Raw genomic sequence first — 131,853 nt, forward strand, 5'->3', positions numbered from 1 at the left:
ATACTATGAGAAGCTTTACAGTTCTGAAGTCATCCATGACAAACTCAATTTGGACAATTTTTTCGTTTTAGATGAAATTCATATACCCAAGGCACCAGAAGTAAACGGGATTGATTTAGGACATAAGACATATCTTCAGAGGAAATATCCATAGCAATTGATGGTATTAAAGTAGTGAAATCACCAGGGCCAAACAGTTTACCCATTGAAATTAATAAGACATTCAAAGATAGGTCGAAAGCATCACTATTGGCAATGTTTAAAGATTCAAGGAGAGATTTCTATCGGCTCGTTTACAGCAACTAGGAGGTTTTTGACCATAAAAACAAGTTAATGTATGTAAGTAGACCTCCATAACTAACATATATGTGCAATAGGACCACTCTATGGCAGCTTTAAACAGGAACCATGATTACTCCACTCCCTACCTCCCTCTTCTCCTTTTCCTGTACTCGGATAATGTTAAAAATCTTAAAAAAACACAAAAAAGACCTTTGTTAAAAATGTGATTAGTGTATTTACACCAAGAAAAGTACTATCTTGGGGACAATGTGTGTCTCTCTCACTCCTTAGTCCAATCTGGGGAAACCATTTTTTTCCCCCGGGTAGGTCCGATGTGGAATTCAAATTCTGGGCTGATAATGGAATACAAAAAATAGGAGATTTGTAACCCGGTCGCGAAACATCTGAGATCATTTGACGAAAATAACTGTGGAATATAACATGCATACAATTTTTGCAACTGCAAAATTCCATCAGATCACGACGGGGCCAATCATTATCTATCCCACCCTTATCAAAAGTAGAACAGGTAATGACTACAGACTGTTTAGGGCGGGGCATAATATCCAGGATTTATAACTTTCTCGCAGTTGGGTCCTCGGAGTCATCGATAAAGAGGCTGGAGGCCTGGAGGGAGGAGCGGGAGAAGGCAGGTACCAAGGCACAGTCGGAGACAATCAACACACGTCTTAAATCACTGCACCACCCTCGAAAAACTCAGTAAATACAACAGTGATGTTCCTGATATTTGAGAAGTACAAGAGTATATTTTTTCCATTGTCTTTGGCAATGTGACAAAATATGGAGGTTTTGGGAGGTTGTAAGGAGGTGCAGCCAGGACATGCCATCTATACAAATACTCTTAGATTCTAAACTCTTCTTACTCGGATTATATCCAGGAAATTACAGTATTGAGGGAATTTTCATGTAGGAGTCTGCAGCTGTGTAAACTTTTAATTGTCCTTATCCTTCATGACATTCATCGCGGCGACTCCTGCTCTATTACAGTTGCAAGGGAATCTTCCCTGCAGCATGAGTAAGCACCAAGAGTCAAGACAGGAAAGGAAAGACAGACTTTGCATGAGTGTAGAAAGGACATTGGATGTTTTCAGATAATGTTGATAAAAAGAACAATTGCTCTATCATGGAAACAAGTGGGTATGCCTAGTTTGAGTAAATGGATCTGTGAATCATCTACAGTTTTGCCCTTAAGAAAACGACCTACATTATCAGAAGCAAGGAGTCATTCTTTAATAACATGTGGGAGGCCTTCATAGGATATCTGGCACCTCTGATAGAAGAACCTGGGGATGAATAAATGGCGACCTGTGACGGTCACATGTAGATTTTTTTTTCTCGATTACTCGTTTGGTCCATAAAATGTCAGAAAATGTAAATTAAAAAAAATTGGGGTTGAAGCGTATACAGCAAGGCTATTCAACTTAAGGCCCACGACCATGTTATTTTACATGACTTTTTGAAACACTACGAAAATGAAACAAAAACTATTATACAGCGACTAGACAATGCAGGAGCACATAATATGTATAAAAAAGTGGATTTTGGGTTATATAAACCCATAAATACTACACAGTGTCCCTTTAAGGGGTGTCCCATTTCTAATTGACAAAATAACCCTCAACATGTTTTGAGGGCCAGTTAACATTAAGGGTTGAGCTTGAGGGTTAAGATGGGAATTGGAATTTGTCCTTATTCCAAATGTTGGTGGTACTGTAACTGTGGCCTTTTTGCACTATACGCAAATTGTATTGTAGCTGAATGTTGGTGGTTTCGTTACTTAATTTTTTAGCACAAAACTAGCAGCCATTTCAATAAATAAGTGCTTTATAATAATTAAAAACATTTAGTATCTATTTGTATCCGTTTACTGTACATGCAACACAAAATAGGGGTAGGTTGATCGGCCTACTGCCAGGACAGCCTTCTGAAAAGCTGGCTCTCTGGAACTTTTAGTTGAATAGCCCTGATATAGAGGATATACAGTGAATCACTAGCATCATCACTGCTCTCGCAGAATTCCCCGCACTTTCCCAGGAGCAGGAGCAGCATTTTCATGCTTTTATTTGTCCTCATACTTTATTGCATCCATCGCTGCTCCTCCTACTCTTATTACAATGCGGGGGAAACTTCCCGGCAGCATGAGTAAGCACTAAGAGTCGAGACAGCAGCAAAGGAAAGAGAGACTTCACATGAGAGTAGAAGGAAACAGAAAGTGTCCAAAAAAAAAAAGTCAGAACAAGCGAGTTAAGACGTGCAGATGTTCTTATGACTCTGCTGGTGCTGTTGAAACTCGAAGAATAACAGCTGCGCGCTGTCTTTGGATGAAGCGCAGAGAAAAGTCTGGCACATATGTGATGTGAGAAGATGTAGGAGGTGGATTTTTAAAGCCGTGATGTACGCGCAGTCTGCAGGGCAGGAGGAGGCGTCCACGCGTGTCCTGCAGGCTCCGTGGGAGCACGTGAGAGCGGGACAGGAGCAGGTCCTGCTCTCTCCGTACCTGCCCGCGTCCTTCGCCTTCCTGGCGCACGTTCTCTTCTGCGCACCGTTCCTGGCGCTGGACGCGCTGTGCGCCGTGTGTCTGCGCGTCCGCTCCTGGAGGATCTCCGCAGGCTCGCAGCGGCCGCCGTCTCTCCGCAGCTGGTTCGGCTGTTTTTGGACCGTGCTGTTCCGATACCTGACCGTCGTCCTCCCAGTCACCGCGGCGTTCCAGACCCTGCGCTCCCCCACGCTGCCCATGCTGGCTCCATCCTGCTGGGAGCTGTTCGTGGAAGTCCTCGCGTGTTTGCTGCTTTTTGACACGCTCTTCTTCATATGGCACTTCTCTATGCACAGGTGATCACTCAAGTCCTCAAGTACTCAAGTATGTATACATACATATATATACATGTATATGTGTGTATGTATACATACATATACATATACATATACATATATATATATATATATATATATATATATACATATACATATACATACATATATATATATATATATATATATATATATATATATATATATATATATTATTTATATATGTATATATATATATTATATATATATATATATATACATACACCCATATGTATGTGTATATATGTATGTATGTGTGTGTGTATATATATATATATATATATATATATACACACACACACACACATACATACATATATACACATGGGAATTTTTACTTTGAATATATTGAATGAAACCTTGAATATATTGAATGAAACCTTGAATATATATAATGAAACTTGAATATATTGAATGAAACCTTGAATATATATAATGAAACTTGAATATATTGAATGAAACCTTGAATATATATAATGAAACTTGAATATATTGAATGAAACTCGAATATATTGAATGAAACCTTGAATATATATAATGAAACTTGAATATATTGAATGAAACCTTGAATATATATAATAAAACTTGAATATATTGAATGAAACTCGAATATATATATAATGAAACTTGAATATATTGAATGAAACTCGAATATATATAATGAAACTTGAATATATTGAATGAAACTCGAATATATATATAATGAAACCTTGAATATATATAATAAAACCTTGAATATATATATAATGAAACCTTGAATATATTGAATGAAACCTTGAATATATATAATGAAACCTTGAATATATATAATGAAATCTTGACTGACGTCAGACTTCGCGGAAGTGCCTGCGGCCATATTGTGTAACGAGTGGATGCTGCAGCAAAAAGTGACAATGAGTCAGGCAGCTCGCAATCTCGTTGCAGCAATATTAAACAATGAGGACATCATTAAGACACTGGCGAATGCGTGTGAAAATCCTACTACAGTGTTTCCCAACCCACAGCCGTGCCATGTTTTACATATTTCCCTGCTCCAAAAACACCAGATTCAAATAAATCGTCAGCTCATCATCAAGCTCAACTTTCGTCAAAATTTTTTTTTCAAATTTTATATTTCAACTTTTGTCTAATTTTTTTTTTTTTTAATTCGGTTTTTCAAATTTTGTCTTTAAAAAAGGAAAACATTTTTTTAATTTTATTTCAAAAATGTAATGTTTCAACTTTTGTTAAAAAAGGAAAAATCTAAATGAATGTCTAATCTGAATCAGGTGGGGGTTTTTTTTGGAGCAGGGCAACATCTAAAACATGGCATGGCCACATTCCCTGAGGACCAGGGTTGGAAAACACTGCTCTACTATACACCTATTTACTCTCTGAGAACATGCACCTCACAGGGGTGCTTACAATGATGGGGGAATTGGAGCAATACCACTGGGGGCACTATCGAGTCATTAGGCTGGAAAATGTCTTATCTAAATCTCTATGATTTGATTTTTGATTTTAAGGTCACAAATCACTTCGATTCTCAATCTTTTAGCACAGATGGCTCTGCCATTTTTAGACTTATTAAATCCTCGATTCACCCTTTGCTTTACGTCGTTTCCATCAATATTCGATTGACAGTCGAGATCGTGACGCCCCTAGTTCTAGCACTACTTGGCTCGACTTTTCAAGTCGTGATAGTACCTGGTGCTTGAGCTAAGCTGATACTTTGTGGCGTCCACAGACTGCCGGCCACTGATCGGTCAGAGTGTCGTCACTGGAAGAGTCATGAGCGCGATGTGCGACAAAGGAATCGAACCCAACAATGTCGTCCTGTAGATCAGTTAAAAAAGACTTAAAGGTCCTGAAAACATGCGTTCATCTCCCAACATTTAGCAAAGCAAATGTCTAAAATCTCAATATCTAACAGAGGAGTCTGGTGTATTTAGCGACAGCACTGCTGAAAGCCGACGATCGTGAGATGAATCACAACCCGTTCAGCCGTATTCTAGTTCAGTGACTGTGTCAGACGGCGACTGTGCTCCGGTCATGCAGGAAGTACTCACTCTATCACTTTATCCTCCACATGAGAGTTGCGGGGGTTGATGTTGGCAGCAGTCAAATCTTTTTTAATTAACAGATGCTTCAGTAAACCAAAAGCATCTGCTCTAGTTTGTGTGTTCAACCAGCTGTCTTTTTTTTTTTAAACAATGAAATAAATGTGTGTCTGAATGTGTCTGAATTCAATTACTTTCTCGTTACGTTCTGATTATATTTCCAGAAAGAATATGGTTATTGTTTTTGTGTGAAGCTGAGCTGGATTTTCCGTATGTCATTAAACACATCGCAGCTCGGTGGACTTGCTCTAGTGTTATTGCTGGCCTTTCGTTGAAGCTGCCATTTCCTATTCGGTTATAACTTATAACTGACTGACGTGTGTCATCAGCCAATCAGCAACTTGGCACTCGACACGAGAAGAAATATTGCATAAAACTTTCATAGCGACGCAAAAGACGCCTGTAGAGAAGTGAAGGAGGTGACGTTTGTGATGGTAAAATAAAGAGTGCAGGTTTTGGCAAACATCAATTCATCTTTAATTGTATAGCACCGTGTGTGTGTGTGTGTGTGCCTTTGTCTAAAATACATGTATATATGTATGTATGTATGTATGTATGTATGTATGTATGTATGTATGTGTATGTATGTATGTATATATATATATATATATATATATATATATATATATATATATATGCGTGTGTATATGTATGTATGTATGTATGTATATGCGTGTGTGTGTGTGTGTGTGTGTATGTGTGTATGTGTATATATGTATATGTGTGTGTATATGTGTATATATGTATATGTATATGTGTGTATATATGTATATGTATATATGTGTGTATATATGTGTATACGTATACACATATATGTATGTATATATGTATAAAGTGTTATTCTAAGGTTACAAAATCCAAACCTTTTCTTATTTTAGATGATTTTACACTCTAACATACTTATGGGTAGTATATTCAATTTCAATACTATTTTATTGTCTTTTATTGTTTTATTGTATTTTCTATCTGTATACTATGTTAATTAGTATTGCACTCAGTATTTAAATGTGGGAATATTGTGATTATTTTATGCCTCCGTGGGTCTTTTTTCCCATGAGAAACTCACTCAGACAGGTCACAGTAGTACGATCGCAGGTGTGAGTCATTAAATTAACGAGGGCTGAATTCCATTTAGCTTCTTCACTTTTACTACGCCGCGTCGCCGCAGCACTTAGACTCCCGACTGCAGCCCGAAACGAGTAACACCTGTGCTTCTCTGGCCGTAAAACTATAATCGCGTGCAGTCGAAAATGCCTCGAGCTGCTTTACTATGTCAGCGGGGGAGCGACAAACAACAAAAACAAGCTCAGAACACGGATACTGTGGAGAAAATGAACCCACCTCAAATCACAAAACAAATATTCTCTGTTGTCCCCACAGGGACATTTGAGAGCATCTGTAATGATTCTGTTGTATAACAGACATTATAAATATAACAGGAATAATTCTGCCAGTCATTAACTTAACTATCCACCCAGAGGTCGTTAAAAACGACATACTTTTACCGTCTGGCCTTTTACTTTAATTGAAGTATAATAAGCTCTAAAAAAAAACAAAATAAATAACCACGATGGTGTTTCAACTTTTAATTAAAAGGATCTGAGTTTGTTCATCTCTTTTGTTTAAACTGGTACAAATTCCCACCGGGCTTTGCACATGATTGATTTATGGAATTAAAGGAAACACCAGGCAAGGTTTTATTTACCAATATACAACGATGGAAACAAATCCTTAAAAAATACCAGTCAGGTAAGGAAAGAACAAGAGGACACTTGCTCACAGACTGCTGCAAGTCTATGCTCACCTATTGCATAACAATTATTATTGTGTTTATTGTGCACTTAATTATCCAATGATTTAGACGTGCATTTCCCAAAATTGTGGGGGAATAAATATATTCATTTTAATATGATAGAGCTTAACAGAGAAAGGATCCCACACCTCCTCAGTATGGACAGAAGTGCAGTAAAATAACGTTTTATCAGGAAATCGTGTTATTCCGGTGATAAGAAATACCAAAAATGTCAGAAACCAGTTTGTCTCCTTTCCCGACTGCTGCACAGACACCAGGTGGTGCTCTTTTGTCCTCTTACCAAGTTAAGGCCCCGTTGAAAGACTATATATTATTATTATTTTTCATATATGTTTATCCTTTTATATTTTATAGTGTTCATTCTTGATTAAAAGTGTGTAAATGAAAGCCAACAGTTAAATGTATTTGGCGTTTTCTTTCATGCAAAGTACTGAGTTTCGGCCTATTCAGCATCTGCATGAGTGTTTATTTAGATAAAAAAAACAAATATGTAAGTCTGTGCACACCGCAGCATGTAGAAGAAGCAGAACTTGTTGATAAATCTTGACACGACTATAAACGTGAGTTCCTTGTGTGTGTGTGTGTGTGTGTGCCTCGTCAGGTTCCCCTGGCTCTACCACAACATCCACCAGCCGCACCACCAGCACCACGTGCCCTTCGCTCTGGCGGCCCAGGACGCCAGCTCCACCGAGCTGCTGTCTCTGCTGCTGCTGGCGCTGAGCAGCGCGTGGCTGGTGGGCTGTCACCCTCTGAGCGAAGTCCTCTTTCACCTCCTCAACAGCTGGATGGCAGTGGAAGACCACTGCGGCTACAATCTGCCCTGGGCTCTGCACAGAGTGCTGCCTTGTCTGGGAGGAGCCCCCTTCCACCAAGCCCACCACAGGCTGTACAGGGGTAACTACGCCCCCTACTTCACCCACTGGGACCAACTCTTTGGCACGTACCACATGTGAGAGATGACCCTGCTTACACGCAGCAGTTTGATGTTTACTGGCGACAATTGAAGGATTCGGTCTGCAGATGGATCAGATTTTCAAGATCACAATTAAAACAGACCATTTTTTGACTCGTGTGACCACAATATGGCACTAAAATGACTGTATCTGAAGACAATGTACCATATAACGACATCAAACAAGACTGTATTCAACATTCATTCATGTCTACCGATTTGAGGGTCGGAGGGTTGCTGGAGCTAATCCCAGCTGACACTGGGCAAAAGGTGCGGAACACCCTGGACCCATCACATTTTTTTTGGACATGCAAAAACCACTCAGAAAGGCCCTTGGTTGAACCTGGGTCTTTTTGCCATAAAGCAACTGTGCAAGCCACTCATCCACCATGTGGCCCATTTCCTTGTTGACTCCTTGACTGCCAGCCATTTTCAGCGCACAACTGCCAAGTGTTTTTATAGCATTTTGACTTGAGTTATATGACTATGTAAACACCGACACTACCAAAAGAAAGAGTAGATTCTCTTCTTTCATCAGACATCGTTGACAGTGAACAGGTTCTGTTTCAACCTTTGATCCGTGAGTTAATGTCTTTTTGCAGCGCTTGGACTCACGAGACTGTGAGTGCAGACAATGGTATTGGAATTGTTCGACAGAACGTGCAGTTTGATGTGGAACAGGAACAATGATGTCAAGTTAAATGTAGAGTCGTTTTTTGGGGGGTATTTTGACTTTATGGCAAGTGACGGGTGATTTAGATAAAGTGATTTAGATTTTCAAATGTGTTCAAATACAGTTATTAGCTCTTTTAAATAGGTTATGTTAGGTTAGGTTCAACTTTATTGTCCCTGATTGTAAATTTGTACGTTATGGTATTTCATAGAAATCTACAGTATGGGGATAAAGTACAAGTTTTAATATTATATTGTATTGCTTATCGCCCTATTGCACTAGACCTTGTGAATAAAGTGCTAATGTGCCAACTGGTTTATTGCACATAATTTGTCGGCTTAATGGAGGCAGGGACAAATTATAATTAAAGGCGGTTAGATTTGCATAACGGCTCAGGGAATCTGAGGTTCGTATTCAGGGAGGGGTCTTTTTTTATGAACTGCCTGCTCAGAAATACTCTGTACAGGCTCGTATTCTTTCCTCCCTCAGATTTTCATTGAGGTTTTGTACATGCCGGGCAGTTTTAATGGTTAGGTTGCCAAACCATGAGGTGATCCCCTATCCTATCTATTGATGCTCTCTACAATGGCACTGTAGAAAATCATCATGATGTGGCTGCTCATGCCGTACAATCTTGAAGTAGAAGTCGAATCAAATGTGACTTTTATAGCAACAGCTAGTGCACCACAGGAACTCCCCCAGCACTGTAGGTCTATAGCAGCATAACTGAGAGATGGTCCATGTTTCCCTGAGCCAGCTCTAACTGTAAGATTTATCAAAAAGGACGATTTTAAGTGTAACTTTAAATACAGAGAGTGTGTCTGCCTCCCGAACTGTCATGGAGCTGGTCACTGAAGACTCTCATTCTGCTCTTACAGACTCAAGTGAGCCTGAATTTTGGGACCTCAGTGATCTGTTAGGGTGATAAGGTAAAACTAAGTCTTTCAGGTGTGAAGGGGTCTGACCATTAAGACCTTTGTACGTGAGGAGGAGGATTTTAAATTCAATTCTAAACTGTACGAGGAGCCAGTTTGATATGTGATATCTCTCGTTCTAGTTCCTGTCAGAACTCGTGCTGCAGTGTTTTGAATCAACTGGAGGGCACATTTGTTCTCAACACTATCACTGTGTGTGTGTGCGTGTGTGCGGTTTGTCGCTAATTCAATACATTTCTTAAATTAGTCATTTTGTACGTGATTGGATAGTTATTTAAAGGTGCCATATGTAAGAATGTGGCCAAAAAACGGTTACTACATTCAAATTCAAAATACCGAGGTCTTTTAGGTTTTGTTTTCTGACATAACTGGCAACCCGTGGTCGCTCGGCAGCTGAGACTCTACTGACTGCAATGATTGGTAGACGGCAGTAGGTGGAGCCACATGCTAAAAACATGATTTCAAAACATAAACATGATTTGCAGTCTGCAAAATATTTTGTCTGTACTGTTGTTGTTGGTGAGTTCAGTTTGTTATATGAACATTATTCCTGAGTCTCTGTGACATATTAGGAGGATTTTATGGCCAGTTGCTTTAGATTTATTACATAATGCACCTTTAAAAGAAAAAAAAGTTTAGTATAAAGAAAAAGGTTTTTGCCTGATGAAGATTTCATGTTTTGGCCCAATATTCATCTGCCAAATATACCTGATATAACACCTGTATCTGAACCAAAAATGATTCCAATAGATCTACTACTAATAATAGCATCAGACCTGGATCCTGCTGCCATGGAGTCACACTGACCTGTAGAACAGAAGCACAATCTGGGTGAGAGGGAGAACAAAAACAACACCGTCAATAACATGGCACCAGTTTGCATTTGTTTGTTTTTTTTGTCTTCTGACCTCAACACTATACTCGATGCCTCTCGCCAACCAGGTGTGCTGACGGTGCTGCATTGAAGAACCACAGACCTGAGGCCTTGGAACCGCGTCTGTGACAGAGAGGTTTGACACTGGTACAGAAGAAGAAGATGCTGGAGGATTTTCTCCTGATGAAGTGAGTGCTTGCAGGATCAGGAAGTCCCACATTGTGAGGGGCCTCGCTGACTTCTTTCTTTGTTCTTCTACTTTATTAATCCCCTTAGGGAAATTAAATGTGTTCCCTGACTTCAAAACTCTAGTTCTCAAGTTTCAGCCGTCAGAACAACAACAGAACCTTATGACATTGGTAGTCTGTAGCTGTCTCTCTCTCCTTTTGATGCATTTGATTAAGGTTTGAGTTAATTCAGGGCAGGCTTGAGTTCAGTTTAACCTCTTGTCTATAGTTTGCTCACATTTTAATTGTGATCTAATTCTGCATCTTTGCATCGTTCGAATTAGCCGTGTGTGCTGTCACAGCGGAAATAATTAAATCATCAAATAAATACAAGTCTGTGCCTGATAACATAACGCACCAAACCATTCAATTCTAGATAGACTAGGTGTCATTTAAAAAAAATAAAAATAATAATTACAATGACAGATAGTTTGGACTATGATGGAATGGTTAGTGCGGTGTACTATCGTGTGCCATCTCAGGTTTAGACTTGTGCTGCTGCTACTGCTGTGTTTAGTGATTTGTGTGTTCAGTCTTGCTCCCGTTGGGATTTACGTAAGTAATCAAATCCATGTATGGGTTTTTGTTTTTTTTTTCCCCCACTTTCAGAAACAAGATACCTTCAAGTCACAATTTAAGGCTGTAACTTTTAATTTTAACAACCCTCCCATCTCCACTCTTTCAAACCAGTCAGAACCAACATCGCCCCCGGGGGTTAACTATGTGCACGGTTCAGTTAGCGTCATGTGAGGGGATCCGTATCTACGTCTGTGTAATGCACTACTATCACAGTGAGTGTATTATATCACAGGCAACAGCCTGTTTCATAACTAGTAATATTTTGTCTGTGGTGAGTTAGAGTAATTCCTTTTAACAGAAGCACAGTCATGTGCTGAAAAATCAGTCTGAGCTTTAAAATACTTGCCCAGAATGAGCATGTGAACTGCAAGAGAAAATGTGTTTTTCATTAACCGACGCTTCACAATGGGCTTTTTTGATGTTTCGCAACACCGGCGGATCAGCAAATGGTTGCTCAAACCGGGCTTTTCCTCGGGTCTTACAGGGGGGCTTCGAGGAAAGAGCGGGAGAAGAGTGCTTGGGTGGTGGTGATGCCGAGAGATGGAATGATAAACATGTGGCCCAAAACGGAAACAATCAGACCTTATTACAGACCTCGACGTCAGTCGGGGCGAGTCATGCAGCTTCGGGGATGACACACCAAAACACACGTTCGCAGCAACACGTCGACGTCTTGCAAAGAAACACTTTGTACACTGTAAAACATCCAGCTTGTTTACCAACCGTTAGGTGTGCTCCTAAAATCACCACGTAGACTAAGGGTGAATTCCAATTCCTTGCTTAACCCTCAATCTTAACCCTCAATCTCAAAAATGTGCGCTCCCTCTAGTGCAAGTGCTGTCCCGATTCTCAGAAAAATTAAGTTGAGGGGCAAGTTTAAGGGCTGTATCGCCCTCAATATTGACATTTTCCGAGACCACCCTTGGGAGCAAGGGCTACCCAGAATGCATTGCGTGTTTTCACATAAGAAAGATGGCGTAGAAAGCAGCGAAGCGAGTGCGATACAAATTAAGTATTTTCTTTGTTAATAGAGATATAAAAATGATGAAAACCATTGTATTATCTTAGTTTAGGCCCATATTATGGATTACTGACGTCATTGTTGAGTCACATTTATTTTTATTTCACGATCTTTTGTCAATAAAGCGATCGTTTGCTATCGTTTACCCTTCAATAAGTCGTGGTGTGTGGTAACTGTCAGCTGAATATGTCCGTGGTTGTGGTATTTGTATGAGTATCATCTTATAACTAACTGACAACCTAATAACTTGACTGACATAAAATAATAAATAAATAATCGTGACGTGTGTTCTTCTTCTTCTTTTTTGGAGTTGACAGACTGGACGCAGCTTTCGCGTTATTCTGCCCCCTACAGTCTGAAGACGTATCTGCATTTAAGGGGTGTCCCATTTCTAAGTGACAAAATAACCCTCAACACTTGGTTTTGAGGGCCAGTCAAGATTGAGGGTTAAGATAGGAATTGGAATTGGCCCAAAATCCTGCCGTGAGGGTAAAATACTTTTTTTGACAGATGCAGCCATGTCAAAACAAGAGAAAGAAAAAGCACAGACCACTCTGCAGTGCTCCTTATCGTCAGAGTAAATACCAACGACTTCCTATTTCACCACATTTCCTGAATGTTTGCCATTCATTGACAGAGGCCAGTTTTATAGTTCGTCCACCATACTGTAAATATTCAATTAGTGAGCTTTACATAGCAGAGACCGCCTGTTGTCCCAGTGACTGGCTGAGGTTCCTTGCTCTCTGACATGTAACCATTTTTAGACGACCTCTGCTCTCGTCCTACATGGGAGGTCAGTCAGTCAATCTGGGCTTTCTGAAACTCATTCCCCACTCCACTTGTCATTAGTGGGCTGATGCCAAAAAGCTTGTAGCAGGCTTCCAGCAGCATCATTAGATCATTTCTAATGGCATTTTTAAACGTGCAGCTTCAGCTACGACAAACAGTGTGGGGGCAAAATGGCTGATTGATGATAGATCGATAGATAGATCGATTGATATTTGGTGCATCTGAGGTGGAAGTTTGATGTACCACCATTTATTTTAACCTTCACTAAGGAAGGTCTGTATTTGGACACATTTGTCTTTTTGTTTATGAGCTGTGTAACTCAAAAATTAAAGGTGCATTATGTAATAAATCTAAAGCAACTGGCCATAAAATCCTCCTAATATGTCACAGAGACTCAGGAATAATGTTCATGTAACAAACTGAACTCACCAACAACAACAGTACAGACAAAATATGCGCATTAAAAAAAAATATTTTGCAGACTGCAAATCATGTTTATGTTTTGAAATCATGTTTTCGGCATGTGGCGCCACCTACTGCCAGTAGAGTCTCAGCTGCCGAGCAACCACGGGTTGCCAGTTACGTCAGAAAACGAAACCTAAAAGACACCGGTATTTTGAATTTGAATGTAGTAACCGTTTTTGGCCACATTCTTACATATGGCATCTTTAAATAATATATCTGGATGAAATTTTCTGGGGATGTAGTTTATGATCCAATGAGTAAATTATTGGATTTTGGTGGATTTGGGATTTTAAGCAACTAACAACCTTGTGAGTGTATTGACACTGTGGCCTGGGTAGGGGTACTTTTCCTTAGAAATAGCTATTTTATATACATATTTAATAGAAGTGCACAAATATCTCAAACTGCATCCACTTTATACCTTAAAAATACAACCTCATTATAAATATATTAGTGTCACATACATGCTTAATTACACATACACCAAGTTTAACACGTTCCAGAGCTATTTGATCAGTATCCTTTATTGATATTATTAGTGTATGTGAGTAAATCCCAATCACGTTAAGTGTTCCTATAAACTGGAGCTTTGTCTTTTGTTCACATTCACAAACAGGTTTTGCAGTCACAGCTGTCAGCGTGAGCAGCAGACCATCCATTTTGTTCATTAGCAGACGTTCCTCTCAGTTTCCCATGGTTCTTTGTTTGTGTGTCGTGTATGAACCGTGACCCTCGAGCTGATACTGTCAGACGGAATGATCTGAATGTGAGCTGTGCAACACATTATGTGTTTCCCGTGAAGGGTTGGAAAAGAAAGGTGACGGAGTGATGGTTGCTTCATGGAAATAGACCATAATACAGTTTACTGTCAAAATAATTTGGAAAGATTTTAGTCTTATTTTCACTCTGAATAACGTGTTGTGCAAATTGAATCAACAGGCACATTTTCATTTTCCATTCATCAGGTCCTTTATTATTTTACAAATTGTTACCATCGCTCTTCTCAACAAAAATCATTTTGTGCAGCAAATGCTTTGTCATGGTTACAAAATCTACTCTACACTAAGTATCAAAGTTACATTTATATCAAATTTACACATATATATATATATATATATCTACTCTGTTGTAAAAATTAATAAATTAGAACAATAAATAGTGTTTTAATTGACACAAGCAGCAGAGGTATCAAAAGGCTTTAAACTAAAGGAAATAATAGTATTTTCTTTGGGGTTTCCAAACAGGAAGTGCCCCCATTTACACACTTGGTTTTAGCTTACAGGTGATAATGTTTTTTTTAACATAAAATTGATGGATGACTTGGCGGAAGAGTTATGAGATATGTTGGGGGTACATGATGGGTCAGTGAGTTGAGCTAGTAAAACATTTTTGTGACCTAGGAATGTGAACAACCTCTGCCCCCTTGTTGTGTACCCCCAACCTTCAGCCTCGCCACCTTAAAAAGACACCCCCCCCCCCAACGACGTCCAGTTCGACGTCCAGTTCTCCAAGTCACTCAAATGTTTCTCAACCCCCAACACCTTGCTATCACTTTAGCTAGGAGGAAGTGGAAAAGAGGCATGTGACGTGGGAAGCGGGGTTTAGGGAAGATAACCCTGCCACCACGACCCCCACACAGCACCTACGTATCAGAGGCTGCAGAAGGCAGGAGGTGGGCCCACAGAGTTTATGTCTTGTCAGGTTGCCTCTGGGAGGTCATTTCGCTGCACCAGGACACATGAAGTGCTGATTAGTGTTCGCATCAAGTGGGGAGTCCAGAGATAAGTAGAAAGGAAGACAGATGTCAGGGGGGAAGTAGAGGGAGGGGGAATGCTGGCCCACTAGTTCCCACCAGGCTTCGCACACTCGGATGTACTTGGTTGGGTCCTTGGGAAATCGTGATGGTCACTGTTAGCCACCAACGACTGCAGATCAGCAGCGCATTGTCTCTCCGCTGTCTTTGGCCGTGTACTTTGTTTCTGTTTTGCCCTTCAAAACACTTCCACATCGAGTTGCATGAACAGTGAATGTGCGGCTCCAGTCTCACTAGAGAGATTGCGACAGCTGTCCCTTTGTCGCAAAAACATTCTTCGCTTATCTCCTTTTCCAGCGTATTGTTTGTTCAGTGTCTTTCCTCTGACGGTAAGCGTAAAGACTTTGTAACATGCTCAGCTCTCTTAAAGCACGGACTATCTGCAACCGCACTCCGCCACGACCATGCCCTCATATTTGTACTTGTAGGTGACCACGCCTGTGTCATCCAGGTACAGCAAGGAGATGGGGTCCAGCTTGGTGGGCACACAGCAAGCTCGCGCCGCTTTCTGAGGACTGTTGATATTGACCAACGTCTGGACAATGGCGTGCTTGGTGGGCGTCACGTGCTTCGTCAGCGGAAATGAACAAATGCCAGTGCATTCAAACGCGTCGTAACCAGTGGGCGCTAGAATCCACTTGTCCCAACCAATGTCTTTGAACTCTACAAACAGACTCTGTTTATTGCAGTGGTCGCCTTTGGCATTGCGGCGAATGCGGGACGCTGAATCGTAGATCAGATTGGAACGCATTTGTAGGAGCTCCTCCTCATCGGGCTCAACCTCTCCTTCTCCGTCCTCACCCCATAGGCCTGACTCGAGGTCATTCTGCAGGACCATGTTAGAGGTTTCGTGGTCAATCATCTCGTTCAGCTCCCGCTTGTCTTCGCGGTGATCACTGCTTTGGTCGTCAGAGAAAACGATCAGCAGGGGTTTGTGTTTTTCCTCAGGACTGGTATCAATCTTCATGTCTCCTTCAGGTGGATCCCTGCTTCTGTTGTCCTCAGATATACTTTGAACATTATCATTAGCCATACTGGCGATGTGCACCTCTAACCGGTGCGTGGTGCCACGTTCCGATTTGTGCCAACGCTGAACGGCAGCAGTGAGGTCGAACGCCTGCCACCCGTTATCAGTGCCGTAGACCTGTCGCGAAGCCAACTCTGCGCGCTCTATCTGCTCTCCTCCCCCTCTGAAGGCATCTCCCGTCACGGTGTTGTCGTCCGTCATGTTGTCGTCTAGCTCGTGCGACTCCAGTTCGTAGATCGTGACCTTGCGGTCGACTCCGGCGTAAAGGTGGCGGTCGGTCTGGACGAGGGTGTAGAGGCGCAGTTCGGCCGTGGTGATGCGTTCGTGACGAGGGACTGACACGTTGAAGAGGAGAGGGTGACGCCTCACGCCTTCAACACCGACAACAGTGGGGGATGAATCTGGGGAGAGAAAGGAAACAAGTGGTTAAAGATAAACTTATGTGCAATTTGTCGTTCAATCCCCTTTATATCCCAATGCTATCCCAGCCAAATTTAGATTTAGTTTGGTATCATTTGCTTGTTATCAATCAGTTCTGCTTTAGTAAAATGATTTTGACAGGATTTGAGCAGAGAAGTAAGAGGGTTGATACCAAGGCAAGTAAGAGTCATTACTGAGTGTCATTACTTATACTGACTGGCCCTTGCAGACCTAAATATGATGAAGAAAATAAAAGTAGTATTTCAATAAATAAAATATAAATAGTTCTAAGTTTGAATTCATTTATAAGAGCATATGAGCCGTACCTTCATTTTTGAAGCTGCGGATGATGTTGGCGGAGGGCATGGCACTGTGGTCATTAGCAAAGCGGTTGTATAGCTCCATCATGTACTCCGGTGGCTCCTCTCGGGTGCTTCCAGGAGGCAGTGGAGGACCCAAGCCCGACACGTTGAAGTTCTGCAGAAACTGTTCCTTGAGGCTCTGCAGGAGACTCTGCATGTCCACGTTGCTGTCCTGTTCCAGCTGTGATGGATCCACCGCCCGCCCGTTCCCGTCCCCCAGCCCCGGGGCAGGGCGATGCCTCTGAAGGGTGCTGGAGATTGGACTGCTCTCGCCACAGAAAAGCTCCTGAAGTACCAGGATGGAAAACAGCAAGAGCCTCGTCTGGGAGCTGCAGATGGTTACCGGTTGAGAAATCCAAATGCTCGCCATGGGAAAAACAATCGGCAGACAATCAGATTTCTATCTTATGCCCTCGGTGGTTGTTGATCAATAAGTTTTGCAGCAATTGAAAAATAATAATAATAATAAAATAAAATATTAACTGCAACTACTGGACCTCTGAATCCAAAGGTTAATTTAAATTGCGTTCATTTCATCTGTAGCCAAAGAAAGTTGTGGTTCTCCTGGCAGCAGTTAGTGGTGGTGTTGACCCTTCCTATTCCTGCTCCTCCAGGTCTTACAGTATAGTCTCTCTGTGCTCCGCTCTGTTGTTCCCAGCTCTTTCTCTCTGTCCCTTATCTATGATATGGTGGGCTCTGCATTGCTCAGTGCGTATGGTCTCTTTTGCGAGTGTGTGTTTGCGTGCGCGCGAGTGTGTGTGTGTGCAGACGTGCATGCCTTCAACTTTGTGTGATGCACAAGCGTGTGTTATCTCACAACTTCCTTAATGAGGACTTCGTAAACATGTCCTGTAGCCTCTTCCTTGTGGAAGCGTATTTTGTTTGGGTGGGTGCTCCGGGGTTGATATACTTCATTTGTTTATTATCTTTGTAAATGGTGGAGTTCTGCGAGCTGCTGTCTGGGCTCTATTGACCATTTCGCTTTGACAACATACACCAGCGGTCTGTTGAGATTGTTGAATGCAACAGGATATATCTATTAGACGACAAAATGTTCAAATGAAATTGAAACGCAATGAGGTGTGTGGCCTTAATGTTAGAGAATAGTCTGGGGAACATTTCAAGTATAGCTCATGAGGACATCAAGGAAACATAAAATGATGACTTGTCTTGCAAGTGACAAAGCAACGATGTTATGCTAGCTGAAATGTTAAGTGCATACTTCCTCTTCTGGTAAGTGGACATGGTGTCTGACATACGGGTTATCTGTGCACCAGAAGGGCCTTAACAATGCGAGAGCCAGAATGACAAGTGGAGTCATAAGATTTCATGGGTGGTGGATAGAATTTTGACAGCAGCAAGTGATGCCGCAGATGTGGTCGTACCCATGTTCCCCGGGTCCTGTTTTTCCCAAAAAAGGTCCTATGTTCCCCACTTTGTGGAAGCCTGGGTGTGGAGCTCCAGGGTAAAGGGTTAGGGTTAGGATAGGGTAGGGTTAGGGTGAGTAGGGTAAGGGTTAGGGTTACAGTGAGAGAGGGAGTTTCCCGGTTTGGAACATATGTGCCCGGGGTCCATTTTCTAAAAAAAGGGTCCTATGGGGTCCTATGTCGGTCACATACAAAGCGGGAAACATAGGACCCGGGGAACATAGATACGGTCCCCCACAGACACTGGGTGACTCAAGTGGGAAGACGGCCATCATCTAACAAGTCACTACTGTACATATGGACGTACCGTACAAAATATACGAGACTGGTCCCTGGCTACCAACATGGGGTCAAGATGTCTCTCGGATGTTTTCGGATGAGAACATCAAGGACTGCTTGGCAGATTTGAACAACGTCATCCGAAACTTCATTCCACTACACAAGAATCCGTCATTCCTGAGCTTCTTTGTGTGACCTGCAGATACACTCCTGATTGCCGTGCTTCACAGAGAAAGGAAGGAATGAACTTTTTCCTGCCTCTGCCAGTCATCTGCCGTCTGGCTGACAATTGACAGACCTGCTGTTATCTGTCACGCTGTTAATCTGCTGCCACAACAAACTATCACCTCTTCCTGACGGCAGGATAGTCGCAATGTGTGCTAGCATAATGCAATCAGGTCCCACACTTGGTCTCTCTCAAGGACCTGGAGGTGTAACAAATGCGGGATTACGAAAGCCAGGGTTTGCTATTTCGAGACTGAACCTCGTAAGAGACGACAGATGTTAAATGCACTGTTGTAATTATTTTCACGTGACTCTCAAAACTAGCTCATGGTATAATATCATCACAATACAGTGCGTTTTCAGCTGACATGGAGCATTGTGAGAACTCATTTTTGCCCTGCCCTCTGTTTAGTGTCACTGTTGCATAATTTTGCTCGATGCTTTTGTTTGACTTTCCAACCGCCAGCACGTCAAATTATGTTTAGCAACAATGGTAACTCTCTCTAGGAAGTTGGCCGTTTCCAGACGCTGCTCTAAATTCTGAAGGCCACACGCAGCGCAGAGTGTCACGCAGCTCACCATAAATCACTGTAGTGATGCCTTATGTGTGTCTCCGTTTTTCATGCTTGTTTTGTTAGTCGGGGATTTATTGGCCACACTTAATACACGCAGTTTTATTTTTTAAAAGATATCTTCTGTTGAGAGTGAAATGAAAATGTTAATGGTGCTCTAATCTAGTTAGTAGTAATTTTTATGTGGGTTAGTGACTTTAACTTTTCACATGTACTTCTTAAAGGGACACTGCATAGTATTTATGGGTTTATATCACCCAAAATCCACTTTTTTAGACATATTATGTGCTCCTGCATGGTTTAGTCGCTGTATAATAGTTTTTGTTTCATTTTCGTAGGCAATGTTGCATTGCCACTGTTAGCAGCGAGATGCCATGTTTCTACGGGGTCGTACCTATGTTCCCCGGGTCCTATGTTCCCCACTTTGTATGTGACAGGGGAACAGGGGACCCTTTTTTTGAAAAAGGTTAGGGTTAGGGTTAGGGTTAGAGAAAGGGTCCTATGTTCCCCGGTCACATACAAAGCGGGGAACATAGGACCCGGGGAACATAGATACGGTCCCGTTTCTACGGGAGCCTGTAAGGACAAACCCGAGAGAACAAATCAAGTGTCGCTTTACTTGTAGCGGAAGTCCCGCCTCCACTGACGGAGCTAATACGATATACAAAAGACACACTAATACATCTGAATAAATACTAGAACCTCATCTGCTGACACAAAGAAAGACGACGAGGACGACATTTGACCGGCTGAGGATACCGTAGCGCTCAGGGAAGGGAGGGGGTGAGCAGAGGAGCAGTTCTTTGCATCTTTATGTAAAGAGATGTCTGATATTTCACCATATAGCAGCAGGGCTATATATATATATATAAGGATTTGTTCCATATTTGAAAGATACAATTGTGTGTTCCTTATTGAACAGATACATCAGTTTAAAACAGTGACATAGATTACACGAGTCTATGCACGAGCCATCAAACAATGAATAGTTGTTTTCTAGTTGTGTTTTTTAGTTTGTGATCACATTGGATAGAGGCCTGTATATAACCATGTGTTAACTTGATAGAAAGAGAGAGGGAGAGATTATTTGGATTATGAGTTTATGTCTGTCATCATGATCTCGATCATGCTTTTTGTCTGTTAATAACCGCTTAATCTTGTTGTGAAATCTCGACTCCTTTGTTCTCCAACGTGACTACAGTCCACTAATGAAAGGGAAAATAAAATCCTCCTCCTCCTGCTGTCAGGCGGCTGTCGATCAGTCTGTCATTGATTACAATCCAAACAGAAAAATGGCACTTTTAATTGGTCCGAGTGTAAAGTGTCAAATGTAAACAATAAAACCGTTCCTTACTTTCTTATCAGGACGTTGGCAACCCCACTATCAAATCTAAGCATATATTAGCAGAGCTGGTTACCCTGCACGGCCACATGGAAAGTGGAATATTTCTCAACTTGTGCCAACTTGTGCAGAACAAACAATGGACTTGGCACAACGATACCACCATACTCCAACATTCCAGTGAAAGCCTCCACCACATGTGCAACTGCCATCACATTGGCATTTGCTCATTACGCATCAATGAGAGGCCCCCGAAGTTGACATCTTGATTGACCCCCCGGTGTGATTGCAGTAAACCACGACTTGTTTGTTTAAGCAGATGTGGAAAGACAAAGTACACAGCATTGTTTTTTCCCCCCCCTCAAAGATGATTTATTTTGTTTGAAGCTAGCTCTAAACACGCTGATGTCCAAGTGTTCACGTTACAAGAATATTTCAAATGACATCACCAGCTCTTTTCTGTGTGTCCGATACCGATATCAATAATAGTCTGATGATACCATTGCCATTCATGAGCTACAGTGTGACGCAGCACATTTGTGCTGAGTCATTGCAAAGACATCATTCTCCAACTGTTCAACAAATAGCCCAAACATGACTCGGCTAAAATGCTTTTGCTGGTTTTTGTGCATAGTGAAGCTTGCGACATGTGAGATTGTTGTATTGCATCGGATTCTACATTTCTATCTATCCCGATATCCAATCCAGTGACCGATTCCGATACTGACCGATACCGATTCCCGTCCCGAATGGCAACGCAGATATCTTTGCTTAATTTTTGAACGGTGTGATGAAGGAGAGATGGTTTCTCCATGTTTAATTAAACTCATTGATGCAGAGATCACAGCTGTAGACCATACTACAGGCCTGATGTGTCAGCGTAAACATGCCTTCATCACTTGTTAGCTTTTAACTTAACTTCATTTGGCTCCAAATATCTGACTTGCTCCGGATGTAAGGGTTTCATTTAGGAATTGTTTTTTATTGGCGTCGGTTTTGTACAAATGTGAGGGTGAGCCCTCTTTTATCCCTATCTGGTTCTGGTTCTGTGTTGTTCATTTGATCTCTGTATACGTGTGATACAACACGATGTGTGGTATTAACAAGTGTGTGATTGGAAGAGCAGGAAAGCCATAATATATTATCTTGCGAGGCAAATACTGTATGTACTATAAGGCCAGATGTGAGTTTGACACAAGCCATAGATTTAAATAAAAAACATATCGTTGTCGGGGTTTTTTCCTGAAGCCAACCAAGAATAAGAATATATTGAAAAGCCACTAGGGGGCAAACAAAGAACTCTGTTTGTATGGAAGTCTCTGGGTGAATGAGCTTCCGCTTGTCACCTGATTTAGTGATAGAATAAATCACAAAGTGAGACACATACGAGTGGACACCAGTGCGATTGACAGCTGATATTGTCATATAGGAGCCTGGTTGCAGATAATGTTCATTTCGAATCTCAAGGCTTCAAAACAAGAGTCCAGATCCTTGTGACGTGATGTCACCATCATTACTGACGACCTTGAATCAAACAAAAGCAAAACAGTTTTTCACATATTTATGACTGATAAGAAACACATTTAAGTTACGTTTTTTTTTATTTGCATACATGCACTCAGTGAAGCCTTTGCATTATTTCATGCAGAACACAGAAGTCATAGATGCCCGAGCTGTAATCAGCTTACCACAGTCTATTTATCACACTCCAATGATTGGGCTAACACCCAATAACTCTCCTCCCTCACGTCATTGCTGTATTAGTTCTCCTGTTAATGTAAATGTCAGAAGAGAATGACCAGACTAGGTTCTAAATTATTTAAAAACAACAGTAAACTCCAGTTACAACCACAGTTCACAGAAGACCACACTTTGACATTTAGGTAAACTGCTTGGTTTTTATTAAAAGTCATTCACCTAAAAATGTTGGACATCACCAAAGGTTAGTACGAATGTGAACTTATTTTACGCATCAACCAAAAAAAACACTTTTTTTTTAATACAGTCCAGTTTTGCTCTGATCAAAGAGAGCATAACATCTCAGTGGTGTCACCTCTGCATTCAAAACCTCTCCTTGAAAGTCTTATAAAGCCAATAAATTATCTTCAGAACCAAACAGAGCTCAGATGAAAACAACCTAAGGCCATTTCACCAGAGGGGAATAGTTCACGATCAGTTCATGTGACATAAGCTCTGTTGAGATGAATGTGGCCATGAATCCGTACACTAGTGAGTCTGAAAAGGACCATTAGGTGGGAGCTTTTGGTCTCCCAGACATGAACTGCTGAATGTCTCTTTTCAGCTCCTCGTTGCGCCTCTGGGCCTCGTCTCGAGTGCGCTCGGCATTTCTCAGGCAGGTCTCCAGAGCGGACACGCGGTGGCGCTCTTTCTCCAGAGCTGACTGGAGCTCTGCCACCGTGGCCCTGAGCTCCTTGTTCTCCAGCTGCACACTGAAGAGCACAGGGGGTTAAGAATATAGAATATACAGTCAATCAATCAAAATCACTCTTACACTCTTACAGCTGTAATAGCACATAACTTTGGGTGATTTCTGTTGTTGTTGGCATTGTTATTCTGTCTCTATTTGATTTGATTTGTCTTTGTAAGCAGAAAACAGGCTCTGTCAAGCAAAACTATCATACTTGAGTGAGAGAGCGTTTGTGTGTATACAGCAGCAGTGCCTGGGTGGGTGGTGTCAACAATAATCTATCCCATTTTGAGCAGTAGAATTGTAGTAATTGTAGTATATATGTATGTATATGTATATATGTATGTATGTATGTATGTATGTATATGTATGTATGTATGTATGTATGTATGTATATATATATGTATATGTATACGTATATGCATATATGTATGTATGTATGTATGTATATATGTATGTATATATATGTATGTACGTATATGTATATATGTACGTATATGTGTATATGTATATATGTATGTATATATATATATGTATGTACGTATATGTATGTATGTACGTATATGTATATATGTACGTATATGTGTATATGTATATATGTATGTATATGTATATATGTATGTATATATGTATGTACGTATATGTATACGTATATGTATGTATATATATGTATATGTGTATATATATGTATATATATATATATATGTATATGTATACGTATATGTATGTATATATATATATGTATGTATATATCAGTAGAATTTGGCCTTGAGACTTTTCATGGGCACTTCTTTGTGTTTTGAGGTCAAACTCCAACATGTTTGCAAAGGTCCAGGGTGTAAAGGACCTACACAATGATTTAAAATGATGTTTTCTTTCATTTATTATCAACAGTTTTGTGATTATTACCTAAGAATGAGCCTTTCATATTACATGGGAGGAGGTTCTCTTCCCTGCCAGGTTGTCTTGTAATGTTTGAACAGTAGATCCACACTTGGATAAGAAAGATGTTCATTCCCCTCTAAATCCTACAGACTGGCCCTTTAAGTAAAGTAATAGATAAAGAACTCTATAGCACATTGAAAGAATGTGCACCACATGTGAAGACTAGTGAGAGTCTGACAGTTATTAGTGAAGTATGAGCGTCACTGTAACCCACCTGTTGACGAGTGGCTGGCTGTCTTTCTTCAGCTCAGACTTGCTGTTGACCTGCTGACCTGAACCTCCCACTGTCAGCATCTCTACACTCCTGTGACTGGACGGCACCTGGACAGTCTGGGGCTCACTGACGACAGGTATGTGGGATGAAGAACCCGTGCCGTTGCTCTCTCTCCCGGCTGTGGGTTCATCACCTCCCTTCTTCTTACTCGTGTGTGACCCCCCGAACAACGACATTGAGCTGCGCAGGTCCAGGATCTTAAAAATGTCCTCTGACAATGTCCCGCTCTTCTCTTCCGCGCCCTCCTGAATGCGACTCCAGCGGTTTATGGCGTCGGCCTTGGCTACCGTTCCCGTGAGGGGGCAGTTGAAGGTGGGCAGGGTCTGCGTGCGTTTGCGGGGGTTCCCGGGCCAGTCGTCTGCTGCAGCAGAGAGATGATCTGCGTACAGGGTTTGGGGTTTGGGGTTTCCTCTGTCTGGACCTGGACTGTCGGTGTCCTCTTCCTCCTCTGGAGACTCCGACAGCGATGCATCGCCCATCTGAGGTCAACACATCACAGACGATTAATACAGGAAGGTGATCTCAGAGTCAGAGGTCAAACTCATAATTAACCCTCAGTGTTCAGTCCATTTAAATAACACTGCTCCCTCACTCATGACATTGCTGTATTGGTTTGAAAAATAGAAACTATCCAGTGAGCATCAGTTCCCAGATGTCAGAGGAGAGATAAACAACAGACTGGTTCTAAAATGACTGAAAAACAACAGTAAAATCTAGTTACAACCACAGTCAAAAGTCATTTACCGAAAACAAAACTTCACGTACCTCTGAAGACTCCCAACCCACAAAGCTGCGGGGAGTGTTCTTCTGGCTCTCTGCCTTTTTGGAGGGAGGGGAGGGGAGCACGTCTTTGGAGAGAGGAAACAGCTTCTCGTGCTGTCTGATCATCACTGTCATCAACTTCTGGATCTGAGGAGTCGCTGTGAAGGAAAACAGACACAGATTTGTTTCATATTCACTTCTCTCAAGCTGAATGTGATTTCTTAGACAGGTTTTTTTTGTACAATTCAAATACACAGACATAAGATTAATCAGTGAAGATAAAGAACGGTCACCTTTAAGTCAGTGCCCAAAATCACTACAATATCAACATGGGTAATGATAAAGGCATTTTTTCTGTTTTAGCGAGAGTGGTTCTATATCATGATTTTCTTACATTTGTAAAGTTTTTCAGTGGATTTCTGTATGATTCCTGTATCCATGAGTGAGGTGTGTGTGCGTGTTCTCACCCTTCATCACAGTGATGGGATCTTCTATCTGAGGTTTGAGCAGGTTGATCCCCATCACTGTGGCCAAGTTCTCCACGTTCATCTTGTTCACTTTGGAGTGCTGCTGCACCTCAAACAGAAACCTGGAGACAAAACACACACACGCCACAAGCATAATTATGTACATGGAGCTGAGTGTGTGTGTGTGTGTGTGTGTTTATCAGGACTGACGCTCAGTGCTGCAGCCTCTACTCACCGACACACGTAGCTGAGAAGGTTGTAGTTGATTCTGGGGAGAAGAGAGATTTGTTTCTCCAACATTTGCCAACCCTGAAAGGACAAAGGCAGATTTTTTTTTCATTTTTTTCTCTCCTGCGCAGCTTAGATTTCATTACAATTCTGACAATGATTAATATATACAGGTGCATTTGTATGTCACGTTTAGTGTAAATCTGGCCCTTGTTGGAAAGTTTGGACACCCCTGACCTAAACCACTAATTATCCCTAACCTAACCTAACCACAATTTAAATATATATATATATATATATATATATATATATATATATATATATATATATATATATATATATATATATATATATATATACACACACATGTACAGTATAAACACACTGTTGCCACGTTACCTCTGTGCTGCTGCCGTCCAGCAGGTTGGTGCAGTCCAGGAAGTCTTGGTACTGAGTCCAGGGAATCACAGGCTCTGGCAGCTCCCGCAGGTACAGCTTGAGCAGTGACGCCACCGTGTGGACGTCTGTGTCACTGCAGGCAATGAAACGCAATTCATTCACATTAAAAGTCACATTTATACCTCAAATACTGAACACTGTGGAGGCGTTTGGCTCAAGAATGCTGAGTCACTGCTGTAAACTTTTGACCCAGCTTTAGTCTGATGTAATACTCACTGTGTTCTACATGATTAATACAGTATGTGGCTGTTGTATTTAAGCATTTATTTGTATGAATAATGACCTGGATGTTTACCCCATTGGTCTATGATCTTAGATTTTTTTTTTTTTTAATTGTTTTTCCATTAGGATAAGACCAAAATATCATATTTTAGCATTTGTCTGATGGGCTGCCATGTAAACAGTGTCTTTTAATATCCAGTGGTGAAGACAAATGTTTAGCAGGAAATCACTGTTTGGCCCTCGAGGCCTTTAGATGTGAACCAAAGTTGAATCACTTGTGTATTTTGGACAAGAATAAAGTTTGAGCAGAAAACACAAAATCTTGTCCTCATTGCTGGTTGTAAGTTGTACGCTGGGGGAGGTTTGCAACAGAAGGTTTGCTGTTTTTATGCACATTTTCAATTTGCAACAAGCCTTGAACATGAATGTGTTTATGCATGAGGCAGGTGGACAAGTGGACGTGTAGAAGCACCCTGCACAGGATGAGAAAGCGGTAGATGATGGACGGATGTGATCCTTTGTCGCTGTCGGCAGAATCACCAGCGCTAAAGATAGTACAAGGAGGACAAGGATATCGCATCACAACTCAAAAAAATGTCATAGGTTAGTATGTCGTCCAAATTTTGACAAAAAAAGTCACAGTATAGTATGTTGTCCAAATTTGACAAAAAAATTGGTCAAAAACGTCATAGTATACTATGTCGTACAAAAATGGTCAAAAATGTCATAGTATAGTATGTCGTCCAAAAACAGTCAAAAACGTCATAGTATAGCATGTCGTACACAAATGGTCAAAATCGTCATAGTATAGTATGTCGTACACAAATGGTCAGAAATGGCATAGTAGAGCATGTCGTACAAAATGGTGAAAAACGTCAGAGTATAGTATGTCGTCCAAAAATAGTCAAAAACGTCATAGTATAGTATGTCGTACAAAAATGGTCAAAAACGTCATAGTATAGTATGTCATACACAAATGGTCAGAAATGTCATAGTAGAGCATGTCGTCCAAAAATGGTCAAACATGTCATAGTTTAGTATGTCGTACAAAAATGGTCAAAATGTCATAGTATAGCATGTCGACAAAAATGGTCAAAATTGGTCAAAAACGTCATAGTATAGTATGTCGTCCAAAAATGGTCAAAAACGTCATAGTATAGTATGTCGTCCAAAAATGGTCAAAAACGTCATAGTATAGTATGTCGTACACAAATGGTCAGAAATGTCATAGTAGAGCATGTCGTGCAAAAATGGTCAAAAATGTCATAGTATAGCATGTCGTTCAAAATTGGTCAAAAACGTCATAGTATAGTATGTCGTACAAAAATGGTCAAAATTGGTGAAAAATGTCATAGTATAGTATGTCGTCCAAAAATGGTCAAAAACGTCATAGTTTAGTATGTCGAACAAAAATGGTCAAAAATGTCATAGTATAGCATGTCATACAAAAATGGTCAAAATCGTCATAGTATAGTATGTCGTCCAAAAATAGTTAAAAACGTCATAGTTTAGCATGTCATACAAAAATGGTCAAAATTGGTTAAAAAGTCATAGTTTGGTATGTCGTAAAAAAATTGTCAATAATGTCATAGTATAGCATGTCGTACAGGATTTGAAAAAAATGTAATTCTAGAGTATTCTGTCAGTGCTAATATAGCTTAGTGGTATAGTCAGCGGACCTTGGTGTGGAGGGCTGGGGTTCAAATCCAGATCAGGTTAACACAAATGTCAAAGTATAGTCTTTCAAAATGTCGTCCAAAGATAGTATAGCATCCCATCCAAAGTTTGACAAAAATCTCATACTATAGTGTTTTAGTATGTCATCCAAAAATGGTCAAAAACCTCATAGTATAGTATGTCGTCCAAAAATGGTCAAACACGTCATAGTTTAGTATGTCGTACAAAAATTGTCAAAAATGTCATAGTATAGCCTGTCGTCCAAAAATGGTCAAAATTGGTCAAAAATGTCATAGTATAGTATGTCGTACAAAAATGGTCAAAAACGTCATAGTTTAGTATGTCATACAAAAATGGCTAAAAACGTCATAGTATAGTATGTCGTACAAAAATGGTCAAAATTGGTCAAAAATGTCATAGTATAGTATGTTGTCCAAAAATGGTCAAAAACGTCATAGTATAGTATGTCGTCCAAAAATAGTCAAAAACGTCATAGTATAGTATGTCGTCCAAAAATGGCTAAAAACGTCATAGTATAGTATGTCGTACAAAAATGATCAAAATTGGTCAAAAATGTCATTGTACAGTATGTTGTCCAAAAATGGTCAAAAACGTCATAGTATAGTATGTCGTCCAAAAATGGTCAAAAAAGTCATAGTATAGTATGTCGTCCAAAAATGGTCAAAAAATTCATAGTATAGTATGTCGTCCAAAAATGGTCAAAAAATTCATAGTATAGTATGTCGTCCAAAAATGGTCAAAAACTTCATAGTATTGTATGTCGTCCAAAAATGGTCAAAATCGTCATAGTATAGCATGTCGTCCAAAAATGGTCAAAAACGTCATAGTATAGTATGTCTTACAAAAATGGTGAAAAACGCCATAGTATAGTATGTCGTCCAAAAATGGTCAAAATTTGTCAAAAACGTCATAGTATAGTATGTCATCCAAAAATGGTCAAAAACGTCATAGTATAGTATGTCGTCCAAAAATGGTCAAACACGTCATAGTATAGTATGTCGTCCAAAAATGGTCAAAATTGGTCAAAAACGTCATAGTATAGTATGTCGTCCAAAAATGGTCAAAAACGTCATAGTATAGTATGTCGTCCAAAAATGGTAAAAAAATTCATAGTATAGTATGTCGTTCAAAAATGGTCAAAAACGTCATAGTATTGTATGTTATCCAAAAATGGTCAAAAACGTCATAGTATAGCATGTCGTCCAAAAATGGTCAAAAACGTCATAGTATAGTATGTCATACAAAAATGGTGAAAAACGCCATAGTATAGTGTCGTCCAAAAATGGTCAAAATTTGTCAAAAACGTCATAGTATAGTATGTCATACAAAAATGGTCAATAACGTCATAGTATAGTATGTCGTCCAAAAATGGTCAAACACGTCACAGTTTAGTATGTCGTCCAAAAATGGTCAAAACGTCATAGTATAGTATGTCGTCCAAAAATAGTCAAACACGTCATAGTATAGTATGTCGTCTAAAAATGGTCAAAATTGGTCAAAAATGTCATAGTATAGTATGTCTTACAAAAATGGTCAAAAACGTCATAGTATAGTATGTCGTACAAAAATGGTCAAAAACGTCATAGTATAGTATGTCGTCCAAAAATATTCAAAAACGCCATAGTATAGTATGTCGTCTAAAAATGGTCAAAATTGGTCAAAAATGTCATAGTACAGTATGTCTTACAAAAATGGTCAAAAACGTCATAGTATAGTATGTCGTACAAAAATGGTCAAAAACGTCATAGTTTAGTATGTCATACAAAAATGGCTAAAAACGTCATAGTATAGCATATCATACAAAAATGGTCAAAATTGGTCAAAAACGTCATACTATACTATGTCGTTTTTGATTCTGACAATTTTTTTGAAAAACGTTTTTTTGGTCCAAAACTTGACAAAAACGTCACACTATACTATGCAGTACGTCATACTATACTATGTCTCTAAAATGTGATCATTTTTGGAGAAAAAAAGTTTTGGTCCAAAATTGGACAAAAACGACATACTATACTATGTCGTTTTTGATTCTGACAATTTTTTTGAAAAACGTTTTTTTGGTCCAAAACTTGACAAAAACGTCACACTATACTATGCAGTACGTCATACTATACTATGTCTCCAAAATGTGACCATTTTTGGAGAAAAAAAGATTTGGTCCAAAATTGGACAAAAACGACATACTATACTATGTCGTTTTTGATTCTGACAATTTTTTTGAAAAACGTTTTTTTGGCCCAAAAACTTGACAAAAACGTCACACTATACTATGCAGTACGTCATACTATACTATGTCTCCAAAATGTGACAATTTTTGGAGAGAAAGAATTTGGTCCAAAATTGGACAAAAACGACATACTATACTATGTCGTCCAAAATCTGAATTTTTTTTTGAAAAACGTTTTTTTGGTCCAAAACTTGACAATAACGTCATACTATACTATGTCGTACGTTATACTATACTATGTCTGTAAAATCTGACCATTTTTGGAGAAAAAAAATTTGGTCCAAAATTGGACAAAAACGACATACTATACTATGTCGTTTTTGATTCTGACAATTTTTTTGAAAAACGTTTTTTTGGTCCAAAACTTGACAAAAACGTCACACTATACTATGCAGTACGTCATACTATACTATGTCTCCAAAATGTGACCATTTTTGGAGAAAAAAAATTTGGTCCAAAATTGGACAAAAACGACATACTATACTATGTCGTCCAAAATCTGAATTTTTTTTTGAAAAACGTTTTTTTGGTCCAAAACTTGACAAAAACGTCACACTATACTATGCAGTACGTCATACTATACTATGTCTCCAAAATGTGACCATTTTTGGAGAAAAAAAGATTTGGTCCAAAATTGGACAAAAACGACATACTATACTATGTCGTTTTTGATTCTGACAATTTTTTTGAAAAACGTTTTTTTGGTCCAAAACTTGACAAAAACGTCACACTATACTATGCAGTACGTCATACTATACTATGTCTCCAAAATGTGACCATTTTTGGAGAAAAAAAGATTAGGTCCAAAATTGGACAAAAACGACATACTATACTATGTCGTTTTTGATTCTGACAATTTTTTTGAAAAACGTTTTTTTGGCCCAAAAACTTGACAAAAACGTCACACTATACTATGCAGTACGTCATACTATACTATGTCTCCAAAATGTGACAATTTTTGGAGAGAAAGAATTTGGTCCAAAATTGGACAAAAACGACATACTATACTATGTCATCCAAATTCTGAATTTTTTTTTGAAAAACGTTTTTTTGGTCCAAAACTTGACAAAAACGTCACACTATACTATGCAGTACGTCATACTATACTATGTCTCTAAAATGTGACCATTTTTGGAGAAAAAAAATTTGGTCCAAAATTGGACAAAAACGACATACTATACTATGTCGTCCAAAATCTGAATTTTTTTTTGAAAAACGTTTTTTTGGTCCAAAACTTGACAAAAACGTCACACTATACTATGCAGTATGTCATACTATACTATGTCTCCAAAATGTGACCATTTTTGGAGAAAAAAAGATTTGGTCCAAAATTGGACAAAAACGACATACTATACTATGTCGTTTTTGATTCTGACAATTTTTTTGAAAAACGTTTTTTTGGTCCAAAACTTGACAAAAACGTCACACTATACTATGCAGTACATCATACTATACTATGTCTCCAAAATGTGACCATTTTTGGAGAAAAAAAAATTTGGTCCAAAATTGGACAAAAACGACATACTATACTATGTCGTTTTTGATTCTGACAATTTTTTTGAAAAACGTTTTTTTGGTCCAAAACTTGACAAAAACGTCACACTATACTATGCAGTACGTCATACTATACTATGTCTCCAAAATGTGACCATTTTTGGAGAAAAAAAATTTGGTCCAAAATTGGACAAAAACGACATACTATACTATGTCGTTTTTGATTCTGACAATTTTTTTGAAAAACGTTTTTTTGGTCCAAAACTTGACAAAAACGTCACACTATACTATGCAGTACATCATACTATACTATGTCTCTAAAATGTGACCATTTTTGGAGAAAAAAAATTTGGTCCAAAATTGGACAAAAACGACATACTATACTATGTCGTTTTTGATTCTGACAATTTTTTTGAAAAACGTTTTTTTGGTCCAAAACATGACAAAAACGTCACACTATACTATGCAGTACGTCATACTATATTATGTCTCTAGAATGTGACCATTTTTGGAGAAAAAAAATTTGGTCCAAAATTGGACAAAAACGACATACTATACTATGTCGTCCAAAATCGGAATTTTGTTTTGAAAAACGTTTTTTTGGTCCAAAACTTGACAAAAACGTCACACTATACTATGCAGTATGTCATACTATACTATGTCTCCAAAATGTGACAATTTTTGGAGAAAAAAATTTTGGTCCAAAATTGGACAAAAACGACATACTATACTATGTCGTTTTTGATTCTGACAATTTTTTTGAAAAACGTTTTTTTGGTCCAAAACTTGACAAAAACGTCACACTATACTATGCAGTACGTCATACTATACTATGTCTCCAAAATGTGACCATTTTTGGAGAAAAAAAATTTGGTCCAAAATTGGACAAAAACGACATACTATACTATGTCGTTTTTGATTCTGACAATTTTTTTGAAAAACGTTTTTTTGGTCCAAAACTTGACAAAAACGTCACACTATACTATGCAGTACGTCATACTATACTATGTCTCTAAAATGTGACCATTTTTGGAGAAAAAAAATTTGGTCCAAAATTGGACAAAAACGACATACTATACTATGTCGTTTTTGATTCTGACAATTTTTTTGAAAAACGTTTTTTTGGTCCAAAACTTGACAAAAACGTCACACTATACTATGCAGTACGTCATACTATACTATGTCTCTAAAATGTGACCATTTTTGGAGAAAAAAAATTTGGTCCAAAATTGGACAAAAACGACATACTATACTATGTCGTTTTTGATTCTGACAATTTTTTTGAAAAACGTTTTTTTGGTCCAAAACTTGACAAAAACGTCACACTATACTATGCAGTACGTCATACTATACTATGTCTCTAAAATGTGACCATTTTTGGAGAAAAAAAATTTGGTCCAAAATTGGACAAAAACGACATACTATACTATGTCGTTTTTGATTCTGACAATTTTTTTGAAAAACGTTTTTTTGGTCCAAAACTTGACAAAAACGTCACACTATACTATGCAGTACGTCATACTATACTATGTCTCCAAATTGTGACCATTTTTGGAGAAAAAAAATTTGGTCCAAAATTGGACAAAAACGACATACTATACTATGTCGTTTTTGATTCTGACAATTTTTTTGAAAAACGTTTTTTTGGTCCAAAACTTGACAAAAACGTCACACTATACTATGCAGTACGTCATACTATACTATGTCTCTAAAATGTGACCATTTTTGGAGAAAAAAAATTTGGTCCAAAATTGGACAAAAACGACATACTATACTATGTCGTTTTTGATTCTGACAATTTTTTTGAAAAACGTTTTTTTGGTCCAAAACTTGACAAAAACGTCACACTATACTATGCAGTACGTCATACTATACTATGTCTCTAAAATGTGACCATTTTTGGAGAAAAAAAATTTGGTCCAAAATTGGACAAAAACGACATACTATACTATGTCGTTTTTGATTCTGACAATTTTTTTGAAAAACGTTTTTTTTGGTCCAAAACTTGACAAAAACGTCACACTATACTATGCAGTACGTCATACTATACTATGTCTCTAAAATGTGACCATTTTTGGAGAAAAAAAATTTGGTCCAAAATTGGACAAAAACGACATACTATACTATGTCGTTTTTGATTCTGACAATTTTTTTGAAAAACGTTTTTTTGGTCCAAAACTTGACAAAAACGTCACACTATACTATGCAGTACGTCATACTATACTATGTCTCTAAAATGTGACCATTTTTGGAGAAAAAAAATTTGGTCCAAAATTGGACAAAAACGACATACTATATACTATGTCGTTTTTGATTCTGACAATTTTTTTGAAAAACGTTTTTTTGGTCCAAAACTTGACAAAAACGTCACACTATACTATGCAGTACGTCATACTATACTATGTCTCTAAAATGTGACCATTTTTGGAGAAAAAAAATTTGGTCCAAAATTGGACAAAAACGACATACTATACTATGTCGTCCAAAATCTGAATTTTTTTTTGAAAAACGTTTTTTTGGTCCAAAACTTGACAAAAACGTCACACTATACTATGCAGTATGTCATACTATACTATGTCTCCAAAATGTGACCATTTTTGGAGAAAAAAAATTTGGTCCAAAATTGGACAAAAACGACATACTATACTATGTCGTTTTTGATTCTGACAATTTTTTTGAAAAACGTTTTTTTGGTCCAAAACTTGACAAAAACGTCACACTATACTATGCAGTACGTCATACTATACTATGTCTCTAAAATGTGACCATTTTTGGAGAAAAAAAATTTGGTCCAAAATTGGACAAAAACGACATACTATACTATGTCGTTTTTGATTCTGACAATTTTTTTGAAAAACGTTTTTTTGGTCCAAAACTTGACAAAAACGTCACACTATACTATGCAGTACGTCATACTATACTATGTCTCTAAAATGTGACCATTTTTGGAGAAAAAAAATTTGGTCCAAAATTGGACAAAAACGACATACTATACTATGTCGTTTTTGATTCTGACAATTTTTTTGAAAAACGTTTTTTTGGTCCAAAACTTGACAAAAACGTCACACTATACTATGCAGTACGTCATACTATACTATGTGTCTAAAATGTGACCATTTTTGGAGAAAAAAAATTTGGTCCAAAATTGGACAAAAACGACATACTATACTATGTCGTTTTTGATTCTGACAATTTTTTTGAAAAACGTTTTTTTGGTCCAAAACTTGACAAAAACGTCACACTATACTATGCAATACGTCATACTATACTATGTCTCTAAAATGTGACCATTTTTGGAGAAAAAAAATTTGGTCCAAAATTGGACAAAAACGACATACTATACTATGTCGTTTTTGATTCTGACAATTTTTTTGAAAAACGTTTTTTTGGTCCAAAACTTGACAAAAACGTCACACTATACTATGCAGTACGTCATACTATACTATGTCTCTAAAATGTGACCATTTTTGGAGAAAAAAAATTTGGTCCAAAATTGGACAAAAACGACATACTATACTATGTCGTTTTTGATTCTGACAATTTTTTTGAAAAACGTTTTTTTGGTCTAAAACTTGACAAAAACGTCACACTATACTATGCAGTACGTCATACTATACTATGTGTCTAAAATGTGACCATTTTTGGAGAAAAAAAATTTGGTCCAAAATTGGACAAAAACGACATACTATACTATGTCGTTTTTGATTCTGACAATTTTTTTGAAAAACGTTTTTTTGGTCCAAAACTTGACAAAAACGTCACACTATACTATGCAATACGTCATACTATACTATGTCTCCAAAATGTAACTATTTTTGGAGAGAAAAAATTTGGTCCAAAATTGGACAAAAACGACATACTATGACGACTATGTCGTCCAAAAAGTGATCTTTTTTTATATATATGTATTTGTTTGTGCCTTTTTGCCTTTAATGATAGTATAGTGGAGAGAGACAGGAAACAGTGGATGACACACAGATAGACCGCTTGGTGCAGGATTCGAACCAGGATCACCTGCAGCGAGGACTACAGCTTCAGCATATGGGGTAGATGCTCTACCAAGTGAGCCACCGCTGCCCCCAGAATCTGGTCCAAAACTTGATGAAAACGTAACACTATACTATGTAGTACGTCATACTATACTATGTCTCCAAAATTTGACCATTTTTGGAGAAAAAAAGATTTGGTCCAAAATTGGACAAAAACGACATACTATACTATGTCGTCCAAAAAGTGATCTTTTTTTATATATATGTATTTGTTTGTGCCTTTTTGCCTTTAATGATAGTATAGTGGAGAGAGACAGGAAACAGGAGACAGATGGTGGATGAGACACAGGAAAGACCGCTTGATGCAGGATTCGAACCAGGATCACCTGCAGCGGGGACTACAGCTTCAGCATATGGGGTAGATGCTCTACCAAGTGAGCCACCGCTGCTACCAGAATCTGGTCCAAAACTTGATGAAAACGTAACACTATACTATGTAGTACGTCATACTATACTATGTCTCCAAAATGTGACCATTTTTGGAGAGAAAAAATTTGGTCCAAAATTGGACAAAAACGACATACTATACTATGTCGTTTTTGATTCTGACAATTTTTTTGAAAAACGTTTTTTTGGTCCAAAACTTGACAAAAACGTCACACTATACTATGCAGTACGTCATACTATACTATGTCTCCAAAATGTGACCATTTTTGGAGAAAAAAGATTTGGTCCAAAATTGGACAAAAACGACATACTATACTATGTCGATTTTGATTCTGACAATTTTTTTGAAAAAAGTTTTTTTGGTCCAAAACTTGACAAAAACGTCACACTATACTATGCAGTACGTCATACTATACTATGTCTCTAAAATGTGACCATTTTTGGAGAAAAAAAATTTGGTCCAAAATTGGACAAAAACGACATACTATACTATGTCGTTTTTGATTCTGACAATTTTTTTGAAATACGTTTTTTTGGTCCAAAACTTGACAAAAACGTCACACTATACTATGCAGTACGTCATACTATACTATGTCTCCAAAATGTGACCATTTTTGGAGAAAAAAAGATTTGGTCCAAAATTGGACAAAAACGACATACTATACTATGTCGTTTTTGATTCTGACAATTTTTTTGAAAAACGTTTTTTTGGTCCAAAACTTGACAAAAACGTCACACTATACTATGCAGTACGTCATACTATACTATGTCTCCAAAATGTGACCATTTTTGGAGAAAAAAAGATTTGGTCCAAAATTGGACAAAAACGACATACTATACTATGTCGTTTTTGATTCTGACAATTTTTTTGAAAAACGTTTTTTTGGCCCAAAAACTTGACAAAAACGTCACACTATACTATGCAGTACGTCATACTATACTATGTCTCCAAAATGTGACAATTTTTGGAGAGAAAGAATTTGGTCCAAAATTGGACAAAAACGACATACTATACTATGTCGTCCAAAATCTGAATTTTTTTTTGAAAAACGTTTTTTTGGTCCAAAACTTGACAATAACGTCATACTATACTATGTCGTACGTTATACTATACTATGTCTGTAAAATGTGACCATTTTTGGAGAAAAAAAATTTGGTCCAAAATTGGACAAAAAAGACATACTATGTCGTCCAAAATCTGAATTTTTTTTTGAAAAACGTTTTTTGGTCCAAAACTTGACAAAAACGTCACACTATACTATGCAGTACGTCATACTATACTATGTCTCAAAAATGTGACCATTTTTGGAGAAAAAAAATTTGGTCCAAAATTGGACAAAAACGACATACTATACTATGTCGTTTTTGATTCTGACAATTTTTTTGAAAAACGTTTTTTTGGTCCAAAACTTGACAAAAACGTCACACTATACTATGCAGTACGTCATACTATACTATGTCTCTAAAATGTGACCATTTTTGGAGAAAAAAAATTTGGTCCAAAATTGGACAAAAACGACATACTATACTATGTCGTTTTTGATTCTGACAATTTTTTTGAAAAACGTTTTTTTGGTCCAAAACTTGACAAAAACGTCACACTATACTATGCAGTACGTCATACTATACTATGTCTCTAAAATGTGACAATTTTTGGAGAGAAAGAATTTGGTCCAAAATTGGACAAAAACGACATACTATACTATGTCGTCCAAAATCTGAATTTTTTTTTGAAAAACGTTTTTTTGGTCCAAAACTTGACAATAACGTCATACTATACTATGTCGTACGTTATACTATACTATGTCTGTAAAATGTGACCATTTTTGGAGAAAAAAAATTTGGTCCAAAATTGAACAAAAACGACATACTATACTATGTCGTTTTTGATTCTGACAATTTTTTTGAAAAACGTTTTTTTGGTCCAAAACTTGACAAAAACGTCACACTATACTATGCAGTACGTCATACTATACTATGTCTCCAAAATGTGACCATTTTTGGAGAAAAAAAATTTGGTCCAAAATTGGACAAAAACGACATACTATACTATGTCGTTTTTGATTCTGGCAATTTTTTTGAAAAACGTTTTTTGGTCCAAAACTTGACAAAAACGTCACACTATACTATGCAGTACGTCATACTATACTATGTCTCTAAAATGTGACCATTTTTGGAGAAAAAAAGATTTGGTCCAAAATTGGATAAAAACGACATACTATACTATGTCGTTTTTTGATTCTGACAATTTTTTTGAAAAACGTTTTTTTGGTCCAAAACTTGACAAAAACGTCACACTATACTATGCAGTACGTCATACTATACTATGTCTCCAAAATGTGACCATTTTTGGAGAAAAAAAATTTGGTCCAAAATTGGACAAAAACGACATACTATACTATGTCGTTTTTGATTCTGACAATTTTTTTAAAAAACGTTTTTTTGGCCCAAAAACTTGAGAAAAACGTCACACTATACTATGCAGTACGTCATACTATACTATGTCTCCAAAATGTGACAATTTTTGGAGAGAAAGAATTTGGTCCAAAATTGGACAAAAACGACATACTATACTATGTCGTCCAAAATCTGAATTTTTTTTTGAAAAACGTTTTTTTGGTCCAAAACTTGACAATAACGTCATACTATACTATGTCGTACGTTATACTATACTATGTCTGTAAAATGTGACCATTTTTGGAGAAAAAAAATTTGGTCCAAAATTGGACAAAAACGACATACTATACTATGTCGTTTTTGATTCTGACAATTTTTTTGAAAAACGTTTTTTTGGTCCAAAACTTGACAAAAACGTCACACTATACTATGCAGTACGTCATACTATACTATGTCTCCAAAATGTGACCATTTTTGGAGAAAAAAAATTTGGTCCAAAATTGGACAAAAACGACATACTATACTATGTCGTCCAAAATCTGAATTTTTTTTTGAAAAACGTTTTTTTGGTCCAAAACTTGACAAAAACGTCACACTATACTATGCAGTACGTCATACTATACTATGTCTCCAAAATGTGACCATTTTTGGAGAAAAAAAATTTGGTCCAAAATTGGACAAAAACGACATACTATACTATGTCGTTTTTGATTCTGACAATTTTTTTGAAAAACGTTTTTTTGGTCCAAAACTTGACAAAAACGTCACACTATACTATGCAGTACGTCAAACTATACTATGTCTCCAAAATGTGACCATTTTTGGAGAAAAAAAATTTGGTCCAAAATTGGACAAAAACGACATACTATACTATGTCGTTTTTGATTCTGACAATTTTTTTGAAAAACGTTTTTTTGGTCCAAAACTTGACAAAAACGTCACACTATACTATGAAGTACGTCATACTATACTATGTCTCCAAAATGTGACCATTTTTGGAGAAAAAAAGATTTGGTCCAAAATTGGACAAAAACGACATACTATACTATGTCGTTTTTGATTCTGACAATTTTTTTGAAAAACGTTTTTTTGGTCCAAAACTTGACAAAAACGTCACACTATACTATGCAGTACGTCATACTATACTATGTCTCCAAAATGTGACCATTTTTGGAGAAAAAAAATTTGGTCCAAAATTGTTCAAAAATGTCATAGTATATATAGTATGTCGACCAAAAACGGTCAAAAACGTCATAGTATAGCATATCATACAAAAATGGTCAAAATTGGTCAAAAACGTCATAGTATAGTATGTCTTACAAAAATGGTGAAAAACGCCATAGTATAGTATGTCGTCCAAAAATGGTCAAAATTGGTCAAAAATGTCATAGTATAGTATGTCTTACAAAAATGGTCAAAAACATCATAGTATAGTATGTCGTCCAAAAATGGTCAAAATTGGTCAAAAATGTCATAGTATAGTATGTCGTACAAAAATGGTCAAAAACGTCATAGTTTAGTATGTCATACAAAAATGGCTAAAAATGTCATAGTATAGTATGTCATACAAAAATGGTCAAAATTGGTCAAAAATATCATAGTTTAGTGTCATACAAAAATGGTCAAAATTGGTCAAAAACGTCATAGTATAGTATGTCGTCGAAAAATGGTCAAAAACATTGTAGTTTAGTATGTCGTACAAAAATGGTCAAAAATGTCATAGTATAGCATGTCGTACAAAAATGGTCAAAAACGTCATAGTTTAGTATGTCATACAAAAATGGTCAAAATTGGTCAAAAATGTCATAGTATAGTATGTCGTACAAAAATGGTCAAAAACGTCATAGTATAGTATGTCGTACAAAAATGGTCAAAAACGTCATAGTTTAGTATGTCATACAAAAATGGCTAAAAACGTCATAGTATTGTATGTCGTCCAAAAATTGTCAAAATTGGTCAAAAACGTCATAGTATAGTATGTCGTCCAAAAATGGTCAAAAAAGTCATAGTATAGTATGTCTTACAAAAATGGTCAAAAAAGTCATAGTATAGTATGTCGTCCAAAAATGGTCAAAAAAGTCATAGTATAGTATGTCGTCCAAAAATGGTCAAAATTGGTCAAAAACGTCATAGTATAGCATGTCGTCCAAAAATGGTGAAAAACGTCATAGCATAGTATGTCTTACAAAAATGGTGAAAAACGCCATAGTATAGTATGTCGTCCAAAAATGGTCGAAATTTGTCAAAAACATCATAGTATAGTATGTCATCCAAAAATGGTCAAAAACGTCATAGTATAGTATGTCTTACAAAAATGGTCACAAACATCATAGTATAGTATGTCGTACAAAAATGGTCAAAAACGTCATAGTTTAGTATGTCATACAAAAATGGCTAAAAATGTCATAGTATAGTATGTCATACAAAAATGGTCAAAATTGGTCAAAAATGTCATAGTATAGTATGTCTTACAAAAATGGTCAAAAACGTCATAGTATAGTATGTCGTCCAAAAATGGTCAAAAAAGTCATAGTATAGTATGTCGTCCAAAAATGGTAAAAAAAAGTCATAGTATAGTATGTCGTCCAAAAATGGTCAAAAAAGTCATAGTATAGTATGTCGTCCAAAAATGGTCAAAAAAGTCATAGTATAGTATGTCGTCCAAAAATGGTCAAAAACGTCATAGCATAGTATGTCTTACAAAAATGGTGAAAAACGCCATAGTATAGTATGTCGTCCAAAAATGGTCGAAATTTGTCAAAAACATCATAGTATAGTATGTCATCCAAAAATGGTCAAAAACGTCATAGTATAGTATGTCTTACAAAAATGGTCACAAACATCATAGTATAGCAGTCGTACAAAAATGGTCAAAAACGTCATAGTTTAGTATGTCATACAAAAATGGCTAAAAATGTCATAGTATAGTATGTCGTACAAAAATGGTCAAAAACGTCATAGTATAGTATGTCGTACAAAAATGGTCAAAAACGTCATAGTTTAGTATGTCATACAAAAATGGCTAAAAACGTCATAGTATTGTATGTCGTCCAAAAATTGTCAAAATTGGTCAAAAACGTCATAGTATAGTATGTCGTCCAAAAATGGTCAAAAAAGTCATAGTATAGTATGTCGTCCAAATATGGTCAAAAAAGTCATAGTATAGTATGTCGTCCAAAAATGGTCAAAAATGTCATAGTATTGTATGTCGTCTAAAAATTGTCAAAATTGGTCAAAAACGTCATAGTATAGCATGTCGTCCAAAAATGGTGAAAAACGTCATAGTATAGTATGTCTTACAAAAATGGTGAAAAACGCCATAGTATAGTATGTCGTCCAAAAATGGTCGAAATTTGTCAAAAACATCATAGTATAGTATGTCATTCAAAAATGGTCAAAAACGTCATAGTATAGTATGTCGTCCAAAAATAGTCAAAAACGTCATAGTATAGTATGTCGTCCAAAAATGGTCAAAATTGGTCAAAAATGTCATAGTATAGTATGTCTTACAAAAATGGTCACAAACATCATAGTATAGTATGTCGTACAAAAATGGTCAAAAACGTCATAGTTTAGTATGTCATACAAAAATGGCTAAAAATGTCATAGTATAGTATGTCATACAAAAATGGTCAAAATTGGTCAAAAATGTCATAGTATAGTATGTCTTACAAAATGGTCAATAACGTCATAGTATAGTATGTCGTACAAAAATGGTCAAAAACGTCATAGTATAGTATGTCATACAAAAATGGCTAAAAACGTCATAGTATTGTATGTCGTCCAAAAATTGTCAAAAATGGTCAAAAACGTCATAATATATTATGTCGTACAAAATTGTCAAAATTGGTCAAAAACGTCATAGTATAGTATATCTTACAAAAATGGTCAAAAAAGTCATAGTATAGTATGTCGTCCAAAAATGGTCAAAAAAGTCATAGTATAGTATGTCGTCCAAAAATGGTCAAAATTGGTCAAAAACGTCATAGTATAGCATGTCGTCCAAAAATGGTGAAAAACGTCATAGCATAGTATGTCTTACAAAAATGGTGAAAAACGCCATAGTATAGTATGTCGTCCAAAAATGGTCGAAATTTGTCTAAAACATCATAGTATAGTATGTCATCCAAAAATGGTCAAAAACGTCATAGTATAGTATGTCTTACAAAAATGGTCACAAACATCATAGTATAGTATGTCGTACAAAATGGTCAAAAACGTCATAGTTTAGTATGTCATACAAAAATGGCTAAAAATGTCATAGTATAGTATGTCATACAAAAATGGTCAAAATTGGTCAAAAATGTCATAGTATAGTATGTCTTACAAAAATGGTCAAAAACGTCATAGTATAGTATGTCGTCCAAAAATGGTCAAAAAAGTTATAGTATAGTATGTCGTCCAAAAATGGTAAAAAAAAGTCATAGTATAGTATGTCGTCCAAAAATGGTCAAAAAAGTCATAGTATAGTATGTCGTCCAAAAATGGTCAAAAAAGTCATAGTATAGTATGTCGTCCAAAAATGGTCAAAAACGTCATAGTATAGTATGTCTTACAAAAATGGTCACAAACATCATAGTATAGTATGTCGTACAAAAATGGTCAAAAACGTCATAGTTAAGTATGTCATACAAAAATGGCTAAAAATGTCATAGTATAGTATGTCATACAAAAATGGTCAAAATTGGTCAAAAATGTCATAGTATAGAATGTCTTACAAAAATGGTCAAAAACGTCATAGTATAGTATGTCGTCCAAAAATGGTCAAAAAAGTCATAGTATAGTATGTCGTCCAAAAATGGTCAAAAAAGTCATAGTAAAGTATGACGTCCAAAAATGGTCAAAAAAGTCATAGTATAGTATGTCGTCCAAAAATGGTCAAAAAAGTCATAGTATAGTATGTCGTCCAAAAATGGTCAAAAACGTCATAGCATAGCATGTCGTCCAAAAATGGTGAAAAACGTCATAGCATAGTATGTCGTCCAAAAATGGTCAAAATTGGTCAAAAACGTCATAGTATAGCATGTCGTCCAAAAATGGTGAAAAACGTCATAGCATAGTATGTCTTACAAAAATGGTGAAAAACGCCATAGTATAGTATGTCGTCCAAAAATGGTCGAAATTTGTCAAAAACATCATAGTATAGTATGTCATCCAAAAATGGTCAAAAACGTCATAGTATAGTATGTCTTACAAAAATGGTCACAAACATCATAGTATAGTATGTCGTACAAAAATGGTCAAAAACGTCATAGTTTAGTATGTCATACAAAAATGGTCAAAATTGGTCAAAAATGTCATAGTATAGTATGTCTTACAAAAATGGTCAAAAACGTCATAGTAAAGTATGTCGTACAAAAATAGTCAAAAATGTCATAGTTTAGTATGTCATACAAAAATGGCTAAAAACGTCATAGTATTGTATGTCGTCCAAAAATTGTCAAAATTGGTCAAAAACGTCATAGTATAGTATGTCGTACAAAAATTGTCAAAATTGGTCAAAAACGTCATAGTATAGTATGTCGTACAAAAATGGTCAAAAAAGTCATAGTATAGTATGTCGTCCAAAAATGGTCAAAAAAGTCATAGTATAGTATGTCGTCCAAAAATGGTCAAAAATGTCATAGTATAGTATGTCGTCCAAAAATGGTCAAAATTGGTCAAAAACGTCATAGTATAGCATGTAGTCCAAAAATGGTGAAAAACGTCATAGCATAGTATGTCTTACAAAAATGGTGAAAAACGCCATAGTATAGTATGTCGTCCAAAAATGGTCGAAATTTGTCAAAAACATCATAGTATAGTATGTCATCCAAAAATGGTCAAAAACGTCATAGTATAGTATGTCTTACAAAAATGGTCACAAACATCATAGTATAGTATGTCGTACAAAAATGGTCAAAAACGTCATAGTTTAGTATGTCATACAAAAATGGCTAAAAATGTCATAGTATAGTATGTCATACAAAAATGGTCAAAATTGGTCAAAAATGTCATAGTATAGTATGTCTTACATAAATGGTCAAAAACGTCATAGTATAGTATGTCGTACAAAAATGGTCAAAAACGTCATAGTTTAGTATGTCATACAAAAATGGCTAAAGATGTCATTGTATTGTATGTCGTCCAAAAATTGTCAAAATTGGTCAAAAACGTCATAGTATAGTATGTCGTACAAAAATTGTCAAAATTGGTCAAAAACGTCATAGTATAGTATGTCGTACAAAAATGGTCAAAAAAGTCATAGTATAGTTTGTCATCCAAAAATGGTCAAAAAAGTCATAGTATAGTATGTCGTCCAAAAATGGTCAAAAATGTCATAGTATAGTATGTCGTCCAAAAATGGTCAAAATTGGTCAAAAACGTCATAGTATAGCATGTCGTCCAAAAATGGTGAAAAACGTCATAGCATAGTATGTCTTACAAAAATGGTGAAAAACGCCATAGTATAGTATGTCATCCAAAAATGGTCAAAAACGTCATAGTATAGTATGTCGTCCAAAAATAGTCAAAAACGTCATAGTATAGTGTCGTCCAAAAATGGTCAAAATTGGTCAAAAATGTCATAGTATAGTATGTCCTACAAAAATGGTCAAAAACATCATAGTATAGTATGTCGTCCAAAAATGGTCAAAATTGGTCAAAAATGTCATAGTATAGTATGTCGTCCAAAAATGGTCAAAAACGTCATAGTTTAGTATGTCATACAAAAATGGTCAAAATTGGTCAAAAACGTCATAGTATAGTATGTCGTCGAAAAATGGTCAAAAACATTGTAGTTTAGTATGTCGTACAAAAATGGTCAAAAATGTCATAGTATAGCATGACGTACAAAAATGGTCAAAAACGTCATAGTTTAGTATGTCATACAAAAATGGCTAAAAACGTCATAGTATTGTATGTCGTCCAAAAATTGTCAAAATTGGTCAAAAACGTCATAGTATAGTATGTCGTACAAAAATGGTCAAAAACGTCATAGTTTAGTATGTCATACAAAAATGGCTAAAAATGTCATAGTATAGTATGTCATACAAAAATGGTCAAAATTGGTCAAAAATGTCATAGTATAGTATGTCTTACAAAAATGGTCAAAAATTTCATAGTATAGTATGTCGTACAAAAATGGTCAAAAACGTCATAGTTTAGTATGTCATACAAAAATGGCTAAAAACGTCATAGTATTGTATGTCGTCCAAAAATTGTCAAAATTGGTCAAAAACGTCATAGTATAGTATGTCGTACAAAAATGGTCAAAAAAGTCATAGTATAGTATGTCGTCCAAAAATGGTCAAAAAAGTCATAGTATAGTATGTCGTCCAAAAATGGTCAAAATTGGTCAAAAATGTCATAGTATAGTATGTCGTCCAAAAATGGTCAAAAACGTCATAGTTTAGTATGTCATACAAAAATGGTCAAAATTGGTCAAAAACGTCATAGTATAGTATGTCGTCGAAAAATGGTCAAAAACATTGTAGTTTAGTATGTCGTACACAAATGGTCAAAAATGTCATAGTATAGCATGATGTACAAAAATGGTCAAAATTGGTCAAAAACGTCATATATAGGGCCACAAGTGTGCGGGTGATCAGCTGTGCTCGTCTCTGTATATACTGTACATTTTAACATACACTTCTTCAACAAAGCAGTATAGAAAATAATAATTCATCACCAGCTGAAGACCTGCACCTGAGAAGGGAAATTTAGCTGCAAAATTGTCTTCTGTTATTTTCATGTTGTTTTCATGATTTGACAAAAGTGACATCGTGTTCTGTGAAGAAGACCATTAACTCCTCAGTTTACTGATGTTATAAATACAATTTAATTCATTTTAAAATACAGTGTATGGTTATAATCGGTCGTTCTCTGTCAGAAGAGCCTGTGATGTTGAGTAATACAGACACTCTCTTGTCTTCCTGTCAGAACAGGATGTGGTGTTGGCTTCAGCTGTGTGAGCAGAAAGAAGTGTATCAGTCTCTCTGCATCTTCTCGCCTCTCACATCTCAACACGACCCACTGATGCTGTTGATTGATAAAAGTCAGGCCATTTTCACCGGATGTTCTGTGGCAGTGAAGTCTCCTCATACAACTTTGCTAAATCAATTCATTCTTTGAAAGGGACACTGTGTAGTATTTATGGGTTTATATAACCAAAAATCCACTCTTTTATACATATTATTATGTACGACTATTCTAGCTGCAAGCGTCTGTTTTTTAATGGAATATGTACATAGGTGTATAGAGGCCCATTTCCAGTGTTCTAATGGTACATTGTGTTTGCTAATCACGTTCGAAGGCTATTGGATGATTAGAGAACCCTTGAAAACCCTTGCGCAATCATGTTAGCACAGCTGAAAACTGTTTTGCTGGTTCTTTGACGAAAGGGCAAAATTATTATTTGGAATAAAAATCACTATTTTTAATCTTGTCAATGTCTTGTCTATATTTTCTATTCATTTTTCAACTCTTTTGATGAATAAAAGTGTGACTTTTAATGGAAAACACAAAAAAATTGTATAGGTGACCCCAAACTTTTGAACGGTAGTGTAGTTTTCTGTAATTTTCTGGCCTGTTTTTGGACACAGATGTTCCTTTCAATGTTTTGTATAGTTCAAATGTCAAAGTTAACACACAGACTCTTCATCTTGCTAAATAAAATTTTGTTTTTCTTCATTTTACATTGTTAATACACTATTTTAACCCTTTAAGGTACGCACCAAGAAAAAAGCATTTCTTTTTAATTAGACCCCAACATTCAGAACAAGTGACAAGTGTGTGGGCGACCAAATGGTTGAGTAGTACCTTAAAGGGTTAACATAGAAAGTCAGATATTGAAAGTTATGCTGGAAATATGGGCAAAAGCTCCAAAACTCACAGGACGTTTCCTCACAAAACCACCATTTATACATATTTTTGTCGACTTTGGCTTCGCAGTTGTGCGTTTGTATGGTAAGAGGAGAGCGAGTGTGTTCTTACCTGGGGAAGGACGGCCTCTCTCCTGCGTCGAAGGCGTCCCTGAACTGTTTGACGGCGTTGTCCTGTCCGGGCAGGCGGAAGATGCCCTCTTCATCCAGCCCGTGCTCTTTAATGAACTCCACACACTTCTGCACCAGGATGGGCACCATGCGAGGCCCGAAGCGCTGCTCGTACGTCACCGTGTCGATGAGGCTCTTCTCAAACACTGAGGAGGAGACGCACGCACGTGATAAATGACGTGAGACAATCTGAATCGTCACTTTAACATGTTTATTTATTGTGTTACTCAAAAGCTAAAAAAACAGACCCAACTTTATAAATATTTAGCTTTTTCTTGTTTGTTTTTTTTACAGTTTTGTTCACCTATCCACTTTTTAACGGAGCGTCCTATCCAGTTATAACTGTCAATAAAGTTTTGCATCGTAAATAAAACCATCAAACAATTATGTTTGTCTTATGTGGTGTTTACTCACTGTTACTGTAAATAAGTAGGTTTTTTTGTATACTTGTACTTTTTAAAGAAGTTTTTAACATTTTACTTTTAATTAAAGGTGCATTATGTAATAAATCTAAAGCAACTGGCCATAAAATCCTCCTAATATGTCACAGAGACTCAGGAATAATGTTCATATAACAAACTGAACTCACCAACAACAACAGTACAGACAAAATATTTGCATTAAAAAATATAATTTGCAGACTGCAAATCATGTTTATGTTTTGAAATCATGTTTTTGGCATGTGGCGCCACCTACCGCCGTCTACCAATCATTGCAGTCAGTAGAGTCTCAGCTGCCGAGCAACCACGGGTTGCCAGTTACGTCAGAAAACGAAACCTAAAAGACCTCTGTATTTTGAATTTGAATGTAGTAACTGTTTTTGGCCACATTCTTACATATGTTGCCTTTAAGTATGTTTTTTGGACATTACTGAATTTACATTTAAAATCACGACCGTTACTGAGTAAACAAATAAAATAAAATAATAAAGTTAAAGTTAAATCATTTGTGTCCTTTGACCCATTTTGACTGACACATAACATTAATGTTTACATGTTTTATTTTGTCAGAACTTTAATTTGTAAAAGTTTGACTTTAATTCAAAACAATTCAGTCCTTTTTACAACACAAGAAAGAACCTTGTTAAAAAAAACAAAACTAAAACTTAAAGTAACTTATACTCTGAGTAAAGCTACTTTTTTTTGCATAGAAACACAATGTTTCCACCTCTGGATGAACATAATCACAGAAATTAGAAACAGTCTTTTGGTAACATTTAAAGATTTTACCAAACCTCCACTGGTCTGTACTCCGACGACTCTGCGCAGAGCTCGTACCCACTCCTCCATGTCGCTCTGGGAGTTTGCCATGAACACATACGGACATCGCTCTCTGTCAACAGTCGAACCTGTGAAATGAGTGGAAGCGGCTGAGATTCTTATCGTTTCCTTGCACTTTCTAACGTCCTGTCGTCCAGATAAGCTTTTATAGAAACACGCAGACAAGATTCAAGATTCAAGAAGTCAGACGTTAACCCAAAATGGACCAGAGAACATTTCAAAAACTGGTTTTCATATAATATATACAGTACATATATATATATATATATGCTTACGTGGAATGATCTCAAAAAAGAACTTTCCGGGGTCATCAGAGGTTGAAGGGAGTTCGTTAACTTTGGTGAATCGTAGCTGGATGATTCCCTGGACACACACACACACACACACACAGTCATTAACATCCTAAAGGTGGGGGACACGAATGAAGAACAAATGAAAACCAATGTGTCTTTAAAAGAGATTTCAAAAACAGGAAGAGAAGACTCCGGCCTAACAGTTAGAATTCCAGAGATCATTCCTGCGACTGCAAACGCTCGATCGCCCCTAAGGTCAGGAGGTCGGCCGACTCTAGGGCCCGAGAGGGAACGTACCATTATGCCTGAAGCAGATCAGAGAGGTAAGGTGGAGCCGGACCATTCAGACATTTATAAACAATAATAAAAAATAAAAATAAAAAGCAATTGTAAAACACACAGGGAACCAATGAAGAGAGGGAAGTACAGATGAAATGTGAAACTGGAGAAGCTGGAAAAAAAAATAACATGCTCACATGGTGGACTAACCCTAACTCACTACCGATCAAGGAAGTTGAAGGAAAAGCACTTTTTTTTTTTCAATGAATATAAGATTAAATGAATCAGAAATACACATTGTTAAAGTGGTAAATGACTATTCCAGCTGCAAACGTCTGGTTTTTAATGGAATATGTACATAAGTGTATAGAGGCCCATTTCCAGTGTTCTAATGGTACATTCCCCCATGTTGCACCTGTGCCGGCAGCGTGTGAATGTGTATGAGAGAGGAGTGACAGAAGAATGCTCTGCACATGTATGAAAATGTGTGAGTGAATGGGAGTGAATGGCAGAAAAACTGTAGTGTAAACCTCTGAGTGGTCATCAAGAGTAGAAAAAAATATATACAGTGCCTTGTGAAAGTATCCGGCCCCTTTGAACTTTTCAAACTTTTGCCACATTTGAGGCTTCAAACATAAAGATATAAAATTGAAATTTTTTGTCAAGAATCAACAACAAGTGGGACACAATCGTGAAGTGGAACCAAATTCATTGGATAATTTAAACTTTTTTAACAAATAAAAAACTGAAAAATGGGGCGTGCAATATTATTCGGCCCCCTTGCGTTAATACTTTGTAGCGCCACCTTTTGCTGCAATTACAGCTGCAAGTCGCTTGGGATATGTCTCTATCAGTTTTGCACATCGAGAGACTGGAATTCTTGCCCATTCTTCCTTGCAAAACAGCTCGAGCTCAGTGAGGTTGGATGGAGAGCGTTTGTGAACAGCAGTCTTCAGCTCTTTCCACAGATTCTCGATTGGATTCAGGTCTGGACTTTGACTGGGCCATTCTAACACCTGGATACGTTTATTTGTGAACCATTCCATTGTAGATTTGGCTTTATGTTTAGGATCATTGTCCTGTTGGAAGATAAATCTCCGTCCCAGTCTCAGGTCTTTTGCAGACTCCAACAGGTTTTCTTCCAGAATGGTCCTGTATTTGGCTCCATCCATCTTCCCATCAATTTTAACCATCTTCCGTGTCCCTGCTGTAGAAAAGCAGGCCCAAACCATGATGCTGCCGCCACCATGTTTGACAGTGGGGATGGTGTGTTCAGGGTGATGAGCTGTGTTGCTTTTACGCCAAACATATCGTTTTGCATTGTGGCCAAAAAGTTCAATTTTGGTTTCATCTGACCAGAGCAGCTTCTTCCACATGTTTGGTGTGTCTCCCAGGTGGCTTGTGGCAAACATTAAACGAGACTTTTTATGGATTTCTTTGAGAAATGGCTTCCTTCTTGCCGCTCTTCCATAAAGGCCAGATTTGTGCAGTGTACGACTGATTGTTGTCCTATGGACAGACTCTCCCACCTCAGCTGTAGATCTCTGCAGTTCATCCAGAGTGATCATGGGCCTCTTGGCTGCATCTCTGATCAGTCTTCTCCTTGTTCGAGATGAAAGTTTGGAGGGACGGCCGGGTCTTGGTAGATTTGCAGTGGTCTGATACTCCTTCCTTCTAAATATGATTGCTTGCACAGTGCTCCTTGCAATGTTTAAAGCTTGGGAAATCTTTTTGTATCCAAATCCAGCTTTAAACTTCTCCACAACAGTATCTCTGACCTGCCTGGTGTGTTCCTTGGTCTTCATGAGGCTCTCTGCGCTTTAAACAGAATCCTGAGACTATCACAGAGCAGCTGCATTTATACAGAGACCTGATTACACACAGGTGGATTCTATTTATCATCATCAGTCATTTAGGACAACATTGGATCATTCAGAGATCCTAACTGAACTTCTGGAGTGAGTTTGCTGCACTGAAAGTAAAGGGGCCGAATAATATTGCACGCAACCACTTTTCAGTTTTTTATTTGTTAAAAAAGTATAAATTATCCAATGAATTTGGTTCCAATTCACGTGTGTCCCACTTGTTGTTGATTCTTGACAAAAAATTTCAATTTTATAACTTTATGTTTGAAAGCCTCAAATGTGGCAAAAGGTTGAAAAGTTCAAGGGGGCCGGATACTTTCACAAGGCACTGTATATATATATATAAACATCTCAAGCAAATGCATCTGTGGGTGTGGACCCACTCTCTGGGAATGACTTCACCAAAGGCAGATGTGATTGTGCTGTACACTGGTAAATAAAAAAAGAAGATGTTTATCTCTGTTCATTGTTTGAATCACAGGCCACTCCTCTACCATTTGTTTCTCTTTATAGAGTGAGATCTAAAGTAGAATTTACTCAGATGTTTAGGGGATTTTTGAGCCATCATCTTCCTGTTTAATATGTCCCCGAGTGAAAATATAATCATTATATAATTATTATTATTGTTTAAATTTGCATGAACTCTTCCCTGCTTTTCTGTTTCACAAACTCTCATTTCTTAGCGAGAAGCAGAGGGAAGGGAAGAAAATAATACTAATAATACTCCATATCATAGGTCAGAAATGGTGTGACCTATGCAGAATCCGCCATAGCCTTAAAGCTGCAGTGTGTAACTGCTGCTGATTTTTTTCTGCCCCTGTTTGGTCTTCGTGAAAAGACATGATGTAACATTATTTCTGACACAGGCTCTGTCAAGCAAAACTATCAGACCTGACTGAGAGAGTGATGGGAGAAAGGAGCCGCTTTATTGCTCCTCCGTCTGTCTTCACATAAAACAAATGACGTACTGTGTGCAGCACGAGGGAGGGGGGGGGGGGGGCTAAACAATGCTATATTAGGAAACACAGAGAGCGAGTTGTGTGCAGCGGAGGAAGGGGCGGCTGTAAATCAGTGGGAGGTCATCAGAGGTTCAATTCAGTACATCAGTGTTATGACTTGGTTTGAATCTAACAGACATTTCTTTATATTTAAAGGTGCCATATGTAAGAATGTGGCCAAAAAACGGTTACTGCACTCAAATTCAAAATACCGAGGTCTTTTAGGTTTACGTTTCCTCCGCCATTGTGGCTCGGATGTATTGTAACTGGCAACCCGTGGGTTGCTCGGCACCTGAGAATCTACTGACTGCAACGATTGGTAGACGGCGGTAGGTGGCGCCACATGCCAAAACATGATTTCAAAACATAAACATGATTTGCAGTCTGCAAAATATTTTTTAATGCAAATATTTTGGCTGTGCTGTTGTTGTTCAGTATGTTATATGAACATTATTCCTGAGTCTCTGTGACATATTTTACGACCAGTTGCGTTAGATTTATTACATAATGCACCTTTAACCATTGATTCGCTCCAGAAAGGCTACAAACATAGCATTCATTCATTATTTTCAGTCAGAATTTTCCACACTGTTTCAGTACAACAGTGAGGTTCTGTTGTCAATAGGTTTCTAAAGATGCATAAACAGAAGAGGCAGACCTGTGTGCAGACACACAGCATGTGGGAGCAATTATAATAATAATCTCTGCACTGCAATCGTTTCCCCACAAGTTGCACAATGTCAATGTGTCGAGACTCACACAGACACACACACACATACGTAATAACAGCCTAATGACAGAGAAGGCGGAGGCGTGTACGTGTAGCAACGACAAGCTCAAGCAGTTTGTTTGGAAGAGAAAAGTAAGTAAAACGTGTCTTAAAAGTTAAATGGCAGCAGATCTGTGTGCTGTTTCAAACACTTTACAGGAAGTTTGCACAAGTTAGCAACACAACTGTTGACCCACTTAAATAGATAGATAGATAGATAGATAGATAGATAGATAGATAGATAGATAGATAGATAGATAGATAGATAGATAGATAGATAGATAGATAGATAGATAGATAGATAGATAGATAGATGGATGGATGGATGGATGGATGGATGGATGGATGGATGGATGGATGGATGGATAGATAGATAGATAGATAGATAGATAGATAGATAGATAGATAGATAGATAGATAGATAGATAGATAGATAGATAGATAGATAGATAGATAGAAGGTAGATAGATAGATAGATAGATAGATAGATAGATAGATAGATAGATAGATAGATAGATAGATAGATAGATAGATAGATAGATAGATAGATAGATAGATAGATAGATAGATAGATAGATAGATAGATAGATAGATTAAAAGCTCTTAAAAGACTTTCAATGATAGATTAAATGACTTTTATATTAATGGCTGGAGGTGGAGGCTCATGTGTTTCATACAAATAAGAAAAAAGCTTTAAATCCCGACTCCAATGAGAAGTATGAGCATGTCTCACCTGGACAGTTGTCTCCTTGTCATCTTTGTAGTAGGTCAACGCGCTTCCCCTCAGCACAAAGTAACGATGCTGCCAGTTCTTCACCAGAGACCTCTGCTGCTTCTTGAGCCAGCCGGCCTTCAGGGGCCGCTCCATGGACCTGGAGGAGCGCGGCGAGCCCGGGCTGGCGCCTCCCTCTCCGGGCATCACACTCCTGGACCGCGCTGACAAAAAAGAAAAACACACACACCACAAGAGAGGAGCTGGAGTGAAAGATGTGAAGAACAACAATCCCCTCGGCGTGCTCTGACACAATCCCAGCTGTTGAAACATAACCCCAAGCATCTACTGATCTGCGGGGCTGAGCACTTCCTCCTTTTTTTTTTTATTTGCATCAACCCATTATGGTTTGAGAGCCTCGCTCACTCGCTTTAGTCTGTTTTTGTTTGCTGTACCTTGGCCGGAAGGAAACTCAGAGTCAGAGAGTTTCCTGTGGTGCTGCTGCATTCATACAACAACAACAACACAACAGACTGACCATCAAAGGTCAGAGACAAAGGTCTAAGTAGACTGAAGTGTGGAGGTCTCTCTCAATCCAAACCATTACAAAAGACCTGGTTTGATGGGAGTTTGAGTTTGAGTGTGATCACGGGAATCCAAGTCCAGTTGTTGTCAGATATTTAAAGGCAGAGATGTGGGTTTAACTGGAACTGAAACACAACGTCCTTCTCTGAAGTTCTTCCTAGAATGTGACTCTCCTTCTCTGATACTTGTCACTTGTGTGATGTGGACGTTTTTTGACGCTGTGGTGAAAGATCAGAGGCAGAGACGTACGTGGCTCTGAGAACACACAGCGTCTCACACACCCACACACACACACACACACACACACACACACACAATGGTCAGTGGAACAGCGACTGCAGAGATTCACCGTCTCTCCTAAAGCAAGATGATAGAGGAGCGCAGAAGAAGAAGAAGAAGAAGAAGAAGAAGAAGAAGAAGAAGAAGAAGAAGAAGAAGGGCCAGAACAGGAAGCTTCCACATCATTCCCACAGGGCAGGTCTCATTTTGAAGGTCCTCCACCTCATAAGCTTCAGGGTCCTGTGATGGAAAGTTAAGAAGTGCTGTTGAGGAACAGTGAGCCTACACACACACACACACACACACACACACACACACACACACACACACACACACACACACACACACACACAGGGGCTGATGTCACACCTCGTCCTCAAACACGTAGTCACTTTCTGATGTGGCAGGGGCGTCCACGTCATTGTGTAAAGAACAGGTGCTTTCACACATGGGCGTTGCTACCGGATGGGCAACGCAGGAAATTGCCTGGGGGCCCCAAACAGAGAAGCCCCCCCCCCTACATTCAAATATTTAAAAAAGAGGTCTTTTAGGTCTCGTTTTCTGACGTAACTGGCAACCCATGGTTGCTCGGCAGCTGAGACTCTACTGACTGCAATGATTGTTAGACGGTAGGTGGCGCCACATGACGCCAAAACATGATTTCAAAACATAAACATGATTTGCAGTCTGCAAATATTTTGTCTGTACTGTTGTTGTTGGTGAGTTCAGTTTGTTATATGAACATTATTCCTGAGTCTCTGTGACATATTAGGAGGATTTTATGGCCAGTTGCTTTAGATTTATTACATAATGCACCTTTAACTCCTGCATGAAATGAAATGGTCAAAAAACAACAAACACCATCATTTCACCATCTATTAATGTATTTGTCTGCGTATTCTGCATCGTTACATGTATGTTAAAAATCCGATTTTAGGTCAACTAAGGCAATAATTCGGTTTTCTAAATGTCATTACCTGCTTATTACCAGCTTATAACCCAATAATACAGTACAATTCACCATATAGAAACCAGGTAAATACCCAGAATTTTTGTTTATACTGATTGGTCTGTATCCAGTAACGTCCAATAAACATTTAACAAGCTTAGTAGCTCCTTGATTAAAACTATCAACTGTAATTCACTGCGGGGCCGCCAGAAATGTTTCTGCGGGGGCCGCCATTTGCCCCCAGGCCGCACTTTGAGAACCAATGCTCTAAGGCTATAAAAGCATATCACACACTTGCACAAACATACTCATGAGGGATGTATTCAATTTCTCCCTTTTATGTCATACCCTGACCTGTATTATTCACTTATTCACTATTCACTATTCATTATTATTGGATGCATAATCCAATTTGCAATTTAGAAAGCACTTTTTTAAACCACAGGGTGGACGAAAGTACATACACACAAATAAGAGAGCTAATGAGGGCTAAATGACACACATGAAATCCAATAAAAGAAGCATTTAAGTGGATAAAATATTACAATCCACACCTGTGTGAGTCTATGATATCTGATTGTTAAACACTCACCCTCCTGCACCAAAGTCCATAGAAAGGGAAAACAAAAACGTTATCTGCTGCATGCTTTGGTTAGTTTGTGCTACTGTTGTCAATTCAATGGGATGATTTCAAACACTGATGTCACAAAATAATCGTGATGGAGGCAGCAGAGGAGCAAACAACTCCTGTGTCATGTGATGTGAAATCACTGATTTTCCTCTATGGACTTTTGTGCCGGGGAAGTGAGCAGCCGTGTAGAAATTGGTGCAAACTTCAATTTACATTTTAATATTTCAAGTGAAAAGTAATATTTTTCTCAAACCAAAAAATCATTATCGCCTCATTTAAATCCATAAAGTGTTTCTTGCATCAGGAAGATTATTCATTTTTTTCATTTTGGCATGAGTTGAAAGTGCACACATGCTAAGTCAGACACACACCAACACACACACACACACACACCTACATACTGTCAGCATGTGGGTCAGAGCTGTGCAGGAGCTGAGCTCTTGCATCAGTTTCCTGCTGAAAGCCTGCGTCACTCTAAATTCCACGGCATGAAAATCTGCCGTGAAAACACGTCAAAGTCGAGCAAAGAAAAAAAAAAAAATCACGAGAGGCATCAAGATATAGACTTCCATCCTGAGAGGGGAAGCTGCTGTAGAAGCTGCTGATACTCATGTCATCATGAAACAAACAGATACAATGCTCAGAGGGGAAGCTACTTCCTTTAACACAGAGGCTGTAAAAATGATAGAAGAAGAAGCAGCAGCACGACAAACTGTGAATAATAGTTAGATAAATAAATAAATGAAAAGTTACAACAAGTCCCATCACTGCTCGTGTATGAAAATTGAATTTGATGCTGCATTGATTTCACAGTATTAGTGAGTACACACTGCTGTGTTTGCAGTAACTTAAATATCCAGTGTATTGACATACATACAAAGCTTGGTCAGTCCACTTATATTGAGCGCTGCAAAATACACACACACACACACAAAAAAAAGCCTTCTATATTATATGACAGTGGTTTGTGTGTAAAGGTCTAAAAACAGCTCTGGTTACGGTACAGAAACCACCAAAGCAGAAGGTGCAGATCAGATATTACAGACGCCTGTATGAAGAATAACTGTGCTATAATTATAAAGTAAAGGCAAACACTGTCTTTTTCTCTGTGCCATGACTTCACATCCCATTCAGGTGACAGCATCAGCTAAAAATGTCCACAGCGTAAAGATGTCAGTGAACGCACCACGGTGCCATCAGTCTTACCTATGCGACTTGTCTCAGCCTTGAAGGTGCTGAAGTCCCAGTTGCGAGGCAGCTTCAGAGACATTGTGTTTTAAGTTGTAGCTGCAGGTCAGCGGTTCATTTCATGCATACACACCCCACTGGAATGCACACACACGCGCACACACACACACACAAGTACACACACACAGACATTAATACACACTGACACATAGAGACAAAGTGGAGCTATCGCACATCACTTCCTCCTTCCTGTGTGTTCATTTTTCTTCTTCTTCTTCTTCTTTTTTTTTTTTTCAGCTCCTCACAGCGTGTCCCCTCATGTTGCCTTCACACGTCCATGTCCACACTTGTGTGGGTAAAAGTCTTCCAGGCTGATTCACTCAAAGATGCTTCATGAGAGTGAGGAGTTTCACAAAATGAGTGAAAACCGCAGAAACTTGGGTCTTTTCTTCAAGGAAATGGTTTTCAGTCGGTGTTTCTTCTTCTTCTTCTTCTTCTTCTTCTTCTTCTTCTTCTTCACACCTCAGACTGAAGCCACAGATGTTTCTCCGTCCTTCAACAGATGAGCCACAATCATAGAAAGGCTCACTCAGAGTGTGTGTGTGTGGAGATATTTTTCAACAGAAAAAAAGAGGAAGAAGACCGAGAGGGAAGAAAGAAGTCACACAATCTAGACCACATGATTTATTTTAAATAGATATATCTTTAATTTACTCTCAAACCAATAAGGCGAAGCACATTTCAGCGTCAAAGAGTTCAGCTTTGCTCTGGACACACGAAACACAAACAACGGCACGGTTTAAGAATAAGATACTGAAATCGTGAACTTTTCTCGTCGTCCACTTAAAGCTGCGGTGCGTAACTTTACTTGATCTGTGTTGTCTGTCATTTGTCATTTGTTTTCTCTGTCAAAGCCTGACTGAGGGAGCATGTGTGTGTGTTTATTGAGTGTTTATTCACAAATTCACTTTCATGGGTGTTTCGAGTCGCCTGGAAAAACACGGCCGGTGCTCGGACTTCTCCTCAAAATAGTAACGTAAATTAACAACGAACTGATCATTAACTTTGACCATTAACTTCGCGTGAAAATATTTACCGACGTTATAAATCAAACGAAGTTGTTTTTGCAGCCAGTGGCGTCTCCCCCTGGTGGCTATTCGGGATATTCGTACTTACTGATTGATTAACGAAACAGCGCGGGACTGGTTTGAGAGATATAGCGACTGAATACTTAAAGGGTTACTTCACCGATTTGAATGTGGCTTTGTATTGCTGGAATAGCAGTAGTACTTTTTTAGAAAATGTGCTTCCCCTCCCTCAGTTTTTCACTGAGTTGTAAAAAAATCGGTTTTCCATTTTCAAAATTTGACCTACTGTGATGCAAAACGCGTCATTTGACTCACAGTAGGGCACATTTGGATAAGGGAAAACAGATTTTTTTTATAAGTCAGGGAAAAACTGCAGGAGGGAAGCACATTTTCTAAAAAATACTACTGCTATTGTAGCAATACAAAGCCACATTCAAATCGGTGAAGTATCCCTTTAAGAGTCCGTCCAAATTGTATATAAAGTGTATGTTTAGTTTGCGGCGCTCTTACTTTACTAGCGCAATGTTGCCGTTACCTCCACTTCCTGTGTGCAGCAACACAAGGCTTAATCAGCACCGTGTGAACTCAAATTACAATTTTTTTTAAAGTTACGCACTACGGCAGTTTTAAGGGAACTTGTTTTTTTGTTTTTTTTAAGAGAAAGGGGGATACATTGTCCACTAAGGGAAGCCGACACAATATTCCATACATTCCTTTCCGGAGGGTCCTGTCTGGACAGGAGTCACAATCACAACAGCAGCAGACTGTCGGCACAGGAGAGGTCATGAAACAAACACACAAACACACAAAAAGAACCCGCGTTCTGCCTCCACGTGAGCACACATCTCAAACGTTTGAGGCAGTGGAATGTATTCAAACAGCAGTGACATAAGGGGGTCAAACCTTCCCGGTCAGAATGCAGCATCGGCGTCACCACTCGGGCGCTTCGGCCACAGGAGCTTCAGCTCTCTCTAGTGGCCGTCTGTGAACGCCAGACAGAGAAATGGCAGTACAGAGCTGTGGGAGGGACAAGACCATCGAACATCAAAACCGCCAGATAACGCTGACACACTTCCTGTCTATGCAAAAAAACAACAAAAAACACAGCACTACACGTCGCTTCAACCTGGAATCGATTCACGTACGGGGGAGAGAAAACACTTGAGGGAGACAGAAGTCACAAAGAGAAAATACTCTGCTATTTTAAATGCTCTTCCCTCTATGGCAGTAATAATAATACTTCAGTTGTTAAGATCACAAACATCATCTTAAATGTGGAATATAGTAGCCTCAAAGTGAATAAAATAAACAGTTTATATTTATATCAAGTCAAACCAAACTATATGAATATGAATGAAGTGATGCAGAGACATTCTGTTTACGTCACATGATGACACCGTCTAATAAAATCACGACGACGACTGAGCATCCCTGCTACAGACGACTACTGTACACACTCATATTGCTGTTTTAGTCCAGAACAATGAAGACACTTCACATGACTGTGTTTGACGATGACTATGATGATGAATGTGCACAAAGGAGGGAGACGATGAATTTGCCGACACGTTAAATAGTTGAAACCTTGGAGTACAAATGGAGTCATAATGCAAATACTTAACTTAAAGATCCAGTGCGTTAGATTTAGGGGGATTTTACGCACAGAAATTGGATACAGTAACTTTTACGTTTGAAAATGTAACACAAATTAGAAAATCCCAAAAACTGCAAATTGTAAATGTACTTTGTGCACGTTAGAAACAAATATTTTTAATGCCGACACTTTCTAAAACTTTTACAGTGAACATTATTGGACCGAAGATGTGACTTAAAAACTTAAAATTAAATTGCATTATGTGTAAAAAGAAAAAAACTACTCGAATCATTCAGCCCTATAGTACCAATAAGCAGTATGTTTGTTTATAATTGCTTAAAGGAGTATTCTGGCACTTTAGCGCTGCAATTCCTAAAAGCAGAGAGACCTGCAAGAGACAGATAATACACATGATTTAATTAAATTAACCTGTTAGTAAGATTGTATGCGAGGTAATATTCGAAATATTCCAAGAGCTCACGTCCTGAGCGTTTCCCCCTCACACTGTGGTCACAAAGAAGTACAGATGTTTGTGTGTAACAGTTTAACGTCCAACAAAAACGTTAAGAATTTAAGGAAAAAACGCAAATGAACTCAACAGAACGGAAACTTGAGCTTTTATATTTCGTCAATATCACAGAGTCCTGCTGCACAAACCTTTGTGGGTGCAGCACATGATTTAACGCCAACACCTGACCTCTCTGTGTTTATCCCACCACCTCACTGAACACACGTCAAACCTTTAACAGCTCCAGCTTACAAAAAAAAAGAAAGAAAGATAAACAGTCCAATAAAACAAAACAGCAACAATAATCATGAATCATGGAATGACTGTGTGCAGATTGAGTTTCCCACATGGATTATGGATTAAAAACCAGATTCAACCAAATACAAAGTAATCTATACCTATACGACTGATAACGGCTCAATTTCTTTTGAGTTTTGACTTTGTATTTGTGGTATAGCATTTCTTTCTTGGGCCAAAACCTAAATACTACCTTTTTGCGCTCGGCTGCGTCAAAAAAAAATAACAGAATCGCGGCCAAAATGTAACGTTTTCTTGGTGGATGTAATAATAAAAGACCTGTTTTATGTACTGTAACACTACACCTGACAATAGGAATCAAGATACTGGATACTTGTGCGTGTGTCAGGTTCAATGAAATACCTCAGTGTAATAGTCGCTCATCTTCGATTTCTGCATGAGAATGAGACGACAACGATTTTGGCCACGAGTGTGAGAGGAAGTTGAATGGCAGCAAACACGGACACACACACACACACACACACACACACACACACCTGACAGATGGTGAAAGTGGATTCGGACACACAACCGTAATATATAATAATAGAACATAGCAAATATAAAAACATCTATATATATATATATATATATGTATATATATATATATATATATAAATAGAAACAATCACAATAAAGAAAATTAAAAGTTTTTTTTTTTTCCGGGAGGGTGGAGGTGGAGTCAGTGAGTAACAGGGCTGAGGGCAGTGCATTAAAACAAACCAAAAATGTACAGTAAAATATTATGAACACACATTCACCAGGTATATAGAGGATGATCCGTTTACAGGTAGAACAGCAGAGTGAGGGTTTGTTCAACAGTATGAGAAGATACAAGGCGGCGAGAGTGGAAATGTGCGACGAGTGCCGAGTAAACCTGAAAGTACTGGTGTCACAAAGTGTATTGAACACAAACACGCATGAAATGGAATGACCCAAGGCTGTGGCTTTCTTTGTTGTTGTTGTTTTTTTTTTTCTTTTTCCTGTCCAATGTGTTCTCCCTCACACAAAGCTCTGCGCACTTCCCACATTGCTTGGGGGCCGCGGGTGCCACTCCCATCTCGTCTTTGGAGAGAGTGGACGCGGGCGACCTCTAGGCGGCGGCCTTCTCCAGTGCCGGCAGCAGGCCCTTTTCTATGAGGTGAGCCTTCAGGGAGTTGAATATGTGGAGCTGCTGATCTGGACGCAGAGCCAGGAGCTGCTGGATGACCTTGCTCGGGTTGGGGCCCCTGACAGAAGACAGGGAGACGATCAAAGACACGTCCTCGGTTTAAAAATCCACTCACGTTTACTTTCCTATTCACTACATTGGTCTTTCACACATTACCTGGGTGTCTATTTAAATTGTAATGCAAATTTTAAGCAGACTTCCAAGAAAATTTGCATTTAGGCAAATGAATAAAAGAACGTGTGTTGTGTTTTTTGTTGCTGCTTCAGTGAAGTGAAGGGATTTCTTCACGTTATCCTTTACTAACTGAATCGGTTTCTATTGTACTAATATTCACATTTAACTTTTCTAAAGTTCAAGTACTTCTCTTGCTATTTGGCCAAACACAAGTGCACTGGAGTTACATAATAGAATTATATAAAAACAATCGGAATAAACAGAGTACAATATTATGAATTTATGAGACATGGTAAAGTGCATTGTTGGGGAGGTAATAATCAAAATTGAAGGTTGGGAAGTAGGACTGGGACTTTTTTTAAGGGACTAAAAAATAAAATAAAATAAAAAAATAAAAAAAGTCAAAGTGTCACAAACACGTTAAGTTCACGACCAAGGAGTTTAAGGAAGTTGTGCAGGAAAAGGTGAGCCTGCTGTCCAGGCTCCCTGCTCTCTCCGGTGATGGTGCGCACGTTGCGGAGGACGAGTCACCGGCCCGTTTTTGTGAATGGAATAGGTGAGGGCGGGTCGGTAACGTAACTATGGAGCTTCGGCATGGCTGTGCGTGTCCGAGCGTGTGTGCGCGCACACACACAGTGAACGAGCTTCGCACAGTGAGCGCATATGTTTAGGGCGGGGGTGGGGCCGTCTACACAAATGAAGACGGCATCTCACCCTGCCAAGATCCTGCACTCTGGTGGACACCTAACATGCTCAGGTTCAAAAACCTGAGCCGTCTGGCGAGTGGCGACACACCCGTGCCAGCGGAGAGTAATTTTTTTGCCCCTCATTTTTGTTATCGCTGCTTTGATGGTCAATATTGCAGCCATGTTTTGAGCCTAAAATGAAGTAGTACAGTGTAGAATAGTTTACACCCCCGCATTGCTGCTGTTGCTGTAAAAAAAAAAAAATCAGAACGTGGACCTCGACTCTCAAAATGTCGTGAAATTCCCATCCCTATTGGGAAGGTAATGTTTTTACATTTTCTTTTTTTGAATTCATAATTTATAACGCATGAATACTCATTAGTATGTAGCTTATAAACACAGTTATAAATGTTTCCCTCATGTGCTGAAGTGTTGGACACAGAGAGGTGAGAGAGCAGTCCCTTGTAAGTCAATCAAAGAGCTCTTTTGTTGGAGGTGGATGCTGATTGGCTGCTTGAGTACAGCAGCTATTTGGACACTGCTCCTCAGCTGATGGGATGAGTAAAACATTTATAAATTACATACTAATGAGTATTCATGCGTTATAAATGATGAATTCAATATTTATTAATACTTGTTATAAAGTGTTACCGGTTGGGGAACTTAAATATAGTTGATAAATAATATATTGAAGCATAATCTTTGCTAAAACAACCAGATTTGATGCAAATACAGTTGAATATCAATGCTATTCCTCAATCACAGACACATAGATCACTACCTACTGCAAAGCTTGTGAAGCCAAAGCCCCCACATGCACAGATTATTTATAGAAACACTGTTGAGGCCATGACACAACAACGGTGTATGTTTTTGTTGTTGTTAAAAGAACCAAGTATTGAAAAACAAAAGAATAGAAAAATTATTTTGCATGGTATGTCTGCTTCCGACAAGTTTCTTTAAATTATCCAAAACGGTCATTAAATCCCATGAATTCATCTTCCTCAAAAATTTAAAAACTTTCATGTAATATTTCAAACGTTTCTCTAATATTCGTTTCCATTCGGGTTATTTTTATGCACAAATCAAAAAATGTGCATAAAAACACAGTCAAATCATAGAATCAAGCTGAATTTCTCATGATGCCAAAACAGTTTGCAGAGATAATAAAAGATTAACAAAATAAAATATAGCAGCAAAAATGTCATTGAGCTTTTGCAGCTAGCGTGAAACAAGCTAAAAACTTCTAAAAGTTAAAAAATAAAAAGGCATATAAATTTGAGATGTAAGAGCACACGCACAAAAGCTGAAATAAAACAGTGCGTTTTAAATGTTACTTTTCACACCATGACAGAACCACTGTGCATTTACCTGATGAAACTTGTGATGTAGACATTAACAAATGTGGCCATGAGGTACTGGCAGTCAAACCTGTCCATGATGCCACCGTGACCCGGGATAGTGTTGGCAAAATCCTGCAAGGACAAAAGGAGAGAACACAGAGGGAAGTCTTTAACATGAACTCAAATAAGTCAACCAAAAATGGAGTCCTCTGTTTGCAAAACAAACTTGTTGTGAAGCCACGAGATTTGTGATTTGACAGGAACAGGAAAACACTAAAGACTCAGAAGGGCAGCGGACCATCTTGAGACGTGTCCTTCATCCCTACCTTGATCTTGAAGGCTCTCTTGAAGCCGCTGGCAAAGAAGCCCCCGAAGGGGCCGACGATGGAGGCAAAGGAAGAGAGCGCAATGCTGTGGATTTGGAACGGGTAGAGACGCACCGTAGTCTGTGGAGGAAAAGAAAACAAGGAAGGGGAAGAGCAGCAGAGTGCGTTTTAAAGATAAGACACTGTACAGTTTCTTCATTTATATACTTTTTTTTTTTAGTGAAGCATTTTGCAACATAATTTTGAAATATGGTTGTGCACGCCACCCATCTACATTCATTTCAACTGGATTACACAGATGACAAGAGAGTGCAGGTGAGTCTTACCCATCCAGTGACAGACACCAGGACACTGGGCAGGGTGTAGTCTTGGAGCTGGAAAAGGTCAGAGGGCTCACAGTCCACCTGGAAACTGTTGGAGTCATTGTTGAACTCCACAGGACACACGAAGTAGCGATAGCCGGCCATCACATAGGAGAACTGCAAACAGAGCGGAGCGTCAGTTCTCAAGTACAGCTACGGCACCAACACACAGGAGGACACAGGAGGACGGTCCTACTATTATGATTTTCAGATATCCAACTTAAATCACCAGGCTATGTTTCCTGAAAGTGGAAACATTTAAGGATTTGCGTCATGCTTTTTAAGGATTTTAGAGAATGTCAACGATGTGGTATGAGAACCAGAGCACACAAAAATGTCTCTATAAAAACATAACTAATGTCTTACCATGATGCCAAACACAATAGTGGCGAATAATCCTCCAATGAATCCCTCCCATGTCTTCTTAGGCGACAGCTGCAGATGACATGGTGAAGGTTAGCACACAATAGGAAGTAAAGACATCGGTTTTCAAAAAGAAAATCTAATGAATGAAGATGATAATCACATTATAATCAAATAAAATTGTCGGTTTCCTAGAGATCCACAGAATTATCTTAAATATTGGGTAACAACCAGATGTGTGTATTCTGTTGCTATATAACAACTTGTTTACAAAGAACGATGACACAAACCGACCTTGATAAGAGGAGTGCGGCCAAAGAAGAAGCCAAACATGTAGGCCATGATGTCATTACAGATCACACAGGAAATGGGAACGATGAACCTGTCCAGACAAACCAGAGTTCACGTCAGTCTTTTTGAACGAAAAATGAGAGATAAGGTGATAAACGGCGTAATAATTATCTGCACATGCACAATTGAATTAACATCATGAGATTTTGTTATTAGATTTCCACTTCTGGAGCAGACGTGATCAGAGAGAAGGAGCCATTTGCTTTTACACTCATGTACAGTAGTTGTTCTGTTAAATAAACAGCTGCTCACTAACCAGATCATGCCCTCAAACAGGTTATGAATGATCAGGTGAGACTGAGTCACCACAATCAGCAAAGTCACGTGAGTCCATCCAAACTGTGGAGAGGAGAAAAACAGGGATTTACTGTATTTGCACTAGATTTTGATGTAGCTTTCAGTTCAAAAACATTAAAAACATTTTATCAAACCAATAATTTCCATTTTTGTCAGAATAGAAATTAAAACTCAAAAGCTAAGTGGTGTTTAGATCTTGTGTCGCATAGAGAAATTCTTCCAAACTTTTAAACGTTAGTGTAGACTTTAAACTCAAAACGCTCAGGCTGATTAATCGATGATCAAAACAGTTGGTGATTGATTTAGTGATTGATTAATCGAATAATCGTTGAAGCCCTGAACAAAAGTTACACACTGCAGCTTTAACAAAGACAACTGGCAAACAAAACTCCTTCGAGATTAACTTCAGTAGCAACGGTTCAAACTTAAATAGATTATTTTGATAAGAAATGCAGAAAGAAACTAACTTATCCCACTATCCTTGAGTAATCACAAATGTAATCATATATTTTATCGTTGATCAAACACACATTATTGTAAAGTCTATTTAATTGCAGATAAGCCAATGATACTGACACTTTACACTTTATCAAATTAACAATGATGAGTGGAAAACGTGATAAGTTTTCAGTGTCGAGGGGCAGAAACAGCTTTGTAATGTTAGCTTGTCTGTGTTCTAAAACTAACAACTGACAAATGAGCAGCAGAGGCAGCTTCTCTGGCTGCCACGGCTAACTGAACAAGGTTTTCCATTCACTGTGTGACAGGGATTTCTGTTCTAATAACATTTGGCCCACTTTTCTCTTCACTAGAGGGTCTGCATTTAAAGCAAGCTTCATCAATAACACAGCACAGGCCTCGAGGCTTGCTGTTCTCTTACCATGTAGAACTGAAGACGGTAGTGTTTCTTCACCAAACTCAGCACAAACATGCAGAAACCTGCAACAACAAGACAAACGCTGCATGACATACCAAATAAGGACATAAACAGACCTGTAGGCCCTGTAAAGAGGAGGAGATTTAATTAATTCCGAATCCAGGTCATCTTTGGTCAAACTGACTAAATTTAGATCGACCTATTTAAAACATAAAGCCAAGTGTTGATGTGGAGCTCAGGATTGATTTCTGTCATAAGACAGAGCAGAGCAAAGACGAGTGGCTGTGAACAAAAACAGCAGAAATATAGAAGGAGATGCTCCGTTCGTGGAGAAATTCACTCCTTTACAACACATAAAACCATGTCATGACATCACACTGCAGATTGAGGCATTTTCTGTCCCCGTCACCGCACAAAAGATGTGTCGGAGGAAATGGGTCAATCAGTTTCACCTTGAAACTCGTCTGCAGGAGACGGTGAGAGAGACAGAGCGCTTCCTTCCTCACCACATCCTGTTTGCCTTCTGGAGGCAGCTAAAGCAGCCAAACAGACAACCTGCAGCACAGGAAGTGGGACTTAACTAGTCTGTGCAGCGCCAGAAATAACCGACTGAATACCGTCTACTCTAACATGGTGGAACAATCCGTATGACAATTTGTATGAATATCAAAAAAAAAAGAAAAAAATGTGTTTGCCATCATGTGATCTGTGCTTGGTTCAAACACCGTGACAGTAAACGTTGTGGGAAAACTGTGTACCTGTGAGGTAGAGGGCAAAGGAGATGAAGCGGTGGTATTTGCTTAGGATACGAAGCGGTTCCTCCCTTTGCACCAGGGTGAAGAAGTAATCTGTCACAGTCTCGCCATAGAAGAAGTAGTTGACACACAGCAGGAAGTACCTGTCAGACAAAAGGATTAAGAACATGTGCACACATCTGACAGTTTCAGGACAGACGCTAATTAGACTCTGAAGTCAATATGCCTGCAAAAAAAAAAAAAAGGTCCAATGTGTAACATTTGTAGAGAGACACATACATGTTTGTTTAAGCATATACTGCTTTAAAATAACAATTGCTTACAAGTTCTTAGCTTTGGATTAAGCATTATATGCACTGAAAATAGGTGGTTTTACTGAGACCACCATCGTGTTTCACTATGATTCTATAAGAGTCAATAGGGACAAACTAGTAATTTGAATGTTTCACATTTTGTAGCAGAAGCTAGTAGTAAAACAAAACTTAAGGGACAGGAAATGACATCAGCCACAGAGGCTACTGGGAGCTAACAAGAGTTAGCATTTGGAAAAGTGATCATTTGCAGGCTCTAGCAAATGATCATTTATCTGTCCAGTATCCACTGGACAGATAAATCCTCTGAGGCTGGAAGTTTGTGTAGAACTCTGTGCTGCACTGTGGAGCCATGAATAGAACTTTTTGCGGATTTCCGGTTTTCGCATACTGTTGCTCTTAAATGTCCCTTTTCTGAGTCATTACTCAGTCTAATCTGAACAGAGACATAATGTACAAATAGTATATATACAGCAATGTGCAAACATATTTGGCAGCAGGTGTGGGGGAAAAATGCTGTTAAGTAAAAATTTTAATTTATATTTAATCATTCTTATTTTAAAGCATTTTTCACACCTGCCTTAAAGGTTTGCATCGTATTGAATATACACTGTGCAAGAGAAGGCTGGGGAGTGTGTGGGGGTGTGTGTGAGGTGGTGTCAGACTTTGAAAACCCCAGATGTACACACCGACTGTACACATCTACTTCTATAGGTAATAAAATGCAGATCTGCCAACCTCAAAGAATGTCTCAGAGTGCTGCCTTACCCAGAATTTGGTTATTCATTTTAAATTGAAGAGAAAAGTCTAAGTAAGCTGGAATCTTAAAAACCTGTTCTGGTTCAAAATATACAGCAAAAAAGCTTGTCAGACTGTTTGAAGTAATCACCATGTGGTCCAGCAGAGGGTGCTATAAGCACAGCGTTCAATCCACTTTTAATGTCCTCTTGACTCAATCAGAAAAATATCGGGATAGTTTGTAACCGCTTAAATCAGGTGCCTTCATCGTCTCCCCTCACTAGAACTACTTTGGCTGTGATTATATTCATTGTGAGACCCATAAAGTTATGTTTAACCATCTGCAACACAGAAACAATATTACCTCATTAGATTTGCATAAGAAGATCATATTGCTATGGTGTTAAAATGACATTATCATTTGTCACTCATCACTGCCTAAACTCTTGAGACTAACAACCGGTCAAACTCGACAACAAGACATGATCATTGTTGCTACTATACTGTGACAAACCAAACTAGCGTACTTTGACCTCAAAATGTGTCGACTGTTTACAAAGGTTGGCAGGTCTGCAGACAACTGATGATTCACAGCAAGTTTGCTCTGTTTGCTGATTGGCTTAATAGTCTTCTAGGTCTAATCAAGATTCAAGAACGGGTCAGAAAACAAACCTTGAGAAGCCTGAAACACATAAAACACCAGACAAAAAACGATAAGACAGAAGAAGACGAAGACATGTGCAGTTTCACAACACCTTACATAATGTGTGATTTGTCGTGAACTGTGTGTGAACATCCTCACCAGCTCAACGTCCTGAACCAGGGCAGGTGATAGGAGTGGTAGACGCTGTAGCCGATGGTAATGATTTCTTGGAAGCACTTAATCTGCACACAGAGGACCTGCACAGAGACAGTGTCAACAGAGACAATGTGAGATTACAGTATTAATTCAAGCGCAACAGTTTGATGGCAAGGAATGTGTTAGAGACGGCAATTAAGAGCATTACACTGCATTGAATAAGTCATCTGTGTCTGTACTGTACATATGTAGAGGAAACCATGGCTTAAACAGTACATTTAACTTGTATTTTTTTAATTCCACAGACATAAGACTTCACTTTTCCACAGTGTTTGATTTCACTTAAGAAAAAAACAACAAGGTCCACACCATCGGTGACATTTGTACTCACAATCATCATAAGCACCATGGGGCCCAAGTAGATGATGAAGAAAAAGAAGGAGATCATGGCCAGTGTGAGGATTCCTCGTACCCACCAGTTCTTCCATCTGAGGAGAGTTCACAAATAAACACTGCTTTTCAACGTCAACTCTTAAGAGGGAACACAACACAGAGGTTAGCAAACAAAAACATATGGTTTAATATTAGATCTGTTGAAGTCAACTGTGCATTCGAAAAGTAAATCAGAAAGGGTCTGACTGCAGTCTTTTTATTACATATAAACCACGCTCATGTAGTGTTTTGAACTGGGATCACAGGCCAAAGCTTTATTACATTAGTGTGAAGCATGATTCTCTCTTCAACAGTTGTGGTACCTTGAAGAAAGTCCAGACAAGGCCTTGTTTAGAACCACAGGGGTGTCATCAGCAGGGACAGGCACCTCTGGGACCCCAGAGTCCACCTTGGCTTCGCTGTCCGATAAGCCATCTTTTTCCGCTTTCGCCTCACTGTCTGAACCCTGACACACAGACAGACAGACAGACAGAGAGGGTGAGGAATAAGACCCTGATATTTAGCAAAGATAAACTGTTACAGCAAATAAATATCACAGAATCAACCCAAACAATTCTCTAATTTATAATTTTAAAAAGGCACACATTTTTCTCTTTGCAGACTTTTTTAACAGGTTTTTTTTAACAGGGCTAAACGATTTTGAATAAATATCAAATTGTGATTATTTTGACAGGAATTGCTATCGCGATATCAGAGGAAATGCTAATCTTTACATTATTATTCCGATTCATTGTTCAGCCCTAATTTTGCAGATCAGTTCAGGATTAGAGCATACTGTATGTAGTGAGAAAAATCTAGTTTACACAGTCCTGGGTATTTATCTACACAATTTGCACAATTTCCTTCTGCACTTTGTTCCCAATGGTAAACTTTCAGACAAACGGTGTCACTGCATCTGTTATAATGAGAACAACAACTGGAGGAAACGGCAACTCAGGCCTAAGACCCCACATGAGCAGCATTGCCCTTGAAATTTAGAGAAAGCATCAACATCTTCTGAGCTATTAAGATTGAGTTGTGTGACTTAGTTCAGAGTCAGTACAGAGTGTGTACTGTTACATTTAAGCATAATTATATCAGTCATACATAGACACCAGCCTCAGGCTCATGGAATCAATGGACTAAGTAGTAATAAGCAAAGAAGCCGCAGACCTGCCAGCACAGGGATGTGTTGTGCCTGTGTGTGTGGGAGGATGAGCACTGTGCCAATTCATCTCCGTCCATATTGTTGATTTCTCAGAACCGTCTGTTCGCTAATGGAGGCCATTTTAAAATACACTCATAAACAACAATCAGATAATGGATGTTACCAGATTGGAGCTGGACAAGATTACAAAGCCGATACTTAGAAATAACCCTAACCCTTCTGATAAAATGTAAAAGTTTGATAACAAATTATGCAACATATTGCTCAACTGCATTGCACAACTTTTGCATTTTTTTGTCGTTGTTATTTTGCCTCCATCTGGTCTTTGTGAACAGAAACAAAGTAACACTATTTTGTATCTGAAAACAGACAATATTATCAGACCTAACTGAGGGAGCGTTTGTGTGTATACAGCAGCATTACAGGGGCGGGGGAAGCATTTATCTTCTCAAACTGCTGTTTTTTTTACCAGTAGAATTAACTTCTGAAACTTGACTAATCACCTTTCCTCTGTCAGATGATGGAGGTTTGCACACAGTTGGATATTCTTTGGGGAAAATGGAGAGATCGGTCCATCACTAAACACCAACCCCACTGACCTCTCTGCTGCTGCTGCTGCTGACCAAATTAGGCTCACAGTTCTCGCCTCACAGTCACATAGCAGATGGTTGCTTACTGTGCTTTGATGCAGTCTTACACAAGGCTGTTATACATTACAGCAGCTAGAAACATATGCTGTACAGCTTATTTTGTCTTATTATTGAATTATACTGTTGTATATCATTTTGTGCCACATTCGACCATTTAAAATTCACAGTTAACTAGACTGGCAACATTGGCAAATTATTTTAACTTAATTAGATTCTAATTAGAAAATGTTATTTTTTCCATTCATAGGAAGACCAGTGCTGAATCAAAAGCAAAGTCAAACTGCAAAGTCAAATACAGCTCAACAACCACAGTGGTCTGAAACAAGTAAGCTAACTTGGCTACATTAGAACGGACACAACTGACATGTGTAATGCCAAAGGCTCTCTCAGAAAAGAGTATTCACCGTCAATAGCCGTCAGTCCCCTCCAGCTGAATGCAGCCATATGCACAAGACCACACACACAAACACACAGTCTCATTCTGTGCCTTCTGGTTTCTATGGAGACAATATCCGTCATTCAGGATGCTTGGGTTAAAAATAGGGGCTTGATTCACACAAACACTCCTCCCCTTTCAAGCTCTCTGGTAGACAAGCAGCAACCCAGGAACACACTCCATTCTGTGGGTCCAGATTTAGTACGATCGATTAAATGTCTTCAGACAGAAATATTTTAAAGCAGTCATCATTCCCAAACACTGGGTCAGGATGCCCAAGCTTTTTACTTAAGATTTGGAAAACACAGTATGCATAGATGGACGTCCTGATTCATTCATCATATGGATTATCTACGCAACACAATAATAGCTTTTACAGAAATGGCAGTAAAGTAGTGTAGTAGTAGTAGTAAAGAAATGTTCAATTATAGCTTATACTGTAAATGTGAACTGGGTCACGATAGTTTGTCGTACCATAGAAAAAGGTTTGAAAGGTTTTCATTGATTACAAAAGCACATGTCTACTCAGATGGTCATTGAGAAGGAGAGGAAGCACATTAGACAAAAGCTGTAGATGATTCATTAATAAATAAACCATTACCATTCCATGTCCTGTATGGTTTTAAGATGGGATGCAGCTAATACCTCCACCACTTTCCTATCAGCTATTTTCCATTAAGGATAGCACTTGGTGCCTTATTTTAGCATCTGCTATGGTGAGGTTCCAAGCTAGCTGAGCCGATACTATGGCGGCCCTAGGCAAAAAAAAAAGGCTCTACACTAAACCAAAACAAACTGGAGCCATCAGGGATTTGAGGGTTTCCAACCATGGTGTCCTGTACATAACTAGTTGTATTAAATGAGGTTTATGGCATGCTATTGTCTCAGGAGCCCCTCTCTGCTAGCGGCCCCAGCCAAATCCCTACTTTGTCTGCCATGTCGCAACCCATGTCCTCTCATCCTGCATAGATCCCGGCATCCATTGTAATGCACAAGTCTCTACTTGGTCTGAATATTCAGTGGAAAACAAGTCTGGGAAGTTGGAACTGTATTGGCAAGAGGCAATGCATAAAAGTACCTTAAGCTTCAACGCAGCACAGCACAACACTAGACAGACATGATATACAGTGTAAGGCAACCCAGCAGAACTAATTTGTGTCCGTTACGGATAAACCAATACAATAGTCAGTATCGATATTAATCTGATACTGGCCAAAGTCACTAGATCAGACATGGAAAAATTCAAATCTGATGTAATCCATAAATAAACTGTAAATACAGAGGCGTCATGTGACCAGGATGGGAGTGAGGGTTCCACATATCTGCCACTGTATTATGATTTTAAAATGGCTAGGTGATAAATGCTTCACTGCAAATGTAACACTTAAGTTGATGCAAAAGACAAAAAAAAACTGGACTAACTGATTTCAGTATTGACGGAATCCAACACTGAGAAGTGGTATTGATCCACCTCACTTGTGTGTCGTCAGGGGGGACATATGTGCGTAGTAGTAGCTATTTAGCAGTGAAACAATCAACAGAAAAAACAAATAAAAGAGCAAAGACTACTGCCAACACTCCAACACTCATGTACCCACTGATTACTTATCATCATTTAAATACTTAATCGTTTACAGTTTGTAAGCTGATCTGCAAATTATTTAAGTACTCCTTAGGTCCCTTAAGTAACAAAAGAGAGCTGTTCAATACATTGGCATAGTACCTAGTAAGGAAAGCAGAGTGGGGTGCAATTGTGACCGCACAATATAAGCATGTCATCTTAAATCTCTACTAATACAATAACACCCTCATATGCTGCATATGTTTATTCTCTCAACTTGTGCAACTCACTCATACTCCAGAAACCAGAAGAGAACTGTTTAGTCTAGATGGCTCAAACTCAAATGACCTGGAGATCAAGCATCAAGTACACAAGTATAGTGAGGAGGGAGCCATTCATGTGGGAAAAAAATATCCCAAATATTATGAGGAAAAAGCAACTGATGAGTTGGTGATCTGACCTCAAAATGATTGTCACAATATTCCATCATTATATAGCAATAGCAACGTTTGTGTATTTCAAAATAAAACGGTTGACTTTGATGTGGAACAATACATAGTTCACAATAGTCATATTTGTGATGCAACATTAATCTATAAATGTAAAAAAAACAAAAAAACAGGTATGAAATCTATTAGGGGGCTGAGAGTTTGACCTCGGGTGTAAACAACAAGATGCACTATGGTTGATTATACATTTCAATGATTATTCACTCATTTACAATCTGATTATTATGTACATGTTTACAATTTTTTATTTGAGTAGCAGCAAATATTTGCAGGTGGGTTAAACAGAATCATGTTATTGGAATGGAACTATGTTTTTTTCTTTTTTTTCCAGCGTCTGCATGAGCTTCTCACTGTGTGGTTGTATAATAGCAGCAAAGCAGCAGCATCACATTTACAAAGGTATATTTAAGGACGTGGTCATTTCTCGCAGAACATAATTATCGTCATAGTAATGTTAGACACAGTTATCGCATGTTTTCCAGATATTGTGCAGCTTCAAAGGCTCCACACTGTCAAGATGACAGCACAGTCAGGAAGACCAGTCATGTCTATAACTAACAGTATTTTGACAGATGATTCGTAAATCCCGCCTCTTCTCTGCGCCGTAGCATTATAAACGTTAGCTGTAAAACTGCCGTGTAAGCGAGCGTGTCTAAATAAAACGTGTTTTAATTGATTTAAACGTGACTTCCTCTATAGCTCGCGCAACTGAGAGCAAATAGCATTGACAAATTGGTGTAGCGGTGTGGCTAGCTAGAGTTAGCATCGCATCAGACCGAGCGGTGGCAGGCGCTACCTTGTCCTCAGACGGCGGTTGTAAGGCTGGGTCACTGCCTGTAGCTCCGCGGTGCCTCAGCTCTGTCATGTTAGCAGCAAACGACAACAGCGAAGGTCCCGAAGCTCCGATACACACCCGTCTGATGATGTGGATGAATGACGAACGGCTGCTCGCCTTAGATACTAGCTAGGTTTGTTTTTAACACTGTTCCTTCGAAGACCCCAGATCAAAGTCACCCACCGACGGATAAAGAGAGCGGAACATTACTTCCGGCTTTCAAAATAAAGTCCATGCCATCTCATATCCTGAACACGGTTATGATAGGGACTTATTATTTTTTTTTTGTAAATACTTCGTGAGTTTGAGTTTTTTGTAATATGGAGTATTTGCGAGGTGCAAGATTAGTTTGTTTTCAAACTCTAGTTTTTAGTTTTTATTTCAGTTAACAAAATGTTAGTTTTCATTATTTCATTCATTTTCGTGTATCGTACTATAATAACCTTGATCCCATGATACTATTTTACTGTTGTAAATAATAATTCCTTTTATGTATGGACTCCTTTCTCAAGACAATATACACATGTCGCCTGTGAAAAAGGCTGTATTTCACCACATTTCATTGGTTGACACTTATATAGATCAACCTTTAATCACATAATTCCATTCAAAATGTGATAGAACACAGAATAAAATCAAAGTTTTCCTTTCATCAGCCAGGTCAACAGCAAAGCCAGTGGTGGCCATGGAATTTCGCACACCATACACACTGTGTCCCTTTCAAAGTCTAACAAAGTATAACATCGAGGAGTGTTTATAAGTACAGCATTAGTACTTTTTGATTGTGTGTAAATGTGTAATTGCGTAACAATAAAAATCATTTGTTTTTTTTGTCGCCTCATCATTTTGCATTTTGAATCATAAGAGCAACTTCCTGTCTGCTAAGTGAAGGGATGAGTGGAGGAGATCTCTGTTTGTTACAATCTCACCAGTAGACATCACTAATCCTATAACAATATATATATATATATATATATATACATCATATGATTAACAAAAACTACCTGAATTTTTGAAATAAATAAATATAATTGAATATGTGAATCTGTGCTTTTATTTTGAAGGAACCATTGCCTAGTTTGTATTCTGTCCTGGTAAACTTGACTTTATTTCCAGTTCTCTGACGTCATGGGGGGAAGAAGTATACAAATAATTGTAATGTGCTATAAATAATGTGTTACTATTACATAACTTAGTCATGACAAACCGTGGCCCCCACATGGTCTTTGCATAAATATGTACATTCTTTACTACAGTGCTTTACATTATTGCATAACATTATTTACGGTCAATTCAAGTTCCACTTTTCATTTATCTCCAAACACCAAATAGTGGTTAGACTTAGCAGCCACTTTATTATGTACACATGACTCCTGTCGTCTTACATGTTGTGAGTTCAGAGACAGAGTCTTTTTCTTCATACCTTGTTTGGGAAGTTACTGATGCATTACACTCATTTCCAGATCTCAGACCTCTGGCACCATGAAGGTATGTTCCCCCCAGAGAACTGCTGCTCACTGGATATTCTCTCTTTTTCACACCTTTCTCTGTACACAAATCTCAAATGAATTGCTTTAAAGGTGCATTATGTAATAAATCTGAAGCAACTGGCCATAAAATCCTCCTAATATGTCACAGAGACTCAGGATTAATGTTCATATAACAAACTGAACTCACCAACAACAACAGTACAGACAAAATATTTGCATAAAAAAATATTTTGCAGACTGCAAATCGTGTTTATGTTTTGAAATCATGTTTTGGCATGTGGCGCCACCTACCGCCGTCTACCAATCATTGCGGTCAGTAGAGTCTCAGCTGCCGAGCAACTGCGGGTTGCCAGTTACGTCAGAAAATCAAACCTAAAAGACCTCGGTATTTTGAATTTGAATGTAGTAACCGTTTTTTGGCCACATTCTTACATACGGCACCTTTAAATTAAAGGCAAAGCTTTACAAATGAAAGTGCTGACAAAATAAAATATGTAAACACATAATGTATCAGTCAAACTGGGTCAAAGGTCACAAATGCATGCTTTAACTTTCTGACCGTAATAAGCACCAATTCACCTGTCCTCATCATTCACTACTGAAGTACTTCAAATTTTAAAACGTTTTCCACCTCTGCAACAACAAGTACATCATTAAAGTAAGAAAAAAAAAATGCAATGTGTTTTTATCGGACCTATGACATCATGAATTTATTTGGAACTAATGTCTAATGTTTTGAGAAGACGGGACTAAATAATTATACTTCTACTCGAGGATGTGTAATCTGCACCTGTAACACCAAGGGGCAGCAAAAGCTCACTGTAGTTCTTTCATTCTCTCTCTCTCTCTCTCTCTCTCTCTCTCTCTCTCTCTCTCTCTCGCTGTGGTGTGTGTGTGTGTGTGTGTGTGTGTGTGTGTGTGTGTGTGTGTGTGTGTGTGTGTGTGTGTGTGTGTGTGTATGTGTCCTGACAGAAAGCAGCAGTTATAAATTATTAATGGCGCACCGTTGTTGCAGCACATGTGAGAATGAGAAAAGCTTAAAACAGTTCAATAGGAGGTGACACTGTCACGGTGCAGTGATGAATGTATCAGCCCACACACACACACACACACACACACACACACACACACACACACACACACACACACAAACACGTTTGTTTACATCAGGATGCTGCACTATTTTTTTTTACACTTTCTTACATCACACTCACAAAAACCAGCTCATAAAACTGAATTATATAAATCTGCATTTTTGTTTTTCCTGGGTTTCTCGTCTCTATTTCCTGAAGCGACTGAAAAAAAAGTGAATTCTGGCTCATTTTATCTGCGTTATCAGGGTAAACAAAACTGTTTGACTCTAAGTCATTATAGACATAGTTGTTCATACTTTTAATAAAACAGACTGTTGCACTTTCTTCTTATCAAATCATCTGGGTTTCATTGGCAACTTGACTATTACATCAACCATCATTACTTTACAAAAGTGTCTCGTAAAACTCAATTTGCTTGCGTCTGTTGTCTGTCTTTGCATCACCTAATTTCATGGTGTTGCACTTCAGACTTTTCCCTAAAGGAATTCACTTCGTTATTAACCGAGCACACTGAGTCACGACAAGTCATCTAATCTCTTAACTTACACACACAAAAAAAATCATCAGACACCAGCAGCCATGACCAACGATGGTTACATAATGTGTCTTAAAGGTGAAGTAAGTAGTTTATAGTGCCATCTAGAGGAGAGGCTGACATGTACAACAAAGAACTGCTCCTCTGCTCACCCCCTCCCTTCCCTGAGCGCTACGGTGTCCTCAGCCGGTCAAATGTCGTCCTCGTCGTCTTTCTCCGTGTCAGCAGATGAGGTTCGTGAGGCGAGGGAGAGGGCGAGCTACCGTGGTGCCGTAGCAGATGAAGCGGAGAGAGAGGAGGCGGGACTTCCGCTACGAGTAAAGCGACGCTTGATTCGTTCTCTCGCGTTTGTCCTTACAGGCTCCAGTAGAAACATGGCGTCTCGCTGCTAACAGTGGCAATGCAATCGCGGCCCGCGACCACGTTATTTTACATGACTTTTTGAAACACTACGAAAATGAAACAAAAAATATTATACAGCGACTAGACAATGCAGGAGCACATAATATGTATAAAAGAGTGGATTTTGGGTCATATAAACCCATAAATACTACACAGTGTCCCTTTAAATGTGACTGGAGTCCAAAACCAGTATGTGATATGTGATGGTAACTAATTTAATATAATTTTTTCATGTTTTTTATGACTTGCATGCTCGCGTAATAACGAATTCTGTCTCTGCACGTGTGATGGTGCATCCATGAAAGGCTTTTTCAAAATGGTGAAACTGTGTTCTTTTAAGTCGTCAAAAACAATGATGGAAACACAGTGACCCACCCGGCCAAAGGTATTACGACTGCAGTGCCTTTAACGCCATTCCTTTGGGGGCATTTCACCCTTGCCGCAGTGCTCTGCTGTGGTGGACTGTGCTCTGCTGTGTCATTACTGTGTACAGACTTGTCATGCCTGAGCTGTCCCCACCCTGTGGCCCACGGTCCAGTCTGCTGTCTCTCTCTCTCTGTGTGTGTGTGTGTGTGTGTATGTATGACGGCAAAAAAAAAAAAATTTTTTTTGGCTGGGACTCCTCAGCGGCTCCTCCAGAACTGCAGAGCTGTGGGACATCTGCAATGCAGAAGTCTATATATAGCCATGGATTTAGAGAAGGAGAGAGAGAGAGAAGGATTGGGAGAAGCAGAGAGGGGAAGGACAAGGCAGAGAGATACACTGAACGAATGGTCCTTGAAGTCAAAACGAGCTGGGAACTATTATGTAAGCGACGGAAAAGCAGCTCAACTCTGATCAGGAATGCATCCACTCCAAGTTTGTGCAGTGAATGAAAGCCTCGGCCGGCCCCGAACGTCCGCTCGAGACGTCAGCAAGGTCACCGATGACTGCGTTTGCCAGAATCCCTGTGTTTAACTGTCACACAAAATGGGGATGTATAATTATTACACGTCGGCCATAGACTCCCAGTTTACAGGGAAACAGGCGCAGGGGTGTTTGTTAAATGCTGAGGTGGAGTATTTATTGCTTTATCTGTAAAGGGTCTCGGGAGGGCAGCGAAGGAGAAGGAGGAGGAGGATGGTTCAATTATGTATGCACCTCCACAACAACAGAAAGTGCTGACAGCAGAGCTCGGCACACACAGAGAAGCAGCAGCAGCATCGTGGCCAAATCAAGGACACGCCAGCCGTCCGCTCAGCAGCCACGTGGTGTTGATCGGACTTGGATTTTCAATAAATCTGCCCTCTGACACCTAACCGAGTCATAACTCTGCGTCACAGCAGAGAGCGTCAGTCATTCAGAGGCAGCAGAGCAGCATCTTCCACCGTTCATTTTAATATCAAAGAATACAATTGACTGAGAAACAAACGTGCGTTTTTTCACGCTTTAAAAATTCAAAAATACCACAAATCACCGCAGTCCAGCAGAGGCAGGATCGTCGGGCCTGTGATCATTTACCCTGCAAGCGTGTATTGATTAACAATTATGGACAAATGTGTACAACTGCAGCCCTTAATTAAACTGATGTATCATCGAAAGGAAATACAGTGAGCGTGCTCTGCCAAGAGCGAGGAGGAGGAGAAGGAGCAGAATGTGCCCAACAGCAGCGCTTCTAAGGCTCACCATCAACATTACATCTTGTTAGTTTAATCAGGACAAAATATACGGTGTGGAAACAAGAGCTGGAAAGTAAATTACAATATCTCAGCCTTTTAAAGCTTCTGTTCAGAGAATTTATTAGCATCTGGTCTTCAGTTGTTTACCAGCACCAGCTCAATTCGTTTGTTTCTTCTTTCCAAGCACAAATCTGTGCAAACAGGATAAAACAGTGGGTACATACATACAAAGGCAAACTATATAATCACAATATAAATCATGAAAAGAGCAAATTTGTGCAAAATAAACCAACTCATTTACAGCCAACTTTATTCTCAAAAGATTACAACTCTATCCTTGAAAGATTGCGACTTTATTCTCATATTACGACTTTATTCGTGAAATATTACGACCTTATTCTCATATTACAACTTTTTTGAAAGATCGTGACTTTATTCTCATAAGATTATGACTTTATTCTCGAAATATTCCGACTTAATTCTCATATTACTTTATTCTTGAAAGATTACGACTTTATTCTCATATTTCAACTTTATTCTCAAAAGATTACAACTTAATTCTCATAATATTACGACTTTATCCTTTAAAGATCACAACTTTATTCTCATCATACTACGACTTTATTCTTGAAAGATTACTACTTTATTCGATTCAATTTTTTTTTTTTTCTTAAGTTTTGCCCTAATACTCCGTCGTAATATCTTATCTAAACAGGTTGGGAAAATTCTGCTAAATTAGTTTTGGGACCCCGAAAATGTTCCCATGACCCATATGTGGCTCCTGACCCAGACTTTGGGAACCACTGGAACAAAGAACATTTTATTGCGCGTTCTTAGTTTGAAAAGACGAAATAATATCACTGTAAATATTATCATCAACTTCTTCCCCTAAAGCCCACACACACACACACACACACCTGTGGGCTTTGTGCTAACATATCACTGAATGATCCTGAAGTCTGATCAGAGAAGAATCCTCACCCTCTCTGCAGATGGTGAGCAAACGGAGCAAATCCATCTGTACTGCAGTGGCACAGCTATCTGTCGTAAAGCATCTAACGTCTTATTGACTGTGCCGCACACATCCAGGCAAGACTTTGCCGGTTTGTCCTTGCTCTTCTGTCGTATCGTCTTACACGTATTTTTCCCTGAAGCTCCCCCTCTATGATTTAGAGGAAACATCTTCCCTCCTCCTGCTTTTCTGACACTTGTATTGACTGCCTGTTTGAGGTGATAATGCTTTTTGCCACCGTGCTAACTCTCTCTCCCCCACACACACTCTCACACAGTGTGAGGCTGTGATGAAGCTCTTGCTGGTGACAGCCTTGTCGGTGTGGGCTAACGCAGGCAACTGCCATCCATCACAGCCTCCTCCATCGTTCACCTCTGGCTGCAGGGAAGCAGAAGCTGCCACGAGTCGATAGTAACAGCCAGCAAATATTATGCAGCTGCATTAATGACCGTGCAAGAGGATCGACTGTGGAGGCGAGCGGGGCTAGACAGCGATGCTCAGGACTGCTGAACACCGTTTTGTGGGCGTGAATGTGAACAAGTGGGCGCTTCCAATTACAAATGCTGACCTTACAGCACATGTTAAGTGATATATTGTGTCGTATATGTGTCAGTAAGTAAATAAATCAGTGCAGTGAGAGCAGCATCTCTGGATCCTCCTGAAGCTGCACCTTTGTCCACTTTAAGGCCCACACACCTTAAATCCTGCAGCAGGTCTTGACCCAAGTGGCCCAGTTGTGATGCCGTACAGGCTCCGCCTCAGCAGTGTTTAAGCCCCGCCCCCCTGCAGCAGCAGCAGCCAGCTCCACACATCACCAGTGCCACCACAGCCACACCCAGCGCATTGCCTCGGCCTGTGGAGGCCATCAAAAATGTGTTTGCATAGTGTGAGGAGACAGGAGCGAGAGGATGGAGAGGACAACGCGAGACACTTTACCGCAGTGTGGTTATGTTGTCACGTTATCATCAGCGCCAACTCTGCTGAGCTCAGCCGTCCTTGCTGTCCACCATACCCAGGAGCCGGACAGTCGCTCTGACTGAATCGATGACTGGCAGAGACAGAAGGAAAAACAGGGTTTTAGCCACTGAATAAAAGTGTAGAAGAAAATATATCCCTTTTTAAAGGGACACTGTGTAGTATTTATGGGTTTATATGACCCAAAATCCACTTTTTTATACATATTATGTGCTCCTGCATTGTCTAGTCGCTGTATAATAGTTTTTGTTTCATTTTCGTAGTGTTTCAAAAAGTCATGTAAAATAACATGGTCGCAGGCCGCGGTTGCATTGCCACTGTTAGCAGCGAGACACCATGTTTCTACCGGAGCCTGTAAGGACAAAAGCGAGAGAACAAATCAAGCGTCGCTTTACTTGTAGCGGAAGTCCCGCCTCCACTCTCTCCGCTTCGTCTGCTACGGCCGCGGTAGCTCGCCCTCTCCCTCGCCTCACGAACCTCATCTGCTGACACGGAGAAAGACGACGAGGACGACATTTGACCTGCTGAGGATACCGTAGCGCTCAGGGAAGGGAGGGGCTGAGCAGAGGAGCAGTTCTTTGTTGTAAATGTCAGCCTCTCCTCTAGATGGCACTATAAACTACTTACTTCACCTTTAATGATTACTAATAAAGAGCGAGTATGCTACTTATATGTTAGTAAGCACCTAGTTAATGATGAATATGTGTTCCCTAACCTTAAGTGTTACCCAGATATTAAATGAAAAGAATTTAGTGTCACAACTGAATAAGGACTTTGACCCAAATGCACAACTCAGGAGACAAATTAAAAAATGTAACTATATCTTTTATTTTGAAAGTGCAACGAAAAACCACTCATGAGGGGAAAAAAAAATACCAACAAATACAAGGGCTAAAGCTAACAAACAAACAAACAAAAAATACTCAAGGGAAAAACTCCGATCAAAAACAAGAGCTTGACAAAGTAGCAAACAAAAGTACAAAACCTGATGAGACAGCGACACGGCGCAAACGTTGACAAATCCTGACAAGACCCTGGCACAGGGGTGACGAACTGGCAACAGACAAAGGGAGAGGCAGACCATAATATACACACATGGTAAAGGGCAACAGGTGGAAACAATCAAGCCCGGGAAACACACAAGGGGAAGGAGCAAGTTACCTGAAACGAGCGGAGGGTGACATTTCAAAATAAAACAGGAAACCACAAGACAACATTGACACAAGACAACGAAACACAACCAGTTTTCTTGGTCATGACAGTTATTGATGATGTGATTAATGTTGAGAAAGCTTTAAATTGCCATAAATCAATGTGTGTGTGTGTGTCGATAGCAATGATGACAAAGGCTTTTACTGGTAATCAGCACAGGCTGCTGAATAACTTTGAATCTGTGACTTTCAGCAAATTCAGGAATAATCATCATATTCATCTCATTCAGCAACACCTGTCACTGTTTTTGATGCAGCACTATATGACAATAGATGACTTTTTATGCAAATTAATATTATATAATAACACTTTGGTCACCTGTGGGTTGTTGTGAAGGGTTATAGAAATAAAGTGCATTACAATTTTAACCACTAATAATTTTAAAATAATGATTTTAAATTGCATTGTTTTTTTTGCGTGATTTTAAGTTGTTTAATGTTTTAAATTGTTTTAATTTCATAATTGATTTTTGAATGTATTGTGTTTAAATTTCAAATGATTTTAAATTGCATTCATTTCTGCTTGATTTTAAATTGTTTGCTGTTTTAAATGGTTTTAATTTCTATAATTGATTTTTTAATTGATTGTGTTTTAATTTCAAATGTATTTCCTGCCTGTAAAGCACTATGAATTGCCTTGTGTAAGAATGGAGCTATACAAATAAACTTGCCTTTGGCATTGGAATATTATATAATAATTGCAATGCCAACATGTAAAGTTGAAGTCACACAGTATTGCAAGACACTGACGACACAGAGATGCGGCGGGAGTTTGGTTATTAAATGTTTTATTTGGCTTTGAGAGGAATATCACTGCATGAGGTCGCAGCACATAATACAGTCACAGTTGTATAGCAGTCTGGAAAGAGTCCGCACTCCTCAGCCTCCCCAGAAACAAGTGAGATGCAGGTGAAAACGTGTATATTTTAACTCCAAGTCATGATTAAGGCAAGTTTTTTTTCATCTTTTTTTTTTTTTTTTTTTTTTTTTTTTAAGTTGAACACACGACAAGCAAAAATAAATCTATCCCATCCAGAAAATAATCAAGCTCCAAGAGTCAGGCCATGCAGTCATGCCTGTTGATTGATTCATTTGTCAAAAACAAAACAAAAAAGGGAGGGAGGAGGGGGGGGAGATAATGAACAACAGTGATGCCAGGAGTTAGAGTGAAAATAGCCCTTATATGCGACTCTGCACCGTATAACCATGACCCCGGCAGCATCTGCCTCACCTGCCACACACAGTCTGAGCCCGAGAGCTCTCAGTGTCAGCGTCAGCTGCCTGACACCCACAGCCAGCCTATTTCGAGCAAAAAGTAAAAACAAAGGGGGAAACAAACGAAGGGTAAGGAGTGAGTTCTAGGTGTGCAACACATGAAGGTGGCGAAAGACAATCCTTGACAAATGAACCAATCAAAGGGGGGATCATTTATATTCCCTAATACATATATATAGCAGCAATTTAAACTTTTCATTCCCAAAGATGCACTTTGTGGTGGAGAAGCTGCTCCTCCTTCCAAGCAACTGAGAAACAAATCAAAACAGCCACTCTGTGAGCACACGTACACAACCATATACACTGAGCTCTGAGCTGCTTTTATTGCAGGGCTGTGACCGGGGGGGGGGATGGGGATGGGAAAACGAGGGCTCGAATGGTCAGCGGTACATTTCTTTTTGTCGTGGTGGGATGAGGTTGAAGAGTCGAGTAACGGAAAGCAGTGGCGGAAAGAGGAGAGGAAACATGCTGCTGCAACACGTGAGCTTTACGTACAACAGTGCAAACACAAGCTCTGACTGAACCATTTCGCTGGTGCAGCTTTCGATCGGTGACCAAATCCCCCGCGTTCACTTCACTGCCCCTCCCCCCCCCCCCCCAACTTTTATAAGTAAAAATCAAATAGCACCGTAAAAGTTGGACCGGCTTGTTTGTCATGCTCCGTGGTCTGTGCATTTATCTTTAAAGTGTGCGTGCTGACAAACGTTGTGACTTTTCAAGTTTGATTGATTGCTCTTATTGGTGAATATTGTTCGTTAATGGCACGTTTGCAATTGCTCGTATGAGGAAAGTGTCGTTTTTTTGTGTGTGTGCGCGCGCGTGTGTGTGTGTGTGCCATCGTGCTCGATTACCGCACGTGTCGCCTAACACCCGCTCCTCTCTCGCTGTCTAACAAACGTCTGGACTAATCGACTTCTGAGTTACAGAGAAAACAGAGACACGACAACACAGAAGGTGTGTGTGCGCGTGTGTGTACTTGTACATACGTCTTTGCGAGGACCGAATAAAAGCACAAGGGGAAGTGGGGACATTTTGTGAAAGTGAGGACATTTTGGCCGGTCTCTCACAACAAGAGTGTAAAGACCTGGTTTAAGGGTTTAGCTGTGGTTAAGGGTTAAGGTAATGGGTCTATGAGTGTCCTCACTAGGATAGCTGTACATGAACGTGTGTGTGTGTGTGTGTGTGTGTGTGTGTGTGTGTGTGTGTGTGTGTGTGTGCTTTTGAGATGATGTGAACAGTAACCAGAACAATACAAGTGACAGGGTGGGAGACGTGGAATGTGTTATTGACGATGATGAAGACGACGGTGAGACGAGCAAGTTTAACTCTTGCTGCTCTTGCCGGTGGGACCCTTCTTCTCCTTCTCCTTCGGCTTCTCCTCCTCTTCCTCTTCCTCCTCTTCCGCCTCCTCGCCTTCCTCCTGGTCGTCTCCCTCTCCCTCGCCATCCTCTCCCTCCTCTTCTCCCTCTTCCTCCTCGTCCTCGTTCTCCTCCTCCTCTTCCTCCTCCTCGGGCTTGGCATCGGATTTCCTGGACGCTCCGAGAGTGTAGGAGCGGGCCGACATGTAGGAGTAGCCAGAGTAGCCCGAATGGACCATGGCGCCCCCTACGGAGCTGAGGCGGCACTCCTCGCCTTCCAGCAACTTCCTGTACACAGAGAAGGAAAGAGAGATGATGACCTTCTTGTTTGGTTACATTGTTATTATAATCCTAGTCTCTGGGATCAACCGTCTATTTTGATATATATACAACATCACAGTTGGTAAATTAGACCGGAGTGTTGCTGGTTCGAGTCCCAACCAGGTTAAAAAAAAAGGGCTGGGGTACCCCTGAGCAACCCCCATTGCTACCTGGGTGCTGCTCGGTGGCTGCTCCTAATTTTAGGAAGGTTTCTAGTGAAGGATGGGTTAAATGCAGAGGAGGATTTTCCCTAAGGGGATAAATAAAAAGTACAACAATACAAAAAAAAAATAGTCTGTGTTTCACACGATATAAGTGATAAAAATGATGATTCCTATGTTCAAAATCAGTAAAAACCATAGACTGTCTGCAAAATGCAGGCAAAATTCATTTGGTTTGCTGGTTGAAGCTAACCAGGAAGTAAGAGTATAATGAGTAACCACCAGGGGGCAACTTCAAAAAGAAGTCTGTTTTAATGGAGAAAAATGCATTTTATTATTATGTCCGCAAATTGCAATTCTTGAGGCTTCAAAATGAGCGTTCAGGTCCTTAAGTGACGTCACAGCTTGTTAAAACTTGGTTTCTTTTGCTGCAGTGTACTGTAGTTGTACGCAAACGCCAGATTTTGCGTGTTCAATTTGAAATGTGAACAGTATAAAATGTGTTTAAAGTAAGATTTCTTTGAGTTTTTGTCTCATTTTTCATATCTCTCCTCTCTTGTGACAAAGACCCTGATCCTCCGGCTTCCTGCAACAGCGTGAGTGAAATTATCGTAATAACCACACGTTGGCTTTGACATGCTGGAATTTTTCCGATGGCACAAACCGTCGCGTAATAGCGGTAATGCAAACGTGTCGCCTGCGATACGCTCGCCGTTAAAAAAGGTGAAGTAAGTAGTTTATAGTGCCATCTAGAGGAGAGGCTGAAATTTACAACAAAGAACTGCTCCTCTGCTCACCCCCTCCCTTCCCTGAGCGCTACGGTGTCCTCAGCCGGTCAAATGTCGTCCTCGTCGTCTTTCTCCGTGTCAGCAGATGAGGTTCGTGAGGCGAGGGAGAGGGCGAGCTACCGCAGACGAAGCGGAGAGAGTGGAGGCGGGACTTCCGCTACAAGTAAAGCGCAACGCTTGATTTGTTCTCTCGCGTTTGTCCTTACAGGCTCCGGTAGAAACACGGCGTCTCGCTGCTAACAGTGGCTATGCAACCGCAGGCCACCGTAGTTCCCCAGGAAAGAGAGGGCATTGATTCTATGAGATACAATCTGCAGATTTGCCTCTTTTGGCAGTGTATGCACTGAACTTTAAATATAAATGGTGATTTCCAGTCTACTCGAATATAAGTAAATGTCGATAAATGTTACAAATAAGAAGGGGAACGGGGACTAGTGAGCTGCACGGCATAGTGACGTAAGCCAACCTGTAGGCGGCGATCTCAATGTCCAGCGCCATCTTGACGTTGAGCAGGTCCTGGTACTCGCGCAGGTGACGGGACATTTCTCCTTTGGTGTTGTGCAGAGCGCCCTCCAGCTGCTGAATGGTGTCCTACACACACACACACACAGACAATCACATTGTGAAATCTCATTATTTTGTCAGAGAGACTGAGATCAAAGAAAAAAAAAAATGTTCTGTGCTCAAACACTGAACTCTGAAGAATTTCATTGATTTTCTTTTTATATATATGTGAAATATACACCTCCTGTAAATAGATATCTCAGGTTTCCACTGCGCTGTGTTAAACTGATGAGAGTGATATTTGTGGCAGAATCCAATACTTGTGAGTGATGTCTGTGGGACCTGTGTGTGTTATTAGTTCTAGATGAGGGAACAGAGACCATTTAACGCCACGTTATCAGCCGCGACTGTGTTTTTATGCTGTTGGCTTGATCAGATTTCTCTTTCATGTGTGGTTAAATAAAACAATCTGATAAGTAACAACAACAAAACTGTATGTTACACAACCTTGAGTGTATGCAGACACTGATGTCAGTCTGATGCTGATGATAGTTGGAAATAACACACAAAAGTGTATTATTTTAGAGTCAATCTGCATTTTAAGGTAGTCAAAAAGGCTATATTTTGTCAAATAAAATGCATTTATCACATTTCTGAGGCCAATTATGCAAAAAGTGTCTGAATTAGATGTCCCAACTGTTTACTTTGAGGATACTGAGGTGTAAACAACACATTTGTGCTGATGCATTCACAGCCCAACTATCACCAGCCGTTCCAATAAAGAAGAAGTTAACACTCTACAATATAAACACAATGAATGATTATCATACCTGCATCTCTCCAATTTCGTTGTTGTGACGATCCTCCATCTCAGCGATCTGCCTCTCCATCGCCTCGTTGTGGCCCCTGAGGGCCTCGATCTCCAGGGTGCGCGCCTGCACCTGGCGGCGGTACTCGCTCAGCTCCTCCTTGGAGTGCTTGATGGCGTCCTGGTTGCGCGCCGCCGCCTCGGTCACGGTGGCAAACTTGGAGCGGTACCACTCCTCGGTCTGCACCTGGTTCCTGGAGGACAGCGTCTCGTACTGAGTGCGGATGTCCTTCAGCGCGGCGGCCAGGTCCGGTTTGGTCATGTCCATCTCCACTGACACCTGGACATGAGAGGAGGGAGCAAGGAAACACGCAACTTTACTCTATGTACAGGCCTGAAATGTGTACGTGGTGAATATTAAACTGATATTTGAAGTCCTGCTTCAAATATTATGAATGTTTTATGTTCTGAATTGTCTGCATGGTGCAGCACAGGACATGAAACTACAGTGTTGTGCATGCAGGGTGTTGATGAGCTGAGTTGCAGTCCAGCTCCAGTGAGGTGGACTGCAGATGACTCAGTCGCTTACATGGCAACTTCATCCCTGTACAGGGAAGAGTTGAAACCCTGGAGAAATCTGCCTGGCAACCATCACTCAAACGCATGACCTCCCCCCTCCCCTCACCCTCCCCCCTGATATCACTGCACTGTCAGAGAATTGATCCTTGGCTTGGACACAATGAGCAAAACTTTCTGATTATAACCATAAAGAAAAAGGGTTGGTACAAGTTTATGTAACCTGTGATATAATAAGGTGTAGCTGAGAGAGTTGGCCTCGACTGCTGCATCTTGGGACGACCACACCCCTGAATTATGCGTGATTTATCCGCACAACCCCTCCCCCCTCCTCCCCTCCTCCCCTCCTCCCCTCCCTGCTCCTCTGCAGCCTCAGCTCATACAAACACCATAAATAATCAGATGCTCTGCGTTTATAACAAACGTGTTTCAACACATCTAAAAAAAAAAAAAAAAACCTGTTGCACCTATAGCGCAAAAAAAAAAGAGCATGTGAGATACACTCCATGTTAAAGTTTGCACGGGGGCGTGACGAGGAGGAGGAGGAGGAGGAGGAGGAGGAGGAGGAGGTGGAGGGACAGCGCATGGTGCTGAAACGGAACTGCAGTGCCATCATTTATCCGGTGCGCAGTGTGCTCACTCCACCATCAGGACTGCTGCTGGTGTGCATTAAATCTCCTTTTCTGCGCCGCTATGTCTATATGAAGAGATGTTTGTGTGTGTGTTTGTCAGGTCATTTTTAAAAAATAAAATCTTATTTATTTAGCCTGCATCTGAGGAAACTTAGGGAAAATCCTATGATCACTTTGCATGATCACTGCAGCAGAAATGAAGGGAAAGCAGCAGATAATATTATAATAATAATAATAATAATACAAAAGTGTTATTATATTTTTAAATGAAAGCGTTAAGGTGAATCATATTTAATTTACATCACATATATGTAACATATATTTCTATAAATCCTTTAACTGAGAGATTAAAGAAGTGTATACATAGTTTGTTATTTTAAATATCCTTTACATTGGATCATTTAAGGAGCGTATATAGGATTTTTATTTGGACAAATCCTTTAAATGGACGATTTAAGAAGAGTAAAAACATTTTAATGGTGGTTTTAAAGTGTGAATATGTTTTGTTTTAATAAAACTAATGAGGACTTTAAGGTCTGTGGCTCTCCTCCTGCTTTTTGGCTGTCATGTGTCACCCTTCTAATTGTTTCTACTGGAGTTTCTACTTTTCTTTTCTTTTGAGTTATGGATCTTAAAGGAAAGGTGGAGCACAGTGAAGCAGCACCTGACAGATGAGGGACCTGCAGACCCTCTGACCTCCTCAGGAGGAGGGAGGTGGTCCTCACCTGTGTGGCCTGCAGAGAAGTCTGCATCTCCTGCAGCTCCTCCTCGTGAACTTTCCTGAGGAAGGCGATCTCGTCCAGCAGTGACTCCACTTTCTTCTCCAGCTCCAGGCGCGCGATGGTGGCGTCGTCCACGTCCTTGCGGTAACCCTTCAGCGCGTTCTCCGCCTCCTCGCGCATCCTGGTCTCCTCGTCCAGCTTCTCCCGCACGCGCTCCAGGGTCTCGTTCATCTGCACGCAGTCCAGGTGCATCTGGCTCTTCTCGTGCGTCAGCTCCTCCACGCGCGCCCGCAGCTCGCGTATCTCCTGCTCGTAGAGCTCGTGCAGGCGCGACGGCTCGTTGTGGCGCTGGCGCAGCAGCGTCACCTCCGCCTCCAGGACTTTGTTCTGCTGCTCCAAGTTGTGCACCTTCTCGATGAAGGACACGAAGCGGTCGTTGAGACCCTGCAGCTGCTCCTTCTCGTTGGTGCGGATGATCTTGAGCTCGTTGGTGACGGCGGTGGACTGACTCAGGTCCATCCCGGAGTCCCGGTCCATGGAGGAGTAGACGCGGCCGGGCGCCGCTGACCTGCGGTAGGAGTTGGAGGACACCACGGAGGGGGAGCCATAGGTGCGGTGGCTGCTGCGGTATCCCGCAGGGTGCAGGCGGGACGGGCTGCTGCTGCCGCCACCGAGACCGACGCGGCCGGAGCGCGGGGCATCTCCGAAGATCTTCCGATAGGAGCTGCTGGTGTAAATATCACTGGAGTAACTCATGTTTCCTCGACTTGCCGAGACAGAGAGTGAGTGGAGTTCAGGAGCGCGTGAGGATGAGTGCGTGTGTGCGTGCGCGTGTGTGTGTGTGTGTGTGTGGGTGGGAGAAAGAGAGAGAAAGTGAGATGCGAGTCCTGTGTGAGCAGAACAGGTGCTTTTATAGAGACGGCGCCGGCGCATCATGTGACGCAGAAACAGCACCAGATGAGGGAAAACCTGACTTTTTTTTCCCCTTTCTTTTTCTTTTCTTTTTTTTCATCCTCCACCCACTCCACACACACGGGCTCACTCATGCGTCAACACAACAGCAAACTCCTGATGAAGTTTATGCTTTTATGATAAACTATTGTATATGTCATATATCTGCACTTTTAATATGTCGTGTTTCCTTTGAGGTTAAGGATTTAAGACACGCTTAAATTCACATCATATTAAAAATGACATGCGTAATCTAATGTCCCCCCCACACTGGACTGTCTCATGTTACTTTGAGTCCACTCTGTCCACTGTCACTGCAGCTTTTCTTTGCCATCCCAGCAAAAAGGTAAATGGGATCGATGAGTGGAGCTGTGCTGTGCTGTGCTGTGCTGTGCTGCAGTCTGCATCCAGCCTCCACCTCTGCAATATCAGAATGCAGTCATTAAGGAGTCACCATGCACGCTCACAGATGGAAACATCAGTGGTGCAGGAGCAGCCTGAGTGAATGTTAACACACACACACACACACATGAACACACCCTACTCATGTAAATAAAACTTACATCACATCACCTGTGTGAATAATTAACAGTCAAATGTGTTAATTTCTCTCCCCCTCCCTCTAAACAAAAGTCATGTCCGGCCTGTGTGTGACGTTTTAGTGCTGCGCACAGCTGTCGCTGGCCTTGGTGCTGATCCACGCAGCAGCGGGGCCACGCCCCTGTAAAGGAGAGAGAACCAGTGTGGCCACCCACACAACTGCAGCCTCATCACCCCACTACACCAGAGCAGGCGCCTCGTGTCCTGTACACCAGCCACAGACAGACAGAGCATCACATCTGATGCAAAGTCATCCATAAATTAATCACCATGGACCATAAATAACTAATTACTTACTTTGTGGTCGCTTAACTAACTATAACTATTCAATAAATAACTTATGTCTAATTTTGATTAAGTATTCCCAAATGAAAGCACTTGAATGATTTGTGTGACTGTGTTTTTCGGCCATGAGGAGGTGCCAAAACAGCATTAGTACATGTCCGACAAGTGAAGAGGCGTGACAACGTCATCACAAAGCTGGAGCTGGTGTTTGGCCTCGTGGACAGAAAAGTATGTATATGTATGTAAATAATATGCTCTATACTGTGTGTACACTGTTAAATTTCTACTCATGAAATACACAATAAATGCAAATCGATGCGTGCAAACTGAGAATCAGAATGAGAAAGTAAAGGTGATCTAAGTGACTTTGAACGTGTCATTGTTGTTTGTCGGTGCCAGACAGGCCGGTCTGTGTGTTTCAGAAACTGCTGATCTACTGAGATTTCTGTGCACACTCTTCTCTGTCTGAAAGATCTGTTTCAGCAGTTTTTTTGGTTTAAAATGCCTTGTTGGTGCCAGAAATCAGAGAAAAAAAAAGACTTGGTACAACCATTAATACAGACAACTACACCACCAGAGGGGGAACGAGTACTAAAATATTCTGTTCAAGTAAAAGTACCACATTTTACTGAAGTACAAGTAAAAGTACTGGTCTAGATGTACTCTTGTTAAAGTAAAAACACACATAAAATGTTTTTAATTAAAGGCAAACTTTTACAAGTTAAAGAACTGACAAAATAATATATAAACACAATGTATCAGTCAACATGGGTCAAAGGTCTTAATTAACGCCAGTTGACGGTCCCCATCATTCACCTGTCCTCATCATTCACCTGTCCTCATCATTCACCTGTCCTCATCATTCACCTGTTCTCATCATTCACCAGTTCTCATTATTCACCTGTCCTCCTTATCATTTACCTGTCCACATCACTCACCTGTCCTCATCATTCACCTGTCCTCATTATTCACCTGGCCTTGTCATTCACCTGTCCTCATCATTCACCTGTCGTCCTCACCATTCACTTGTCGTCCCCATCATTCACCTGTCGTCATCATCATTCACCTGTCCTTATCATTCACCTGTCCTCATCATTCATTCACCTGTCTTCATCATTCATTCACCTGTCCTCATCATTCACTCACCTGTCCTCATCATTCATTCACCTGTCCTAGTCATTCACTCACCTGTCCTCATCATTCACATGTCCACATAATTCATTCACCTGATCTCATCATTCGTTCACCTGTCCTCATCATTCATTCACCTGTCCTTATCATTCACCTGTGTGTGTGTGTGTGTGTGTGTGTGTGTGTGTGTGTGTGTGTGTGTGTGTGTGTGTGTGTGTGTGTGTGTGTGTGTGTGTGTGTGTGTGTGTGTGTGTGTGTGTGTGTGTGTGTGTGTGTGTGTGTGTGTGTGTGTGTGTGTGTGATGCCAGTGACTCAGCAGTAAAACGAGAGGTTGTCTTTTGCAGCCTGCTCACTTTTCTGCATAGTAACCAGGAGGAAAGGCGACACCTTCCTTTAAATCAAAAGAGAATGTCTCATACGCTGCATCAAATGCTCGTTTGACTCAGTCATAATCCCAGCATTCACAGCGTGTCGACTATAAAGCAACATCACAGTGAGAAATGTCTCCATCATTCATTCTGACTCGACTGAATAATGACGCTAAACAAAACAAAAAAATAAAAACAGGACTGCAGCTGACAGCCCTGCTCTGCAGTCTGAATGCAAATGTAGAGTAAATCCATCCACTGGTTGGATTTCACAGGGAACATCTAGCAAATAACAGGAAGAGGGCGCTGTTTGATCACCAGAGAGAGAGAGAGAGTAGAGGAGGGCGAGAGATGGTTTAGTATCATTATTACTGTGTTCCATGTGTGAGGCTTTTTATCAGACATGTCCCCTCACTGCTGATGACCTATGAACCCCTCATGTTATTAGTAATGTCATGGTTTTGGTTTTTGTTATGATTGCTCACCCAGAATTGTGAAATGTACACTAACTAACTAACTAACAACAAGTTCTGTTTATCAGTATTTTCTGCAGTCCAGGGTTTTATTTCAGTTTCATTTGAAGCTCAAATTTGTGCCGTGTCATGTTCTGAGAGGCATTTTACTTGAATTTCTTATAGTTTACCAGCTATAACTCACTAACTACTCAATTTAGATAAATGTCAGACCGACTGATGTATATTTCAAACACCAGAAATGAAGCTGGGTTAGACATTTTCTGCAGCCTGTAAGGAGCAGGTGGTGATACATTTAAAACCAGCACGAATGGATGTAGGACACAGTGAAAAGTGCAGAAAAAGTAATAAAAGAAATAACAGAATCTGCGGTACGAACAATAACGTTTTCCACTTTGAAAAAAGCAATATTTTGTACAGTATTTTGTCCTTCACACACAGTATTAGCTGTAGTTATTTAGACTAAATGAGTTTGTCATATTTGACACTCAAAGTGCATAAAATCCAAAAGGTGCACAATATTAGCAGCAACGCGTTGTTCCTCTTTCAAATAAGATAAATATTTGTCACATGTTGATGATCCTCAAACTTCTCAAAGTGCACGTTCAACAGAACACAAAATAAATATAAAGACTATCAAACCTATGTTGTTCTATTCTGGGGGGATTTCTATAACTTATTAAGTATTATAATTTACAAAAACCGAGGACTCGGACGCAGATCGAACAAAAAGAGTCTTGAATAAACAAACTGACAAAGCAGCAAAAGGTAAAACACAAACACAAAAACAGGAGAAGAAACAGGAACCAGAGACTAAATACAGGTGAAACTGATGAGACACAGGTGAAACACATTAGGGCGGGGCAGATAATCAGGAGGAACCATTGGACAGGAAGTCAATTTAACAGCATACACACAAGGACAAAACGTCAAAATAAAACAGGAAATAGTGAACAAAATAAAAATAAAATAATTAATTGCCAGATCATGATCACATGGTCAAGACGGTTCAAACTGAGCATCAGAATGAGTTGGAACGGGGATTTAAATGACTTTGAATGTGTCTGAATATTTAAAAAACTGACACACAACCGCCTCTCATGATAGAAAATATCCAGTTTTCTGAGGGGGGAAAAGATAGCTTGCTGATGCGTCACTAGGTGCCACTCTAACCACCTTATTCAATGTTCTGTGTGCCTAATAAAGTGGTCACTGACTGAATATAGATCATGGAACACATCGATTCATTTGGTAATTTTAGCTGTTTTGGATATAGAGAAAGACACACATTTACATTCTGTAATACTGTGTCACCATGTTGGTGTTGAAGAAGCCACAGGATATTATTTATTCACCATGTCCTCCTCCTCCTCCTCCTCCTCCTCCTCCTCCTCCCCAGGTGGGACTGACTGCAGCATAGCATGGAGACTGTCCTCAGCAGCCCTGCTACTCTAACCTTTCTCCTTCTGCTGTCCCAAACCACTGCTGCTGCTGCTGCTGCTGCCAACGCAGCCGCACTGCCCTCACTGTGGTCTCGCCTCACAGACTCATAAATACTGCAAAACGCCGCTCCGCACAGTTCCCAGTTCAGTTCAGTGCAGCTGCTCGAGACCAGCAGAACGACCACCTCTGCTCATGTCGTCCCATTGATTGCACTGAGGATTTATTGCACTCAATAGCAGCGACTGCCAGCAGAACGATGGCTGCTGAGCGATGGCCGACGGCGTCGTGACTGAACGGTGTTACAAACTGTGTGTATTCTGATAATAAAGAGCAGTGGGTGACATTATTTTTCCAGCACATACACGGATGGATAAAGACATCGCTGCTGCAGCGCCGACACACACTCAGTCCAGTTTCCATTACTTTAGGGGACAAAACATTGACATTATGGGGACTTGCTTTTTGTCCCCACAAGGAAAACAAGTGTGTAAATAGTGTGTAAATAAATTTAGGTCATGTGTAATACCGGGAACACACACATACATTCTTTCCAACCACCAGCAACACACAAAACAGTGTATTCTATTCTTGGCTGCACAGTGCAGCACAGAGTTCTACACAAACTTCTCCAGCCTCAGAGGATTTACGTGTCCAGTGAATACATTTCATATATGACGGCAATGTGCCGGCTAAATCCAGCAAATGATGGCTTTTCCAAATGCTAACTGCTGTTAGCTGCAGGAGCCTCAGTGACGCTGACGTAGTTTCCTGTGTCTCATTTACATTTAAAGAGACAGACACTCAAAACAGAGCGTTCTGAACAGGGCTGTTTTGGTAGAGTGATTGAACTGCTGTGGTGCTTCATCCTTAAGGTATTTTGACCAAAGCATGTCACAGACGTGTTCATTAGGACACCAGGGAACTAGGTTAACTTGGAGAAATAGGGTATAATATGGCTACTAAAGGTCCCATATTATGCAAAATCAACTTTTTAATCATTTAAATCCTTATATGTGGGACTCTGGAGGTCCTACCAGTCGCCAAAGTGTGAAAAAAATATGACTCACGCATGTTTTTGTGGTCCTCCTCAGTCTAAGCACAGGAGATAAAACACACGATGTGGACTTCCAGAGTGCAGCACAGGGTCCTACACAAACTTCCAGCCTCAGAGGATTTATCTGTCCAGTGGATATGATGGCAATGTGCCTGCTAGAGCCTGCAAATGATCAGATTTCCAAATGCTAACTGCTGTTTGCTCCCAGTAGCCTCTTTGGCTGATGTCGTTTCCCGTCCCTTGAGTTTTTTTTTTTTACGAAAGCATGTCACAGACGTGTTCATGCGGACACAAGGGAACTAGGTTAACTTGTAGAAATAGGGTATAATACGACTCCTTTAAAGGTTTATTAACTCCCCTGCAGCTGGAGATGATCAGGCCTCTTATACAAACACCTCCTGTGCAGGACTCACTCAAAATGCACACCTGCAACCCATCTCACACTCACATGCACACAATGAAAAAAACACTCCAAGACATTCCCTCGCCCACTAACCTAACTTTAACCATCACAACATAAACCTAAACCCATATATAATATGTCCATAAAACCAAGTCTTAACCCCCAAAAAGCCATTTTAAATGGTGACAGATTGTGAGGACTAACCTTAACCATAACTACTACTATAACCATAACTCTTAACCTTAACCTCATCCTACACACACATTTTCACCTTAAATGTAATCATTTACATGAGGGGGAACTTGCTTTTTAATCACCATAATGTGACTGTGTGGACAGATGTCCTCACAACATGAGTAATACCTGGATCACACACACACACACGCACACACACACACACACACACACACACACACACACACACACTCTCCCTCTCTCTGCTGCTTTGAAACTCATTCTCCTTTGATGCTTTGAGTTGCCAGGTGTTGTTTGCGAAGAGCGCGAGTACGTGTCACCTACAGGCCGCTCCGCTCCCTCGCTTTTGTTCCTGCGTTGGACGCCTCCTCCTCCGTCTGTTTGCTTATGGACACACACACGCAAAACACACACACACACTGCATCCCTTCATCTCGTCACGCACGTCTGTCGCTACCACTTCCTGCACTGACATTGTCGGCCTTTTCTATCTAACATTTGACTCAGTGTGTTTCAGGTGAAACTCACCTGTGAGACTCCGGGATGGACATGGATGGAGCTGCTGTTGGGATTCTCTATTCACACTGTAGGAGAGGAACCTGCACCACCACCACCCCCCCAACAATGGTGTCCTTCTTTTGATGTTTCTCAGGAAAATGTGGCTGAAGTCTGATGAGCAAAAAAAAACACAAACACTGAACCTTGGCAACATCTCTGTTCACTCACAGTTGCCATTTTACCTGTGTCCTGTCCTGTGATGGACAGGTGACCTGACCCGGGTGGACCCCGCCTTTTGTCCTATGTTTGCTCAGATGGTATTGTCTCCAGCTCCTCATGACGCAGATGTGGAGGACAACGCGCTAGACAATGGACGGCTGATTGACCGTCTGTTTACCCAACCAATGAGTTTGGGTTGTTATGCGTTGCCATGGCACACAACATGTATGTGTGTGTGTGTGTGTGTGTGTGTGTGTGTGGAGGTGGGAGGTTTGCTTGTCTATGTGTGTGTCCTTGTATTTATGGTTAATTTGGGGACAATTTCTTACATAATCACTGGTCATTCAGGGCCAGTAGTCCTCATTGAGACTAAAAAAAAACCTGGTCTCAATGAGCCAGAACCTCATTTCTGAGGAACTGGAGGATAATGGCTGAGATTAGAATTGTGGTTGGGTTGAGGTTGGGGTTAGGCATGAACTGAATGAGTGCAGTGTCCCAAAAAACTGTGTGTGACTTCCTGTATCTTTGTGAGGACCAGAAAACCCATAAACCATAGGGAGGGAGTTCACTTCTGAAGCTTAAGGTTAAGGGTGAGGGTAAGCTTAAACTTGGTTTAAAGGTTTGGTGTGTGTGGGTGATAGGTCAGGGCAGGAGAAGGTCAAAGTAAGATGGCCGTGCAGGGCCTGGGTAAGCTGTTGGATTTGACTAATCTGAAAGGTGAGGGTGTGTCGAGGTGGGTCAGGGGGCCTGTGACCCTGACACACAGTCGCACACAGTCACACACACACACCTCAGCAGCAGCAGCAGCAGCAGCAGTAGGTTAAGTCAATACAAATGTTGTGTTTGGCTCAGGCTGAGCTGCACTGCAGTGTCGGTCTCCTGTTTCATGTGCAGATTAAGTGTAAGGTGTGCCTGTTAGTTTATGCTTTTATGTATGGATGGATGGATGGAAGGAAGGATAGATGGATGGATGGATGGATGGATGGATGGACCATGAAGTACCACCAGAGACACTACTATACATACACTACTACATACCCTCCAAGGCAACGCCAGCAGTAAAGTAAAGCTAATTATTGTGACGTGTTGACAGTGATCTGAGTTGGTAACAGTTGATCAACTTTTATTGATTCCCCGTTTCATTTTATTCATTTATTCGACTGTCCTACAAAACACAAAAACGTCATAATGCTACGATGCATCGGTAACTCACCTGCGATTTCAATGTATCGACGTCGTCAGGAAAACGTACTCACTTTGTTTGCAGATTCGTGGAGGAAACCGATACAGGAAGTGCCGCACATTAACAGGAAGTCAGACCCTTTAGTTACCGCTGCGTTCCAAAATAAGGTAAACAACACACATATTCCAAGTTCATGGCATTTCATTGAACAACTGTCAACTGTTTTATAACCTGTGACCTATCACAATAAAACCAAAGCTATTACTATAGCTACATGCTAACAGCAACTTAACGCATTAAGACAGGTTCAGTGTGATTTAAGTGACATTTTTTTCTTTTTAAAAATGGTCACGGTGTTGATCCCAGATGATTTCAGACACTCACTCATGGGATCTTAGCATTTAGAGAAAATGGTCCAAAAAAAGGAGATAATATCCATAGAGCAGCAGCTCAGAGCTCAGAGGTCAGAGCTGGTCCATAAATAACCACCTGATATGACCATGACATGCAAAAGATCATCTCTCAACACACAGCAGGTCAAAGCAGACGAGCTCCACCAGCAGTCTGACCACACCATGAGTGTCAGAGCTCTCCGTGTTTCATTGCTCCATCCCCCTCAACTCCAGAAGGGGGATGCTTTTCAAGACGCCCATCCCCCACTTTCATCTCATTCTCTGGCTTTATGTGCGTCTGTTGGTGACAGAGCTGCAGTCAGATGGCTGCGATCATTAAAACCTGGGATTCGGCCAGCAGATTACTGGCGAGCGTCTAGCTCCCGTGGAGGCTCCGTTTCATGTGTGGTGCAAAAAAACCTCCTCATTACTGTTTAACACTAGAAATTATTCATTGTATGAGCGAGCGGTGGTGGGCTGGTTTTCCTTGGTAAAAAGCCTTCAGTTGTTCTCGCAACACAATAATTACAGCGCAGGCGTCGTCGTCTTGAATGACAAATAAAGACCATGACAAGCTGATAGGTAGGTAAACAAGGGTTTCAAATGTTTTATTCCTTTAACATCACTGGCAAATATAAACTGCTGCTCCATAATTGGTTTCCAAAGTTAGTGTTTTCTTCTTCTTCTTCTTCTTGCCCACATTTGAAGTGATTTTCCTTAGAAGACAGTGTCCAAATTCTCCAATTCTTTAAAAAGTAAGTGCACAAAATGTCCACCTTGACGTAATAGTTCAACAGACATTTGGCCTTTCTGAGGAGAAAGGTGGCGATGGCGATGGCGACGACGTCCACGGAGCGATGACGCAAGAAGTCGCCTTTGCGTGCGTTTGTTGTGTGCGTGTTTGTGAAAAGCACCGCATCTGAGACCATCATAATGAAAAGGAATGACCTTGGTCATGTGCACGTGGACAGACCATAATATACACTTATACATGTAGGTCATACCTTTTGCGTCTGTGTTTAAGGCATTGTTAGCCACTTTGTATGCAGGGACAAAATGTGCAAAAACCAAAACATACACATGATCATGAGTTTCCCCCCTGATGCTGAAACCTATAGCTTAAACAACTGGTCTTGACTGTGTGTCGTCTTGTTCTTTGAGAGCGATTCCACACCTGCTTCTCAAGGCAGATGTTTGAGAGCACCAGGGTTTTAGTAGAGGAGAGTTAGGGGAGGGGAAAGGGAGGTGTACGTGTGATCGGACCATAGACTGTTCAAGAGAAAATGCACATAGTTTTCCGGATGCAAAACAAACCTCAAACTTGCAGTTTGATCAAACACCAGGTCAGTCTTTACACGACAATCCAGGGTATGATACTGTCAATAGGACTGATTATATCATTTATATAATCAATTACTCATTACTTAATCAGCCTGAATGTTTTATTTTTAAATAATTAAAACAAGCTCTGTGACGTTCAGCTTCTAAGCTTTGAATATTCTCTGGTTACTTCCCTCCATAGAACAAAGAAATCAGTAAAAAACTAAAAATGTTTTCTTCATTTTGAGGCTTGGGAAACAATAATAAACATTTTATGGACCAAACCAGTATCCAATGATCAGGAAATATTGTTGTGGATCAATAATATGGAAGCGCATTGCATTTTTAGAGTTGTTGTGAGAGCATTTGAAACAATAAACGCATTAATTCCTTTATTGAATGCTCGATTTAATTGTAACAGCATGGACGGCTTGTGTAGTTTAATCAAGTGTATCTGGGTTTACTGCAAAGGGAGTCCTGTCTTTAAGTCACATAGTGGTATTAATGGGATCACCATTAGTTTGGCGACTTTACGCAGGCATGGGAGTCACTCGCAGGTCAGATGTTCTCGCGAGAGTTCGGAGTATCTCGATAATTCCGAAAAAAAATAGAATTAGACATAAAACAGAAGAAAAAATGATTCCAAAATCAGGAAAATAATTACTCAGAAAAACATAAAAATAATAATAAATAAATAAATTACTCTAGTGTTTTTTTTGTTGTTCAAATAAATGCAATGTGCTTCCGTACAATACAGCGCTTCAAAGAAGTAAGTGTATTCATATTTTCTGAAAAATATCATCTGTGTCCACTGTGTCTACTTTCGTCAAAGTTAGAGCATAATTTAGTGATTGAATCCATTAACTCCTCAGGAAAAGGTTAACCGATGTTCTAATTCAACGTAGGAGGAGTAAAATCTGATCATCTTCTATTCAAACAGTTATTTCGCCCCCTAGTGGCCCGAGTTCCATTCAATTTGCTGGACTTCGATTTTCAAAAACGAAAAAAAACTATGTCCATTTTTTTCTTTTTTTAAAAACAGCCTATGAGACAGACACACAAGACCTCACCTGCACCATGGAGGCCATGGAGGACGAGGGAGTCGAACTCGCACATACATGAACCCACACACACACACACACACATGCATGGACACAGTACATGTGTGGTTTGGTAAGACCGGCAACAAACAGTCTGTGGATGGAACAAAGAGGGAAAAAACATGAAAACAACTGCACATCAATGCTTCGCTTCATATATAAGTCTTTGTGGAGTGGACTTTCTTTTTTTTTTTTGCATTTTTACTAGTAAACAACTGAACAGAAATCCTGAACAGAAACATAGCTTTACAACCACCCACCCTCTACCACCCCGAGATATTTCTCTCTGAAGACAGTGACGAAATAAACTCACTCACACACACACACACACACACACACACACACACACACACACACACGTACACAATCGCACCAAATACGCATGCACGCACCAACAGATGGCACCCACTCTGCCCACTCACACCTACATTACCCCTTTTATAGCGTCACTACACATTTCCTCTCCCGTGTGAAAAGGTTTTCGATTAAAAGAAGGAAAAAAGAAAAAGAAAAAGCAGCATTCCTCACGCAAAAGACTAAACAATCATTTTATATTATATATCTATAGTGAATATATATTCTATTTTTCTCCTTTTTTTTTTTACTTTTGTTGCTTTTTTTTGGTCTGACTCTCCTCGTGCTTTAGCTGAGATGTAGCAGTGACAGGAGCAGGAGCAGCGGAGGTTCCTGTAAACAAAAACCCGATCAATCTCACACACACAGACAGAGAGCGGCCATTTTGTTTATACGGTTCCAGCGCCTCTCACTTTTTTTTTTTAGTTTTGTTCTTTTTAGTAATCTTTATAATTTTTTTTTTTTTTAAACTTATACAGATTTTTTTTGTCTTATTATCCTTCCTTTAAAAAAAGCGCAAGACGGCTTTGAAAAACAGCGGAAAAACTAAAACGAACCACAGGGGATAAAAAAAAAACGTTTCACTTCCTAGGAGAAACCGCGCCAAATTCTGAGCAGACACAAACACCTCGAGGCACAAGAGACATCTCTAAATACTTTATAGATCGACTAGGCTGTGCAAACAAACTACACATAGAAAACTCTCACAAGAAGAACATGGGCTATGACTAATTAAATATATTTGTGTGTGTGTATATATATATATATATATATATATTATATTAATCTATATATTTCCAGATATCTAATAAATACATTTGCTGATAGACATAGAGATCTTTCTGTAAACTATTTACATTAAAAGGTGTACTTTAAGCAATAAATAGCTATCAAGGCAAGACGAAGGAGAGAAAATCTGTGGTTTTAACATTTGAGAGCTTTTTTTTCAGATGTGAACGCGGACAGAGACGCGCGTTCCGCACTGATTTACGTCAGGGGCGACTCGCCTCGCGTCTCAAACATCTGCCAGGAACATCCACTCGCAAGAAATAACACTCACTCCTGCCCGTCCTCTCTCTCTCTCTCTCTCTCCACAGTGGAATCTGCTCCAGTCTCTCGACTGCTCTTCCCTGACTTCAAAAACACCCGGTAAACAGGGCGGTGAAGGAGTAGCGTACAAAAACCACGTACCAGCACCTGCCTAAAATATACCAGCATTCGGGGCCCGGCGGCTGGTGATCACACGTCTTCCAAAACGTAGCTTGCGACTCCTCGCATGACAAACACACACATGGTAAAAGGACGCTGTAAAAACGCCACCGTCATCAGAGAGAGGCAGGACAACATTAAACCCACCCCCCACAAAAAAACGCCCACAAACACCCGGCCCTTCACAATCTCATGCTGCACACATTTTTTTTTTGTTTGTTTGTTTGTTTCTTTTTGTCTTAGTTTTAAACTTCTGAACTGCAGGCGTTGGACATAAAACTACAGCGTCGTAACACCAGATCGCCTGCAAAAACCTGGGTGCTGAGGGACGTATTGCTGTCGGCTTCCGACAATTTGATTTAGCGTCCGCACACAAAAAAAAAAAAGAAAAGAAAAGAAAAACGATCTGCCGCACCACGCAGCACGGGCGGACAACTGACGCTCACTTTACGTCTTAAAGAGACGGCGTCTGAGAAAAAGATGACACAAGTTTCGCTTACAAAAAAGCTATTTTAAGTGCAAATTACCATGCACGGATGGTCGACTGGTGAGCACATCATGTCAGTGTCACACCTCAGAGAGAACTCTGTCTCACTGGACAACGAGGAGTGACGAAGGGGTGTGTGGGTGTGTGTGTGTGTGTGTTCATGTATGCACGCGTGTGTGTGTGAAGTGATGGTGGATCTGGTTAAGTTCTTCCTATGGCTCTTGAGGCATAGATAAAGAGGCAGTGGGATATTGTGTGGTAACATTCTCTGGCTGAAAGTTGTGGTTCTGACAGATGGAAGGGTGGGGTGTGGGGGGGGGGGGGGGTGGAGTGTCTTTTAAATCCCACTCATTTGATTGGTGCCGAGCAGAGTGAGTAACACCCTAAAGACTGACCGCTGATGATGGACTAAATATGGGCCGGTGTATCGAGGGGAGCTGCAGTCCGAATGGAAGCCTCTTTGGGACAGGGAGTCCGCAGCCGCCTGGCTAGAGAGGCGTTGGACATGGTCAGTCCTAGTGGCAAAGGAGGCAGGGACGGAAGAAGGGTGAGGATCTCCGGGAGTTGCGACTCCATCTTGGGAACGGGATAGGCTGAGGGGAGGACAGTGGGTATAGGTGCTGGTTCAGTGACCAGTGCTGTTTATAGGCTGCAGGCCAGCTGCTTGGCCGTCTCCTGAGTGTCCTGCAGGCGCAGCAGGCTGGCGCTGGAGTAGCCCTCGTCGCTACAGCTGCTGCGCAGGCTGCCGCGCTCGTCTCCCGAGTCACTCACGCTGCTGGTGCTCCACTCCAGGTCACCCAGCAGGTAGTCCGTGCCCTCCACGTCCACGTCCAGGTCTTCTGTTGGGACACAACAATGCGGTGGTTAGAACGAGAGATGATACTGTAACACATCAGTAAATGCTTTCTCATGTTCCAGTCAGCCCTGGTCTCAGGACCACTCTTTTTGAAGGTCTTGGATTAGGACATATTTTAACTTGGTCATGTCTAAGGGCGCTTTCACACCACTAGTTGGATTATTTGATCCGCACCAGGCAATACAATTGTTATTATGTAACATATGACTCCAGTGTGGTCCGCTTTCACACCAGCAAACGAACCAAAATTGGCCCGATTGACGTTTCATCAATGTGTTTATATCTTCTGGTAGAAAAGCGCCAATTTTGACTCACTATGGAGCAACACGTTCACACATTGCTACTTGCTCTGATCTTCGTTTATTACATTCTCTGTATTGGCCATTTTTGGCAAAATATCCGATTTGAGAATGAGTCGCGGCTGCGTCTGGAGAACAATCTGCTGATGCACTGGAGTCGGCGAAGACGTATATCGCGTCATTTCAGGCAGAGGAGACGCACTATTTTCATGAATGTGGTCGTGCTAACTATGAGACGAAGATTGCTCCAACGACCTACAAGGTAGGCTATGTCCATGGCATTTGCTGCAGAATATGGTTTGGACTTTGCTTTAGAATTTATTTATAAAATATGTTCCAATAGTCAAAACACTGATTATTATTCCGTTGATCGACTCATCTATGAAGTGATGACTCGTTTCAGCTCTACATGTATCACTGCTATATTTCTTTATGGTTCATTATTCACAAAATAGGACCTGTATTTATTATTCTACACAGGAGTAAATACTTCAGGCAATAATTAGAATATGAGAAAATTATACATATTCAACAAATAAATACAACTTTGTCATTTGACAAATCTCTGTAAATGGCTTCAATAAATCATTGTGGAATACAATTTCCTGTTAACGGCGCCCCAACGATGGCCTTTTCGTTTACATTTTACTTTGGATTTTGTGAAGGGCAGACGATAATAGGAAGATGAATAGCTCCGAGTTTTCCTTGAGCTTCTCAGCACACTGTAACATTAATCACAATCCCTGAATAACAATTAAGTAAGTTTCAAAAAAGCTGTATCGATAACCTGTCATTAGTGACAGGCTGTGGAAATGAGAGATTTGCGTGTTTGATACCAACATCAGGGAACTCAAGTACCTACTGGAACCAGTCTGATATAGTCTTTTAACTCAATCACACTTGTCTGTTCTGTCTTTTCCTTGTTTTATCTTAAAATAAAACAGGTTTATGACGAGTGAAAAAGTGTATTATTGACATTCACTCCCAGGTCAAATGACTAAGAGCTTTTATTGGCATTGGTTTTGATCAGCATTTGTGGTAACGCATGTCATCTTTTTAGCAGCTTCACCTGGATTTAAAAATCCATGGGTATACCTGCTAATTTAAGTGTGAAAAATGCGATATTCTGGTCACACTCCTGGACTTTGACCAGGAATGGCATATCAGCTCGTCCCTAGTGGGAAAGATTTCATAATTTCATTTGAGATTTGAGCATATTCTGTTTGTGTCCTGCTCACCCTGGTCAGAGTCCGACTTCTCGGAAGACGACAGAGTGGAACCGGTGCTGTCCATGCGGGTCCTCTCCACCCCCAGCTGCTCCAGACGCCTCCTCAGGTGTCTCTGCTCTCGTTGTAGCTGCTCTAAAGCGTGCTGAGCCTTTTTGTCGCTCTCCTCCAACCTCTGCACGTAGGAAGAGAAGAGAGGAAACGATGTCCATAACACTGCTCTTTCTCCGTGTGTGTGTATGTGTTGACACAGTCAGTTTATCTATAATGTTTCAATCACTGCAACAAAGAGTGATAATGCACTTTTTTTTTTCCCACCACAGCGGTCAACACACTGCCCTCCTCATTCGATGAGAGCTTCACACGCACCTTGATGTGATCTCTGGCCTTCATCAGCAAGCTGAGCGTGGTGTGCCTGTTAGCATCTGGTCCCAAAGGAACAAGGGATTTCAGTCTCTCTAAACACAGCCGTAGATGTGCCCGTCTGCACAGAGAGAGAGGGAAACACAGACAGAAGTCAGTCAAAACTTCACTATTTACCCCCCATTTCATTCTTTAATGTTCAAGCTCAAGTTAAAACACACACACACACAAGTAACCCCACCAAAATCACGACCCACTTTTTGCTTTTCTGCGCAACTACAAAATCTTCAACATGGACCAGAGATTCTGATATATGTGGTGTAAGTACAATTGTACAATCCAGCTGATTTATTTATTATTAAGGCTGGTGAATGTTTAGTGCACATTAAAATAAAACAAATTCATAAATGAGTGCTTTTATCAGTCCTGCAGGGGAAATCCCTTCTCTGCATTTAACCCATCCACTACTAGAAACCTTCCTAGAATTAGGAGCAGCACCCGGGCAGCTATGGGGGTTTGGTACCTTGCTCAGGGGTCCTTTTTTGACCTGCTGTGGACTCTTGTTTTAATCATGAAAAAAGCATCAAATCGAGTAATTGCTTCAGGTCTATATTGTTGCTTTACTTAAATATAATTTAGATTTATTATACATCATAGCATAGCATAGCATAGCATAGCATAGCATAACATGATCAAAGCCAAGTATCTTTTGACATGTGCGCATGGGCTCTTAAAATGATCTATATGCTATCTTTATAATTCTTTATATCTTTATCTATCTTTATAATTATGATTAGAGTGTAACAGGCGATTAAGCAAGGAGCAGAACATATCAATCTTTGGTAACTGTCGATTCAAGTTACAAGCATATACTTTATATGAGATATGAGTGTATTAAGTGCCATTTAATTCACTCTGCAAAGAGGAGCGAGGGTTTGGCAGAAGGTGTGTTTTTGTGTGTCACATTTTACTATGCCTAGTTTGAGCACAGCTCCAGGCGTAGTAGTTGTGGGTCGTTTACTTGGATGAGTAAATAAATGATCCATCGACCACAATCGTGAACGGAATGCGACGCAAATTACTGCTTCGCGTCCGTTGTGAACATGCAATAAATTTACAGCTTGAAAGAAACTTCCGCCGACGCGTCACATAAGGTGACTTAGGTTCTCATTGCAGCGCCGCCAGCTTCTCAAGGTGTGAGCGTATGAGCCGTTAAGCAATCACTTCACACCCAGAGTAAAATGTTACTGCAACCAGATGAAGTTTAGTATTAAAAGACTGGTTATGCAAAATACTATACATTTAAATATGCTTTAATCTTTTAAGTATTTTCCTTGGTATCAGTATCAAGATTACAATTCTAGTATCATGATACGTCTATAAAGAAGAAAACAGAAATATCACATGGGACTGACTCATGAACAGGAACATGAAGAAAGCAAAAACAACAACAACAAAACGTTTAAATGTCAACAAAGCATTTGTGTTTTTTCATGTGTTTTATGGCCCTTTTGCAAATACTGGAGCGAATCAACAGACTTAAGGTTAAGAAGCGGTGAGTAAACAGTAAAAGGCTACATGTAGGAGGTCTCTGACAAGCGGACTGGGTTCCGGATCAGAAGCTACCGTTTACGGACTCTGAGCTATATCCATGAATCATGCTCTGTAAATCGTCATGTGACACCACTCGAGCCAATCAAATCAGAGAAATCTAGACAGTACAGAGATTTAAAGATGTTTAGTTATTAAAAAAAGACGTAAAAGGTTAATTTAATTGATCAAAGGTACTAGATTAATTTACCCTTTTAAAAGTATTTGTTAAAATTAAGCACTTTAGTTAAAGATTCAGTCCTGTTTAATGTTTTAAGTAAAAAAGCATTTTAATCAATTTAATTACAGTGCTCATTTTGCCTTCAAAATGAATACTTTTCTTAGTTTTAAAGTCAAACCTGGACCTCTTGGAATATTGAATCACTACCTCGGCTTTATGTGAGCAATACCCACTCGGCTTTATGTCGATTTCTACACGCAGGAAGTCAGCATTGTAACATAACGTTGCTACAGAAGTGTGGTGATATACTCGCATCATCAGTGACACACACACACAACCACCCACACACACACACACACACACACACACACACACACACACAAACCTCTCATCTCCAATCCATTTCCTCGTGTATCGCATTCAGCCGCTCTAAGCTGGCAGTATTGGCAGTTGGTAAGGTCTAGTGGGCGTTAGTGACCACCTGACCTCGCTGTTACACAACACACACCTCCAGTTCCAGCTTTGGCAGAGTGTGTGTGTGTGTGTCTGTGTGTGACTCTGTGGGTATGTGGCTGAGTGGGTGGGTGTACGTCAGCCTCTTCCTGACAGCAAGCTTTTTAAAATGTTATTTTAATAGTTGATGCTGCTGCTGCTTCTGCTGCTGCTGCTTCTGCTGCTTCTGCTGCTGCTGCTGCTGCTGCTAGTTATCCTGATGTGAGCGTAACTTTGTGTATTCAAAGTCGAGCTGATTTGAATGTGGCCAGGGGACACACGCACAAATAATATTCTTACCCCCTTGGCCTTTTACAGTTCACACACACACTTAAGCACACAGACACACACACAGTAGTATTTAGGTGAAACTAGGAGCCGGTTCCTCAGCTGACTCAGTCTAAAGGGCACGCGGCAGACTGTTCTTGCATAACATGGACATTGTTCTGACATAATGAGGGATCAGCTGCAGCAACAGCGCTGGATGTTTGCTAAACACTGACGAAGAGCAGCAGACTCGTGAAACAGAACAGGTGTCTGACTAAGACAAAACACTGCAGGCGTGGCAGCGCCGCCACTGTGCTATTTCAGCAGCAGGTTATTCTGGTGCAGTGTGTCAATAGGTGAGTATGTACTGTAGCTTGGGCGTGGAAGGGTTACAAGTGTCACGGTAAAACCACGTTAGAGTTCCCGGCGGTGAATGTTGCAGTATAAGTTTTAAGTGCCACGGTGTGGAAAACCTGCAGCACACGCCACGGCCACGCCTGCAGTATCGCGTAGCACGTTTGCTATGTAGTGAAGACACGGCAGAGGGAGGACGTGAGAGGAGATGCCCGTGGGACATTTTTCCGCAGGGTACTTGTGCGGGTCTTGAATGAAGAGTTTTAGAGTGCTGCACAAAAGCATTTCAAAATATATAATATATATCGAGCGAAATCCAAATCGAAGCTCAGGTGTGTATAAGATTTAAATTCAACATTACGAACATATTTTAGCAATACCCATTAACCCATACCCACTAACCCACAATACCCATAACCCTAATTTTGGTCCCTATCAGCGCGGTCATAGTCCGCAGGTTTGGGAGTGAGTGTACCTGTTCGCACCTGAAACAAGTCAAACTGTTTTAGTAAAACCACCGACACCTGGGATGGTTCTTTGTAGTCTGGTTTCACCTGTCACTAAAAACTACAATCAGCAGGTCACTGGAGGCCGTTCAGCTGCAGCGTACAGAAAAACGTGTTGCCTGCCGCAACGAAGCAATTTAAACCTGCACGTGTTAGTTGCAGCCATTTACTCCAATGTAACAAAAGAGGAATGGATTTGGAGCTTGATGTGTGTGTGTGAGAAACAAATAAAACTGCAGCGTTTGTTCTCAGATGGTGACACAAACGCCCTGTGGCGGCGACTGGTTTATTTTCGTCACATAACTTAAGGCTTACTCGCACTAAAATGTGTGTATATTCTTGAAATATTTCAACTGTGTGTGTCAACTGGGTGAATTCCAATTCCTTGCTTAACCCTCAATCTTAACCCTCAATCTCAAAAATGTGCGCTCCCTCTAGTGCAAGTGCTGTCCCCATTCTGGGCTGTATCGCCCTCAATATTGAGATTTTCCGAGACCACCCTTGGGAGCAAGGGCTACCCAGAATGCATTGCGTGTTTTCACATGAGAAAGATGGCGTCGAAAGCAGCGAAACGAGTGCGATACAAATTAAGTATTTTCTTTGTTAATAGAGATATAAAAATGATGAAAACCATTGTATTATCTTAGTTTAGGCCCATATTATGGATTACTGACGTCATTGTTGCGTAACATTTATTTTTATAAATGTCAATAGCCGGCCGGTGCGCACACGTGTTCGTTCGCTATCGTTAACCCTTCAATAAGCCGTGGTGTGTGGTAACTGTCAGCTGAATATGTCCGTGGTTGTGGTATTTGTATGAGTATCATCTTATAACTGACTGACAACCTAATAACTTGACTGAAATAAAATAATAAAATCGAGTCAGACGATCTAGTTGTGAATCAGCTGATTCTGACTGAACTAGTCATATAGTTGATTGCGTTCAAGAGCTTTTTTAGTAATAAAATGCAACAGCACATATTTGGCCGTTTATTTTATGACATTTTAGAGGAAACGGCCGTCATTAAAAAATAAATGAATCACCTCAGTTACAGGGTCATTTAATCTGGTAGTGAATGCCAATTAAACACATTTCCACTTGTCATAAACCTGGACTAAACAGGTTTTTCTACCGGTGGGAATGGGGCATAATAGTGTGGTCACTGCATCCAACAAATTTGAAGTTCTTTTCATCCTGGTGCACCGTAAACATTTGTGAGCCTGCTCACCGTGTGCCTCCATTAAAAAATAAAGAATTCACATGTGCAAGAGACATATGATTTGTCTAATGTCAAGCAGCGAACGCCCTCTGACCTCTAGCAGTATCTGCCCAAGGCTAGCTGGGGAAAAATGTGCATTTGTGCTTTGTAGATGGAAACATGCACATGTGTCTGTGCATAAAGACAGACAGGAGACTGTATGTGAATCTGACAGTGTGATAACCTCAAGCTGAAATATCACAGTATTGATCACGACAGCTCTACTTATATCACCTACGGTCATCACACCACTGAAAACACAGCTGACTGACCGCTGTCACCAACCCAAAGGGTGAAGGGTTGCGTTACTCAACGGCGCTGCACTCAAACAGAGCGGTGTCTGCTCTGTTTCTGATTGTCGTCAAATTAAAAGACCTCACATACCAAAGGCAAAGTATGCCAGAACATTTTACTTTACCTTATAAACTGGCTATCAGCCCATCTTGGGTTTTACACTACTCTCCGAGTGCACCTGCTCACACTGAAGTAAACTAACTCTGCAAAAACCCTCACTCTCAACCTCTGACCTCGCTGGGTGGAATTGCGTGCACAAAAAAAAAGGGTGTGGTGGCAGCTGGAGTCGTGTTACGTAGACACACACAAACACACACACACACACACACACACTCTAAACTGTGTGTTTTATGAGAGCCAATGAGGACTGGAGCTACAAAGCTAAAGCAAAAATAAGGAAGCAGGAGAGGAGGTGCAGGGTGTGGCAGTAATTTACTGTCTGCCTTTCTCATTTAAAATAAACTTTCTCAAGATTAACATAACAGTTAGTTATAATTTTAACATACACACACCTCAGTGCCATACATTATTCAGACTGTCCACTAAGCAGGGTTTGTATGTGCAGAAAATGTTTGTTTAAGGGTTGATGCACTTCAGGCAAGGGCCTTACTTTACAGAGGCTGCTATCTTACACTGCTATTTTTCTACAGCAGCCCAAACAGACCAAAGCAGCAATTTAAAGAAGTGGAGGCTTGTTTCACAAACTTAAAAGAACCACATGCAAATCTGTATCTATAGGAACCCCAAGAGCCGATAATGTACTTTTTTTTATGTACACACTGGACCTTTAAAATGACAGACTGAGAAAGTCTTGAAAAACACATAATTTCAAATATATGAACATGGCTCCTACAGCTTTAAACAAGTTAGATTTTATTTTTTCAATGCCGTGTTTTGAACACTTCTTCAAAATGATGTCTTGCACACAATGGCTCATACTCAGTCTGGTAAACCGACTGCTACATCTGGATATGTCACATTCAGCGTGTACCGTCTTGGAACATTTCATCAAAATCATAAAATTCAACTTCCGTTTACGATTCATTTGATTAATGGTTTCAATTACTTTTAAGACTTTTTAAGGATGCCGTTGTAGACACACGAGTTCTAATTAATCGAGTTCATTGTGTTAAAAAAAAGTTTGTGAAACCCGATCAGCTCAGCTAAAGTGGCAAAGGGCAAACTGAGCCACCTGATACAACAATGATGCCACATTTGTCTCATTAGTTTCACAGGATGGTAAGAGGCCAGTGGTTCTTTTGGCACCACTGAGACGAGAGCTTTATTACACGGGACATGAATACACTTCTGAAAGTGTATTATGTCCTTTCAGTTTGCACATAATGTGGATCATAAAAATGATTCAGCCTGCACACTTTGATACAGGTCCTAGGTCAATCAAATATTGCCATAACCATGACTGACGCATAGCACATTACTCCATTTACTGCTGGTTTTCCATGTCTGACACTGTAGTTCTATCAGAGCAACAGGACAATGATTCCATTCACTAACTAATTCCTCAATCACTCATATTTGTTGCTTTTATCATCAGATATGATACAGAAAGACAAGCACCCTAAACATCTGGGTCACCAGCTCGTTCCACTATTTTAAACCTCAAATACGGACTCTTCTAAGAAGATATTTTTTGATGGTTTTCAGCTTAAGACTTGGTCACAGAAGCAGTTTCAGTTAGAGTCAGGTTTCTGGTGTATTGGGCAGTTTTAGATTTTCTCCATATAGAATAAAATGTAGAATGTGGAATCTTCCTTAAACATGAATTCCTCCTGAATACTAAAAATCAGACTAATCACGTTTCTCATCATATTCCATTTAATTTTAATATAGGGTAAAAATGACCATCTATTGTCATCCATCACACCCAATTCTTAATCATGTGATATATATATGTATATATATGAATAGTTTCCATTGAAAACCACATGATTTATAGACACTTCCATGGCAACAGTGGGGGAGGGCTTCTGTGGTGTGAGCTGGCTGGATGAACAACACACACACATGCACACACACACACAGTTTTACATACCTGTTCTTTTCCATTTCGTTGTGCGTAGACCTGCGGAATAAAAAACAAATCTCATATGAGAAAATGACAGCACACACATAATTAAGACATGACTGACTGAACAGGGTTAGATTCTCTCTCTCTGTGTGTGTGTGTGTGTCATCACTGCAGACCGGGGCCTTGCAGCAGGAGAGGCAGGTGGAGATAGAGAGAGAGAGAGAAGTCTGTGTGGGAGTTCATGAGCACTCAGAATAAATGACAAAATAAGATTCTGATGAAAAAAAGTGTTTTTTTTCCCCCAATGCCTGAGGCTTGTTCTGTAGAGAAAAAGAAAGGTTTTTGAAAGAGCACACACGGATACACGAGGAGGCCAGCAGTAAACATAGTAACAGTAACCACCAACGATAGGGTAGACGGGACTATGCTCCTTCATGTTGCCTGATTAGCACTGAGCAAGGTGGGGGTGGGGGCACAGTGCTGAAGGAAGGAACGCTACTGTGGTGTTTCACAGCGGAAAAAAACAAAATGGTGAAGTAAAAAAAAAAAAAAAAAACCCTGCTGGCTCCATTTTTTAATGAAAACACCAGGGCTACATTTTAGCCTGGACCAGAGACTGTATACAAGAATTGGATTCAGTTTTGCAAAGGGAATCCCAGGAAGTAGGATGGAAGTAGCAGCCACCACAGGGTGATTCTGCTGGCTGCGAAAAGAACTGGGTTTGAATGGAAGTGGATGTGAAAATTAACCTACTCGTCCACTCAGGCATTAATGGCGTCAATTGCTAATTACAGGTCTTCTTCAACAGCACATGATGATAGCTTGTATCATACAATAGGAGCCTGGTTGCAGGTGACGTATGTGGATTTCTGGTTTCTGGCAAAAAGCTCTGTTAAAACACTTTTTACACAATTTCAATTTAACGTCATTATCAGTCTAAGAAACAAAGCCTTGATTTCACAGTTGTTGTGTCTTGTTAGTTATACTCTCTGAAACAGATCTGCAGAAGACAGAATGAGCTTCCTGGTTTCGCCCTGCATGTGAATGCCCAGTGTACCTGAATGGTCATGTATCTGCTTTTAGACGCATTATTGAGGATGCATTTATTCTGCTGAAATGGAGCTGAAATACTGATCTGGACTAACTATTTATGTGCATTATAGCAAAATTTGACAATATTTATTGTAAATTTCACACAAATATCCTTCATTCTCTCACCAAAGAAATAAACCAGGTATTATCTGAAATGAAAGGTAATAAAAAGGTAATTTTAAGCATGTTATAAAGATCATAAACAGTAGACGGTGTATCGTCACTACAAATGTCAAAAGAACACTGTTCATGAGCCCAGAGAATATAATTATATCCCCATATAATCTTGTATATCAGGATAAAGCCTAAAAATATTTTCATATTAATATTTATATAGCCCAGCCTTACCTTTAAGAGTTACATATATATTGATTTATATCATGATATCAATGAATAGTGAATGATATTAAAAACAAGTATATTGTGATGTTTTACCATATTGCCCAGTCATAGTGTGGACAGTATGTAGCCTGAGAGTTAGGAGTGTGCAAGTGATAAGCTAGGGGTCAGTGTCAAAACAGTACACTCACACACAGAGGAGGAGGGAAAGATGGGGTCAAGTGTAGCTTTAAGGAGGAATGCACTGGTCTGACCCAGGTGAACAAACGCTAAATGGGTAGCCGGGTGGTACAGCTGAGTTAAAGAGTGGTTGAAAGCAAAGCAGAAGAACCCCCACTGTATTCCTCTTCTGAATTCTCCTCTACCTTCACCTAACCCACCCGATCCTCCCACCCCACGTCCTAAAATAACCCATGCACCTTCAGCTCTGCTTAGTCCAAGACTGTCACCACCCCGTGACCAACCTGCACACACAGACAGATGAAAACTCACTGTGTTCGATCAATCGGTTTTGTCGTGTGTGCATGACGTATTGAGGTGTTGGGTTTAAAATTAGGTTTAGGTTAGGGTCAGGTATTTAGATTGTGTAAGATGCAAAAAAATGCCAATGAGTTTGTGTGTGTGTGTGTGTGTCACTGTAGGGGTATCATCTTTTTTCAGCTCGTCTCTTAGGATGTTCTCTCTTTCTCTCTCTTTCACTTGGCCCATTCCAGCCAGTGTGCATTCCAGTGCAGGGCAGACAGCCACTGGTGACATAACAGCACTGGAAAGGAAACGATCCCACTTGTTCAGGCTGGATTTCAGGCTGTGGGACACCTGCCACCACCCACCTCAAGGTCTAGTCTGATTATCCTCTGCGCCTGTGCTACCTAACACAGTGAACAACCACGATTATTACTGTACTGCCACAAGCTAAACAAATTTCAACATTTGCTAAACATTAGCATTACCTGCTAACATTTTGACACCACTGTTGTCAATCTGGCTGAAGGAGGCTGCACCAGTCAGGCTGTCAATACAGTCGATCATCCATCCATCCATTTTCTACCGCTTTATCCTCCACACGAGGGTGCTGTGCCAATCTCAGCCGACATAGGGTGCAATAGGGGCACGCCCTGGACAGCTTGTCAGTCCATCGCAGGGCCACATATAGAAACAAACAACCATTCACTTTCACACCTACAGTCAATTTAGACCTAACCCTAACCCTGGGGCTCAAACCCGGGTCTTCTTGCTACAGAGGCAAGAGTGCTAACCACTACACCAACCGTGGGGCCTACAGTCAAACATGAAGCACCTTTTTAATATCATATTTATTCACCGAAGAGTTACCTTTGTTCATTAAACAAGCACCAGCCAAAACACAACAGTCACTCCCTAACTAATTTCTTCTCCAACTTCCTGCATGCATCGAGATACTGATGAGATTAACCCTTTAGCTCCCGAAATTTGGTATCAAATGACAACACTTTAGATATTATGTTCTGCAGCGGAAGTTCAGTCGATAACACAAAGGTACTGAGGTTCAATACAGAGCCCTACTGATTACTTTTGAGATTATTCACTGTGCGCTATGTGGAGTAATGTATGGGTTCTCTAATCCCCTATCAGTTATTTACATTGGAGTCCTGGTCCATCAATGCGATCAGTGACTGCATCATTTACTCTTGATGACATTATCTCATACACAGTGTGTTTACATGTGGAGGATAAAGTGGTAGAAAATGGATGGGTGGATAAAAGTTGACTTTCGCTTTAAAAGGGGGTTACCAAGTACAATACAGTTGAGTTGTCTTCTCCTTCTGCTAAACTCCTCCTCTCCTGCTAACCTAAGCAGGAGGAACTGGAAGTGAGAGCTCAAATGTCTGAATCAGACACATAGTACATAGCCTGTATAATGTCCAACTGATCCCATGTGTTAATAGAGTCAGTGACTGTGCAAAAGATTCAACGTGAGCTCATGGACATGTCGATGATGTTTCTATCATTCATTGTGCAAAGCCTTCTTGCATTCATGTCCTGCTGCATGCTCTACCTAGAATCATTATCATCTAAATTCAATGGAGCATATCCATTATAACTGTGTATAAGCTGGTTAAGTGCAAGTTAGTTTGGAACAGTAAACCCTGATCTGGCCTGTGTTTCCACCACTCAGCGTGTTGGTCAGATGTCAATAGCTGCATAAGAACAGCAAATACAGATAGCGTAACAGGATCCAACTGTCACATAGTGTAGTCAGCCAACGAATTCAATGAGAAACAAGAGTACAACAAGGTAAACACTAAGGGTGTCACAATCTCGATTGTAAATCAAATATCGTTTGAAACCATGTCACGATCTCGACCTTCGAAAGCAAACATAGAGTCTCGTATTTAACCACGGCCCCAGTGCGGCTGTGCCAGAGGGGAAACAACACTGTTGTGGATGTAGCCATTGTAGCTAAACTGGAGCTGCCAACTAGTAACCATGGCAACTACGGATTAGGGTGACACATTGATCAACCTCAAACCTCCTCCTGCTTCTCTGAAATCACCGGTGTGGATTGTGGAAATATTTTGCGTTGAGTTTGGTTTACAACATCCGTGTGTTACCACGGTGTGTAAGTTACGTTATGCATGTGTATCAAAGCACCGGACATAACTACGAAAACAAGGCAACCACCCCGTCCTCATTTGGAGCAAACCATAACTTGCACTGAAGCGATAACTAGTGATAAAGCTGAGAACCCTGGATTTAAACATTTGATTAACATAATGAAACCATGCTACAAAATGCCAAGTAGGTCACATCTTACTACAAAGTTGTTTACGTCCATGTATGATAATGTCAAGGAAGACGTTATTGGAGGTTAATGCAGATTAAGTGGCCTTGAAAACAGATGGCTGGATCTTCTGAGCAACACACAACCAAACGACTCTATATGACTTCTCTTCATTTTCAGTTAGTTTGGAATTGACTGGTTATTATTACATTGATATCGTTGATGACAATAAGGCCTTAATTTAGAACATTGAAAACAAATGGTGGACATTATATCACTCATGACACCATGGAGACGATCAAATTTTAAATTAAAACAATAATCCTAAGAACCCTAGATTAAATTAGACAAGTCTAAAATCGCAGACCGATCTGAACTGAACCACATGGTGGATGTGGGGCTTTAGACAGAATGCTGTTGTGTGTTCCATGCGTAAAAAGGCAACTTTGTACATTCCCAAGATCTGCTTCTCCAAACACTGTCCAGAGCTCAAGTGAGAAATTCTATGGGCTTTGTCTTCTGCTCACATTATTCTTTCATTAACCGTTCCCATGTGAAGCCTTGCTCTACCGTCTCCAGGTCCACCGCATTAGACCGACTACATTTGCCTTTGCCTATAGGGATGGGGGTTGGGGCGGATGGCTACAAGTCTTCATCTATGTAATGGAGGAGCTGGTGTTCTCCACTGCCTGGCCAGCCAAGAGTGGGAATGGAGCATGAAAGACACGCAAGGGTGGAGGAGGTGTGGAGGGAGCGCTAAAGCAAGAAGGAGAGCAATGCATATATGAGGGGAAGGGTGGAGTCCCTTCTACCAACACACATACACATACACATACACATTCACACACCAGAAACATGGTGACAACCCTCCCCCACTACTCACACACCCATCCTTGGGAAGGGAAAACAACAGGAACTGGATGTGCTTGAACATACTGGGTTGAATGTCTTCAAATACATACAAGACGGACTGACCTACATTTCTGTTAAGTCTCAACAGCAAAAGAAATAAAACACTTATCTTGACCGATCAATTAATGATCTACTCTCCTTTGGTAGAATTCAACCCCACCTCCCCTAGAGGCAAATTCATTCAGTCACTGTGCTGCTCTGCCTATTAATGATCAAGACCTAGCATCACAGCAGACCACATCAAATCATCTGATCTCTACATAGACCATTATGGCTCTGCTGCTCTTAAATAGTGATGAGTAATGGCTGATAAAGTGTTTGGGGCAGATGGGGAGTTACTGCAGCTTAACCTGACCTTGTAGTTAAACAGAAATAAACGGTTAAGTAAATGTTGGTGAGCTTCAGTTTTTTCGGACCGTAAACAAGGACAAACCTGCAGCCGCTTGTTGTCGGCTTGGAAAAGAAAAAAAACAACATTTTCTTCATTCGCATGTCTAAATATGTCATGCCATGCGAGCATGTGAGGACACAAGCTGGAGGTTCAGCACTCGACATCCTACTTCTTTTAGGCTAAATCCAATTCCCTTTCAAAAACACACATTTTGATCTTAACGCCTATACGGCCACATTTCCCCAACATTTGAGAGCCACAGAACTGCAAAGATTTAAAAATGCCGCAGACTACATATTGTTTGAAAACTAAAGGGGGCTCCATTTTGGGTTGGATGGCCAAAACTTGTGTATAATGGACTTTGACAGCCCCAGGCACAACCCAAACTGAAACAAGTTAGTTAAGGGCGTTTTCCTGTGAATTAATGTAAACAGCTTTTCTCCGGAGCCTCAGCCTCTACCCATTTGCAACAGTTGTATACATCTTCAAGCAGAACCGCCATTTTCAAGTCACATCAAATGTTTGAGCAACAGCAGAAAATAACTGAGGGACTGTAAACCACCTTTTGTTTAGAAAAAAATATAGTCTCTGCAGAGGGACGATGGGGCTCTGGACTAGGGGTTAACTCTGCTCATTACATTCTGAAAAACTGTTCAGACCAAATGAGAAACTGAAACAACTATAACTATTAACCAAAAATGAAAATATTTGTCAAGACAGTGAGAAAAATGTATGCATACCGTGCATATAAGTGACACTACAAAGGCATGTCTGAACGTAATGACTGTTTAGTACTTCAGTCTTGTAACTCTAGATCTGAGAGCAATAAGGCTGATACACATTGGATGCATAAACATATTTCTGTGCCCATTTACATTCTCCATTACGCATGTGCTCTATACATAGGGTACCAAGCTTGGCATCGAGCCATGTAGGAGGCAGTTCAGGTCAGGACACTCTCCGAACTGGTTTGTACATGAGATTGGAACATAATGCAAATCTTTACTGCTTAACAACTATGCGAAAAAAGCAAAGACAAGCCCACCATAATAGGAGAAGAACATGCCGTGATAATAGCTCAAAAGGGGATAATGAAACAGGTTAATGCAGGTTGATGTGATGTGAGGTTATGACAGATCAAAGACGTAAATCATGTGTGAGGCGAAGGAGGTGAAGGAACATACTTGTCAACGATGCAAAAAAAAGAGTACACAACATGAGGCATTTTCAAATGTATAGCAGGCCTGTGACGTGTACATGGATATAGATGTACACTGGGTTATCCAAGGTGAGGCCATATATTAACCTGTTTACAATCCTACACTATAAGGTCCCAGAGGACAGCCTGTGATAAGCTGGAGGGTTGATAGTGGCAGCCACTGTATTTACATGCAAGTTAAAAGTCCAATTTTAGTTGGACTAAGACAATAATCCAGTTTTCTTAATGTCTTAATGTCATGTAAACTACTATCAACTAAAATCAAGCCAGTCTTAGTCGGACTGACATACCGCTTGCGTTCTATCTTGATCGCAAAGGACGAATAAAAACAAATGAATAGTCGTCATCAGAGGATTTCCCGATCATGTCTCTGGCTTGTCCTTCCCTTACCTCTGTTGCATAGCAACAGCTCTGCAATTGGATATTATTGTTTAGGTCAAAAACATGATATTTAAATGTTGCCTTGTTGAAACCTGGTGCTTTAACATACAAGTGTATTCCTCTGGTGTTGGTCTTATTTGTTTGATCGCTTTTAAAAAACAACAACATTTGTCATCTGTAAGCAATGAATGAATCCTGGGATAGTGCGACCTTAAATGCATCCACAATTGGAGCTTTCCTTGCTCGGGAACACAAATACATATGTTTCAGCTGCATTTAAATGAGCCTTCAAAATGGGACTGTCTAGTTAAGCCTCAATGAGTGCATCACATCATTACTGTCATTACATTCATGCCGTCATTCTACTCTTCTATCACTTTCCAGAGGTTGTCTACTGGGCCATCTTGACTGGGGAGGCCATTAAAGTTCACTGAACTACCCGTAATATTCATGAGACCAGTTTGAGAGGAGTTTTACTTTGGGATATGGAGCACTCACATATCATAAAATAGTAAACTGTTAATAACAGATTGATGTTCATATATTTAAACCAATACATGTAAGTATTATGGGGCCAATGTATGCCAAGCAAACTTTCCCAACACCATCACACCACAACCAGCAGCTTGGACTATTGACAAAAGGCAGATTGGCTCTGTGAATTTGTGGCAATGTCATCACTATCTGACTACCATCTGCAGCCTGCTGATATCCAAATTAAGCAGAGCACAGATGTATTGTTTTGGTTTCATTTTGAGTAAAAACTCAAAGGCTCAGTCTGCCATTTGCTGCAGTCAGTTAAACTATAAAGAAAAAACAACAAGGAGTCTACACATGCCCAAGGAGATTTTAAGAATAGTTAAAAATTCAGGATAAATTCTCCATTTGAAAAATTAGATGAGGGTTATTAGCAGAGAACTGGCTAAATCCAATGTTATTATTTGCAAAAGCAAATGGTGTGCAGATTACACAGTGTGGTCTGTGACCCAGCCGGTTTTAGACTGTCCTCTAAATACCTTAACTAGGTTATGCATACAGTATGTGCAGTATGTTGACACAATTCCTATCATATCAGCCTTTATTTGCTTTACTATCTCTGAGCATGGGCAGTAAAAACTCTAAAATTTGATAGCCAAAAACCAAAAGCTCCCAAAGAAAACAGAGTTTTTGACTAAAAAATATCTTCCTTTAGCCAGGAAGAGAATGTCTTTATATTTTTAAGTATGAATAGTATGAGCAAAACATTTGGATTCACATCAGTTTTCCTGTGATCTGCATAGGCATGACATTTCAAAAATGAAATGAAGAATTTTGTGCAGCTGGCCCCACACATCCAAAAGAATCTGGCTCACAAATCCAATGACATGCTATAATTCTGATGTGGATAATAAATACCAATATGGGAACAATGGATTCATCCTGCTGCATTCTGTGGGGACAGACTTGAAGTGGGGATATGATGGGCAGCATGTTGAGCTGAAGTGTGTATTTTTGTGGCCACAAGGAGCAGGATAGCATTTACCTGCTACTTGTATTTTTCTTGCTTTTGCTTTTCCTTTTCAAGCTTTCCCTCTCTCGACTGCTGATGAAAGGTGGCATGGAGGCATAGCCGTGCTCTGCTTCTGCAAGAAAACAACAAACACAGTGGTCACATGGGCTGCTATCTGGCACTGCAAAATATACTGTTACAGCACCACAGTGAAAAGGAGCCTAGTTGGGTATAGAAAGACTGCAAAATGTGCCACATTTGATCTCATTTTAGTAATTTGGTAAACATGTCTTTCACTGAAGCGCAGGCATGCATTGAATGGATTTCCTGCAGTCCAGGCACTGTATTTTCTCCCCCTCAGCCTGCACAATGATGTCATCTTGAACTGGAATAAACCCCAGTAGTGAACCACAACATAAGGAAAGGAGGGGCCACCATAAAATCTACCTCCCTGCACATTAAACTGCATCTGCCACATGTATGCATTCACTCTTTTACGACATAAAACGTGCAAAAGTACATACACATGCATGACAGTACAAACATGTCAAAATATATTATATTAGGCACATGATTAAAATCGGCTGTATTGTGAAAAATCACACAACACGTATGTATACTACAGTCTAACAACTGAAAGTGAACATAAAGGGCATATATTCTGGATTGACAGTCAGGGGAATATGTAGAGGCTCATTTCGGATGGTGTCGCTGCAATTTTTCACACACACACACACACACACACACACACACACACACACACACACACACACGTAAAAATACACATAGAGAGAAAAACAGACCATGCTAAACAATGCAATTACACTTTACCTCGTTCCCTACGTTCAAGGTACTCGGCTGCTTCGATCAACATCTGCACCATTCCGATCGCCGCCATTTTCAATAATACTGATATTATAACAATACGACGAGGGATTCCGTGGCTGTACACAACCTGCCTCAGGTCCCAGCGACTGGCTTTGGCTCTCCTTGTCAAACTCAGCTCAGAGCCTCGCTGCTGCTCGGTGTGCTAACCGATTGCTTTAAAAGGCGAGGTGTAGAATGTTAGTTGAGTTTTACTTGTGCAGCGTGACACACTACAGGCTGTTTAAAAGTTAAATGCCTTGAATGCAGCACCAGTCACTGAGGAAAAAGAAGAAAAAGGTCTCCTGTTAGCCGAGGATAATACTAACGGTTCTGCTGCAGTTGTGGTTGCTTTGCTGCCTTTAAAAATGCTACTTGTTGGCTGAATATTGTGCGTCTTAATAGTTATTGGCAGCTCTTCAAAAATACAAATAAAAAGCTTGTTGACGACAACAAAATAGAGCCTTGCTTGGTAGATGAAAAAAAAAGAAGAAGAAGAATATTGAGTTCTCTTTGGGGAAAATAAGTTGGCTAATGTTAGCAAGCTGTCAGAATAGCGACGGAAAGGCGCTGTGTAGCTTGTTTGTGTCGTGTAAAGAGTGAGCCAGGCGACAGACGAGGACGCTGTTGTCTTTTTGAGTTGTCACAGCCTTGAAATGGAGAAAAAAAAACAAAAAAAACAAGCTAGCTTGTCCTAAAGTTCAGCTCGACGATGTCATGCAACCTCAGCGGCCCGGGGGCGGCTATGTGGCTGGCTAGTTTTGTGCTGGTTTATCGCTAATAACGCGTGATATGTCTGGCTGGAGGTGCAGACAGCGGCTGGCATCAGCTGAGGAACAGTGTTTGTCAAACTGCCTCCAAAAATACAGGCTTGTTGATGTGGATGACAGCTAATTGCTGGACTTCACCACAAAGCTCCCGTGTGCCGTGATGTGATTGGATATTGGACATGACAACTCGGGCTGCTATTGGAGCTTAAAGCTGTCGATCAACAACGGGGGTGTGACATGACTGCCACTGTGCGCCGTCGCCGGCCATTTTGGTTCTAGTTCGCATCCGCTTATGCACACGTCGACGAACCACAATGGACTCAGTTTCTGCGGTCAACCCTCGCGTACTGTGATTGGCTGGTTTCCCATAATCTCGTCACTCATTGGCTGCAATGCCCACGAGTTGGACTTGCTTCTGGCAGAGGACACGCCCATCTACCATGCTGTTTCAGGGTGTACGCCGGTGATTGGCTCGCGTCGTGTTGTTTGTCTTCGTTCCTCGTCAAGGATTGGCCAGTTTCACATGATCGCGTGTTATTGGTCTCTCGGTAAAGCACGTGTCCGCGCATGAGCATTACCTCCGGAACCACGATAGCATTAGCAGCGGAAAATCATGATAGAGACCCGTTTTTAAATGACATGGAAACGGTGTCAATCAAAGCTGGATCTTCACTGATGCGTAATTCTACTAAAACAAAACCACCGTGGTGTTTAATTACAGAAAACATCAAACTAAATTAATTTTGACTTTACATACATACATGCCTTTGCACAGCAGCCATTTTGATAGGTCATACCAGGTAAACCACATGTGTAAATGACCAAATTGATGAATGAGTCACATTCAGCTGCGTCAGGGTACAAAAACAGAGCCTTTATTATTGATGTGATCAGTAACACTTGTGCTCCTCCGACTAAGATATTATAGAATGGCTGTTGTGCAAAGTGAGCCTGTTGCACTGACTGAGATTACACTCACACATTATATACACAAACATTTCAACTTCACAACTGCGACGCCATTTTTAAAAGCCTTTATTTCAAATAAAACACCACCTACTTCAACAACACAAAGCTCCAGAAACTGCAGTCTCCTTTCAACACTCGGTTGTGGCTAACTGCAACTTCCATTATTTACATTTATGTGTTTTACTTGTCAAAGGGTATATACAGAATTGCTGCATGCCACAAAACAAGTTAGAAATAAACAGGGAATAACAATATCATCCGCAGTGAAGGAGAACAAAGGTGATTATCTTCAATGAGCTGCAAACACTGTCACGCGATGAAGTCCAGCGGTCTGTTGAACCCTCCTTTTCTGTTCATGTACTGCCTATAAAAAATAAATATTAGGAGAAAACATTACATCACTGTTACCCTCGCAACACTTGCAGATGACATCATCAGACACCAATGGGAGAGCGCGGATCTCTGCACAGAAACACCTGCAGAGGTGATTGGTTAGAATAACAGTGGTTGATGCCGAGAGTGCTCGCTGTGAGGGGGCTGAAAATGTGGTTGCAACTTTGCAACCAGGCCAACTACTAGGATTCAGATAATACATTGTAAAGAAAAAAGGCAGAAAAGGAGGCTTATGAAACCCCATGACTGTACTATCAAAATCAATGTTTCTGTTGTCGACATACCTGTATTTTCTCTTCATGGACACATTGATCGCGTATGCATTCACCGATCCATCAGTTTTCTTACCCTGTTTGAAAACAACATAAATGTTTCACATATACAACAAAATGGACACCAGTTTCATAATTTACATTATATATTGACATTATTAGGAAATTATTACATTGTGCCATTTTATTTATGGAACAAAAATGAAACCTTAAGTGCACCGTGAATCACAGCAAACACACCTCTAGAAAAAGGGTCCCACTTACATTAAAAATATGATGCAATGAATGTTTCATTTACTCATATTACAATATGTAAAAAAAACATAACTCAATGTCTAATATGCATTTAATAATCCTGAACTTTTATCCAATGTATCTGCATTTCTCACACTTGCTTTTGGAAAGTCAGTGGAAACAATATTTTATGTAACAGTTTCACAGAAACAGACAAAGACGCAGTGAGTACCTCTCTTCACTTCAGATGGAGAATGCAATAAACTTCATCTAAACTAAACTGCACCGCCTTGTGGCTGCAGCACACAAGGACACACTTGGATTCTGACCTTGGTGGTATCAAAGGAACCAAATCCCATTGTTTTCATCATCTCAATTTCCTCTTCCGTTTTGCCCTGCATGTCCTCCTCTGTAAAATAAAGAGACACTCAGTTTTGACAAAAAAAACCACATGTTTTACATAAAGCTGAAAAGCCTGATTTATGTGAAGGTGGAACATCAGCTTATTCATTATTATACCTGAAATCTGAATGGACTTTCCCGGCTTGGCCTCTTTACCGCCATCTTTTGATCTCCCAGGAGATTGAGAGGAGGAGCGATGACGTCTTCCAGGAGACCTGCAGGAGGAACACACAGATGGCTGCAGGAAGGGTTATCACAACTAATGCGAGCAGATACATCTGCAGCTGAAGTGATAAATGTTGCCCAGGACCCATGAATGCTCTGTACACCATTTAAAGACTTCTGTGAAAGGAAAACGTCTTTTTTTGGGGGGAAATAATCAATTACATTATTTTTTGTCAAAAACCTGAGAAGACAAGCAGCGATGACGAGCACTGTCCAGGAGTTTTAAAAACTCACCTTGAACGCCTCCTGTGAGGAGACCGTGAGCGACTTCTGCGCCTGTCTCTGTCCCGATCCCGAGAACGAGAGCGTTCTCTCTCCCTTCGTCTTCGCTCACGATCCCGTGATGCTGAGCGGGAACGTCGTCTCTCTGCAGAAAAAAGGACAGCAACATAATAAATCCCCCAAACTACTTTCTTTTACTGTTAGGTGACTGGCAGAGAGAAACATGGTCTGAAACTATAATAATACTTTGTTCATGCATATAATTAGAAGTCATGATAAAAAGATTTTTAAGACAAGCCTCCCATCTCAACCAATGTCCCTTCAAAAAGCTTTATATTTGTGATTTACTGTCCCACTTGTTTTACAGTTAAAGGGTTTCTGTTCAGGACACCATGGACTCAAGACCTGGAAACTCACTCTCATTGATAATAACATAGCTGCCAAAGACAGAAGGAAAAACTGATTTTAGCTAAGACTCACCTGATGAAGTTGTAAGATATGATGACTATCTGTTTGTGGATTTTCTCACAATAGCTAAAAATCTGTGCTATTTTTTGCAAAACCCTCTCATTGCACGTACATACAAGAAAGACGCACTGGACAAAACAAGACATGAGACATTTTGAGGTTTGGGAAACACCACTCAACATTTACCAACATTTTATGGCCCAAACAACTTGAAAAATTATAATCTAAAATTCTAATTGTAAATAATTATATAAAGAAATAGTCATTAGTTGCTAATCTACACTTGAGTTATGTGTCTGTTGTTGACATGTGGATATTTAGGATAGGTGTCCTTCATATCAATGGAGACAAGGCCGTTTCAGAACCTTCACTACTGGCTTCCAGTTGCAGCTTGTACTTGGTGTGGAACTATAGTTACGGAAAGTGTCCATTTCTGCCACAGAGAGAGAACTAAGTGTATCCCAAAACTGATCACTGCATTTGCACCAATGATCAAGGGAACTTCATTCAGAGCACAGTCACAATCAGAGATGACGAACAAATACAACGTGCTAGAATGTCAATGTATATGCTGTACGTCAAGTGGGAAATTCATTCATCTGTGGGTGTCACGACGAATTGAGTTCAATGCGTAGAGGGGAACCCGTTTGAATAGGGCACGAGTGTTTATTCACCAACAACTCAAAATAAATCTAACACAAACGCTAACTGAAACACTATGTAGCATGCTGCTAGTCAAATTCATACGACATATATTAAACGAATGCCACATGTAAATGTTAAAAATCAGTGAACGAAGAAATTTGACTGCATTCACGCCTAATTAAATCTACATTCGGTTATTTATTTTCATGTATCTACGGAAATAACGCAATGGCTAGCTAAACCAACGATGGTGTTACGTTAGCCACATTAGCTATTGTAGGATTTTTACCTCGTCTTGGCGGACTTCGGCTCCTGCTCCGGCCCATGTTGCTGGCGGGGCAGATGTTACGCTCGTAGATACACGAAAGAAAGAGGGAAAAATAGATAATAAGTGTTAACGAACTTCAGAATATCTCCGTTTGATCGACGGCAGAATTTACTACACAGCGATGTTGTCTTTTGTGGATGATGTAGACGAGCTTCCGGTGACTTGTGTGCCCAGCAGCGCCACCGCCGACGTGGAGGTGAAGCTTCGCGTGTACGATATATGGCAGAGATACTGATTGTTTTTTTTTAAATCTGTTGCCTTTAATCTGTACATGACTAAAGTATTCCAAAATGTAATCAAATAGAATAACATGTAAATAATAATAGTTGCAAGGATGTCCAGAACAAGCTGCATATTTCAATGTATACAATTCAGACACAGCATACCTAACCTGATCAGTATTAAGATCCTGATTATTTGTGATTATTCATAGGTAACAAAGTATAATTCATTTAAAAAAATCTATATATCTATTAATATAGCTGTGGTTTGAACTGTTCATATGGCGCAACTGAAGATTGTTATCCTCATCTACAGTTAACACAAGCTCATTTGTTATTTACATTAAATAACATAATTAAATTAAATTGATTTCATATTCACATTGTAACTCAGGCACAGTGATGAGTCATAAATAAAGTTGGAAGAAAAATGGAAGAAAAGATCACGAAACTACAAGCCCGGTTGGTTTTAAATCAAACTTGATCTTTAATGACTGATACATGGTAACCTTGCAACACTCACCTATACATTCTAATATAAAATAAATTAAAACCAGGGCAAACATCACACACCAGCGTTTTGGGAACAGCTACTGTTTTAAACAGAAAGTAATTATTGTCATAGAGGTATTTTGCACACATACATTAAAAAGAAAGAAAATGAGGGGGAAAAAGTGGAATGTTTAGTACCTTCAGTATCTTCCTTTACTGAGTTTCAAACTGCATTGACAAGCAACAAAGTCTTTATGCTTTTTTTTTGGTAATAGTGGCATTGACAGCGACTTGTGTTTTGTTGCGAGCCAGTATATTTCCCCCCTGCTATCGTTATTTGAGTTCATCCCTGCTGTAACAACATCGGTAGGCTGAGCGATTCACACTAAGCCAGCATTCAGAAGAGCACAATCCGTAGCTATCAGTATATTTCTACATGTACAGCACCCGTGCTCACACACTACACCTGCGACATCGATCTGATAACTAGAACCAAATTATAATAACTAGAAGATGAAGAACAAACACAACATACTAGAATGTCAATGTTACACAACGTATGCCAAGTGCCTATACATGGAGAAGGGGTATGCATCATTCAAAGGGACTTAAAACGTCCGCCGTGTAGACGTGAGGGAGGAGGGGGAAGTTGTGAGCATTTAAGTGCACAGGATCACAGTTTTGATCCCAGTCTGAAAAAACAAATGTGTTTTTAATCCCTATACAGTAAAGTAATATTTTCATAGCACAGCAGGTGATAGTGAGATGTGAAGAACACACAAACTGTTTATGTGTGTGTGTTGTTGTTTTTTCTAATGATGTGAGGACCAGTTTTGGAACAAAACCATCACCGTGAGGACATTTCGCATCAGTCCTTACTAACTTATAAACGCTTTTTTAAAGAATTTAGGGTCAGAATTTGTTATAGGTTAGGATTAAAGGCTGGGATTTGGCATTTATAGTTATCATGAATAACATGAGTGTAAGATTTAAAGGTCCAGTGTGTAACATTTAGGGGGGGGGGGGTTACTGGCAAAAATCTAATATTCTATGTAAGTGTATAATAGCTTTGACATTTTAAAAGTTTGTTTTTCTTGGTGGGTTGGTGTAGTGGTTAGCACTCTTGCCTTTGCAGCAAGAAGACCCAGGTTAGAGACCCGGTATCTTATTCCCTGCAATATGGGGATTAGGTAAATTGGATACTCTAAGTCATTGGTTCTCAAAGTGCGGCCCGGGGGCCAATGAATTACAGTTGATAGTTTTAATCCAGGAGGTACTAAGCTTGTTAAATATTTATTGGACATTACTGGATACAGACCAATAAGTTTAAACAAAAAAACTGGGTTCTATATGGTGAATTTTAGTGTATTATTGGGTTATAAGCTGGTAATAAGCAGGTAGCTACAGCCCCCAATTACTAGCTATTTAACCAGTAAATATATGGTAACAGAAATGTGTTACTTGGTATTAACCTGTAATTAGAAGGTAAGAACAACAGCCAAAATACTGGGTAATTACCCAGTAAATTATAAAGCGTTATTATATTAACGCTTCTATTACTTAACGCTAAACTGTAGAACTGCAATCTGGTCATTAAAATTATTACAAATGGGATTTCTTTCTGTTTTTTTTGGCCCTCAGTCCAATGTTGGGTTCCTAAATTGGCCCTCAGGTATCAAAACTGTGAGAACCCCTGCTCTAAATTGACTCTAAGTCTGAGAGTGAGTGGTTGTTTGTCTCTCTATGTGTCCCTGCAATGGTCTGGGGAACTGTCCATGGTCCTAACGCTCTGTGTCAGCTGAGATGGTAACAGCACCCCCACGTGACCTAAATAACATAATCTGTCCATTTCCGTGTTGGGCCGCACAGACCCTACACAGAAGAATCTGCGTACACCACCAGTCCGATTGCACGTGGATCGTTTGCGCCGACACACTTCCCAGTCCAGTTGGTGACATGGTAACCATGGAAACGTGCCTTTTATGTGAAGAAGTTCACCAGCACCCACACGTGCACAAGTCAGCGCTTCATAAATGTGAGATTGAGTTCACACGTGTGTAATGCTGGACTTGTTGGAATGCCATGTTTGTACAGCAGCCAAAATGGACACACCCGCCACAGTGTGTGTGTGTGTGTGTGTTTCTCGGACACTTAGAACATCACTGTAGGTTACTGAAGTGCTTGGGAAAGGAGGGTTAAGCAGAGGAGTAATACACACTGGACCTTTTTAAAGGCTGTTTGAGAGTTGAGGTTTAGTTCATTTAGAGCCAGATCTAGTTTAGCGTT

At 40.0% G+C, this 131,853-nt stretch overlaps 7 protein-coding genes across 7 annotated transcripts; 1 reads left to right on the top strand and 6 right to left on the bottom strand.

Annotated features, from left to right (window-relative positions):
* Nucleotides 1-2,571: 2,571 nt before the first annotated feature.
* Nucleotides 2,572-8,018, top strand: ch25hl3 (cholesterol 25-hydroxylase like 3; the record flags this gene model as incomplete). Its single annotated transcript, XM_083902390.1, has 2 exons — nucleotides 2,572-3,135; nucleotides 7,667-8,018. The coding sequence occupies exons 1-2, from the start codon at nucleotides 2,696-2,698 to the stop codon at nucleotides 8,016-8,018; spliced, it is 792 nt and encodes a 263-aa protein (XP_083758516.1). The 5' UTR covers nucleotides 2,572-2,695.
* Nucleotides 8,019-15,769: 7,751 nt separating this feature from the next.
* bmp10 (bone morphogenetic protein 10) lies at nucleotides 15,770-17,572 on the bottom strand (the record flags this gene model as incomplete). Its single annotated transcript, XM_083902200.1, has 2 exons — nucleotides 15,770-16,821; nucleotides 17,167-17,572. The coding sequence occupies 2 exons, from the start codon at nucleotides 17,570-17,572 to the stop codon at nucleotides 15,770-15,772; spliced, it is 1,458 nt and encodes a 485-aa protein (XP_083758326.1).
* A 5,723-nt stretch (nucleotides 17,573-23,295) lies between these two features.
* arhgap25 (Rho GTPase activating protein 25) lies at nucleotides 23,296-58,026 on the bottom strand (the record flags this gene model as incomplete). Its single annotated transcript, XM_083903219.1, has 11 exons — nucleotides 23,296-23,497; nucleotides 24,635-25,173; nucleotides 25,460-25,614; nucleotides 25,924-26,045; nucleotides 26,159-26,232; nucleotides 26,551-26,683; nucleotides 48,058-48,262; nucleotides 49,351-49,464; nucleotides 49,672-49,759; nucleotides 54,334-54,536; nucleotides 57,963-58,026. 11 exons carry the CDS (start codon nucleotides 58,024-58,026, stop codon nucleotides 23,296-23,298), a joined length of 1,899 nt encoding a protein of 632 aa, XP_083759345.1.
* A 2,544-nt stretch (nucleotides 58,027-60,570) lies between these two features.
* Nucleotides 60,571-75,661, bottom strand: cds2 (CDP-diacylglycerol synthase (phosphatidate cytidylyltransferase) 2). The gene is made up of 13 exons (XM_083902769.1): nucleotides 75,537-75,661; nucleotides 70,740-70,882; nucleotides 70,376-70,472; nucleotides 69,988-70,085; nucleotides 68,140-68,279; nucleotides 67,385-67,443; nucleotides 66,464-66,546; nucleotides 66,151-66,238; nucleotides 65,860-65,928; nucleotides 65,458-65,610; nucleotides 65,132-65,251; nucleotides 64,834-64,937; nucleotides 60,571-62,660 (listed from the first exon to the last, which is right to left on the bottom strand). Exons 1-13 carry the CDS (start codon nucleotides 75,603-75,605, stop codon nucleotides 62,525-62,527), a joined length of 1,359 nt encoding a protein of 452 aa, XP_083758895.1. The 5' UTR covers nucleotides 75,606-75,661; the 3' UTR covers nucleotides 60,571-62,524.
* A 10,887-nt stretch (nucleotides 75,662-86,548) lies between these two features.
* On the bottom strand, nucleotides 86,549-91,853 carry neff1 (neuronal intermediate filament family member 1; the record flags this gene model as incomplete). The annotated part of the gene is made up of 4 exons (XM_083903007.1): nucleotides 86,549-86,873; nucleotides 88,322-88,446; nucleotides 89,190-89,507; nucleotides 91,101-91,853. 4 exons carry the CDS (start codon nucleotides 91,851-91,853, stop codon nucleotides 86,549-86,551), a joined length of 1,521 nt encoding a protein of 506 aa, XP_083759133.1.
* Nucleotides 91,854-105,404: 13,551 nt separating this feature from the next.
* On the bottom strand, nucleotides 105,405-124,010 carry mxd1 (MAX dimerization protein 1; the record flags this gene model as incomplete). The annotated part of the gene is made up of 6 exons (XM_083903284.1): nucleotides 123,894-124,010; nucleotides 123,096-123,195; nucleotides 114,503-114,532; nucleotides 107,513-107,627; nucleotides 107,156-107,318; nucleotides 105,405-105,601 (listed from the first exon to the last, which is right to left on the bottom strand). The coding sequence occupies exons 1-6, from the start codon at nucleotides 123,958-123,960 to the stop codon at nucleotides 105,405-105,407; spliced, it is 672 nt and encodes a 223-aa protein (XP_083759410.1). The 5' UTR covers nucleotides 123,961-124,010.
* Nucleotides 124,011-125,721: 1,711 nt separating this feature from the next.
* On the bottom strand, nucleotides 125,722-128,997 carry snrnp27 (small nuclear ribonucleoprotein 27 (U4/U6.U5)). The gene is made up of 6 exons (XM_083902685.1): nucleotides 128,816-128,997; nucleotides 127,426-127,558; nucleotides 127,084-127,181; nucleotides 126,894-126,973; nucleotides 126,343-126,407; nucleotides 125,722-126,029 (listed from the first exon to the last, which is right to left on the bottom strand). Exons 1-6 carry the CDS (start codon nucleotides 128,850-128,852, stop codon nucleotides 125,975-125,977), a joined length of 468 nt encoding a protein of 155 aa, XP_083758811.1. The 5' UTR covers nucleotides 128,853-128,997; the 3' UTR covers nucleotides 125,722-125,974.
* Nucleotides 128,998-131,853: the final 2,856 nt, after the last annotated feature.

Source organism: Microchirus variegatus (genome assembly GCF_963457635.1).
Source record: "Microchirus variegatus genome assembly, chromosome: 16".
Taxonomy (NCBI): Eukaryota; Metazoa; Chordata; class Actinopteri; order Pleuronectiformes; family Soleidae; genus Microchirus; species Microchirus variegatus.

Coding starts and splice junctions, on each gene's coding strand:
- cds2 (XM_083902769.1), bottom strand. CDS start 75,605: ATGACAGAGCTGAGGCACCGCGGAGCTACAGGCAGTGACCCAGCCTTA. Junction 70,473..70,739: donor TTGTCTGGACTTTCTTCAAG/GTACCACAACTG, acceptor AACTCTCCTCAG/ATGGAAGAACTGGTGGGTAC. Junction 65,252..65,457: donor TGGTGTCTGTCACTGGATGG/GTAAGACTCACC, acceptor TTTCCTCCACAG/ACTACGGTGCGTCTCTACCC.
- snrnp27 (XM_083902685.1), bottom strand. CDS start 128,852: ATGGGCCGGAGCAGGAGCCGAAGTCCGCCAAGACGAG. Junction 127,182..127,425: donor CCTCACAGGAGGCGTTCAAG/GTGAGTTTTTAA, acceptor TTCCTCCTGCAG/GTCTCCTGGAAGACGTCATC. Junction 126,408..126,893: donor GTTCCTTTGATACCACCAAG/GTCAGAATCCAA, acceptor GTTTTCAAACAG/GGTAAGAAAACTGATGGATC.